General features: G+C 41.1%; 1 long non-coding RNA gene across 2 annotated transcripts; it reads right to left on the bottom strand.

Moving 5' to 3' along the window:
- Positions 1 to 81,910: 81,910 nt before the first annotated feature.
- On the bottom strand, positions 81,911 to 126,792 carry LOC118642839. 2 transcript variants are annotated; one of them, XR_004961807.1, is made up of 3 exons: positions 126,702 to 126,792; positions 99,366 to 99,572; positions 81,911 to 82,016 (listed from the first exon to the last, which is right to left on the bottom strand). It is a non-coding gene; the product is annotated as an uncharacterized LOC118642839 (long non-coding RNA). The 2 variants fall into 2 exon arrangements; XR_004961806.1 differs by lacking the exon at positions 81,911 to 82,016 and adding an exon at positions 96,854 to 96,964.
- Between the last annotated feature and the right edge of the window lie 17,387 nt (positions 126,793 to 144,179).

The raw sequence follows: 144,179 nt of genomic DNA, 5'->3' as shown, positions 1-144,179 counted from the left end.
GTGACATCTTCATCTAGTCCCGTTTTAGTGACGTCTTTAGCAATCATGTTCTCCAAGGTCGGTGTTCTCGCCAGCATGGCCTGGACAGCCTCCCAGGACCACCACCCAGTAGCCACTTGTAAAGGAGGGGCCTAGTTGGATGATCTGCAGAAAGTCTGGCAGCAAGAGAATTTCTGTCTTCCCTGACTTAGACTATCTCTTCAAAGGCCAGGGCGTGGGGGGAGGGGGAGAGTAGCATCTACTGAGCAGCCAGAACAGTCCGTGAAAACGAGGTCTCTCTCCAGGAGTTTCCCAGCACTTACTGTCACAGTGCCTGCTGTCACAGCACGCCCACAGGGAAGCTCCTCATACCCTCCAGCACCACCACCACACGGACACCAGAGTCACTTCCGCCTGGACATCCTGGAGCACAAGTGGTCAGCCCTGTGTATGACATCAGAACCAGCCAGCTCTGCATGCAGGTCCTGCTGGGAGAACTCAACATCAATAGCTCTTTGAACACACATGCTGCTAAGTTCTGGAAACACCCACAACCTTTGAGCACCTGCAAGAGACCTACTCAGAGCAGGTCTCCCTCCAAGAGCCCTGCCCAGGCTGCCCAGACTGCCTCCCTGTGTTGTCTTCATTTTCTCCCCAGATGGTCTTTCCTTTCTTTGATTTCTGTACAGAAAATTAAGTCTCTGGTTGAGCTCTTATGATGAATATTTTAAATAAATATATATGAGGTTTTTGGGGGTTTTTTTTATAAAAATGAAGCTGTATAATAAAGTATACATACTAAAATCTTTGTAATAACTACCTCCAATCCAACAAAGGGAAGAAATGGAGAGGGTACAGAATACGTGATTAATTCAGCCAAAAACTGGAAAAGAAGGCAAATACGTGGCAAAGAAAAAGAAGATGCTAAATTGTGATTTACAAAGACTATGATTGGCTACATAGAAAATTCAAGAGACTCTCAATACAAGAACATCATGTATTCCATTAGAAGTCATCAGTTAGAATGAAGAACAGGGTTCAGCAAAGATTCAAGATCAACCACATTTATATGATTCATTCTTATATAACAGCATATCAGTAAGAAAAGATAAAAGAAAAAGAAACTTATTCACAACAGAATCAAAAAGTCTTAGGGACCTAACAACCTGGCAGACATGGTCAAGCCTTTTGGGGAAATTTACAAAAGTGACTTGGAGAATACAAAAGAAGACCTGAATAAATATGTACACAGTGAATCGCAACACCTCAGCTCTCTTTCTGAGACAACCCACGCCCTCTCTTTCCAGAGCTATTCTCTGGGTACAATCCACAAGACTAGATTGTTAATTACCTCTTGAAAACCTGCCTTTCTGTTTTGAACAGGCAATAGAATTCTATAATGTACCATCATTTATTGAACCAGGTCCTCCTAATGGAGATTTAGGTTATTTCTCAGTTTTTCCTACTGCACATGACTGCCATAAACATCCTTGTGCATTCAGCTGGGTCCATAAGCTGTTTAATTTATAGACCAGATTCTGAGAATTCAAACTGCAGGGTCAGAGCAGGTGGAGAGGAGGGATTTCACCTTAGAGACCAGCATGAGAAATAGTGCCTGAGATGTTCTCACCTGGTAATCTCACCTAACAAGATTGTCAGGACTTTCCCAGGGATTGTTTAGAAGAGACAAGAATGGGGAACTGACTTTGGAGGACTTCAGGTTCAAAAAAAAAGTAGAAACACAAAATGGTTTCATAGGACAGAGCTGTACAATAGGTACCACTAATAAGGAAATAGAGGAAGACAGCAAAGCAGATGCAAGCCCGTACATGATGCTGGAAACCAGGGGTGATATTATTTATACTTTGTGAGATTCATTAAAACTGGTGACTTCTCCACCACTATTGTTATTTTAGCTAATCCTGTCTGCTTCTATGTAGTTACCAGCAGCACAACTCTTTGGAAGGTTGTGTGGTAACTCGAGAGACAAAGGTGGGAGAGGGAGGAGAGCTGGGAGCATCCATCTGTGTCCAAGAGGGCAGCCAGCGACGTGGGAACCCAGGAGCAGGAGGAGGCAAAGTGGATGGGACTACAGGGTGGAGGCTGAGCTCCAGGCCTGCAGAATGAAAACTGGGCCAAGGGGGAGCTGCACGGAACAGCAGAGGCCAATCCTTCAACCAGTATGTATTAAGGGCCTACTATGTGCCTAACTCTATTTTAGGTGTGGAGGATAGAGCTGCGAACAAAGCAAGCAAACACCTCCCTTTCATGGAACTAATACTGTGTTTGGGAGTGCAGAGTGGTGAAAGAAAAAAGATTAATGAGCATAGTTTATAATCTATTAAGTAATCATAGAACTTGGGAGAAAATAATAAGAGAGAAGATGGCAATTTTACATGGGATATTCAGGGATATCCTCACTGAGAAAGTGTCACTTGAGTCAAGACCAGAAGGAAGTGAGTGGGTGGGCCGTGTGATTACCTGGGCCACTAGCAACCAAGCAGAAAAAAATTAAGCACAAAGGCCCTGAGGTGCGTGTGGCAGGAGCTGGGGAACAGAGAAGAGGGCAGTGTGGCCGGGGCACACCAGGAGAACACTGCCACCAAGCACAGCGAGCTCCCAGGACCTGCTTCCCTGAACTCAGAACTGCTTTGTTCTCATACACATCCTGCAGAGAATGTTACTACTACTGAGTTTCAGATCTGGGGTCTGGCAGCGCGATTTCTAGCAGGACTGCATCTCTGTTCATAGAACAAATACGCTGTCAAGTTCACCACAAAGAGACTTGATCTGTGTCAAGGCCCAACTTTCATTTTCATCTCTTAATAGTATTTTATGTTTCAATCACAGTTGACATATAATATTATACTAGTTCCAGGTGTACAACATAGCGATTAGACATTTAGATAATTTACAAAGTGATCACCCCGGTAGGTCTAGGACCCATCTGACACCATACATAGTTATTACAATATTGTTGATTATATTCCCTATGCTGTACTTTACATCCCAGTGCCTGTTTTTATAACTGGAAATATTATAAAATAGGAGAGTTTTGATATAGTTTCATTGCTTGGGGCCAATCCAGGTGACACCTGGGCACTTCCTCCCCCTATGCCCTTCGCCCTAATCCCAGTGGCTTGTGTAGGGGAGGGGGAAAAAATATTTTTTCTTCCACCCTCCTAGGTTCTCTGGTGGGGCCCTGTGAAATCAGATTGACAAAAGACAGATGAACAAGAGAAAACAAACAAGTTTATTAACATGTGCATTGTGCATATACATGGAAGTACAGTACAGAGACAAGAGTGACCAAAGGGGTGGTTACAACCTGGGCTTAACAGCATCTCAACAAAAGAGCAATTAATTTGCAGAGTAGTGACGAGACAAGGGAACGGGCTGTTAGTTTTCTGAGGCAGAGAACTGTGAGGAGGTGAATTTATAGGGGAAAACTCATAGGATATAGATTGTGTATGCAGGTCCATCTCGGTGCCCACTTTCTGTCTCCCTTGTGGCCATACAACTTTCCTGGAAGAGGAGATTTCAGGCAGTTCCCATTCTCAGAAGTTTCTGCTTTTAGTGAGATAATGGAAGATCGGGGAAGATGTCTTTCTGCATCTGTTGATTTTCATTGGCCTCCAGGTCAAAATAATTCTAATGCCAAATGGTGAATTTTGGGGTGGCATATTCTTGTCCCATATGTGGCAGAATGGGAACCAGAACCGTCCTGTTCGGTTCTTTTGCCTTTATCGATTCATACCCTTGCCTCCCAGACATAGGTGCTAGGTCCCCTTAACTCAGCAATTCATGCTGACTCTGCTCTAAGCTTAACAAGCTCGCAAGGCCGGGTCTATGGTAATTTATACACTGACAGACAACGTATTAAATGTGCCCTAGCATTTCTGTTCTTTCAACCAGAAGCTTTCTTAGGTCTTTCCCCATGTAAATTTAATTGGCTCTTAGACTCAAAGTAACAAGCATGAAGGTGTAGAAAGGTCATTCAAAGCAAGGCCGGGTTCCTCCAAAATGTTCCTGGGAGGAATAAAACTTATTTAAATTAGCACTGCCTTTCTCATCACTTCACTAAATTAGAAAGAGGAGCTTTTGGTGTTAGCAAAAGAGCTACCAAAACGCTGGGTGATTTTTAATGTGAAGGCATAGACTTTGCAGAGCGCTGGAGGCCTGTGATGGAGAAGAAAGCAAGGTGCTGTGGGGTCCTGGGCAGGGGTGGATGGTTGGCAGGACGGAGGCGACCTTGGAGCTGCACTGGGAAGACACAGTGGGGAATCCATCCATTGTTGGGGTCCTGGGCACAGACTCACAAGGACTGAACCTGGGCTGTCGTGGGACCCTGTCAGATGAGCATGCTGGGGTGATATCTGTTCTCGTCCAGCAAGCAGCTAGGCTAACCTCAGACCCCGATGATATTCCTGTGGTGTGTCTAGAATCAGATAACGGGGACCGTGGCCAGGGAGCTCAGTTGGTTAGAGCATGGATGGTCCTCATATGCCAGGGTTGTGGGTTTGATCTCCAACTAGGTCACATACAAGAAGGAACCAACGAATACATAAATGAGTGGAACAACAGATCTATCTATCTATCTATCTATCTATCTATCTATCTATCTATCTATCTATCTTCCTCTCCCTCTAAAAGAAATCAATGAATCAAAAGTTAGAATCAGGTAATGGGACCATCACTATCCAGAAACACATGGCGTCACAGTGGCAGTGCTTAAAACAGCCTCTTGGCGTCTCACGGCACCTGTCCGAGGGACTCCATCCTACAGATGCTACTCACCTTACAGACTCGCAAAGTCTCAGTAGCTAGGCCACTCATGCAGTGTGCATTGGGCACTTCTGTATTAATTTTAGAGTCAACTGCTTTTGACACTATTCAACTAGCTTATCCAAATATTAGTGAGAAAGGATTATGTTTTGAAGCGGCAGATCCAGGTCAGTTTGTATACAGAATTGTATTATGTTCACTAACTCTGGCTGGAGGGGGAAAAAACACATAGATATTTGGGGAAAGAACATTATTTTCTCTCTTGTTATGGAAAGAGAGTTATCGTCGAGAGGGAAGGGAGCTGTTTCAATCAAGTTCTCACATGTGGTTAGCTGTTAAAACTTTTAATTCATTTATACAACACATTTATTGACGCTCACTTCACCAAAATGGCCCAGAGGTAAACTCAACTGAACAATAGAAATATAAAGTTCTCAATCCACAAAGAAATTTTGACTGTCCTTCCAAAACTGCTTGGAGCCCATGAGTCCGAGCTTTCCTAGATTCTGACCTAGAAACCTTTTAACCTAGAAAGCTATTTAGACGGAGGTGTTGCCAGAGCAGGAAACACTGAGAAGGTGTTTTCTTTCCCTTCCTCACCTTTCAGGTCTCCTAGCTTGAAAACTAATTGGGAAAGTAATATGTAGAAGCATAAAAGTTATGAAGCACATGCATACTAAATAATGACATAAGACAACAATATAATAGATACCACAAGATTAAATATACATCTGTCAAATACACGATATTGTACATTCCTAAAAAGAGAGACTGTGTGGGTTGGTACAGTCGGGGAAGGTATCCTGTTGGAAGTGTGGGAAGATGAGGTGGTTACAAAATGTCTGGAACGGGCCAGCAAAGTTTCAGGGAGAATTGTACTTATAGCAGTGGCCTGAGGAATCTTGGGGGAATTTGGGATTATTGCCAAGAATGGGCAAGTCCCCCCCTGCCTTTTAGTGGGTAGAGACCAGGGCTGCTCACCCTCTGGTGATACCCAGTAAATTCCGCACCAGGAAAAATTGTCTTTCCCAAAACTCCACCAGCACCTCTCAGTGAGAAACATTGCAGGTTCAAGAGGAAATGTTCTATGACTAAGGGTTTATATTTCTGACAAGAGTAAGAACAAGCCATTAAATATCTTGGAGCAATCAGGTAATTCCTTTCCACTAACCTCCCAAAAAAGTACAAATCATTCCAAAAAAGCTTGTGAAAAACTGCAAGGTTTTTCCTCAATGGTAGGCCAATGCCGTATCACCGTTTAAAGAACCCTAAGGGTCTGAGCAAGCAATGTTTCCTTCAAGCTGTGATTCCCAACTACCTTTTAGCGTATACCTTTAGTTAATATAGTTTAATGCATTATGATTATTATAAAAATACCAAACATTTCAAAATTTAGGATAAGATAAAAAGCAAATAGACATTTCTAACTTTCTCTTGACAACTTAATGGATTCTCTTACCCACTCAACCTTGGAGATCACTGCCCAAAACCATAATCTAGTCTTGGTCTAAATCAGTTGGCTCACACTTTGGTTCAACTGGTTGTCTAGTTTTATTTTAATGAACAAACTCCTAAAGTGGGAGGAAGAGAGGAAGAAGGGAAACCCAAAGCAACTTTTATTATAATTTTTAAACCAATAAATGAGAAGAGAAGCACCCTGGGCCAAGGACCTAAGGCCGCCACACCTTGCAGAACCTAGGTCTACAAACTGAGTGTCTTTTTTTGGCAGGAATTGCAAAGCCCTCCCGGAGTCCCCAGGGGGGAGCCAGGTGATCCCCTAGCAGGTGAAATCTGGTCCACTTCCCCCATGGGAGCATGAAGGAGCCAGGGCACTCAGGAGGTTGTAATAGCTAGAAGCAGTACTAGGAGAGAGAAGAATTCAGTGACCACACATGGATTGCTCACACAAAATGATACATTGTTTATTTAAGATACTGAGAGTTGCATTAATCATTCCTTAGACTCTATTGTTCTTATTTCTATGAAATCTATACTTTTTTTATATTGTGAAGATTAACCTGTTAACCGAGTGGGACATATAAATACGTCAAACATTGTATACAGTAAAAAGGGAATTCCCCGGTTAACAGGTTAATGAACAGAAACCTCATTTATATTGGAGTTGGGAGGGCCTATAGGGGGAGCTCTCACACCCTACCAATCAGTTACACCAAACAAAAAGAGCCCTACTTTCCATCTCCAACAGGAAGATGTTTTTCTACTGTACCGTTCCAGTAGGAAAAAGAAGTATCTTCTCTTTGCCAACAACTACTCAGCCAATGGAAAACTTATAATTTGGCCAATGAGAAGCCACTGCACTTTGAACTCTCCTTTCCTTTATAAAAGAAAGTTTCTCTCCTTTGTTCTCTGAACTTGTGCATGGTTTGCCATTAGACTGCATGTCCTAAATTATAATTCTTTGTTACTTTCAAATAAACCCATTTTGGTGGAGAAATATCTGGTGTCTATTTGTTTAAAGTCAACGACATGAAGTTTTATTTTACATAAATGGTTGGTATTACTTTGCTACTTCTTTATGCATTAAAATGCTTTTATAGCCCAGCCAGTGTGGCTATGTGGTTGAGCATCAACCATGCACCAAAAGATCACAGGTTTGATTCCCAGTCAGGGCACATGCTCAGATTGTGGACCAAATCCCCAATGGAGGCATGCAGGAGGCACTCAATCAATGTTCTTGTTGATGTTTCTATCTCCCTCTCCCTCTCCCTTCCTTTCTTTTTAAAAATCAATAAAGGAAAAAAAATTTTTTTAAGCTTTTTTCTTTATTAATTTATTTTTGTTACAGATGTTTCTCCTTTTTCCCCCATTGACACCCTCCTCCCAATCCCCCACCCCAACCCCATCCCTAGCATTGTTGTCTATGTCCATGGTTATGCATACATGCATATAAGTTCTGTGGTTTATCTCTTTGCTCCCCGACACCCCCAACCCCCTCTTCTGAGGTTTGTCAGTCTGAATCATACTTCTTTCTATGTCTCTGGGTCTATTTTGTTCATCAGTTTGTTTTGTTCATTATATTCCACAAATAAGTGAGATGATGTGATATTTGTCTTTTTCTGATTGGCTTGTTTTGCTTAGGATAATACTCTCCAGGTCCCTCTATGTTATCTCAAAGGATACAAAATCTTTCTTTCTTATAGCTGCATAATGTTCCATTGTGTATATGTACCACAGCTTTTTTATCCACTCATCTGTTGATGGACACTTGGGCCGTTTCCAGATCTTAGCATTTGTAAATAGTGCTGCTATGAACATAGGGGTACATATATTCTTTCTGATTGGTGTTTCAGGCTTCTTAGGGTATATTCCTAGAAGTGGGATCACTGGGTCAAATGGAAGTTCAATTTTTAATTTTTTGAGGTAACACCATATTGTTTTCCATAGTGGCAGCACCAGTCTGCATTCCCACCAGCAGTGTACTAGAGTCCCCTTTTCTCCACACCCTCATCAGCACCTGTTGTTTGATGATTTGTTGATGGCGGCCATTCTGGCAGGTATGAAGTGATACCTCATTGTTGTTTTAATTTGCATCATACTGATGATTAGTGATGTTGAGCATTTTTTCATATGTCTCTTGGCCATTTGCATGTCCTGTTTGGAGAGGTGTCTCTTTGGTCCCCTGCTCATTTTTTAATTAGGTTCTTTGTCTTCCTTTTGTTGAGTTGTATGAGCATTCTATATATTTTGGAAATTAGTCCTCTATCTGATATATCATTGGCAATTATGCTCTCCCATATAGTGGATTTCCTTTCCATTTTGATGGTTGTTTCTTTTGCTGTGTAGAAGCTTTTTAGTTTGATGTAGTCTCATGTGTTCATTTTCTTCCTTTGTTTCTCTTGCCTTAGGCATTGTATCAGTGAAAATTCTGCTGTGTGTGATTTTATAATCTGTACATGTTGCTATCAGAATATCTATTCTATAACTTTTAAGTGAGATGAAGCAACACACATGTATACCCTCCATTTTTGCCTGTCCAATTCTCCAGTAATAGACTTCCAAACTGCCTCTAACTCCCCATTGAAGGAAACCACAATATGTCACCCCCCAAAATGCCTCTTTGTCCTAAAATTATTGTCAGATAAAAACAATTAGAAAGCAACAAACGCCCTGGCCGGTTTGGCTCAGCGGTTAGAGCATCGGCCTTCGGTCCAGAGAAAGCAACAAACACAGGGAAAAACTCTTCGTCTTCTGCCTAAAGGTAAGGTATAAATTTTCCTTTCATTGGAGACAGACCCTTTGCCCAAACAGGGCACAAGAGGAATCCTCAAACAAACCTCTTCCATTAGTTTCCTCCCATGCATGACCTTCCCACAGTTTGCCACCCTGCAAAGCTACAACTTCTTTCATTATCCTGTCATTGCCTACAGATGTATTGTTCTTTGTTGAACGTGCTCCATAAGCTGAAATTCTTAGCCACTGCACTGAGTCACTTTTCGTTAAAATTTCATGCATGATGTGCACTGCATGTGTTAATGAACTGTTTATTTTTCTCTTATGGATTTGTCTCTTTTCTAAAGAATTTCAGGTGAAAACCTAAGCTGGGTAGAGGCAAAGTTTTGCCTCCCCTATACCATCACCTCACACAGCGCAGCAATGAACACCCTGCTACACGCTCCCTCTTCATTATCATCAAGAGCGGGGTTCCTGGGTCCGAGGGTGAAACAGCATGCATCTCAGCTACTGGTGGAGACCAGGAGTGATATTTCGGTAATGATCGTGAACAAGCTATGAAAAGTGGTCAACTGTTTATCAGTTCCACGCTGGCAATCCAGAGGGTAGAGGAGAACACACAGCCATCTGTGGTATGAGAGAGTGAGGAAGAGAAAGTAAGAACCAGTGGACATGGGACAGGGAAACACTGTTAAGATAAAACAACGAGGAAAAAGACCATCAGCGGCACAGAAAAGGGGACGGGAGTAACAGGGAGGAGGCTAGTGCACAAAACTCTCTTAAAACCAGCATTTCTCTAAGATGCTCCCCTGTGCTGAGCCCAGTGCTTGAGAGGGTCCCGGGTCTTGCTCTCCTCCACTCACCCCTGCTCACAAAGACAGGAGCCAAGGTGGTTGCTCACCTGTACATCATGCTTCCCCTTCCATACAACGTTTGAGGTACAGGAACTCTGAATCTCTGCCCCATTGGTCCTAATTCCAGTTCCAGGTCCGGCCTGGGCCTCTCCCTTGATCAGCTTTCTGAGAGGGCACCACTCCGGATACCCCTCGGCCGAGGGACAGGAAAGAGCAGCTATCGCACTGTGTGTGGACAGCGCTGGGACCTACGGCTGGTATGTCTGTCTACTTTCACAGGAGACCCTGTTTTCAGACAGAGTCAGATATGGAAAGATAAGGAGGGTAGGTTACGTTGGGCCACAGCCTGGACTTCCAGCTCCAGGTTCCTCTGAGAAATTTAAAAGGGACATGGTAGTGGGGGTGGGGGTGTTGATGGCCATTTGCAGTAAGAGGTAATCTGAATAAGACTAGGCAGGTGAAGAAAAATCTTAAAGCTGAAACACTTTGAACCCCACAAAGCAGCTGATGGTGGGACAAGGGTGGAGGTGATAGGTGAGCGAGCCGTGCGTCCTTGGGGTGACAGTGGTCTCTCCCGCAGAAAGAGGAAGAGAAAGGCAGGGAGGATGTCGGAGTGAGAATAGGCAGCCCAGTAAGGCAAAGAGAAATCCCTTCCCCTCCTTTCCTCCTGCTGCAGCCCAGTGGCCACTGTCCATGCATCTTCTGGAAGGAATCACTGTCTTTGGCAAAGATGAAATTAATTTGGATTTGCACTACCCACAGTTATTTGTTATGAACTGTTGCTTTTCACAGTTTTGAACTCATCGCCGTGAAGGTATATTTGCCAATCCAGAAGCATATAGTGTATTTATTTAAATGTGTGTTAGTTTGTTTTATAACTTTTAAGCACTTAGACTTGTGGCACATTGGCCTCCACTCTTGCCTGGACCCTAGACGTGTACAATGATAACGGCCTGTCGTTCTTGTCTGCGAGAAGTCAACTGCCAGTCTGTGCTCGCCATGGTGAGCCAGGAGCTGGGCCTTTCTTACCTCATTTTACTTGAACCTCCTAGCAATTTTATGAGACTGAGAAGACACCTGAACAAACTGAAAAGCAAAGAGGTTCACATGCTTGGCCAAGATTACACAGCAAATCAGCCAGGACCTGGAACTCCAACAGAATTCTTTCCAGCCACAGAGCATTTTCCTTCCACTAGAGGATGCCTCACTTGAAGCCAGTGTTGGGCTGTGGGTGCAATGCGGCTTAGTTGCTCTTTGATTTTATTATCATTTAGAATGGGAACAACAAACTAACAGCTGTCTCCTAATCCAGACAGGGTGTCTCCTCGGAGAGACCCAGGCTCCTCATGATAGTGATGAGATGCTTTCCGAAGGTTCCCAAGGTGCTCCTTTGGAAACAGTTTGGCTTCTGGGAAGACCAGCAGATATTCGTTCAAGAAACTGTTCATAACTCTAAGATAAAATGAAAGAAAGGGAATTAAAGTCAAGTGCATGAGTGTGTGTGTGTGTGTGTGTGTGTGTGTGTGTGAGAGAGAGAGAGAGAGAGAGAGACTTTGAAAATAGCTTGCAATAGCCAAGTTTGTGATTCATATTTTCGCATGAATCACAGACCAATAAAGATCAGAGCCCTTTTACCAGTTTTATTCCCCATATTTGATAAGTAGCTTCTATTTTTGGATCCACTAAAAATGTAACTGTCAAAGACACGAACACATTTTCCTATTACTTTTATTATCTTTCGAAATCACATATCTGAGCATGTTACTTCCGCACTTTAAAATGCTTCAGTGACTCCAACTGCCTATTAGGTCAAATCTCAGTTTTTTAGCATGACATCCAAGGCCTGTGCATGTGGGCATCAAGCCAATTATTTCAACTCCAGTGCTTGCCATTCCCTGCAATGTAGTATCCTCTTAAAATATGCCAAAATGCATGCCATTCCTCAAACAGGCCTTATTGTCTCATAGCAGGGGCTTATGCTGAGGCCTCTGATTGTCTACTGTGCCCATTTAAATGGTATTTATTCTTCAAGATCCATTACAGAATAACTTTTACTTGAAAGCCTACCCCAACTATATCCTAGACAAGTGATTACCAAAGTTTTATAATACAGACATTATTAATATTAAAAAGGAAGAGAGTCCTAATATTATATTGTCCATTTTTACTTTGCCAGGTAAGATCACACACATACATACCTATCAGAATATATAGGACAAGTTACAACCAAAGCAGGGAAGATTATCTCAGAATACATGATAGTTTTCAATTGCATGAATTTAGTTGTTCTTCATTTTCTCATTTTGCCACAGGAAAACAAAAAGTGGTCAAGAACTTGCATTTGGGTACCACTGCCAGACTACAGATGGAATGGATTGTTCTATCGGTTGTCTTCTACCACTTTGTACAGATTTGCTACATTGAGTTTTAATTATTTTACTGGCTCTGTCCCACCCTCTTCTCACTGGTTTTTGAATTTTTGAATATAGAGATGATGATGATGATGATGATGATGATGATGTTTTGTATTCCAAGCATTTGGTAAATAACAGGTGCTCAATAAACAAATTTTAATACAAATGACTCCCCATGTAAAAGGAATACCGAGCCAAACTGGTCCCAGACAAAAATGGTCCTTACGTTCTATAAGAGAACATAGCTCCATTTCTGCATGTTTTTCATCATTAGTTCCTGCACCATTAAATGTCATCTGTCGAGGTTTTTCCTACACAGGGCTCTGCTAGGAACATTGTGTTAGACAAAGTTCCCCTCCTCTGGGTTATAATCATCCTCTCTTTCATTATCATCCTTTAAAAGTATCCTCTTCCTCACCCTGTAGCCTTCAAGGGATTTTACAAAATGAGAATTTTATCTGCCCTATGAGGTTATTAGTTAGGAGGCTTTAGGTTACAAATTATATAGCCTAACTCAAACTAGATTAAACAGAAAGGTAATTTATTAGTTCACATGACTGAAAAGTTACTTGGGTAGGGCTTGCCTCGCAGTTCATTGATGTCACCTTGGATCTCTTCTGACCTTGCCACTCTGCCTTCATGCTTTTCTTCCACAGGGCTGGCCCCACCTGCAGCCCTGAGAGAGATGGCTGTCTGCAGCAACGCAGGTGCACACTCCTCTTCCTCATCTTGCAGAGAACACGTGATTGTCCCCACATTCCCACAAATCCAGTCTAGTAACAATAGTTTAGGTTACCTGTTCACAACTGCACGGAGGCCAGTGGAATAACCTTCTCCGATTATCTGGCTAAAATCTCTGGCTCTGTCTCCGAAGGTAGGGATAGAAACAGCTTTCCATGAAACAGAGATTTCCACTGGGACTCCGGCTTTGGGGCTAGAAATAAAGGCATCATAGTGCTGGCAGCAAACACCACTACAGTCTGTATGAGGGCTCATTTTCTGAAAACACGGGTACCTCAAAAACCTTAGGACTTAAAAAATATACATATGAATGTTTAAACATCTCTTTCTCAAAAGAAAATGATGCCCTCCCCAAACTCTTATCCCATCCTCACAAAAAGCAGCCACATTTTTTTTTTCCCTTTAACAAAGTGAATTTAAAGATCTTGTTTAGAAAAAGATAGATAGTGATAAAGGGACTGTTTCAGGAGCTGACCCAGAAAGTAATGATTGATTATATTCTTGCAGGCTGAACTGTCCAATGTACGAGAGGGCAGCATCTTTCTTCCCGCTTCCAGAGAGGTCAAGAGAGCCCCTGCCTGTGGCAGTGAGATATGAATGAAAGGTCAGTCACTTGACCCTTCCACAGAAGCATCATTCACAGCCTCCGAGAAGGCAAGCTCTCCGAAGGAGCACATTTGGTATCAGAGCAATCCACTCAGCGAAAATGGACAGATTTTTAGAAGCTGCTTTTATAGAAAACTGCTTTTACATAAAGAATTCAGATTGCCCATCTCGACCTAATTTCCTTGGTGAGTACTTCAGATCATGATCTAAGAAATGACTAAGGTTTATAATCTCAAAGGGATAGCAAAATTCAAATGGTGTCACCACACAATTTTTGGTTAATTGAGATTTCAACACCATTTATTTTTAATTACCCTTGAAATAAACTATTATAAAAATGACCTCATTGAAGTATGTCTCCCGTTATCTATGTCCACTGGGTGTCACACACACACACACCTGCACACACGTGTGCACGCACACACATGCACACACACAGAGCTTGACCATGTGACTTGCTTTGGCCAATGGAACATTAGCAAACATGCTGCAACAAAGGCCTAAAAGTCCTTGCCTGTTGGGAACTCTCCCACCAGCATTGAAAAAGCCCAGACAGCTCCTTGAAGGATGTGAGAACATGCAGAGTAAAGTTTCTTCTGGGCCGACCATCCCAGTTCCCCAGACATCCCAGCCAAAGCTCTCATGCAAGCCATGACCAGTTAGAGCAGAAATAAACTGTCCCAACTTGAATCCAGCCCAAACAGCCAATCTATGGAATTATGAGCAAATAAATAGATGTTGTTTTGAGCCACTAAGTCTTAAGTTATATTAATACACAACAAACTATAATTGGCACAACCCTCAGACCTTAGAGGGCCTACACACCTTAGCCTACAGAGCAAGTGACCAATAATGTCTACTAAATTATTTAATCAATCAAACTAATTGTGCTGGTCATTCATTTAAACTACATTTAATATATTTATAAAATGCTTTTCTTAGAGAATGTGAAAAGAGCTGTAAGATTTTACTACAAATTTAATTCTGGTTTCCTTCTTTTATTCAAAAGAAGGCATATAGGATGCCATCTTCCAGTTAGTCTAGCGAAGCTATAAAATAGGACTTTAATAGTAAATGAAGTAATTGGCCTAAAATGCTTAGTTTGGTTTCTGACAATCGATATATGTTATTGCTGATGAGGTTAAGGATGATTGTGAGTATAATGATAATGATGACTATAAATTCCCCAATTATAGGAGTTTTTTAGGCCATATTTTATTCATGGGTACATTACTGACAATATCATGGATATATTAAAATGTGAGGTTTGTGATGAAGAGAATAATAATACTAGATAACCATAGAGAGAGGGGTTTTAAAAATTATTTTCTGAATACATTGTGATTCTTCTTCAACCTGAGAATTTGTTATCTCTTTTTAGCTATAAAATTTATATATTTTATATATATATATATATATATCCCTTCAAATATTACCCCTTCTCCATTCTTTGTTGTGTAATTTGTGTTGGATTCTATCATCTTTCTCTACTAACTGTCTCTAATATTTCCATATTATTATCTCTCTGTCAGACAACCTAGGGATTTTTCTTTAATATTAGTTCAACGAATTCTCTCTTTTTCCTTACCTAGTCATCTGCTTATTCATCGTTTATGTTTTTAAATTCAAAGACTATATTTTTTGTTCCTCGACATCTGTTTGGTTCTTCTTTTTTAACTCACTAATTCTTTTGCATATTATTTTATTCTTTTATTGTGTGTTTTATTCTTTTCTCTCTATAATCATTTTTAAATATTAGTATTTTATTGATTCTTTCTGATTTAAAATGTTTGGTTCTCAGGATACTTATTATTCTGTTGGTGTCCTCTACTGGATCTCACTTACTTATGTAATTTTTAATTTTTAAACTTGAGCTCATCTTCAAGGATGGATATATATTCCTTGGGAGTCCTGTGTGCCCTGGTTTATAAAGCTATTAGAATAGAGTGATTTCAGCCTTGCTTATGCTTAAAGAGTAAGGACTCTGGATTATTTCTAGTGCCCAGGTACCTGGTAGGATGCCAGATCCTTTAGTGGCTAAGCTCTAGACACAGTCTCCACGTTCTATTCCAACTGCGCACCTTAGTAGTCACCTAACAAGGGCAGATTCCCTCCTCCCCTCTCCCAGATCACACTCTTACACTTGCTGGAACTCCAAAGCACACAGTCTGAATCAGTTTCTATACAGTCATCCTTCCTCCTGTTCTTTATTTAGCTCTCCCTTCTGTATCTTAAGCTTTTCTCTGTGCATCCCTCTCTTTGGTAGCAAATTTATTCATCCTGGTCTTCAGGTTTACCTCGATCACCTCCTCCAATTCCTCCTACTCCATCTGCATTGGAGTGACTTACTAAAATTCTATTTTAGAATTGTGACTTTGATCTCCAATGGGAGTACACACAGAATTCACATAGAATTTGGGAGGATTATATATTTTAATCCAAGATTTATTTACAAAGCTAGGATCAAGTTTTCTTAAGCATCAAATTAATAAAACTAGCTTTCAGAATAGTAGCCTTAAACCTACCTCACAGAGAGATGGCCAAAAATAATGGCTCTACACATTTTGAGTTTTAAGGGTAGAAACTTGGTAGTAGCTTTAGAAAAACTAAAAAACAATTCACCATTCTCAAACGATTCTGGAAAAACAAACATTGTGACTTGTTGCAAGGTCATGAATAACAAAGAGCCTAATTTTCTATAACTGGGGGCAGTTATGTTTTCCATTTAACAGACTCACTAGAAATATAATAAGCATGCTCAGTACTGTCTACACAGTAAAAAAAAATTATTTTTTCTACTGAGTTTCTGAACTTTGACATGAGAAAATTGATGTGTATATAACTCCAGGTCTGGAGGAAAGTCTTGAGATTTCTCTTCATTATACAGGGTGGGGCAAAAGTAGGTTTGTAGTTGTATGTGAAACACAGAGTTTGTTCTTGTATTATTGCATTATTTTCCATACAAACAACTGTAAATGCATTTTGTCCCACTCTATACAAGTCCTGGAAGAAGAAACCAGTGAGTAAGGAGACAGCAAGGTGAAACAGCAGTCTCATGCCCATGACCACCACACATAGGAGGACGAGGCATTGGGAACAGACACCCTACCCATGCAGCCACAGGTACTGGGAAAGACCCAGGGAGCAAAAGGTCCAGAGATGGTCAGGGATGTGTCCCTTCATTGAGCAATGTTTACTAAGAACCTGCCACGTGCAAGACACCACTGTGCTCAGCAGGGCAGGACATGAAAGCTATTTCAGACTAAGATCCTATCTTATAATTTTCTAATCTAGTGTAGAAAAAAAGAGGATAAGATATCACAGAGAAATCCAATGTGAGTAATACAGATAAAAAGTTAAAAATATTCAGCAGATTAAAAAATAATTTTTTTGCAATTTTTATTAATTTATTTTTGTTACAGCTGTTTCTCTTTTTCCCCCCACTAACACCCTCCTCCTGATCCCTCTCTCGCTTCCCCCTACCCCGGCATTGTTGTCTATGTCCATTGGTTACAAATACATGCAAATAAATTCTTTGGTATATGTCTTCCCTCCTCCCTGCAGCCCCCCTTCTCTGAAGTTTGTCAGTCTGAACCCTACTTCTATATCCCTGGGTCTATCTTGTTCATCAGCTTGTACTGTTTATTATATTCCACAAATAAGTGAGATCATGTGATATTTGTCTTTCTCTGATTGGCTTGTTTTGCTTAGGATAATACTCTCCAGGTCCCTCCATGTTGTCTCAAAGGATAAGAGATCTCTTTCTTAAGCTGCATAGTACTCCATTGTGTATATGTACCACAGCTTTTTTATCCACTCATCCACTGATGGACACTTAGGCTGTTTCCTGATCTTACCAATTGTAAATAGTGCTGCTATGAACATGGGGGTACATATATTCTTTTTGATTGGTGTTTCAGGCTTCTTAGGATATTTCTAGAAGTGGGATCACTAGGTCAAATGGCAGTTCAATTTTTAATTTTTTGAGGAAACACCATGTTGTATTACATAGTGGCTACACCAGTCTGCATTCCCACCAGCAGTGTACTAGAGTCCCCTTTTGACAAAGGTGGCAAGAGCATACAATGGAGTAAAGACAGCCTCTTCAATAAATGGTGTTGGGAAAATTGGACAGCTACATGCAAAAAAATGAAGCTAGACCACCAACTTACACCCTACACAAGAATAAAGTCAAAATGGATACAAGACTTAAATGTGACTCCTGAATCCATAAAAGTCCTAGAAGAAAATGTAGGCAACAAAATTACAGATATCGCACCCAGCAGAATTTTCACTGATACAATGCCTAAGGCAACAGAAACAAAGGAAAAAAATAAACACATGGGACTATATCAAACTAAAAGGCTTCTGCACAGCAAAAGAAACAACCATCAAAATGGAAAGGGAACCCACTATATAGGCGAGAATAATTGCCAACAATACATGAGATAAGGAGCTAATTTCCAAAATATATAGAGTATTCATACAATCAATAAAAGGAAGACAAAGAATCCAATTAAAAAATGGGCAGAGGACCTAAATAGACACCTCTCCAAAAAAGACATACAAATGGCCAAGAGACATATGAAAAATTGCTCAACGTCACTAATCATCACACCTGTCAGAATGGCCACCATCAACAAACCATCAAACAAGTGCTGGCGAGGGTGTGAAGTAAAGGGGACTCTAGTAAAAAAAAAAAACCTGTTTTTTTTTAAGCTGATTCTGGTTGAAGAAGTAAAGACTATACACGTTTATTACTGGCACTCCACCACTCCAGGCCAGAATTTCCCTGAAGAAAGTCAAGTTTTCTTAAACATTTGGTCGGAGGGAGAGCAGCAGCCCCCAATCCTCAAAGCGGCGCTGACCAAGATGAAAGAAGCGCACCCTGAGCTTTGGAAGCCAGGCGAGGTGCTGGCCAAGCCTCATCTGCCCAGGGCGTCCGCAGCATTGGTGCTTTGTCAGGAAAGTGCTCCCAGGTCAGCTTCAGCAACTAGTCACAACTGGCCATCTGAAAAAACCCATGATCAGTTTCTTAGATCTCACAGAAAATAAATAAATTGCCATATGGTGCTTGCAGGATTCTGCAAAACCCCCTCTGACAGCATCACACTATTTGGAAGTGTGCACCATAAGGGGCCCTCAAGCCCCTGAAATTCAGCCTTGGCTCCTCCACATCCAGCTACCAGCCTGCTGGACAGCACGTTTAACCTCTGGGCTTCCTGCCTGCAGAGTGAACAGGTGTAGCCTAGATCATCCCTAAAGCCCATCTTGTTCATGAGACAAGGAGATCTTCAGGTTGCCATGTGCCTTTCTTTCTCAGGCTGCTCACTGGGTGACAGCAGTCATCTGATCTAATTGCAGTGAAACTGTCATAAATAACTCGCTCGTCTTTGCTTTCTCCTGGATGTCCAAAGCCTCTGCCCTGCACTCTGCAGCATGGGTCACGGAGTGTCATTTCTCTCCCTTAATCACCCACACAGAAAATCTCCAAATCCCAGCTCAAAATGGTGGCTCCTCAGAGGCGACATGTGCAACCAGATAGCTGCCGTTTTGCATATTCCAAGTAAGCTATTTAAATGTCAAATAGTGAGCAATTTCTTTGTGCCTCATAAAAAGACTCCCCTTGATTCCCTCAGACAACCCATTTGCAGAATTGCTAGTAAATCAACATAATTTGTTTTCCCTGAGACTGTTCAGCCAGGGAAACCTCCTTTAAAACTGCTGACGCTGCTGCAATTATATAAAATTATTGCATCTCCCAGTAAGGAGCTTCCCTGTAATTGGTCATGCAGATGAGAGACAATCATCCATATATAATGTACACACAGAGGATTAGCCTTGAAAAGCAATCTGTTGTTCCCAAGTTAGTTTCATTTCATCAGTGTTCCCTTTGCTTCATGAACCCCAAATTCTACAGCTCAGCAGATATTAGGGATCCCAGAGTCACAGGTTTTGCTTGGATGAATTTAAACATTTGGTATATAATGCATGTCAAATATTTGCAGTATTTGAATGCCATCACTGAGACATCTGTAACTGAAGAACTGAGAATAAATTAGCCTTCATTTTTAAGCAAATGACTGACACATTTGTTACAAAAATCTAACAGAAAGCCTACAGGCAAGTCAATAATATCAATTCACATACCTGGCACACACACACACACACACAAAACAGATCAGAGCCTGGGGTGGAGTTGGGGGAGGCTTTGTGTTGCAATTTCCCTGAAAGAGAAAATACTGCTTCAGGACAATAGAAGACACCCTTGCACTATGTTGGTTTACAGATACGGATATAAAGGAACTTGATTCTGGTGGCAAAAAGAAGAATCAATGAAACCCAAGAAACCTGGATTGTAGCATTGCTGTTTTTTTTTTGTTTGTTTTTTTGTTTGTTTGTTTTTTTTGTCCTTAAAGGGAACTGAACCCAGGACTCTGGCCCGCAGGCTGATGCTCCAACCGCTGAGCCAAACCAGCCAGGGCTGTAGCATTGCTTTTTGATTGACTGGCTCTATGGTCACTGTCAAATCTGTTTTCTTCTTTAGTACCCCACTTCCTCAAGTACAAAATGAAGGAAACAGTCTCTATGCTATCCTTTCACTATAAAGTAGTACAAATCTACCCATGATACCTACTGTCACACAGAAGGTCGCTTGGAACAATGGCAAGGACAGGGCCTTAAGATGAACAGGTCAGGGGATGAATCTCAGTTTTAAGGTATTAGGTCTATAAATCTGTACAAGGTACTAGCTCTATAAACCTTAGATTATGCATCCATGAAATGAATTTGGTGGAGTAACAGTGTTTGCCTGGTATACAGTTATTAAAAAATGTGGCCCATACCCCAGGATAATTAAGGCAACCTCAGGCAAAGTTGTAAAATGAGTCACGATTGCCTTGAGCTCCTTCTCCCTGCATTATTTTCTTTAAAATTACTCCTGCCTTCATGCTGCTTCCTTCTTCCAAACATGATAACCAAGCCACACAAAGATTAAAGATTACAGAGATACAGTGATACCTCGGTTCTCGAACATAATTCGTTCCAGGAGGACGGTCGAGAACCGAATTGTTCGAGAACCGAAGCAATGAAACCCAATAGGAAATAATGGAAACTGGATTAATTCGTTCCAAGCCCCAGAAAATGCCTATTTACTGGCCTAATTTGTATATAATATGTAGAAAAACATAAGTCTCAACAAGAAATAAAAGTGTACAGTATGTCTAAGGGTTAAATTCAGTGTAAAGCGTGACTCTCTCCACAAAGCGTGACTCTCTCTCTGCACTCACACTGATGGCGCAAGCAAGGCGCGCTGGGCCGAATGAACGCCATTCGGCTCAACTCGGCTCATCTCGGAAGTTCGAGTTCCAAATATTTGTTCGGATTCCGAGACAAAAGTTTCTCGAATCTCCTGGTCGAATACCGATTTGGTCGAAAACCAAGGCGTTCGAGAACCGAGGTATCACTGTATATGCATAAACAATATGTATATATAACAAAGAACAGAGGCTAAGAGCATGATACCTGGATTCAGACAGCTCTGGTTTCGAATCCTGGCTCCATCCTTCACTAGTCATGTAACACTAGGCAAGTTAATAAATTCCTCCAAGTCTCAAGTTCTCCATCTATAAAATCAGGATAATAATATCTCCCTGTATAGAATTGATGTGAGGATTAAATGAGATGTTCATAACATGCTTCCTTTTATGCTAGAGACAGGCGAGCCTCTAATCAACGATGGTGCCGATTATTACTTATTATCTTATCCAATGTATGGCTCAAGTTTAGCTTATAAATAAATGAAATCCTTCTACCTTTAGACAAGAACTTGAACCACACACCCCAACTCTTGGTTAATTGGTTTCTCAAAATCCAGTGCAGGCTTTGCAGTCTATATTTCACTTTGTTCTTTCAAACCTACATTTACCCCTTCCTCTCCGGCAGCTTTCTGCTGGAGAACAGCAGCCGCTGCAGCCCTCCTGTCTGAGACTGCACCCTCCACATTCTAGCATCGCTAGTTCCTTCTCAGTCATTGCTCCGTCCACCCACTTGTGCGACAACCTTTAAATGAGCACCTCGTATTTGCCAGTCTTGCTTAGGAGATGGAAATACAAAAATAGGAGAGACCGCCTTTCAGCAGGTACCTGCCAAATGGGTAGAAGAGACACATTTGAGAGACCTGAAGGAGGTAACATCGACAGGGACTTGAGAACTGACAGACATGACTGATTGGGTGGGAAGTTCACCCCCTGTAACTCCTCCCCAAGTTCTTTTTGAAACGTTTGTATGAATATGCATTTGTACAAATATTCTCCTCTGCTAAGTATCACTGTAAGGTAAATTGTGCAATATCAGGAATAGTAATGTAATGGGGAGAAATTATTTTAACTTCTGAAAGTTTACACACACACACACACACACACATTTTCTGGGAAACAAATTTTCCACTGGCAGAAACTGACTCCAAGAAAGAAAAGTTCAAGTACTTTGATGACATGTCCGCTTAATAATTTGGTTTGGGACTTTTGTAGCCTCTAAGAATAATTAGGTCATCTCAAAGTTTTAAGGGTCTTTGAAGAGCCAGAGTTATGCTGGTGAAAAATACAAAACAGAATGCTTGAATGTAATTTACTCTGAAAAAAAAGAAATAAAAGCAAATGCTATTCTGAAACCACATAGTTTAGCCAACAAGTAGGCTTAAATTGCTCTGCAAAAATAATGTTAAAAGTTGAAATTTGGAGGTGCTTTATTGCTTCCTCATAAGCAGATGAGGAAAAGTGTTGGAAAAAAGTGGAGACCCAGGAAAGTGGGAATGAGAAAGGAGACTCTCACACCAGAAAAACAGCCTCCAGCAACATGGAGACAGCCCAGAGCCAAGAAGACAGTCATGGGGGGCGGGGTCCCATATTGCACTGCATAGGCTCCAGAGAGCCAACATAAATGTACAGGTTTGTTTTCCTTTTTTGCAGTGTAATCCACCCCTCCCACTCCTCTTTGTTGTCCTGAAACTCAGTCAAGTCTAAAACCTCTTGTGTCTGTTGAGTAGGGAACCTTTAAAGGAATGGTTCTATTCACGCTCAGGGTGAAGGGGAGCCAGCAAGCAAATGTTTAGTTCTGATTTGCATCAAGTACAAGAAGCTTCGCTCCTGAGGAATAAATTAGGAGGGGCACCCACACTACTTCCTTCCCAATGTGCATGCTCTGCTGTGCAACATTCGCCCCAAGGTGCATGAATAAGGGTGAGATCATTGCAAATATTAGACGTTGCTCAGAAAAATAAATTTCTCAGCACACCGGGAAACCAACAACCCAAGAGTGGAGTGTTCTGCTCTAATAAGGAAAACGAAAGCCCTTCTGGTAGCTATTGATAGCATCTCGTTACTTCGCATTTAGACAGCAACAGGGAGCTAAGGGGCTTTAAAAAGTCTGAGAAAATGGAAATAATCCTACTTCACTGCCAGTGACACCCAGACAGCTATTAAATATTCAGGAGTCAGATAAAGGAGTTGTCCTATGTTGGAATAGACAGGGCAGGGGGTACTTTTAAAATCTCTTTTATAGAAATCTGTCCTATCAGCTTTTAGTGACACTGGATTTGTGCATTTATCTGGAAAGCAGAGGTGATTTCTGTCAGTCCTTTGCTGTGGTCACATTTCAATTGGAAACCTGGAGGAGTGCTCTTATCAGGCCCCAGCATTCCTCCAAGGCGCTAAACGGACTTCCCTGGAAAACAGGATTTGCACTTTGACGACAGAAGTTATTCCAGCCTAACTTGGCTTTGCTCACCAACTTACGTCTCAGAGTGAGAGATAAGGTTTCTGGTTAGCAGGACACATTGCCTCTCCCACCAAAGTAAACTCAACAGTTCCTGATTATATTTTCCACAAACTCCAGAAAAACTGAGATTTATTGACCAAGTATTTGTTGAAATACATTTTTTTGATTAGAGCATTTAAATGTTGGCCCTTAGGAAAGCTCATCAATCCAATTCATGGAAATAATTATTACTGTATCTATTTGTCCTATCCCTTGAGAAATGTACCTAATATTTATAATATCAATCATCAAAAAAAAATAATCATAATATTTTCTATGATTTTCAAGGAAAGCTACTGCTAATGGAGGAGTTTCCTATACCTTATAACTTCTAAAGGATTGGTTATGTTTATAAATATTTAACACTAAAGAAGATACTATATACATCTATATTTATATACAGTGGTCTCTCTTATCCACGGGGGATACATATGTTCCAAGACCTCTAGTGGATGCCAAAACTGGACCTTGTATATGTTATGTTTTTTTTCCTATACAGACATACCTATGAGAAAGTTTAATTCATAAATTAGGCATAGTTAGAAATTAACAAAAATAATAATAAAATAGAACAATTCTAATAATGCATTATAATAAATGTTATGTGAATGGCTTTGGGGCCATTATTAAGTAAAATAAATATTATTTGAACACAAGTACTGTGATGCTGTGACAGTCGAATTGATAACCAAGCGTCTACGGCATGGATATGCTGGACCAAGGGACAACTCATATCCGAGCAGGACCGAGTAAGATGGCAAGAGATTTCATCTCCTTAGAATGATGCACAATTTAAAACTTATGAATGTTTTATTCCTGAAGTTTACATTTAGTATTTTCAGACTGTTACTGACCGTGTATAAGTGACACCGTGGATGAAAGGGTCCACTGTACGTGTTTACATATACACAAAGCTCCTGTTCTTTTCAAGATATCTATGTGACCCATGTATCTAAATCAAACTTATGGATTCCAAGAATTATATTTCTTTACAAGGATTTCACTAGTCTTAGAATTCATAAAACTTACAGAGTCTCAAGACCTGGAAAACCCTTAGTACTCATAGTCCACCTTTAGTCTAACATACGAGGACGTGGGGTCCCAGCAAGGTCTCAAATGAGAGCAGAGGCTTGAAAACCAAAAGTACCAGGGTTCAAATCCTTCATCTAGCACTTGGTTTCAGCAAATTAATTACAAGGTCCCAGCCTCAGTGTCCTCATCTGTAAGGGGACCAATAAATGTTAGGATGGAGGTCACTTTAAGATGAATGTAAACATCCAACCTGGCCCAGACTCTCAGTTATTGATGGTAGCAGTTATTACTATATGCACCTACTAATGCAGTAAGTACTAGGAAGTAGCCATGAAAACATAAGTATAAAATTAGACTAAAAGTAATTAAGATATTTTTAAAAGGTCCAAAGCTGAGAAAACACTAGATAAACTGTAAAATGGGGTGGTGACCTTGAACTAGTAACTTTGAAGGCAGGGAGGAGAAATGTATTTTTCAGCTGATAGAAGAAGCTTAAGCAATAAGACCTAAATCCCATGTATACTCTGATTAAAAGAAGCAGAGTAAAGTGAGTTCCAGGACTGTGTTCACATATATTTCCCAGCCTGGTGGATCCCCCATTTCCCTCCAGTGCTAAGCATCATGTTTATCACTAACAATGTTTATCATTAACCTTGATTTTACCAGGATTAAAATATTAGAGAACAAGTTAGATAACATGCAATGAGATATACTCAGGCCCGGAAACTTATCAATTTTCAGCCTATTGATCCTCATTTCCATACAGTGTTTTATCACTGATCCTAGTGGAAATTTTATAGGGCCATTAACATTATGGAAAAACTGAATATATTTTGAATTTATTTGCAAAAGTACTAATGGATGAATCAATATATTGTGAAGGGTATGGGAAGAACATTGTACTACTCTAGAATAAATGTTTTCACTTCTTTTTTATCTGTAAAAGAAATGTTTGTTTTTTCCCCTGAGACCAGCTTGTTCTCTGGAGGGGCTAAGGAGGGGTTGGATGCTGGCCCAGGTTGAGGATGGGTCACGGTTCGGGGCCTTGGAGAATCTGAATCACACTTTGATTAACAAGCATTCGTTCTCATTGATCTGTGGGACAAAACAGTTGATTATTTATGAATGGGAATTTGGGGGTCTGCATGTGACCTTATTATAGGTAAATAGGGAGGCACCCTTGAATCTTCTCTAAGGTATAAGGAACAAAGCCATTATGGAACACAAAGGGTGGACATTTCCTTTTTTTCTTTTAATTGTCACTCGAGGATATTTTTTCTATTCAATTTTAGATAGAGTGGGAGAGAGGAAGGGACAGAGAAAGAAACATCGATGTGAGAGAGACACATTGATTGATTGCTTCCCGTACACCCCCGACCAGGTTCAGGGACTAGACCTGTAACCAAGGCACATGCCCTTGACCAGGAACCAAGCCTGAGACTCTTCGGTCCGAGAGCCAACATTCGGACCACTGAGCCACACTGGCCAGAGCAAGGGTGGACTATTTCTTCACCTTCACTCTTTTCCAGGAGCACAGGCTCAGATAAACTCACAGCCAATCTTATCTAGACAAGGCTGCCATGTTGTACGATTCCAGGGAGCACGTTATTCTCCCCTGAATACTGATGCATGTGATTTTATGGTAATTAAGACCAATTACGGGAACCAAATAGATAACTCTTGAACTCTTATAATTCTACAGTATATAGAAAAATCGAAACATGATAAATAATATAATACTAAACAATGGGAAAATCACACAGTTTTCAATGTGTGATGAAGACTGGATCTTTGGATAAAAAGCAGATGAGAGCCCCAGCCAGTGTGGCTCAGTTGGTTGAGCACAGACCCGTGCACCAAAAGCTGACCCATTTGATTCCTGGTCAGTGTACTGGCCTGCTCCTATCACTTTGTCCTGATTAAATAAACAAAAGGCCAACTATGAAACTTTCAGAGGCAAACTGAGGAAGTACCAGCTGGCCTGGTACTCCTCTAAATGAATTTGTCGTCTAAGCGAATTTGTTAGTTTTTGGAACTTAGAAAATAGAATGAATAGCAGGATAGATGTGTGCTGACCCAGTTCACCCAGTTCCCTTCCGGCTCAGCTCCCCCCCACCTCCATTCCCTCCTGCTTATTGCTTCTGTATTTGCTTGCTTGCTCTTCCCAAGGTCAACAAGAAATGCCAGTTGCAGAAGTTTGTAACAAACCCCCTATAAAATTAAAAAATCAGCTGAAAGTCGAGGCTGATCTCTGAGAACTGGGGGTCAGTCGCCAGCCGGCTTTGCTCTCTATTTGGATTTAATTTGGCTCTGGTGGTGTCTCGGTTCTCTCGCACCACAACAGTCAGGGCACATGCCCAGGTTGTGCGCTCAATCCCCAGTGGAGGGTGTGCAGGAGGCAGCCAATAGATGTTTCTCTCTCAAATGGATGTTTCTCTCTCTCTCTCTCCCCTTCTCCCCTCCTCTCTCTCTAAAAGTATATATTTAAAAAGCAGGTGAGAGCTGCACAGGTATCAAAAACAGGTAGCAAAGAGTTGAATTTAAAAATTATATCCTATTTAATAAACTCAGAGAAAATATAGCTTAATATTTAGCTGATATCTATATGAGGAAGGTCACTGTAGCATAAGGGCAATGCAACAAAAGCATAAAGAAAAAATGTTTATATAGTCACATTAAACTATAAGACTTGCATGTCCAAACCAACATAGTGAAATTTTAAAGCACCCAGTAAAATCTACCACTCTCCTCTCACCAGTAAAGAAGGGTCATTTGCCTTGACTTAGAAGTGATTATAGATATGGGGGAAGGAAGGATTTGGAGGGATTGTATCATGGAACCATTAAGTATAGACCAGATAATCAGCCAGTGTGCATAAATATGTTCGTATCCATTACTGAAGTGCTGGTGTATATCTGCTGCCTGGAGGCACACCTTGCCTACCTCGGTCCAGCAGACAAATAGGTGCACTTGGCACAGCAAGAGGCCTCCAGCACACTGATCCAGCCCTGTTATCTGCATCCATTCTGATTGGACAATTGGGCCCTTTGTGGTACTGATTACTAAATACTTTAAATATCATCCTTGACTGTATAGATGTCATCCCAGAGCATTGTTAGTATCAGTAAGAAGAACCATCTCCTCCTTCGCTTCCTCCCTCCCTCCCCTGCTGACATGGAGTTATGTTAAATAAGTGTATTTCTAAAATTGTCTGAATGGATAACAGAAAATAATGTACTGAAAATTTTCAACCTTAGAAGATTGAGCTAGTACCCAAGAAAATTATTATTATCTGTAATGCTAAATAAAACACCTGTGAACGTGGTGGGACATAGGGAGAAAGAGTGGGAGAAAAGCAAAGTTCAAAAAAGGTGGATGGGGAGACCACAAAGAGATGATAGACTCCCATCTGTCTGTGGAAACCCCCACAACCCCAACGAGGGGTTCCAGAGCCCAGCACCATCTGACCCCAGTCTCGTCATGGTCACAGCCCCTTCTCCCTTCTGCCTCCTCGCCTGCTCCCCTGCTCAGGACTTGTCCTCCACCCAAACATGACTCTTCTCTCCCTTCTTTGTCAAGACCTTGTTGTCTGTAGATTAAGGACCATGAGGGTCGAGGCAGTGTGGATGGATGACAAATTCATTCCTTCATGTTACCCACTCAGCAAGAACCACGGAGGGCCTGGACGAGGAGGCCCCCACTGTCCATGGCACAGGACAGGCAAGGCCCTGACTGCACATGGTGTCAATTCTAGGGGAAAGTGGAAGGAAGGAGAGGGGACAGGTGTGTGTCCTGGTGTCAAAGGATTCAGACAAAGAGAATGAGGTTCCCTCCTGCTTCTTCCACCACCATCTAAAGACCCTGGCTGAAATGTTATGTAAATTTATTGAAACCCGTCATCTGTAATAAATGGGCTGATGCCTACCAACCCAAATCACTATTGCTCTCTCTTCTCAATAAAGAAGTGCACATGAGAGGGAGAGTATGAGGTAAGAGAGGGAGGGTTTGCAGGTCAGAGAAGGAGGGTGCAAGGTCAGAGGGGGAGGGTGCGAGGTCAGAGAAGGAGGGTGCAAGGTCAGAGGGGGAGGTGTGCAGGTCAGTGAGGGAGGGTATGAGGTCAGAGAGGGAAGGTGCGAGGTCAGAGAAGCAGGGTGCGAGGTCAGAGAGGGAGGGTATGAGGTCAGAGAGGCAGGGTGCGAGGTCAGAGAAGCAGGGTGCGAGGTCAGAGAGGGAGGGTGCGAGGTCAGAGAGGCAGGGTGTGAGGTCAGAGAGGGAGGGTGCGAGGTCAGAGAGGCAGGGTGTGAGGTCAGAGAGGGAGGGTGCGAGGTCAGAGAGGCAGGGTGCGAGGTCAGAGAGGCAGGGTGCGAGGTCAGAGAGGGAGGGTGTGAGGTCTGAGAGGCAGGGTGTGAGGTCAGAGAGGCAGGGTGCGAGGTCAGAGAGGCAGGGTGCGAGGTCAGAGGGGGAGGGTGCGAGGTCAGAGGGGGAGGGTGCGAGGTCAGAGAGGCAGGGTGTGAGGTCAGAAAGGGAGGGTGTGAGGTCCGAGGGAAGATGTGCAGGCCATAGACAGGGCTCTGAGGATCACAGCCTGGTTTACGGGCATGTCGGGACAGGAACAGGCAGAGAGGACATGAAAAGCTGCTCCAGGTGCTGAGAGGACCAGAAACAAAGATGCTGAATCATGCTGGAGATGGGGTTGAGGGAGATTACAATATTATTTTCCTAGAGAAAGGACTCTTAATTTCACTGGAGTACCAGCCTTGGACAGGAAATCAGTCTGTTGTTATCAGCCTGGGCAAGGAAATGTGGCCCAACCCTGGGCTGCTGTCCCTGTCTGGAAAGTGATCTATTTGAAACAAAGGTTGACTGGTTGATGATGAGGCTCTGGAGGTGGCCCGCGCTGCTGTCTGGGCTCAGTGTGGCGGTCCAGATTGCTGCTCAGGGACGTGGGGCTGAGCCCACGGGGCCTCCGCTTGGCCAGGTCCGGCCACAGGAATGAAACAGCACCCCAGGCAGGGCAGGCGGGGCATCCTCGGTCCGCCCAGCAGTCACAGTCTTGTCCCAGTGCCTTCCCGCCCGAGTCAGGGGCAACTGGGCCGCACGCAGCACAGGGGCCCGGCAGGGGCTGCTTTAGGGGCTTCTGAGCAGCCACTGAGGCCTCAGCAAGGGAAACGGACACTCGGGGCCCGACATCTGCCACTGTCCCCACTTCCTGTCCACACGCACAGAGGGCAGAACTCATGCAATAGGCACATTCTGCATCAGTTTCATGTGGGTTTTCTCATCGGAGCCACACTCTTTGGAGGCAAAACTCTTCCTCCGCAGAAGCGCGGGGGGACTTGCCGGCGGTCCCTGGCGAGCGTTTCCCAGGGAGAACCCCGCTCCGCTGTGGGCGCCAGTCCCTCGGAACCCCAAGCGTCTGCCGACTTAATCCCAGCGAGGCCGCCAATCACCTGACATCACTGTCCCTGAAATTGTCCCTGGGAACTTAGGGCACCGGCAGGGGCGCTGCCCTCCGGCAGGGCAGCTGGGCACCGGGCCGCCCGTGGGGCTTCGGGGGAGGCCGCCCCACCCCGCCCAGTCCCCTTCGGCCTGCAGCCCGAGCAGGCGGCATCCAGCTGCCCCCACTCCCAGTGGCCCCCATTCCTGGTCCCCCAGTAAGAAATGAAGGAGCACTCAAGGAGTCCGGGTCACCAGGGCCGTCACCACCCTGGGAGACCACCCTGGCCTCAAGGAAGCACCGTGAGATGACGTGTCAGGGGCACCCCGGGGCCACTGGCCACCAGAGGCCAAGGGCTGCCTGTGGGGACGGGGGGCAGAAGGCAGCTCCTGGTGTGACCGGGTCTGCGGTCAGGACCTTCGCCCTCAGGGGGCAGCTCACAAAGCGGCAACTGCATTTCTGACCATAGATTGAAACACAGGTCTTGGCAAAAAAAAAAAAAATGAAAAGATTTTTTTATTTATGAATTTATTTGAGATGTCCTAAAGAGGTTTATGAAATATGTATTTACATGTTAATGAATCGGTTTTATTACAAAAATTAAAATTTTATGAAGTCAGAAAAGAGGCCTTCACTCCCAACTCCTTCAACACGTGTGCCGTCCGCTCCTCTGCGGCACTCGCGGGACCTGGGTCCGGGCGAGGCCTTCGCAGGCTACCCCTCGGGTGCTGAGAGGGGCTGGGGGACAGACGGTGAACAAGGACACCACTTGGTTTCAGAAGATGCTAGGAGCCATGAAGGAAACACGTAGGTGATGTGACCGTGTTGATTTCCTGTTGCTGCCCTAACAAATGGCCTCAAGCGGAGTGGCCAGCACCACAGTGTGTGGCCGCAGGTGCTGTGGGTCGGGAACCTGAGGCAGGCTCTTCGGGCTGCGCTCCTCCCCAGAGGCTCCGGGAGGCCCGCCCCTGTCATGAGGGGCTGGCAGAATCCTTATGGGACAGTGTCCTTTCGTGTCCCTGCCAAAGCCACTCCCAGCTTCCAGGGCCGCCGGGGAACCTTGGCCCACGGTCCCTTCCTCCAGCCTCAAAGCCAGCAATGTGGTTGAGTCCCTCCCACAGCACCTCTGACCCACCCTCCTGCCCCCTCCCACTTTCAGGAACACCTGGTTACTTTGGCCCACAGGGCTGACCTCAGACGGTCCCTGTCTTACCTCCATGACCTGTCTTAGCTCCATGACCTGTCTTACCTCTGTGACCTGTTGCCACATGATACCTCACAGGGCTGGGTCGGGGCCTCTGCAGGGTGACTCCCCACCAGGCTCAGGGAAGGGTTCCCCAAGGTCTTGTCATATGTGAACTCAGACTTAGCTGTTGAGACAGAGCTGGCCATGTGGAGAACTGGGGAAGCCACCCCAAAGGGACAGCAAGTGTCCGCAAGGCAGGGAGAGCCAGGCTGGCTGGGGTGCAGGGGAGGCGGGCAGGCAGATAAAGGGCCCTCAGTTGGGCTGAAATTGTATCAGAACATTAAGGCTTTTAGGCATAGGAATGGAATGATCTGATTTATATTTTTTAAAGATCACTCTGTGATTTGACATTTGAAATGACATTTGAGATGGGTCTTGAGAGCACAGGTAGGATTTAGACAGATGGAGAGCCTGAGCCCTGTGCCTCAGGGACAGAGAGTGGACACGCAGTCTGGGGGCAGGAGAGATGAAGACCGGAGACTGGGGCACATGCCCCTCAGGGGCCTGTGAGTGAGGGGACAGGGCAGGGAGGGGAGGGAAACCTCCATGAAGGGGGCAGGGTTGGTGGGAGGGATAAGGGATCCTGAGAGGGGCAGGGCAGGGGGTACAGGAGACCCTCCATGAAAGGAGCAGTGCAGGGGTGAAGGAATCCGCCATGGATGGGGCAGAGCCAGGCAGGTAAGAGACCCGGGAAGAGGCAGGGAGGGCCATACGTGACAGACCCACAGCCAACATCATACTCAATGGGCAAAACTACAAGTGTTTCCCTTAAGATTGAAAGTAAGGCAGGGATGTTGGCTTTCACCACTTTTATTCAACATAGTACAGGAAGTCCTAGCCACAGCAATCAGACAAGAAGAAGAAATAAAAGGCATCCAAATTGGAAAAGAAGAATTTAAACTGTCGCTATTTGCAGATGACATAATACTGTATATAGAGAACCCTAAGGACTCCACCAAAAAACTACTAGAATTGATAAATAAATTCAGTAAAGTAGCAAGATACAAAATAAATATCCAGAAATCAGTTGCATTTTTATGCACCAATAATGAACCATCAGAAAGGGAAACTAAGACAATAATCCCATTTAAAATTGCATCGAAAAGAAAAATACCTAGGGATAGATTTAACCAAGGATATAAAAGACCTCTGGGCACCTCAGCTGGGTCCTGGCAGCTGTCAGAGGCACGGGGCCTGTGAGTGACACTGCTCAAGGATGTGGGATGATCAGAGGGAAGGTGGTACCACTGGCGGGAGCCTGTGCTTTTCAATCATCTGCAGATCACAACTGCAGAAACGATACTTATGCTCTCTCAAAGGTAAGGGGTGATTAATAATTTTTCTCTGTGTACTTGGCAGAATTATGGTAATAATAATACCTAGTCTTGAAATGCTCTCTCCTTCCACAGATGGCTCCAATTTATCTTTCAGCATGGCTGCGAGGAGGGACAAGTAAAGCTGGTGGGTAAAATGAACACATCCCATTCAGCAGCGGGTTAAGCAAAGATGAGAGGAAGTGACTCATCAAAAGTCCAACACATACTCAGTTTGAGAAGGATCAGTGCTAAGTTTTCTTTGAATGTTTGGTAAAATTTATCTGTGAAGCCATCTAGTCCAGGACTTTTGTTTGCTGGGAGTTTTTTATAACTGCTTTAATTTCACTAGTTGTAATCTGTCTGTCCAGATTCTCTGAATTTTCCTGATTCAGTTTTGGAAGATTGCATGAACAATGTATATCTTTCACCTAGATGGCTCATCAGTTAAATCTATCCACCTATTAAGATAATTAAGTTAAAATTTTCGTTGCAAAACTGAAATCTGATCTGTTGAGTTGGTCCATTAAGGTTTAGGTCTATGATACTGCTAATGTTTCACTTTGTAACCAATGAGACACTAAATGCTTGAATTCCTCCTCTTGAAATACCAAGAAAGTATATTTCTCTCCATCTTACTACATATTCAAGTGTCATAAAATGATATTATATATATGACCTCCACTAAGAGCCTTTAATGATGGTTATCCTTATTCAAGGTATGATGCATATGCATACCCAGTGAGTGACAGTTTCCCCTGACATTGAAGAATGAAAGTCCAAGGGCACCCACCTATTCATTGCCCAAATTAATTTGTCGAGGATCAGGTTTTGCCCATTTTGTCACTCCAGAATATCTTCAAATCACACATTTAAGATTGTTGGTTGAATGTCATACATTTGTAACATATTAACAGATACATTTTTGGTTGTTATAAAATTAGGAAGCTAAGGTAAATTTTATGAACATTATTTTAGAACCTTAATATAATACATCTTTCAAATCATTTTCTCTTTCTCTCATTTGATAGAATTAAAGTCTATGAAAACAAAATTTTGGTTCTATTCACCTGAAGAATCATATGCTCAAATGTTAGCTCTATATGATTAGATAAAAAGGATTATTTTCTGCCTCGTGATGGTATCTTTTCTCTCACCTCATGTTTACCACAGATAACACTTAACAGATTTCTAAGCACTAAGTTCTACCTGATAACCAGAGTAAATTTAGGTCTTTGCACACTTAAGGTCAACTAAATAGGGGAAATTTGAATGGCTGCAGGTGCAGCTGCAAACATTCTTCACAATTCCAAGTTTACTGGATATAACAGAAGGAAATGATGAAAAAGTTGAAAAGGTTCTGGATATTCACCATCACAGGTCATGGCCTAAAGAATTAAGGCACAAGGGGAAGAAGGGTGGGCCTAAGGATAGTCTGGCTGCAAGTCTCAAACACTGGTTCTCAGTAGGTGTGATTTTACCTGCCAGAGAACACTGGCAGTGTCTAGGGACAGTTTTGGCTGTTACAACTAAAATGGATGCTAGTGGCATCAAGAGGGTATAGACCCAGGATGCTGCTAAATGTCCTACAATGCACAGAACAGACTCACTCCCTCCCCCTCCAAAAACCAAATTGTATGACCCCAAATGTCAGTAGCACCATGGCTGAAAACAACATGTTCTCAAAGAATCTGGGTGCTGCTCCTGTCTCTTTTACACCCCCTAAATATGTTGGGAATGTTGACCTTTCAGGTTCCCCCTTACAATGTGAACAAGTAAAACTAAGATTTTAATAATGGAAAACTATCTTCATAACTACAGTTTCCATAATGCCTGCATGCTTTCACAATGCCAGTGCTAGGTGGTAGATCCTTTTTTCCCCCAACGCCCCGATACAACCTAACTTCCTGATACAAACAGTCCTAATGCCCAGTTAGCACACTTAATAGATGCCTCACAACAATAGCATGAAATGAGCTTTTTTTAAAAATGCAGAATGCCTGGGAAATTGTGAACTAGACCACATCATCATTGCGTAAAATTCTACACCGTAGCATCAGCTCAGAGGTTTCCGAGGCCTGGTCATAGCTTAGGGAGTGAAGATGGAGGAGGGAAGGAAGAAGGGAGAGATGATATAATATCCTGCTCCAAAGCCCTAATACAGTGATACCTCGGTTCTCGAACATAATTCGTTCCAGGAGGACGGTCGAGAACCAAATTGTTCGAGAACCGAAGCAATGAACCCCAATAGGAAATAATGGAAACTGGATTAATTCGTTCCAAGCCCCAGAAAATGCCTATTTACTGGCCTAATTTGTATATAATATGTAGAAAAACATAAGTCTCAACAAGAAATAAAAGTGTACAGTATGTCTAAGGGTTAAATTCAGTGTAAAGCGTGACTCACTCTCTCTCTGCACTCACACTGATGACGCGAGCAAGGCGCGCTGGGCTGAATGAACGCCATTCGGCTCAACTCAGCTCATCTCGGAAGTTCGAGTTCCAAATATTTGTTCGGATTCCAAGACAAAAGTTTCTCGAATCTCCTGGTCGAATACCGATTTGGTCGAAATCCGAGGCGTTCGAGAACCGAGGTATCACTGTATTTATATCAAGGGGCCACTTTGAGTCCAGGGCAGTTGCTGATGGATACACTTCCCATTTATTTCCCACCTTCCCCATGTCCACTCCACCCACAGGTAAACTAAATTATTCTAGAGCCCTCCAAAGCTTCTAATACATGAGTTTCGGAGGTCCTGGTGAGATTCATGACTATTAAGCATTAGCAATAATTGCTCTATAATGAATGGATCCTCTTTAAAAAAGACATTAGGGGCTGAAAAGAAATAAGTCATGTATTATCTGTATACTCCAATTTTCCAGGATCATATCTAAGCTAATTTTAGGCTTTAAGTGAAATAATAATCATCCTGAGCACCTTTTATGGAATAGAAACTTTATGGAGGTTGTTTATAGATTACTGAAAATTGACAGATATCCACTTTATACCATAATACTTGGATTAAGAACATAACTGCTGGCATATATCAGATTTTGTCACTCACTGGCTTAAACTCCTTCATTGATATCCTCCTGCACTATGAATCCAATCTAAATTTCTGAAAGTCCTTACATGATGGCTGTATTTCTCACGCTCCTACTTGCTCTCTGGCCTCCGTTTTCCAGCCTCCTTTCTGTTAGATGTATCCCAGGCTCCTCACTGCCCGGTGCCTTTGCGCTTGCTCTGCAGCCTACACTGGAGCACTCTTCCCTGTGGATTTCAGCTTGACTGATACTCCTGACCCTCAGGCCGCAGCTGAAATGCCACCTCTTCTGAGAGACTCCCCCAAACCATTCCACACACATACCAGTTATTAGCACGTGACCCTCTTTATTTTCCTTCCAGACACTTTTTACAATTATCATTAACCTTATTAGCATGCTTTTTACTACTGTGCAGTCTGTCTCTCTCCACTAGAACATCCACCCTACGAGCACAGTCATCGTTTCTGTAGTGTTGACTACGGCCCAGAGCTCAGTGCCTCGCATGTGACAGCAACTGACCATAGTTTTGCATTGATTAAGGAATAAGTTCATGTAAGTAAGACATTCTTCGTAAGTAGGGATTATTCAAACTATGTCTTGAGAAATTTCGAATGTAATCTCATGGCCTGAGTCAATATGCAGAACAAAGGTGTCAGCTCCCCAAGCTCTGAAATAGAGCGGGACATAGAAATCGGCCACACGTGGACATCGTCGCGTGAGCCACACAACAACCTGGCTTGCCAGAAGAAGGCAGGCAGTCTGTACTCTTCAACTTGATCTAAGAAACTAACACAGAACATCTCCTTTCTATATCAACATGGCTCGAATAGATTCTCTTTTCAGAAGGTGTTTTTCTTCAAAGTGAAGATTTCATAAACCACTTCCACCAAGTTGAGATACAAAGAAATACATTAAAATGTTTCTAAAGGACCCTGTAAATGCCACATCTTGCAGGGAAATTAAATTATAACAACCTATTAACAAAGTAAGGTAATGGAGAAAGTCATCAGATGGTCATTAAATAAACAAGTGTGTGTGTGTGTGTGTGTGTGTGTGTGTGTGTCTATATGTGCACAAGACTGAAGAATTTCCAAGTTACAACACTTCAATACAACAGCAGAAGGAAAAGATGCACCAATTATGTGAAAACCTTAGACTACCACCTGATAAACTTCACAGTGCATAAAAGCTGTATATCCATGTTATTAGAGAAAAGCACAAATCAGAGTCTAGGTTTGTGGAATTTTAATGTTCACATATATTAAAAGCGGGTGACTGCCAGAGGGAAGGGGCGGCGTGGGGAGGTAGAAGGTACATGGTGATGAGAGGAGACGACTTGGGGGTAAACACACACCACATATACAGATGGTGTCTTACAGAACTGTAGACCTGAAATCTGTGGAATTTTATGGACCATTGTCACCCAGATCACTAGCAAATTAAATTTAAAACAGAAAACAAAAGGATGGGCTTGTAAAGACTAATCCTTATAACACATTTATTAAAGTAACAATCATATCAAACCCCCAAGCACCTAAGTCCCTTGGGTTTAAGGTCTTCCACGTTTTCCTCACTGGATCATGGATGTGGGTACAGGATGGTCAGTGCTCCACCACAAAACGGCCAGCTTTGCTGCCCAGGTGCTTCCCGGAAAGGGCACACAGCCTCTGCTCTAGGGCCCTAGGGTTTTAGTCAAGTATTTCAACCATGGGGTCCGCCTGCGAAATGAAGGATGCGCTCATCTTCTTAGTTTGTAGGAGGGCTTGTTTCTGAACTAGACCAGTCTCTTCCTCTCACGGCACAGTTCGCCTCACTTTCAACCGCAATTTGCACTTGTGTCATAGAACAGCGGAATATAAGCCTAGAAATCTAGCAAAACAATGATTAGCTATCAGCAAAAATATATATAAAGGTTGTGTTCATTGTGTTTCTACTACCACCAGCTGAAGAACATCCAAAGAGAGGGATTTTAATATCAGAATCCTACAAAAGTCTTCCCCTCTCCCCCTTAATATTCACTAATTTAGTTCTTTCTATTTCAGAGTTCCCTACTCATGAGTACTTAAGATAAATTTGATCTCAAACAACAATAAACTTTGGTCAAAATATGTATGTCGTTGAGTGTAATTCTTAGAAGTCAGGCCTCTGAGGAGGGGGTGCTACCTGGTTGATGCTACTACATCCAAGGGGACATGATGAAGTTGGTTCTTGGAATGTGAAAATAAATGCCGGAGACTTGAACCAATTGCACTGCTCAGAATGAAAGGGGCACTGCTGGCAGGAACGGAGCAAACTGGATGGAGCCTGTCCCTTCTCCCTCCTTCAGCCTTCTAGTCATTCTCTAGTGCCTCCTACAGGCAGACCTAACCAAAGCCAGCAGGCCAGAGAGAGCTGTTCTGCAGAGTCCCAGCCTCAGCATTACAAAGCAGGATACAGGCAGTGGATTTGGAGCTGAGAAACAATAGCACACCCCTCTCCCACTTGCTGTCAGGGCTCAAGGATGGTTCACTCCGCCTCGAGGCTGCTCAGCCGTCGAACTCAACTTATTTACCTCTGAAAAGAGATACGGACTTTCAGTTATTAATGTTGAAACAGAGCATACAAGGCACTCACTGAATCTCCACTGAAAGAGGCTGACATCAGAGATGAATAAACACAACCCTGATCACATGAAGCATCTTTACTGACAAAATGTAAATATAAATTGGGCCATAGCTTTCTGAGACTTCAAAGAATAACAAAAGCAGCCCCAATAAGTCATTTTCTCTTTTATAAATGGTCTGCCTTTCATCCCTGTTCTACCGATTTCTCAGTAATTCAAGAGCTGGTAAACTGTTGACAGATTTTCCAAGCGTCTTTCCCTTTTCTCCACTGTACCTTTGTCCCCAGTAGCAGACAATGAGATGCAGCAGATGTGAAAGCCCATGCAGCTTCTTTTCCTGCTGCTCTTTGAAATGTTCAGTGGAACTGAACGCAGAACTACTAACTCCAGACTCTGAGGCCTACCAGCCAAACCCTGTGAAGTCTGGGTTAAGACAAGGGAGTGTGTAGAGCTCAGGCCTCCAGCAGGATTCAGACTTCCTCAAAAGTGAGCTGACAGCCATTATATGCATTGCTACTGATCCTGTGATTGCTGAGCTCTGGCAACGTGTACAGTATCCCGGGAAAACCAGGAATATTCTCATAGAGACCCATTCTGATACTGCAGAAAACAAGGGAGGAGGGGCTGAAGGAGGAACCATATTGACAGGCCTGTGATGTAGGATCCTAGCCAAAGAAGCCCCCACAGGTAAGAGTCAGGAGCTGCCAAATCACACTACTGAAAGTTTGTTACCTAAACAACACATGAAAAAAATGAAAAAACAAGTTTAAGGGTAGAAAGAAATTTAACATTGACAAACAACGCCCAGCCAGTGTGGCTCAGTGGTTGAGCATCAACCTATGCACCAAGAGGTCGCCAGTTCAATTCCCAGTTAGGGCACATGCCCAGGTTGTGGGCCCAATCCCCAGTGGAGGGCATGCAGGAGACAGCCAGTCGATGTTCTCTCTCATCGATGTTTCTATCTCTCTCTTCCTCTCTCTTCCCTCTCTCTAAAATCAACAGAGAAAAAAAAATTTTTTTTAAAGATTAACAAACAAAGTAGAAGTTTAGGTCTATGCAGACCATTCTTTCCCCCTGTTTCCACCAACCCGCCCCCCTCCCACACTCTATGTGGGTAGTCAGGCTAACTCAGAGGTGAGTGACAATCAGAAAAGAATCAACATGGACATGGGCATTAAAAATCTGCATAAATGAGGCAGGTGCAATAAAAAAGCAACAGGCAAATAGAGAACACATTTAAAAAGAAAATTACAAAAAAAAAACACTAAAAAAATCAGAGTATTTGCCAATGATACATCTGATAAGAGGTTAATTTCCAAAATATATCAAGAACTGATACAATTTAACAAGACAAAGACAAGCAATCCAATTTAAAAATGGGCAAAGGACCTAATCATCAGAGAAATGCAAGTTAAAATGACTATGAGGTAGCCCTGGCCGGTTTGGCTCAGCGGTTAGAGCGTTGGCCTGCGGTACAGAGAGACCCGGGTTCGGTTCCCGCTAAGGGCACGTACCTCGGTTGCAGTTTGTCCCCAGCCCTGGTTGGTCGTGCGGGTGGCAGCCACTCGATGTGTCCCTTCACATCGATGTTTCTCTCCTCTCTCTCAGTTCCTCTCTCTCCCTCCCACTCTACTTGAACAAAAAATGGAAAAATGTCCTCGGGTGAGGATAAAAAATAAAATAAAATGACTATGAGGTATCACCTCACGCCTGGCCGCCATCAACAAATCATCAAACAATAAGTGCTGGCGAGGGTGTGGAAAATAGGGGACTCTAGTACACTGCTGGTAAGAATGCAGACTGGTGCAGCCACTATGGAAAACAATAAAGTTTCCTCAAAAAATTAAAATGGAACTGTCATTTAACCCAGTGATCCCACTTCTTGGAATATATCCTAAGAAGCCTGGAACACCAATCAGAAAGTATAAATGCATGCCTATGTTCATAGCAGCGCAATTTACAATAGCTAAGATCTAGAAACAGCCCAAGTGCCCATCAGTAGATGAGTAGATAAAAAAGCTGTGGTACATTTACACATTGGAATACTATGCAGCTGCAAAAAAAAAAAAAAAAAAGGAGTGCTTACCATTTGGGACAGCATGGATGGACCTAGAGAGTATTATGCTAAGTAAAATAAGCCACTCAGAGAAAGACAAGTATCACATGATCTCACTTATATGTGATATCTCGTGTACAAAATAAACTGATAAAATAGATCCAGAGACATGAAAGCATGGAGCAGACTGATGAATCTCCCAGGGGTGGGGAATGTATAAGCCTGAAAAATCAATACCAGCTAACAAACATCACATACTTTACCAAATTAGCTTGACCAAATAAAGCAGGCTCACTTTTAAATTGATAATTTTGAAAAGCCCATGAATGATAGTATAAATATCCAAATGGCCCCTGGCAGAAAAAATGTTCCCCACCCCTAGATTATTAACCAAAGAACATATATGCATATATGCATAACCCGTGGACACAGACAATAGTGCAGTAAAGGCCTGGGGGGGGGGGGGCTGGTAGAGGGGGACAATTGAGGGTAAAAGAAGAGACATCTGTAACTCTTTCAACAATAAGGAAAATGTTTAAAAATTCAGAAAATAGCTATTTACATTCTCAAACAAATTGCAGAAAGGTTACTAATGTTTTTAAAAGAGCTCAAAGCCCTAGCTGGAAGGCCCAGTTGGTTGGAGAGTCATACTGTACCCCAACAGGTTGTGGGTTCAATTCCTGGTCAGGGACATACCCAAGTTGTAGGTTTCATTGGTCAAGGCACATACAGAAGGCAACCTTGATTGACATTTCTCTCTCACATCAATGTCTCTCTCTCTCTCTCTCTCTCTCTCTCTCTCTCTCTCTCTCTCGAAAATTAAGCAGGCAGAATTTGAGAAAGAAAAAAGTTAACAAATTATGAAGATAAGCCACATACATGCCAATCCTACATAAGCATAACTTGTGTTTATTAATCAAGTTAATAACTAGAACAGATATGAAAAAAATAAAATGAATATAGATGAATTTAAGTATTCAAAATAGACAATGAAAATAGAGTGATAAAAAAGCAAAATAAAAATATACATAGGTAGGAAGAAATTAATAAATTTTTATTTTTAAAAGCTAAGTTTAAAAAAGGGAAAACACAAATAAAAGAAAGTATAAATAAAACAAAAGCTGCTTCTAAAAAAGAAAATGATAGATCAACCAATGGAGACCTGATTAATAAAAAAGGAGAAAACAAAAATTAACCATAGTAAGTATAAAAAGAATACTATAAAATATAGAGGACATCAAGACATAAGAAAATATCATCTGCAATTCTATATTAAATTTTTTGAAAAGTGAGAGGAAATTGGTGATTTTCTAGCAAAATATAAGGTGCCAACATTGGTCCAAGAAAAGGTAGAAAATTTGAAGGGACCAATAAACATAGGAGGCATGGAAAAAGCAAATTTTAAAATCTGCCATTTAAAAAAAGACACTTGCGCCCTGGCCAGTTTGGCTCAGCGGTTAGAGCATCGGCCTGCGGTCCGGAGAGACCCGGGTTCAGTTCCCGCTAAGGGCATGTACCTCGGTTGCAGTTTGTCCCCGGCCCTGGTTGGTTGTGCGGGTGGCGACTACTCGATGTGTCCCTTTCACATCGATGTTTCTCTCTCTCTCTCTCTGTTCCTCTCTCTCCCTCCCACTCTACCTGAACAAAAAATGGGAAAATGTCCTCGGGTGAGGATGATAAAAAAATAAAAATAAAAATAAAAAAATAAAAAAAGACACTTGCCCCAGGTATTTTTGTGTGGATTTTATAAGCATGTTAAAATACAACTTGTAAAACAGATAGTTTCTATAATATTTAAACTGTTTCAGATCACAGCGAAAATAGAGGTATTTATAAAATTAATATTATCTTAATACAACTATTAATTAAAGTATGCAAATTTCACTAATGAATATAGATACATTTCAAAATAAAATATTAGTAAATTTAATTCAGCAGTAAATTGATATAGTAATACACTGTAACTAAGAAATGTTGCATTACAGGAATGCAAACACAGTTCCTTTAGGAAATCTATAAATATAATGTATTCATTGTCATATTAAAGGAGAACAAATTTATAAAATCCAACAGTCATTTCAAATAAAAACCCCAAATCAAATAATAATAGAAGAAAACTACTGAGATACAACAAAGACTCTCTACCAAAATCAATTTGGATAAGTCAGATATATGTTAGCATTTCTCCTGAAATCAAGAAAGATTTGCATCTCCAACTCAAAAGACTGTCTATACTATATGCTAGTAAAAAGACTAAAATGTATATTAAAGAAGTTACTGAACTTCAGGTATATAGGTAATCATATACACATTTACACCACTAAAGCAAGTTATATAGAGTGAAAACAATTATATTATTTCTAGATTTTTCCACAGCAATAATCAGAAAGAAAGTATAATGATGTCTACAAATTTCCAAGGGAAGAAAGTTTCATTAAAGATTCCAAATCCAAAGATTCATTTTACAAACACACATGCACACCAAGAAATGTGTGCACACATGCACACACATGTGCACAGGCATACACTCATAGATGCACATGCAAAACAAGTACACATGCAAACACAACCTCATGTACACCACATGTAAACAGACATGCATATACGTGTATATCTTTATTTATTTATTTATTTTATTCTCACCCGAGGACATTTTTCCATTTTTTGCTCAGGTACAGTGGGAAGGAGAGAGAGAAAGAGAGAGAAAGAGAAACATCGACATGGAAAGGACACAGTGAGTGGCTGCCACCCACACGACCAACCAGGGCCGGGGACAAACTGCAACCGAGGTACGTGCCCTTAGCGGGTCTCTGGACGGTGGGCCGACGCTCTCACCGCTGAGCCAAACTGGGCAGTGCCATATACATATATATCTTAATTTTTCCAAATCCTTTCTCAATTCCAAGAAATTTAGAAACTCTAAAAGGATCTTTCAGAAACTCCCATACAGTAAAAAAAATATTTACTAAATTTTATCAATTCTTCCAGTTTTATTTTAGTATCATTTAGCAAAATCAAGTGAAAGTCAAGGAAATTTTTATTTGATATATTTTATTTAAATCAGCATGTAGCCTGGCTGGTGTGGCTCAGTGGATTGAGCATTGTCCCATGAACTGAGAGGTCCCAGTTCAATTTCCCATCCGGGCGCACACACGGGTTCCGGACTTGATCTCCAGTGGGGGTGTGCAGGAGGCAGTCGATGGATGTATCACTTTCACATCGATGTTTCTATCCCTCTGTCCCTTCCTCTCTCTCTAAAAAATCAATAAAAACATGTTTTAATAAAATAAATTTACATGTAACATATTATCTTAGTTTTCTAAATTATTTATTCTATCCCATCTGAATATATGGATTAAAACACCTGTAGAATAGGGTTCACCAAAGAATAGGAACGTTATTTCTGAAGCTTTTGATTGATTTCTATTTTATTTCCCTTTTCCTCATTTCATGAATTTTGAAAATGTATATTCTTTTTAAAAAACCAACAAAGTCCACTGTCATGATGAGTTTCTATTACAGTGTGTTTAGTGTATTCATTGAATGAAACAAAGAAAAGACTTTAATGGAGTTTTCATTTTGTAAATTTGATTTCACAGGAATTTGTTTGAAAAGGAAATGCAAGCTAAGTTGACCATTCCAATCACTTAATAGGCACCCCTGTCTCCCTCCTATTCAACAACAGAACTTTGAGCTAGAAGGCCTCCCATCTCCTGTCCGTGATTCCTGCGGTGCATTCTCCTGGGTTCTCTCAGCTCAGTATTGACTGGCTCAAGTGTCAGGCTTTCGTCTATTTGCCATTATAGAAGCTCACATCTTCTTACATCCACCAGGTGACAAATGCACTGAAAATGTTAGGACAGATCATCTGTATCTTATTATTGAGTTCTAACAGGTCTTGCTGAGGACCTTCTAGCCAGGCCTCAGTTCACTGATTCTGATTATACAACAGTAACACCATAAATTGGACTCATTAACAGATGTTTTCAGTAACAAAAAGAAAATATGAAGACCACTTTTTTAGTATTTGTACACTCTTGACCAGGCTGCCTTGCTAACTCCATGTAGAAGCTTGTGAAATTGTACATGGCCATCCAAGAATAAGGGATGTGGAATCTAGATTCTTCCCTTACCTGACTTTATATGGAAATAGGATTCCAAAGCCTACTCTCTGGATCCAACCTCCATTGTCTGCTCACTCATGTCACACTTCTCTGTCCTAAGTCACACATAGCATGTACACACTCACACACACACGTGTACTCACTAAGAGCAGGCAGCTGCCTTCTTGAGAAGCATGCCAAGTACCAAGAGGTGAACATGAAGTGAATGTTGGAGTTGACAAATCATCATTTTGTAACCATTACCGTAAAGATAGGTTCAGGGAAGAATCATGCGTGGGTGCTAAATCTAGGATGGAAATTACTAACTTTACAGAGGCAAAATTTACACATAATAAATGCACCCAGTTTGCACAGTGTGATGAGTTTTGACAAACTTATGTATCTATGTAGCCACCACTAAAATCACTTTTTCATCACCTTGAAACTTTCTATGCTCCCCTTTTCACTCAATACCTTCCCCCCACCCTCAGCCTCAGTCAACCACTAATCTGTTTTCTCTCACTAGATATTAGTTTTACCTTTTTTAAAATGTCATATAGCCCTGGCCGGTTTGGCTCAGCGGTTAGAGCATCGGCCTGCGGTCCAGAGAGACCCGGGTTCCCACTAAGGGCACGTACCTCGGTTGCAGTTTGTCCCCAGACCTGGTTGGGTTGTGTGGGTGGCAGCCACTCCATGTGACCCTTTCACGTCGATGTTTCTCTCTCTCTCTCTCTCTCCCTCCCGCCCTGTCTGAACAAAAAATGAAAAAATGTCCTTGGGTGAGGATAAAAAAAAAATTTTTTTTTTAAATGTTATATAAATGGAATCATACAGTACACATTCTTTTGTGTTTTGTTTTTTCATGGAGCATAATAGATGGTGGGGCAAAAGTAGGGTTTACAGTAATTCCACCCGAAAATATCAATTAATGAGGACTTACATGATTTCTCCTTTAATAATTACCATCAGATAATATATCAACAGGCTCCAGCAGAGGTATTTCAACTGAGGTATTTCCAGTACCTCACTGATGGTCTTCATAACAATACTCTGAGTCAGATACTACTGTCTTTCTCCTACAGATAAGGAAACTGAGCCTCAGCAGATTAAACGAATTGACCGAGATCACGCAGCCAAAAAAATGACAGTGCAAGAACTCGAAGCCAGGATGGACTTACCAGTTATCTGTGCCTTGACCATTATTCTATACTTACTCCTATGTTTTTTTCCTCAGCATCTTTTCATGTGTTTACATAGTCAATAGAGTTATATTTATTAGAACCTACCTGGCAAGAATCATTCTACTTAGAAAAAAATATCTCAAACTGCCCTCTCTCCCATAATATTATTTAAATGAACTGCCAACAAGTCTGTAGATTAGCTAAGTGGCATTGTTAGGATTGAAGAGCACACATCTGCAGACTTTGCTGAGTCATATTCATGCCAGTTTTACAAGTGTTGCCTCTCCTGTGTTTCACTGACAGCTGTTGTACAAGGTCTTCATTACTTCATAATTATTCAGGCTTCTACATTAAGTTTTTCTTATAAAGACAGATGGTCCGAATGCTTGTAAAGTTGGAATAATAAAAGGAAATGAGACTCCTACACCTGATCCTCCTCCCATCCCCCAGTACCAATAAATCACTAAATTAAATGTTCCTTTTCTAGAGCATTATCAGAGTGCACCACCTCCACGGGCCAGCATCTTACAAAACTCTGCAGGGCAGCAAGAGCCAAGAACAAATGAAGAGCTGTTAGTCCATTTTAATTAACCAGGAAATGTGTCTACCACACAAATAGTCTGTGCCATCATTTCTAAAAGTAAGCCATTTATTTCATTCTAAAGCTTCCTGGAGTCAGGTGTCCTCAGGGGCTGGAAGCCACAACCACTCTGAGTCGGATGGAAGCCGGAGGAGCAGGAGACACATCGGATCAGACAGAGGACAAGACGCCAACTTTACCTTGTTCAGGGCTGAATATCTATGTATTTCTTCTATAACTAGTCTTGAGCTTTATTCTGGGATAGATACGGTTAAGTTTCTTGGTAGCATTATGATCCTTTTGGAGCTTACAATGAAGCTTGGTTTGGCAAAATCACGGCGACATGTGGCCTAAAGATAATTTTGCCCTATTACTGGGACGAGATCCTTCAGAGTACTTGATCCAAGGCCCCGTGATTTATGAGGTGTCGCGGGATGGATGTTGGGAATAGGCACTATTCCCTACCCTAACGTGAGCTCCCAGTTTTGTTCTGTCTGACCTTTAGGGTGGTTCTTTCCAGCCATGATAGCTCCCTTACACATACATAGGTGCTGATCAGTATTCTACTGTATATTTAAGGTTAATTTCTATAGAGCTCCAGAGATATTTTTTCTGTGCAACTTTCTCCTTTCTAGCACTTTCCTTGAAAACTCTACCCCTCTTAGCCTCTCTGAACTCACAGCTTCGTCTTGTTAACTTACGGAGACTGCCAGGCTCAGCCTGGGTACCTCTCTGTGCACTAAAGCCTGGACGGTCCCTCCAGGAGTGGTCTGAGGAAACAGTAGGGACCACCTCGTTGGTTTCCTCTCTCAAGGATCACTCTCCTTCAATGCCTGATGTTTGATGTCTTAAGAAACATCGTTTTATAAATTTGGCCCATATATTATTTGTTTCAGGTGGAAATGGAAAACCATCTCCCTTTACCTGACCTCAATTGGAAGCAGACATTGATAATTCTTCTTTAAAATTTCCATTTCTCAAGAAAGCCTGAATTCTGCCTTCCTCACACTTTATCTCTGTCTAGAAGGTTATTTCCCACCATTTTTCACATCTGCAACCCCTACCTTTGAGATTTGACCCAGCTAAAATTGCACCTACCCCACGAAGTCTTTCCTGAATCTCCAACTAGAAGCAATCTCCCTTTTCTGAACTCTGTTGACAGTGTTCACCTTCTAATATGTCATATACAAAATATGTACATGTTTTATCTCCCACGAGACAGCCATCTCCTTAAGAGCAGAAATCACACCTTATCCATTTTCACCTCTTCAGCAATACCTCCTACTCTACCTTCCTAGCTGTTAATGTTAAATAAAATAAAATGTCAAAACGTGCCACCCCATCACAGAGCACTTCACTCAGATTCCTTTGACACACTGGACAAAAAGTGGAGAGACAGACCACAGTTTACATATGGCAGGGAGATTCAGCCATCATTCACACAGTGAGCATATCCTGGAAGTAATGGAACATGGGACATGTCACACTTGTTCCAGTCTATCTCCATTTCTGCAACTCTCATCAGCTATGACCCTCATGTTAAAAAGTATCATATTATGATATGGTTCCAATGTGTAGGCCAAATATTTCTTCAAGTGCTTTCACTAGAGAAACAGTTGCCTGATTCAATGCTGGAAGAAGAACGTGTGATGTTGGACTACGAGATAATATTGTTAACCTCAAGTGTGATGACTTCCTAGTGAATTCTCAAGGGTATTTCACTTTAATCACTGACTCTAGAACTTAACATTGACTACATACATGACACACTTTGGATTTTTGGGAAATAGAACCATGTCTTCCCCATCTTGTATTCTCCATGCCTGTCAGAATGTCTGATACATTATAGGTGATCAAAATATAAGTGTGATTTTCAGCCAAAATGAATTTGATTGCAGACTAAGAGCACTTGTTTTAGTGTGGGTTGTTGTTGCTAATTATGCCTCTTCCCACCAAGAATTCTGAAAAACCTTTTCCCATAATGAGACAAGTATTGATTAATATATAACAGAGTTATTAGGTTGCAACTATATTTTTAAGTATCAAATAGCCGGGTAGTATAGCTCTGAGTTCTTCCCTTCAATTAGCCCTTATCCTTTCTCTCCTGCCACTTCCTTTATACATCTTAGGTTCCACAAGGGAGTCACTTTCAACTAATATTCTTTCAAAAACTGGAACTGAACTAAGCCATGTGCAATCAGCTTAGGTTCTAAATTGGTAGGATAGTATATGTTTCAATCTTTGTAATTGATATCATTGATGTCATTCTCTTTTGTGTATTATTTAGATGTAAAAATTTATCAAAAAACACTAAACTCAAGCCAGCCATAAAAATACAAAGATCTGACTGCGGTGAAAATTACCACAAATTTAGTAGCTTAAAATAACAGAAATTTATTCTTTCACAGTTTTGGAGGTCAGAAGTCTGAAATCAGGCCAAAATGAAGATGTCAGCAGAACTGTTTTTCCTTCTGGAGGCTCTAGGGGAGAATCCATTCCTTACCTCCTCCAGCTTATGTTGGCTGCTGTCATTCTTTGGCTTACGGCCACATCTCTGCAATCTTCAAAGCCGGCATCTTCAAATCTCTCCCTGCCTTGTCTTCATAATATCCTCTCCTCTGAGTCCCCCCTCCTCTAAGGGCACGTGCCCCTTAATGATGATACTTTCTGAGAAATGTGTTGTTAGGTGATTTGGTCATTGTGTAAACATCATAGAATGTATTTGCACAAATTTAGATGATATAGGCTATTGCTCCTAGGCTATAGGCCTGTACAGCATGTTACTGCACAAAACAACACAAGATTAAATCAAGTATGAGAGATAATAGTGCAATTGAGAGATGCAGTCAATAGCCCTGGCCAGTTCGCTCAGTGGTTAGAGCATCAGCTTGTGGACCGAAGGGTCACAGGTTTGATTCCGAATCAAGGGCATATACCTGGGTTGCAGGTTCAATCCTCAGCCCCAATTGACATCTGATGTGTCTTTCTCATATCAATGTCTCTCTCTCTCTCTCTCTCTCTCTCTCTATATATATATATATATATATATCCCCCTTCCACTCTATAAAAAAAAAATCAATGGAAAAATATTCTCAGATGAGGGTTAACCAAAAAAAAAGAGAGAGAGAGAGATGCAGTAACAGGACCTGTATGAGGCTGCTGCTGGTGTAACACAGCATACGGTGTTACGGGAACCATTTTTGACAAGTAGAAAGAGTGCACTGTAAAATAATGATAAAGTAGAGCACAGTGAATACATAAGCCAGTAACACAGTCGTTTATCATCATCGTCAAGCATGATGTCCTGCACATAGCTTCGTGTGCTGTGCTTTTCTCCCCCAGCAGCGCACAGGTGTGTTTACACCGGGATCTCCACACTCACACGAGAATGCTTGTGCTAGGAGGTTGCCACAGCTGCATGTCCCTAGGCAATGGGGACTGTTCAGCTCCATTATACTCATGGAACCACTGTGGTATGAGCCCGGCGCTGACTGAAACACTGTTATGTGGCACATGACTGTATCTCTCTCTGCCTCCCTCTTATCAGGAGACATGCGATGGCATTTTGGACCCACCTGGATGATCCACAATTACCTCCCCACCTCAGCATCTTCAACTTAATCCCATCTGCAAGGACAATTTTCTCATATGAGGCAACATTTACAGATCCAAAGTTTAGGGCCTGATATCTTTAGAGGATGTTATTCAGCTTACAACATCTTCTCTGCAAGTTTAGATAAATTAAGAATATTCCATAGGGTTCAAGTAATGATGCTTACTAGAATCCAATAGCTAATGTGTCCATTAAATAGATCAGAAGAGCCAATTAGGGGAGCTGATTTCCTTGAATGTAACAATACAGCTTCTCTTCCTCAAGCAGTCTTGGTTCGTGCCACCCTCCAACCCCAGGAGGCCATACTCAGCCTTTGTCATATTCCCAACCAAACAAGACCAATTTCATCAATGAGTGTTACCAACTCTAACGAGCACCGAAGGGTGAGAGGAGAAGGAGAGGCGTGGTAGAAAAGGAAATCAGAACACGCAACAAATTTCATACGAAAGAATTCCTCCCGAGACAGTGCTTCCTTCTCCTCCAGATCTGCTCTAGTCAGTGAACACTTCAGCACCCTCCTCTCCCGGCTGCTTCGGAAACCCCCTCAATTGTCACAGGCAACTCAGTTCTTGCACCAACCTTGCCAAGTTCAGTCAGCAAAACAAAATCCCTGCCGCTCCCCAACCCTACCAGCCTCTGACTGTAATCTGACCAAAGGCTCTGAGCCCTTGAGCCCTCCCTCTGACGTCTCACACCCCAGCAGCTTATCAGCCTGTTCACTCAACCAACAGGGCTCTTCCTCGAAAGGAATCTGCCTGCTAAGTAAAAAAAAAAAAAAAGCAAATTCTAACAATAAAATCATGACAGTTAATGAGTCATCATCCCGCTCTTCAGAATCCTCAGTATCTTGCTCGCTGAAGAAGGAAAGAAAGGACTCCCCCACTTTCTGAAAGACTCCATACAAATGGCATTTCACAAAAACTGAACCTCGTTTCTGTTCCTCTCAAAAAAACGAACTTTATAACTTTCATGTTATCACAACCCCCAGTAAACATGTTTGCGGTAAATAAATTTTCTACTCAGGCTTTATGAGAGTTAAGAAGTTTTAAATGTTTCAAACATTTCTTTTTTGTTTTGTTTTTTGTTGTTGTCGTTTCTGGACACCTCCTTTCACAAGCTAGTAGATTTGCAAAAGTGTTCACAAGTCCTTCAAATATGCCTGGCAACGTTGTGGAAGAAACAAAATCTTGGAAACATTCCCGGGATTCACTTCTACATCTAGTTTATAGCTATCCGGAAAGATTCATTTTCCCAATCTATAGTTTAGTAGCTAGAAATCCATAAATGAAAAGGTTTTGCCCTTCTCAGTTGTACATGAGTCATTTCCCTCAGCTCACATACACACTTTTATAAGAATAAATTAAATTAGCTGAAATCCAATATGTCCTCAGACGTTATAAAATGAGTGAGACCATCCTGGCCACCAAGAAGATTCAGGATGGAAGAGCACCGATAACTTAGCAGTTTACCCAAAATTGGCAAAAGCACAAGCACAGAAAAGTCATTGGTAACAAATGATATACTGGGAGGCTGTTTTTATCACCTGCTTTCCACATAGGACCAAACTGCTTTCCACATAGATTAGAAGACTCTGGTGACCGGCTGGTATGAGAATGCAGCCTAGCAGTTAGGGCCAGATCCTCCAAAACCTACCCCAGAAATAACAATAACAAGTGGGTCATTTGCTGGTTTTAGAACCCATAAGATGGATAGAAAATAGTCTCTTGGCCAGGCCAGTGTGGCTCAGTGGTTGAGCATTGACACATGCATCAAGAAGTCGCCAGTTTGATTTCCAGGCAGAGCACATGCTCAGGTTGTGGGCCAAATCCCCAGTGCAGGGCAGGCAGATGCGGCTAATCGATGTTTTTTCTCATTGATGTTTCTAAGAAGTAGATGAATAAACAGACAGGAGGAAGAAAAGTAGAGAGGGGTAGTAGGGTTATAAGTCACAGATAGCAGTTCTGCGCTAGGCGCAACCAGGTTTGGCTTTGCATTCCTCATTAGCATCTACTCAGGAGCGTCAGAGGGTCAAGAGGGTCAAGGTTTCAAAGAAATGTCCTCCCTCCTCCCAGACCCATGCCAGGCTGGGGGCAGCCGGACATGAAGGGAAAACAGGATCAACACTCACCCTGGGTTTACAGCACGGGCACAGGGCCAAACAGAGTGTGCACCTTCTGAAGGATGCTAACCCACTGCTTTTTGGTTTGGCTTTTACAGAAGACTTTGGCCTTTCTAAGTCTGTTTCTTTCCCCTAAACTCAGGGATCTAATCATATCTACCTCACCTAGTGGTTGTGACAAATCAATGAAGCATTCTGGTTGGTTTACACTTTCTAGTAGACTGTGCCCAAGGTTACAAATGAAACAACTCATGATTATACAATGACAAGCCAAAGTGCAGGCTACTTTGCAGAATGTCAGCGGTGGCTGAGTTTTCCTGAACCTCCATTCTAAGTGTGAGAAGAGTCTGGTTCTAACAAGGGTAACCTTGTCGCATTACGATCCCCTGCCCTGGGGATTCTTGTCTCCACGTCTGGTACAAGCCTCAAGATAAAAACAATGAGGTTAGCCAACTTGGGAAGGGGGGGTGCTTCCTAAACAGGAAGCCTGTGAATATTTCTGACAATCTCTAAAAATGAAAATGCCTTTGGCTTTTTGCTCGAGCATTCCAGACGCTGCGCCTCAGAACAAGGACAGGGCATTCTTCAGGGTGACAGCTTGGGGGAGCAGAGCGGAACACTGTGAAAATACGATTTCTGTTCTCACCAAGGAAAATTGGATGCCTTGCAACAGCGCGACTGCATCCAGGAGCAGAAGGGGTGCCTGCCGGCGCTGCTACTTGCTGGCTTGCAGTGAAGGGCACTGGCCAAGATGAAAGGTATTTTCCATCCCACAGTAGAGAGAAGCCCATCTGTCATCCTGCCCCGGCGCAGAGCCAGGGAAATCCTTCATGAACAAGAAGCCTCCTGCCAGAGTTCCCTGGAAACACTCGGCAGACAATCCCGCCCACGCACAGGAGCACGCCTCTTCCCAGCCTGCCTTTTTGTATTTTTCCTTTTTATTGCTCCATAGAGCTAGACAGAGAACAGTGTCTGTGATTTAAAACTAGCAGGAGGATCTGCCTTCAAAGCTGTCAGAAATGTTTATGATTTTAGCCCTAGAACAGCACTGACTGCCTCAATTCAGACACACACAATTAACGGTGGTGTCTTGTAGACAAGCTAATGGGAAGTGGAAGCTAGCCAGAGCTGTCTGTCTCCACACTTAAGCAGAGACCCTCGAAAGATCCCTGAGAAATGGGATCTGAATGGAAACAGGGCCCTAGGGCTGATGATGAGGCTACTGCTATGGCCACCTGTCCTGCTGATGGCTGGGTTTCACTGAACCAAAGCTGAAATAACAGCTCCAGGACCCTCTCTTAGGCCCCAGAGGGAAGGAGAAGAGGGAGCCAGGACCCTGTGCACCCAAGAGATTCAACAGTGAGCCCTCAAAGGGGGGAGACATGGGTAACTGTCCTCTGGGCTGGGCCACCCGAGGCACACTTAGCCTTCCCCTGGAGGCGAGCATAACCCCTCTGGTCTGTCTTTAGAAAACTTTTATGCAACGTCGCTATAGCTTCTCTATCCTAGGCTTTGGGAACACAGAAACCTAACTACTCCACTCACATGTAAAGCTCTACTCTCCTCGTGCTCTTCTTCAAGAGTTAATTCATGTTTTTCCTGAACTGGTTTGTGCGTTGGGGAATGTTGGAGAGCTTTCTGAAATGTATTAAATAAGCCCGGGTTTGCCTCCACAGACCTGACGAAGAGTCTGTTGCCATCAGCTCTGCCTTCTCCGCTGAGGCCAACGTCTGATGCTTCTCTGCAAAAGTGACCCAGACCCAGCCGGTGCACCTGGTAACCTGTGGGACACGGAGCACGTGAGCCAGAAAGACACTGGTGGGTCCTCCTTTGACCTTTAGACATCACTGGCTTGTGTCCTGAGTCATGGTATTGAATGGCACTTTCTTTTCTTCACAAGGCTGCAAACGATGTTAATGATCCAGGGAAGGGAGAGCCCTGAGCTGACTTAATTTCAACAGGGAAACAAGACTAGGGCAGCAGTGCCACCCTTCCCCAACTTGAAGAACTACAAGAGAGAGAAAGCACAAGGAAAGCTGGGTGGGTGAGTCCTTGTATCAGTACTCAAAAGAAGTACTTCTCCTATTCACTGGAAACGCAGAAAGAAATGAGTCATGTAGCTCACTGTATAACGGTCACAGAGAACAAGAGAAGAATAGTTGTACTCATTATCCGTGGCATCTAATCAATGCAGGCAACCAGTCACGATGTTCGGTAGTAAAAACCACGGAAAGATGAGCAGCCTTTCAGTTTTCAGCATTTGATTATCTACAAAGATCAGAAGAGTTGTGCAAGGGACAGATCTTCCCTTTATTTGATTCTGTGTAAACACCGCCTTGGATGCCACAGGAGGAAAGTGCTCTGGGCAAAGAACAGAATTCAGTGTTTTACAAAAAGTATACTTTCCATTCCACCACAGCATGCGCAGGGTGTTGTGTATGAGCAGCCACGCAATTCACAGCCACAGTGGGCTTGGTGTGTGGCATATATACCTTTTCAAAAGGGAAGTCACAGAATGATGAAGTCTAAAGAAGAGTGTTTCTGTCACAGTGTACACCAGACTGACCAAGTTCCACCAAAACGACAGAGCCATGAAACCGCCTGTCAGAGGTATTTCTCCAAGTGTGTGGAGAAGCTAATTGACAAATTGCTCCCCGGGAAATAAAAACAACACAGAGCAAGTGTGATGTAGGGGAGAAATGTCTCTTCTGAAATACATGGTGTGTAGGAGGAACATGCCAGTAAAACATTTGCAAGGGATTAAAAAGCAATCTCCGAGTGCAAAGAAATACTGAACACAACATTAAGAGGACAGTGTGCGTTCGCCCACATTGCTCCCTCTGGCATGACAAGAAACAGTATTTTCCAAATTTTCAGGAACCACACTCAAATTCTCATCATTTGAGTCACCCATGTGTTCCGAGTGAAAAAATTGGACTGTCATAGATATGAACACAAGACGGGATTTGCAGATCACCTGACCCAATCCACTCATTTCACGGGTAAGAAAAAGAAGCCCAGAGAAGGGAGAGACTAACACAAACCATCAGAGCAGCTAATTTCAGGTCAGAGACTAGAACCCAGGTCTCCTAACCTAACAGCTCTCTCAATTCCACATCAGGCTTCCTCTGAAGACGGGGCCCCTTTCCTCCTTCCGCCAAAGCCTGCTCGGCCTCCTTCCTCGGCTGGAAGGACCGGCAGGGGCAAGGCCCTTCCTGTCCACCCAAAGTGTTTAACCCTCAGGGCCCGCCTCAGGCCCTCCCTGCCTATCACAGCGCACTGCGTCTCTCTCCTAAGTGGTAATTATTTCTCTTTCACATCTGTATTCTGTATTCTCCTGTGACCTCTCTGATACTGTCACCAGTTAAATACCGACATATTGCTGCCATACATAAGACAGGACTTGTCTATTCTGACGACTACTTTATACCTGTTTTCCCCTCTAGACTGCAAGCTTCCTCAGAGCAGAAAATGTTGTTCTCCCTGTGTCCTAACCCTAATACAATGCCCAATCAAAAATACCTATTAAGTAAACAGAATATTGTTAGTTCAATGCTTACTTTGTTTTGCTCTCGCATTTATGGGTAATATGCATTCTCTCTCCCAACTCCCAAGCAAATTTTTAGTTCTTTGAATTTAAGACTATTTCATTTGACAACTCAGGGGCAATTGTGAGATGAATATTTTACACCTCAGATTCTTTTGCAAGAGTCTAGGTGTCCCCACAAGCTCTGTCTGAAGTCTGCCACATTCTACCGCATGGCACAGTGGGGGGGAAGTACTATTCAGCTCCAATGCCACGGTGGCCGGATGGGCTGTGTCCACCGTGTGGCTCCGGAAAGGAACGTGGAAACAGTAGCCGAGGATGAGTCAGCTCAGGACACCACCTCTGCTGGAGGAGCAGGGCTTTCCGCCGAGGGCAGCGCGCCTCCCGTCCCTCCTCCCGTGGTGGGGAGACAGCCTCACTGCAGAAGTACAGCAGAACGAAAGACCGCGGTGCAGGTCATTCTTTATCCCCTCGTCCCAACTTCAATGACTCTTTAGCAAAGGCAAAGGGGCCATCCCCTGCAGGAGGAAGCTTGGAGAACGCAGCTGCTTTCATAATATTTCCAAATTAGTGTATCTTCAGGTTTACTCATAATGCTACTGTTCTATTGATTGGGTTCAAAAGAGCCAGAAAAAGGATGATACATGTATCTCTTCTAATTTATTGAGCTTTTTCTGTGGAAGACATGAAGTACTTTACCTATTTTATCTTGTTTTATACATTTACCACCTCTTTTGTATACTAGGGGAAACTGAGGTACAACAGCATTCGTAGTTTGTCTGAGATCATGCAGTTAACAAATGGTAGAGAAGTTCTTAACTGCCTCACTTGCTTGGCTGAAACCTCCTTGAGAGCAGTCGCCATTGTTTTTCCTCCTGGTGCACACTTGCATGCACACGCGCGCACACACACACACACCACATGCACTGGGAGAAAAAGCAAATTAGTATTTTCAACAAATTAATATTTGTTGAAAAAAATGAATAAATGAATGAGAGGAAAAACAGTTGTCTCAAGAGTAGAAAGACTAAGACTTCATAAATAAATCAGTCTTTGATTGGCCAACCTTTTATTTTGAATTTTGACAAGAATTTATCAGCTTCCATACTTCTACTACTTTTTAATAAATGCATAAAGACAGTTAGAGTTGACTTGTTTTATTTTTCTAGCTGCAGTAGGACATAAATAAAAGAACCCAAAACTTGCCAAAATGCCAATTTCTTCCCAGGAAGAAGGAGCCTCTGGGCCCTAGGGATTACAAGTGCACAGAAATTGGGTTTATCAAGAAAATACTAGAGTCATGGCACTAGAATAAATCTCACTGTCATCTAGCCCGCCTCTTGGCTTCAGGCACAGAAATATCTGCATCAGTTGATACAAAGCCTGGATTCTAAGGAAGAACAACTTTGCACAAAAAGGCCAGCAAAGATAAGCCTCATCATAATTCTGATTCTCACGAAGTCGGGAGAGACCTTCAGAGATTAACAGCTATTTATTTATTCATCGAAGATTTGGAGTTCTGAACACTTTCTCCCATGAATGTAAAAATTAAGTGTCCACTTTTTTTTTTTTATCCTCACCTGAGGATATTTTTGCATTTAGCTTCAGATAGAGCTGGAGGGAGAAAAGGAGGAAGAGAGAGAGAGAAACATTGATGTGAGAGAGACACATCGACTGGTTGCCACCCACACGACCCCAACTGGGGTGGAACAAACTGCACCGAGGTACGTGCCCTTAGTGGGAACCAAACCCGAGACTCTCTGGTCTGCAGGCCGACCCTCTAACCACTGAGCCAAACCAGTCAGGGCTAGGTGTCCTTTTTTAATAGTTATAAACTTTAGTTGTGAAGAGAGATGCTATGTTATTTCTTTTTTTTTTTTAAATAAATTTTTTATTCATTTTTTTGTTACAGGTATTTTACCTTTTTTACCCCATTGGCACCCCCCACCCCACCCCACCTCCGTCCCGTCCCCGGCTTAGTTGTCCATGTCCATTGGTCATGCATACATGCATATAAGTTCTGTGGTTTATCTCTCCCCACCCCCTCTTCTGAGGGATGTCAGGCTGTGCCCTACTTCCATGTTTCTGGGTCTACTGTATTCCTCAGACTGTTATGTTCATTATATTCCATATATAAGTGAGATCATGTGGTATTTGTCTTTTTCTGCTTGGCTTCTTTCACTTAGGATAATACTTTCCAGGTCCCTGCATGTCATCTCAAAGGATAAGAGATCTTTCTTTCTTACTGCTGCATAGTACTCCATTGTGTATATGTACCACAGTTTTTGATCCATTCGTCTACTGATGGACACTTGGGCTGTTTCCAGATCCTAGCTATTTCAATCTCTACAGATTTAGAAGCTATTTTAATAGTATTTGCAGTACATATATTCATTGCCTCTTGCTAAGGAACCTTAATGATTGCTCACTGTAGTTCTGCACAGTGGAAACAACCATGTGTTGTGGATATAGAGTAGGCTCTAGGTTTGGTAAATTCAATGTAGCTATGTTCCCTCAAGAAACCACATTACTCCTCTCCAACTTCCTGGGATTTTACTACTACTTTCGCTGAAATTACTCTGCGAATGAGCTACAACTCTTCATTGGACATGACTGGTAAGCAGTTAAAAACGGGGTGGTCTAGCACTGAAGCTAGCATTAATTAGGTCATCTCATTCACCAAAGCCATTCAGTAAGAGATTCCTATTCAGAAATCTTTCCGATTTTTAGGCCAATGTAAATCAGACCAAGCTACATTCATACAAAGAAATAGATGTCATCTAAAGAATTTTCTTTCCGTGACAAGTCCATCTTAATTAGTGTTTTGGGCTAAGCACTTGTCTGCTAGTGTAGGCCACTCTCATTTATTTCTGGGAGATAACAGTGAGTCTTCTCATGAGGCTCAAGATGAGGTCCTATAAACTAACCCAAAAATACTACTTAAGCCTTTAGTTCCTACCATGGAGGTCACTAGGCAGTGCCACCTAATTATACCTGTGGCATCTACAAGACACCTCCCACAGATACACCAGGTGCAGAGCTTCATGGTGGTGACCTGTGCCATATATTTATTTCTCTGCTTTTACCAACCTCACCTATTATCAAAGATAAAGATATATATCCATGGGGCTGGAGAGGAAACAGAGCTGATGGACAGACTGTAGGCAGTATTCATATTTGCCTTTAGGATATTATTTCCCAGAAGTCACCTCACTCCTTCATGCACATGCCCTCCTGGCAGGCTGCCTCAGCTGCTCTTTGAGCATGCTCAGACCTGATTATCATGGGTATTCTTTTGTCTAAAGCTGGGGCCCCAGTGCTCCAGGTTTTCATCAGAATCAGTAGCTAAATAGTTAGAATTTCAATCAATCATTTCTCTAACCACAAAGGAAACTTAACACCTGAGCTTTAGAAATTTCAACCCCATATGCCAATAGAAAAATGTCAGCTTTTGCCCATTTATAAAGAAAAATAAAAAGATTATGAATGAAAAGTTCATAAGCAAGAAATTTAATTGATGTTGTGTTTAACAGATGGTCAACCGTTTCAACTTGAATTTGTAATTGAGTATAATGTTGAATGATAAGAAATATAATAACTGCGCGCCTGGTATGGCTAATGGACTGAGAGTCGTCCCATGCACTGAGAGGTCCTGGTTCAAATCCCAGTCAGGACACAAGCCCAGGCTGCAGGCTTGATCCCCAGTAGGGGACATGTGGGGGGCGGCCGAGAGATGTATCGTTCTCACATCAATATTTCTATCTCTCTCTCTTCCTCTCTCTCTAAAAAATAAATTAAAAAATATAATAACCATTTACATCTAAAAGATGTGAGCAAATGTCAAATAATATTAATTGAATGAAAAGAAACCACTATTGAGAGAAAAAAGAATATATTCTTTGTTCAATATGCCATACATAGAAAATAGTGAATAATATCAGGAGTAAGAATGCATTTGAGAGCCTGTGGTAAATTGTAAATCCTATTTAAACAAATGTATTATTATGCAAATTCAAGATCTATGTTACAATACTTTGAAAGTTAATAATTTAATTTTTTCTACACACAGGTTTAATAAAGTAAAAAGGAGGTACTTAAAGAATGTGGATACTTAGGAATAAAATGTAAGTGATCCAGGCTTGGTTTTCAGTTATTTATGCTTAATCTCTCCTTCTTTTAACCTATTGATTGTGTGTGTGTGTGTGCGTGTGTGTGTGTGTATGTGTGTGTGTGTGTGTGTGTGTGTATATATATATATATATATATATATATATATATATATATATATATTACTTCCACTCCTCAACTTTAAACTAATCTCTTGTGGCTCTGAGAAATACCTGCAGAATCCTCTGAAGTTAGGTGCAATTTACCCTGGGACACCTGGATTTTCTGCCAGTCATTAATCATAATAATCATTATAACCTTCCAAAAATATGAAAAAATTTTTTTAATACAAATCATGTTAAAGGGCAGGAGCAGAATGGTTTTTAAAGTAATTGGTTTTCCAATTAAAACCACAATCTCCTATGCTAAAAAGTCACAATGTTGAAAATCATCCTGTCAAAATAGTCCTGGGCTCTAGATAAAATGTGCATTTTTAGCTCTGACAAATGTTAACTTAAATCAGCTTTAGAAACATGGGTTGGTCAGTGAACTTGACATTTGAAAGCCACCCCGTTACCACAGGGGTGTAAACTGAGCGGCCATCTTCAATAGCGCACCAATTCTGGGAATCATTTTCTTACCGGACAACCTGAAACTGTGACAGAATCACAACACTGAAAGGAAACTTAGTGATTTAATAATAAAGGCTGAGTGAGGAAGTCAATGGTTTGGGTTCTCAATTAGCTTCTTATGTCTCCTTCCAAAGTTTCTCTGTGCAAATAAGATCAAGTATTCATATATATTCTTGTTCCTCTTCCATTCTTTTAAACAAAAGATTGCACATGATACACATTCTTCGGAACCTTGCTTTTCTCATTTAACAATATATCTTGGACATCTTTCTGTACCGTTATTGGAGAGTTTCCTCTTTCTTACATACAGCTAATAATACTCTATAGTGTAGATGTACCAAAATCTATTTAGCTGATTTCCTATTGATTGCTTCCAAACTTCTCATAAGACAAACAATGCAGCAATGAATCTCTTTTACATATGCCAATCCACACAGGAAGGATGACTTCTCAGCAATGGGATTATCTAACAGCACAGGCTTTTGACAGATACTGCAAATTGGCCTCCACAGGGTTTGTGCCAGTTTACTTTTCTACCAGCCCCCATTGTAGAGACTAAGAAGACTGCAGCCCAGAAAGATCAAATCACCTACTTAGGTCCCCCAGCTGGTTACTGGACATGTGGCCCCGACACCTCAGTCTCCTAAATCCCACAGCCGAGCTCCTATTTACCTGAGTATTTCTTAGGATGAAGTTGGCCAGCACTGCACTCCGGGACTTCAACTTGCTCTCTGAAACATCTTGCTAAATGACCAGTTTTGGAAAACCAAGCACATTTCCTAATCTGTGTTTTCTAACCCAGTTGTTGTAACTGAGTGGATCCTACCAGAAGCGGGGGTGGGGGGTGTGTGGAATCTTTGAGCAGAAGGTGAGAAAAAGGAAAAAAGCAGAGCAGGAGCAATAAAAGTCACCTTGTGCTATGAAACAGATTGACTGTATTAGTGTGTGCCTTCGAAAATAGCAACCTCATTAACAAATGCAGTAGTAATTTGCATTTTCAGACATTTAAGAAACTGCTTGGTTTAATACAGCATCCATCTCTTGCCATCCAAGTTGGTTTTACCATCATCCTTTAAAGTGTAGCTCACAAAAATGAACGCCAGTAGATATGTTCTGGAAGCTGTAAAACTCCGTATGTACAGATCATTAACAGGTTTATTTGTTTGCCTGATCTACCTCTCAGTCTGTCTGGCCTCTTAATCCTTGACGGCTTCATACTAGTTCAATAAGAATCAGTTCCCTTGATGATAGGTAGGTTAGCTAACAAAAACACATAAACAAACAAAACAACAACAAAAAAACACCCAATCTCCTGCCACCTCCAAATATCTTTGCTTATCTGATTCTGTTGAAGTGCAAAGCCAAGGGTATGAAGTATGCATTTCTCTTTGGTCAAAAAGAATTGAAAATAAATGCTGAGTGTTTTACCCAGAGGAGACATTTAGTAATTACTGGTTGATAAGGTCTTTAAAGCAATTAAAAATAACCACACACATCATTATTATCAACCAATATTTGTCAAAAAAAATGGGGCACTGTCAGTTGGCAACCACTGGTTTTGGAATCACAGGAAGTGGGAAAAAGGAAGGAGAGAACTGACATTCTTTGACTGTTGACTGCCAGTGGTACAAACTCAGAAGATTCTTTAACTTAAAATGCAGCTGGCATGGTTCCAATTGGAGTCGATGTCCCAAATCCATTTGATCTTCCAGTACACCTCTAATAAGCCCTTTGAACTTGGGAAGGTTTCGATGCAGGGAGGTAGAGAAGCTGAAAGAGTCTCCACGGTTTAAGGTGAGGAAGACGACCCCTTGCAAAGGGTAGCACAGCAGCCTCTGCATGTCTGTCTATAGATCAAATGCTCAAAGAGAGAGACTGTCTTGTGCAAACAAAACAATAAGCAAGAACCTAAACCACCTGATTTTTGCAAGTGAAAAACAAGTATCTATAAAGCTACCAAAATGTTTTCGTAATCTGTAACACACTAATTACAAAATAATTCAGAAGGCCACACCCCTTCTCTCTGCCTTATGCTACACCATTCATACAGCCAAGCTGCACTTGGAGGGCTGTAACTTCAATGAGAATTTGTAGCTAATTTCACTTTCTCCAGGTTTTAAGTCTCCAAAAAAATCTGGGTTAAATAGTATCCGTGTTCTAGTTTGGATAATTAATTCAACTAGCTGTGATTCCTCACTTTAATTGAACAGAGGATAAAGGAAAATGCAAAATTTAACACATACACAAAAGGTGTTAATTTCTTAAGGTATCAACCAACCAAAGAAAAGCAAGTAAGTTGCCTGCCCTTTCTGTTTGTAGCAAGGCGTGACTTTTTTATGTGTGGTGTGTGGAATTTTTCCTATTACTTGATGATCACATAAACTCCCACACCTTTCACGTGAAAAGCTTGAAAATCACCTTGCAGAGTTTTGTTCCTTTAAATATTAAAGTAATGCAGGCAATTTCTTATGATACAAACATTGGTTTTTAAGTATGTAGATTACTTCAGGTCTCTGTTCTTATTCTTCCTCATTTCAATCATTCCACCGCTTTTATTTATTTGGGGGGGGGGGTTTGTTTTTGTTTTGTTTTTAATTTATCTTTACGCTCCCACCGCAGCTGCCTTCACCGTGGTTATGCATATACTCATTCCACTGCTTTTTGAAAAACTCCAACAAAAAGAAGATTTCAGAAAAAGATATTTAGTCTAATTTATGTAAAAAATAAAAATAAAAACTACATATTGACACATATGTATGTAAATATAAGAGAACCATCTGGAAGAATACATTCCAAACCTAACCAGTGGGCCCTACGGTTAAAAGAAGTAGAGTAATTGGCCCTGGCCGGTTTGGTTCAGCGGTTAGAGCGTCAGCCTGCGGTCCTGAGAGGCCCGGGTTCAGTTCCCGCTAAGGGCGCGTACCTCGGTTGCAGTTTGTCCCCGGCCCTGGTTGGTCGTGTGGGTAGCAGCCACTCGATGTGTCCCTTCACATTGATGTTTCTCTCTCTCTCTCTGTTCCTCTCTCTCCCTCCCACTCCACCTGAACAAAAAATGGAAAAATGTCCTCGGGTGAGGATAAAAAAAAAAAAAAGAAGTAGAGTAATTGGAAGGGGAAAATGCTTTTCACATTAACTGTATACTGCAGCCATTGTGTGAGTTTTTAATCGCTTGAGAATGTATATATGTATTACCTGTACAAAAATGATCTAAAATAAAACTTATTATTTGGTTAAATTCCAATTAAAAAACAAAGTGTCAGTCTACACTGCAACATTTAGATGCTGCATTGTACTCCCCTAAGAGTCATAACCTCCCAGAAAAACTTTTTTTTTCTTTTTGGCATGGAGATATCATTTGTGTCATAAAAATAATCCAAGAAAAAGAGTCTCTCTGTATAAATGTTCGGCGAAGGTGAGCTGCTCCCAACGCTGGCTGCCTCCGTCACTGTGTTTCCCTGCAGTGTAAGAAGAATGTTCTCCACCTCGAGTTCTCTCCACTCATCTCCCGTTTTTACACAGCAGAGATTCGGTTCAATCAATTCCAATCAAGTGCATTCTCTTGTCCTTTTGGATTCTTTCAAAGAAATGTTCTTTTCAAAGCCAATAGCTTTGTGCCATAAACCTTTGAACAGCGCCACACGTCAGACTGCATTCTGATCACTCACCCTCAACCTACCTCTTCTCTCCTATTGCTCTTCCTGGCTCTTTCCCAAGCTTTTCAAGCAGCTAGCCTGCAGTCAAACACTGGCCAGCCCATATAAACCACTCCACGAAAACAAGCCTTGAAAAGCTTTTCCTTGTATTTGAGCAGGAAATTCAGTCTCCTCCAAGAATAAATTAAATTGAAAGCTCCTGTAGGCCACCATGTAATTCAATTCAGCTAGGATTCATCGTCTTGCTACACTCAAGACACTCCAGTGGATACTTTGGCATTTACAATGACAACATAATGTTCCTATCCTCAAGCAGTTTACAATCTAGCAAAACCAAATCAGCATCCTTCAACACCTGGCTCACTTCTCTGGCATGTTTCTACTCTTAGAAGCTTTGGAGATTTTTTTTTTAATTACAGTAAAACATACATAACACAAAGCTTACCATTTTAATTATATTTAAGTGTACAATTCAGTGGCATTAAATACATTCACAGTGCTGTGCAATCATCACTATTATCTATTGCCAGAACTTTTTCATCATCCCAAACAGAAACTCCATACCCATTACACAGAAACTCCCCATTCTCCCTCCCCTAGAGACCTCAATTCTACTTTCTATCTCTATGAAATTATCTATTTCAAGTACTTCATACAAATGGAATCATACATTATTTGTCCTTTTGTGTTTGCTTCTTTCATTTAGCATAATGTTTTCAAGTTTATCCATTTTGTAGCATATATCATAATTTATTCCTTAAGGCCAAGTACTATTCCATTGTATGGATATATCACCTTTTGTTCATACAGTCATCTGTTAATGGACACTTGAGTATCCTTTTGACTGAAGATTTTTTAAAAGTAAACCTTTTTCAGATTTCTACAAACTCTATATTTGGTTTGGTTTGAAAGACTCAGATCAGTCATTGTCAAGTCTCTTCAGTCTCTCTGACTCTATAGAATGAAAGCAAGTCATAGAGGAGTAAAACCATGTGCAGGGCAGGTTTCAGTTTTAACAGTCTGCGAATACTGATACTTCCACCTTCCACACACACACACACACACACAGACACACTCATACTCACACACGCACACACACGCACACACACGCACACACATGCACACCTCATACACACACTCATACTCACACATATGCACTCACACACGCACACACATACACACTTATATTCACACACACACGCATGCACACTCATACTCACATGCATGTGCGCAATCACACACACATACTTGTACACACACACCCTATTATTCACGTCCAGTGGAAGGCATGTCAGGCTTTGTTTTATACTGAAAGAAGAAAGGTCTTTTCCATTGGGCTATTAGGCCAGAAAGAGTTTTTGAGGAGAGTGAAGAGCATAGTATGCTGTCTATTTCTCTTCAAGCCTCCTGGGTTTTATCCCTTTTATTAAAGAGACTGAGGATTATAACATAGAATATTGTTTAAAGATTTTTCTGTGAGATTTTCAAAATAAGCAGAGTTGCTTCAGGCCCAAATGACAGTGTGCCTCAGAGCTGGGAAGGCTTTCTCACCTCTGAAAAAATCCAGCATTAGGATTTGGGAGACTCTGGAGATAATCCCCAACCACAGAGCTGTTCTCCTGATGGGCCATGGCAGGGTTGGCCTCCTCGCTTCTCCTAGTAGCTTTGTGGGCCAGGGAGGTGGAGCAAGGGCAGGAGAGCCCAGAGATGTGGCAGGGTGCCCACAGGTGACAGACTGCGGTGCGCACACAAGAGGCATCTTCAGGGGAATCACTGTAAACACTTTGAGGAGAAATGTGATTCTGCTAGTATGCGCAGGGACTATTATCTGATACTATAGTGTCATTAGTACAAATAGAACTGCCTCTAGGTCTATTTTCATCATGATTCTGGCACTGAACCATCAAATTCTGAGCCTATGTGAATCTGGGAAAATGTTGATAGAAACCTACTGAGAAAATTGTGGGTCCCAGTGCCAGCAATATAAAGATCATTAGTTTTTAGAGTCCTGTATGAAATCCGCTCTAAGTGACAATATGGTAACCAGTTGTTGATGTTATTTGCCACATGAAAAACACTGGACATGCTGAACATGGTATAAGCATCAACCTAGTCTATCAGAGTTTAAATATGTTTTACAAATTTATAAGATGGTAACCTGTGGCTCTGTGACAACATGACCTTAAAGACACAGTCAACCTGCTTCAGTGACAGACATACTGTATACATAAAATATAAGGTAAGGTATATTCTCAAACTATTTCTTACTAAAAAGAATGGCTTTATATTTAAGTCTAGACAATGGTTCATATGATAGGACATTCTCTCTATTGTTTTATCTTATTTGTTTAGAGAAGACATATCGTTAGCAAGGGCAGGCAAGGTCATCCCATGATAACTAATACACACTGAAATCCATGGTGGCCTAACACAGCTGGTCACCTCTTGTTCACTACATGCCCCTCATAGGTGGACAGAGCCCGGTTTCACGTGGTCACTCAGAAACCCAGGACAACAGAGGCTCCCCGCCTTGTAACAGCACCATGTGGAATGTGTGGCTTATCAACAATGGTACTAGAACTTGGACCTGGACTTTCCCTACCCCAACTAGGAAGAGACATGATCACTACCTTTCATGTTGCATTGGCCAGAGCTCCTCACTAGAGTTCATCTAATTGCAAGGGGTCGGGAAAGTATAGGAACAGAAATGTAATATTTGCTGATCATTATAGTCTCTGCCACAACACATTAGCCTGACATGACCTAAGTCAATTAGTTTGGAATATATAATGGAGTTCAGCTGACAAAATTAATTTAAAAAGGGGGAATGATAAATCTAACACAAATTCAGTTAGATCTTATTAGAAAACAAACTTTTAAAACATCACCTGAAAGCAACACAATGCATGGTTACATTGTGCCAATCTCAACTATACACTGAGAATAAAATTTAAAAATAATGTACTTAATGCTATGTAAATGAGTACGACCTGAGACAATGTGTCCAGTCACAGCATCAGACATGGACTCAGAAAGATGACGTCTTCAATAATTAAGGCCGATGTGAAAGTGTCATGTGCTAGAACAATATGAGCCTAAAAAGAAAAGGAACGTTTCTGAATTAATCTCATGTAACATATGTCTTTTTAATTTGATAGCATAAACAAACTAATAGTAAATATCATAACTAAAGAGTTGACCATTTAATTAGTATTCTTAAAATTCACATACTATTTGGCCTTATAAACCTTTTTAAATTCTTTTATTAATGGTTAATATTGCCTTAAATTTGTCTTTGTACAATTTGTAAAGTAGGTGACAGAGACGACAAAAGAGCCTTCTAATAAATTAAGGGCGCAGCAATATGTATTTAAGGATGCTAATAACTGCTTACATTCACTTGAAGAAATAAGTTATAAAATGAGCTTACTGTACAGTGTCTTGAATTACTGGCCCCCTGCTGCACTTCAGATTGCTAAATCCTGCCTCCCCAAGTGGTTGTAAAAGTGCTGGAGTCAGGTTTGATCTAGTTCAATCACCTTCTTATCCCAGCAGCCCCGGCACTAGCACTGTCCTGGGTGCAGAGAAAGTCCTATTCTATTCATATTTCTGAGGTATTTGCAGTGGTTGCTCCTGACAACTTGACAAAAGCAGCAACCCATGCAGCCTCAGCCATTTTGGATAATGAATGAATTTCTAATTAGGTAGTCAAATGGATTGCTGGGTAATTTGGAAATGCCAAAGTGACACCCGTTTTTACTATCCTCATTATGTGTCTCTTCCACCTTCTCATCTCACATTTATCTTAACATATTTCACTTGTTTCAAATATTCACCCTCCCGAGTAATTTTTCTCAAAAGAAGGCCAAAAGGAGGAAAGAAAGAAATATTTTCAGCAGTGACTCGGCACGTTTTTGGTTTTTCAATTGTGAGGTACAGAAAAAGATCAAAATATGTTTTAAAATAAAAATAAAAACATTTTATTTCTGTGGCTAATCAAGATACATCACATCCAATGCAAGTCATCCTGTCAACATGAACACAGAATTTTTTATTTCTTTATCAGTATTTTCTTAATTTACCAGCAGGTCAATGCTTGGTTCATCTGAATAATCTCAGATCTATTTCTTTAGCAACTGTAAGACCTAAAAACGTCTTCCACACGAAAGAGACAGAAAGACTATAGCTTAATAAACACCACATATGCTAAATACTCCTAAAAACTCCCCATGGTGCATGGTGCTCTATGGGTTTGCCCCATGTTTACCTAAGGAAGGTAAAAGAATTATGTGAGAATTTTGGTCACTAGGAAAAGCACCTAGAAAAATGCACCACCACACAGTTCTTTCTGCCTATGTTCCCACAACTGCAATATCCGTTGTTTTAAAGGAAGGCAATTAGTCCTTCCCGGGAAACGTGTTAGACCCACATGTTGCCAAGGATGAGCCACAGCACAAGAGAAAGAACCTGGAGCTGAAAATGGGACACACCTGGGCCCTCACCCCAATCACATTACTTACCAACCGTGTGACGCTACACAATTTGCTCAGCTGCTCCGAGCTTCATTTTCATCTAAAGCCTAGAAACAGAGCTACTGGATAAAACATAGAACACCTAGACAAATTTGAAGTTTAGTTCAACAATGAATAATTTTTTTTTAGTATAAATGTCCCATACCCTGCTAGTAAAGTACATTTGCAACACCATACGGTTGTTTATATAAAATGCAGATTTAACTGGGCATCCTCTGTTTTTATTTGCTGTTTCTGGCAACCCTGCCCAGAAATAATCCTTATTCATATCATTTAGATGGAGATTCAATAAGATAAAGTCTTTATTTTCTAGAGTGTACAAATGAGCTTTTCAATTATTTTAAATCCTGATATTGACACTAGTTCAATGACGAATGTAAAGTTATTATCTTCATTTGCCAAGCTAGAAAAAAGATGAAAATTCAGGAATGTGTCCAAAGTTGTAATGGCAGAGCCAAGATTCAAGAAGAGCTGTTCAGCATTAAAGCCCAGAGATTTAACTAACCTCTCTGACAGCCGGCTCTGAAACTGGAGTGTGCATCAAATCATCAGGTGAGCCCGTGAAAACAGATTATTGGGCTCCAGACCTGAGTTTCTGAGTCAGTATCTCTGGGTGGGCTTGATAGCCTTCATGTTTGCACATTCCCAAGCTGTTGCTGACGCTGCTGGTCCAGGGGCCGCACTCTGAGAAGCAGGCTTTTGGCTGCAGTGCCCAGCGGCCACAGCAGCGCTTGCCCCTACACGGTGACAGCCACGGGCCACCACTCAGCGTGAGCCACCAAAGACAGCCAGTGCTCAGTTGTGACTCACTGGTTTTTAGAAAATTGTTATGAAGTAAAAGGTAATGGGTAGCCCATAAGCATTACAGTCAAACCTCGGTTCTTGAATGTCTCCCATCTTGAGCAATTCAGTTCTCGACCAGGTTGCTCAAGGAAAAATGTCTCAGTTGTTGAACAAAACTTCGGTTCTCAACCCGACAACACTTTCATGCTGATGCCCGTGTGATCAGTCATGAGACTCTCAGGCGACAAAGGAGAGAAGGCCAGAGAGTGTGTCAGTTTATTGCTCAACCTTGAGTTTTTAAAGTGCTTTTTTATAGGTTAAACAGTACATTACGCATGTACTGTATATAAGAAAGGTTAAAACAGGGAATCACTTGGGCGGGCCTGGATTACGGTAATTCAATTTACATTATTTCTAATGGGAAAAAATGATTCGGTTTTCGAACACACCGCTTCTTGAAGGAATTGAGTTCGAGAACCAAGGTTCCACTGTATAATATTTGTAAGGCCCTGAAATGCCTTTCTCTTCTCCTCTGACTAAAGTATCTAGGGGCTTTCTCTCTACTGTTGCCCTTGGAGAAGTACCATCCCACAAAGGTAACCAGTAACTGGAACATTCACCACTTGGAAGCAATCAAAGCACAGCCTTACTTAGCCTCTCACTGTCCCTTGAGAACGTACTCCATGGAGAAAGTTTCCCTCTGGCCCCGGGATAAAGATGCAGGTAAATTCATGACTGTTTTTATCTGAAGGAGTTCAGATAACAGATGACCCTAGCATCACGTTAGCTCACACACACAATCAAACTTGAGAAAGTAGACCACCCAGCCCTCCACATTAATCAATACTATGAACTCAGTTTAACACCCATTTTCTCTCCTACACATGGACTGGCTCCAGACTGGCAGCCACCACGAGCAGCTGCGACAGCAGGGCAGGGAAACAGGAAGCCTCCAGGACGTCCATCACACTGGGCGGACGGCCACAGGGAAGGTCTCACTTGAGCTGGTCTTGTCTAAGCAAGCCCTGTGCAGATGCTTCAACCAGCTGTCACACCCACGGGACACTTCCATGGGCTCCATGAAAATTCCCTCATGGGAACCTCTCTTCTACAGGTCACACTATTCTAGTTTTTCCACACCCTTGTGATCCTTACCCCCCAATTATTAAATGTCCCCCTCCCTAGGGTTGCTGCTTTGGTCTCTCTGCCCTTTTAGGCTGGCCTATTGAAACCCCTAAGCTGGTTCTCTCTCCCATGTGGCTCATACCTGGTCCACAGACTCACTTACATGGCCTTCGCCCTGATACCTCTAGGAAGGAAGGATGATCCCACGGCGGCAGTGAGCCAGCCCCTTTCCCCGCCTGCGTTTCCCAGGGTGGAGTCGCACCCGGTCCGCAGTGGTTCCTAAATGCTCAGCACGTCAGTTTCTCTGCATGCACCTGTGCGTTCCAGTCTCACTGGGCTTCGTGGGAAAAGCATTCACAGCCACAGTTCTCTCTCCAGGGAACCTCTACACAATCCCTCCCACTTCCACTCTCTCAACACTTGAAGTGAGTGAGGGAGGCCAGGCACAGAGCCACGTCTTGACATTTCTTCTGAGAATCAGCTCTCAGGTGATTAGGTCCCACACCCTGGAATTTCACATTTATCGTACTTTGGTGCTTAGTAGAAGCTTCTGTTTTTAAATAGTTACACGAAAGACAACATAAGGCCAGCTGGTCTCTAATAAGAGGGCCAGGGCTTGGTGCTCTAAGGCTGAGGGGTCCTATGCAAAGGATGCCAAAGCAGAATGAGTCACACATGCAAATGCCTTGGAAGGGCCTAAGTCGAAAATTCAGAAAACACACACCAACCAGGACCACAGGCAGTAAAGGCATCATGAACATGGGGACAGAATAAAAAAATCAGAATCTGGACCAAAATTAAATTGGCACAAGAACAACTTAAGAATGAATGAGATTTGGGACATTGGTCGGCCCACATTGTTGGGGTTTCCAGTACTTAAATGAGGTGGAAAACTTGTGTCGGAGACCCTGGACCGCTTCTCTCTATTTAATTTCCCAAAGCAAGTTAGCTCTCAGCTTGAGGCAGATACACCAAATTCTCTAGAATTTGCAAGAAGCCCTCAGAGATTTCTACGATCTAGAGAAGAGATGAAGGAGGGATTCCCAGCACTGCCCATTTCCCTGCCACAGGAGAGCAGCATTCCCAACCCCAGAAGCTGCTGGCCTTGTAAGGTCCAAGTTTCATAGTCAACCAGCTTGGGAAGAGTAAGTCTGGGTCCTCACACACACTCACTTCCCACTGCTACATCAGTATTGGCTGGTTTTGCTAGATAGCCCATAATTAAGGGCAACACCTGAATGCACCCCGCCTCAGCCCCCCACCCCCACCCCATCAACCAGAACCTAGGACATCTCAGTTCACTGGGTTTTAGTAACAAATTCCTAACAGTGTTGATACAATGGAAATGGTCTGTAGCTCCCACACCCAGCCGATAACTGCCCCTCTGCATGTCCAGTGGGCCTGACTTCTGGACCACCAAACAGGTGCTCCCCAGGAGAATAATGTCACATAATACGTCTTTTGCTACCAAGGGCCACTGTGGTTCTCCTGAAAATAAGTGACTTGTGACAGATTTGCAAACAGCAACTCCACAACTTGCAAACAGCTCATAGCAAACTATACAGTCTTGGCATTCATTCTTATAGATAAGAACAAGGCCTGAACTTCATCTCTCCTGTTTTCATCTTTGTTGAACACAACTTATCTCTCTCTCTCTCTCTCCTCCCCCCACCTATCCATCCATCATCCATCCACCTACCTACCTGCCTATCTACCTATCTTCCTATATCTCTATATTCCTGTTCACTTCTCTTCCTCTCTGTATTGGTTTGCTAGGGCTGCTGTAACAAAGCACCACAAACTAAGTGGCTTAGAACAACAGCAACTTATTTTCTCACAGATCTAGACAGAGGCTGCAGGTGCGAAGTCAAGACGTCAGCAGGGCTGTTGGAGAGAATCTGCTCCACGGCGCTCTCAGCCTCTGGGGTTTGCTGGCGATCTCTGGCATGCTCTGCCCTGTGGATGCATCGCCCTGCTGTCTGACTTCTTCACACGGCACTCTCTCTGTGTGTTTGCCTGACCCTGTGTCCAAATTTCTCCTTTTCATAGAACATTGGTTTGGGGTTCTCACTAATGACCTCATCTTAACTTGATCATCTGCAACAATCCTATTTCCAAATAAAGTCACATTCACAGGTAGTGGGGGTTAGGATTTTAACATCATTTGGGGGGACACAGTCCAGTCCATAATCTCTGTCTGTCCAATGCATGCTTCTCCAACTTTTCTGCCAGAATCCCGTATTAGAAGGTTAAACAGAAACCATAGCCCCTTGGCCCCACTCATTCCTACATTCAAGCAGCGAGTAAAGTCAGTAATAACAGTGAAATGTTACCATAATATAAAGTTTAAGAAAATTATATGGAAATTTGCATTAGCAACAGAATTATGGGTGATTCATATTTGAACCTCATGACATTCATATTTGTATATCCAGTTATTAGAAAAGTAATGCATTAATACAAACTTAAGATAACCAATAAATCCACAAAAATTAATTAATGTACAAATATATGCTAACATTCATTTACATTTAAAAAGCCAGAATAGGCTGGATGGTGTGGCTCAGTGGTTGAGCACCGACCCATGCACCAAGAGGTCGCCAGTTTGATTCCTGGTCAGGGCACATGCCCAGGTCGTGGGTCCAGTCTCCAGTGGGGAACATGCAGGAGGCGGCCAGTCAATGTTCTCTCTCATTGATGTTTCTAACTCTCTCTCCCTCTCCCTTGCTCTCTCTATAAAGTTCAAATTAAAAGTACATAAATAAAAATAAAAACCCAGAATAGACCAGCTGGTGTGGCTCAGTGGATTGAGCATCATCCCATGGACTGAAGGGTCCCAGTTTGATTCCTGGTCAGGGCACATGCCAGGGTTGCAGCTTGACCCCTAGTAGGGGTCATGCAGGAGGCACCCTAGAGATGTTTCTCTCCCACATAAATGTTTTTCTTTCTCTTTCCCTTCCTCTCTTTCTAAAAAATCTATTAAAAACATATTTTAAAAGCCAGAATAACCCTGGCTGGTTTAGCTCAGCAGTTAGAGCATCAACCTGTGGACCAAAGGGTCTCAGGTTTGATTCTCGGTCCAGGGCACATACCTGAGTTGCAGGTTCGATCCCCAGCCCTGAATGGAGGCAACCAATCAATGTGTCTCTCTCATTAGTGTCTGTCTCTCTCTCTCTCTCTCCCTTTCTCTCTCTCTCTCCCCCTCTCTCTCTCATCCTCCCTTCCAGTCTATCTAAAAATCAATGAAAAAATATCCTCAGGTAAGGATTAACAAAAAACAAACAAACAAAAAAAGCCAGAATAATAATGATTTTAAAAAACAATGAAGCATTCGAGAGAACACGGATGACTGAGTCCTTCCACCTAGGGTATTGTGCTGAGTGAAATAAGTCAGACAGAGAAAGACAGATACAATATGATTTCACATACATATGGGATCTAAAGAACAAAATAACTGAGCAAACAAAATATAAACAAACAGATACAGAGAACAGATTGATGGTTGCCTGAGGGAAGTGGGGCTGGGTAAAAACTGTGAAAGGATTGAGAAGCACAGATTACTAGTTACAAAATAGTCACAGCAGGGGGAATATGGTCAATAATATTACAATAACTGTATGGTGCCAGGTGGGTACTAGAAATATAGAGGGGATCACTTTATAAAGTACATGATTATCCAATTACTAGGCTGTACACCTGAAACTAATACAAAATAACACAGAATGTCAACTGTAATTGAAAAATAAAATTTTAAAAAGAGAAGAGCCCTGGCCAGTTTGACTTAGTGGTTAGAGTGTTGGCCCATGGACCAGAGTCCCAAGTTCGGTTCCGCTAAGGGCACATACCTTGGTTGCAGTTCGTCTTCGGCCTTGGTTGGGGTCGTGTGGGTGGCAACCACTCTATGTGTCTCTCTCACATTGATGTTTCTCTCTCTCTCTCTCTCTTCCTCCCTCTCTCCCTCCTGCTCTATCTGAAGATAAATACAAAAATGTCCTTGGGTGAGGATTAAAAAAAAGAGAGAAAAGAGTCTTTCCTGAAAAATAGCAAGAAATCTAAATATTTGCATTTGCACTTATGCAATAGGAACTCTTGTGCTAAGCATTATGGAAGTCTTTTCTTGAAGAATACTGGAATTGTGTTCCGAGTCAACTCCAGGAACACCGGATCCACTGTGTTTTTATAAACTCCAGAGGTGACTATCCATATATGAGTCATATGAATGGCACCCTCAGAAAATACACAGGGACCATACGAGAATGCCATATAGAGTGGCCCTGAGAACCATGCCAATTTTGATTATACAAATAAAATATTAGTAAATAATAATAATACTTAGTTTCCAGTAACTAGCCCCTAATTGGTTTTTAAAAAAAAGGAAATTCTAGGGAAGTAATATAATTTTCCTGGAATGAATAAAGAAATACTTTCTAATTTAAATTAGTTCACAGCCACTATACTGTACACCACTGACTGAACCCATTTTTTAGTCTGTGAAATAAGTCCCCATTCTTTCCAAAGAATGGCCACTGCCTTCAACCACATGACTACTGCAGGAGCAGCCACTGCACACACTAGAACACAGGTCATAACTCCTGGCCACCTTCAATAGGTCCAGTTCTGTGTATTTGGACCAAGTTGGACCAATAAGCCATTCCCTGAGAAGATATGAGAGAAATAAAATGGAAGAGAAGATAATAATTGTAACATTTGTTCCATGTTTACTGTTTCGGTAACTGTTCTTAGCATTTTATGCATAATAACTCATTTAATCCCATGTTATAGATATTGTTAATACTCCTGTTTTACATATAAGATAACTAAGGAGCTCAGAGGTAGTGGCTTGCCCAAAGTTAAGTCCATGATGAAAGCTGATGAATATTTAATTGAGATCCTCCTCTGAGACCTCCCCTAAAATGTCCACTTTAGAAAACAGATAAAACTCTCAAGATAAAGGAAGCTGATGAGTGCTCCCCTTGAAGCACACCCACACCCCTCCTTTTCTCAAGCGTGTACTTTTGTTCTCTTTCTCCTAAATTCTAAGGGTCCTCATGAGACCTGCAACCAGGGGGACAGCAGGCAGTGGCAGCTCATCCAGGCTAACCCCATAAACATTTCTCCAAGGCCCCCTTTTCTCTGACTTTTCAGTGACCTAACAGCAGCCCCACGTGGCTCACTTCTGTCACTGTGACTTTTACTTCTCAGTGAGTCCGTGCAGCCCCATGTGGCTCACTTCTCTCCTATAACATTTCTAGGGGGCCAAAGCAGCCCCGCCTACGCTCTGTCCTATTGCTTCTCTGTCCTAAGCCCTTCCTTTGTTTCATTGTTCCCAGCTTCTAAAGAAGAAGAAGAAGAAGAAGAAGAAGAAGAAGAAGAAGAAGAAGAAGAAGAAGAAGAAGAAGAAGAAGAAGAAGAAGAAGAAGAAGAAGAAGAAGAAGAAGAAGAAGAAGGAGAAGAAGAAGAAGAAGAAGGAGAAGAAGGAGAAAATAGAGGAAATGGGAGAGAGGCAATATGTAAAGCTAGGAATTTGGTAAAAGATAAAACCTTACTTTCAGGAATCACAAATGAGTCCCAAACAGAATTAATATAGCCAAATCTATACATCAATCCTCATGGTGAAATGATAAGAAACCAAAGACAAAAAGTGAAAAGACCAGAGTAAAGCAATCAATTATTTATAAGGAAACACTAATTACACTGACAATAGACTTCTCAACAGTAACCTCAGAAAAAAAAAATAATGTAATAACATCTTCAAAGTACAAAGGGAAAGAGCCATCATTTAAAAATTTTAAATGCAGCCAAACCATTATTAAAGAATGAGGGTGTGGGGGTAGGTAGAAGAAGGTATAGGGGGTATAAATGGTGATGTTAGGAGACTTGACTTGGAGTGGTGAACACACAATAATGTACAATACACAGATGATGTATTACAGAATTGTATACCTGAAACCTATATAACTTTATTAACTAATGTCACTCCAATAAATTCAATTAAAAAGAATGAGGGTAATATAAAGACCTTTCAGACAAAACTGAAGAAAGCTTGCCATGTTCTTTTTTATTGATGATATAATAAAACTATATCTCATAGCTTGTTGAAGTCAATACAATTCTATTCCCTAATGCTACAGCCTTTAAAAAAAAATGTGTCTATAATTCTCCTGATCCATGCACAATATCATCATCTATTAGAAGTAAAAAAGCACCAGAAAATACCTTTTGCTGACAAAATGATGATTTCTTCACTGAGCAGTGTCTCTGATGAAAATCACCCCTTTGTGCAGCATTGTGCAAAATGGACAGGACCCTAGGTGCAGAGTCAGGAAATCGGCAGTAGAGTTCTAGCCCTGCCAGTAAATGGCTGTGTGGCTTTGGACAACGTACTCTAGCTCCTTGTATATAAAAGTACTAAGTAAGCTGGTTCATTTTTCCAACTCCAATCTCCATTGCTCTGCACTTCACTCTGTACCTTCCCACTGTTGTGAATGGCATCCTCCCAGGGGCCACACACAGTATTTCACAGAACACAGCCCAGAGAGCTTGACCAGTCTCAAGCTATATTTCACTAAAAGATCTCAAGCCTAAAAATCTAAACTCAAAAAATACAGATTGGTAGGCCAACTTCTCATAAGAAAAACTGTAAGTTCAAAACTCCAAGTCAGTTCTCTCCATACCCTCCATCCAACAATCACACCCAGAAGTCACAGCCCTTCTGGGTTTTGACACAGATTTCGGCTGATGGGACTAACCAAGACTCCTGTGAGCCAGAAATTTCTAGCCTTCTGACACCACCCCCATCAGCCTTCGTACTTCCCTCTAAAGATCTCAGCTCTTTCTTCATGGCTTAAGTTACCACTCTCCTACTTCCAAAAGAGAATGAAAAGATGATTTATCATCTTGCCTTTAATGACCACAAGAAATATTGAATTCTTCTGGCCCAAAAGAACATTTCCCACAGGGCATCATCTTAAATCTTAATTACAAGTTTATGTATTATTCAGGCAATGCTAGAAACTTAGCTCTGGGTTAGCATTATACCATTCATCTTCATTCACTCTCCCTGATCTTCCCTTCACTTCCAAATGATGGTCATTCTGGTCCTGTTGCTCCTTTAATTGTACTTCAGTTAGAATCACCTTTTCCCTAGGGTACCTGACTTTGCCTGGCAGAATGCCCATGATTTCTCCGACAAAAGGTCTTGACTCTCCTCTGGGCTCCTTGCTGACAAGAATTAGGGACACAAACAAGCTATTTATCACCCCCAGAAATCCTGCAGAAGTGATCTCTCATAGGAATGGCTCGTCAGGTTAATACAAAGAGAGCTCTCTTCTTGTGGTGCATATGTGTGTGTGTGTGTCCAGACAATTTTTCACCAGTTGCTCAAAGATGCTGTTGGCTTTATCAAATATCCTAAGATTCGAATAGGAGCAGCTAAAACGTATCAAGTGCTTTCTGTATGCAGGTACTCTGACTGCACACCTGTGCCCTTCAGCACTGTGCTCTGTGTATGGCTTCATTCACGTCTCCCTGCTACTTCTCCAAAGCACTTTGTCCTCCATGTGCTGGAAGATCTTTGTGGATGATTCTTTTTCATCTTTCGATGTATATTAAGGTATAATGAACAAACTCCCCATCCCCTTGCTGTCTCAAAAAGAGTCATAAAATGAAAAGAATTCCATTTGAAATCGATGCCATTCCTCACAGGACACAAAAAGTCAGTCTCATAGGCATTATGATTTCTGTTTTGTTTTATTTTGTTTTGCTTGATGCTTGGCCTTCAGCAGGGCAGTAAGGAGCCAAATACTTCTCAGCACAATTATGGGAACCTATTGTTCCTAAAGCTCCAAAAACATGCTAACAAAAGAAATATTCTTGCCCTGGCTGGTTTGGCTCAGCGGTTAGAGCGTTGGCCTGCAGTCGAGAGAGACCCGGGTTCGGTTCCCACTAAGGGCATGTGCCTCGGTTGCAGTTTGTCCTTGGCTCTGGTTGTATCGTGTGGGTGGCAGCCACTTGATGTGTCCCTTTCACGTCGATGTTTCTCTCTCTCTCTCTCTTCCTCCCCCTCTCACTCTACCTGAACGGAAGATGGAAAAATGTCCTTGGGTGAGGATAAAAAAAAAAAGAAAAAATATTCTTTCCTTTTTTAGGGCATTTTTTCTTCATTAAGGTATGATTTATACACTGTAAAATGCACATTCTTAACTGTGCAGCTAGATAAATATTCACTTTTGTGTGCAACCTAGGTAACCAGCACCCAGATCAAAACATAAAACATTTCAGTCACTCCAGAAAATTCCCTCGTGCCTCTTCCCAGTGCAGTACCCACCTCAACAATAACCACTATTCTGACTTTCATTGTCATTATCAGTTATATTTAACTGTCCTTAAATTCATGCATGTGAACTCACACAGTATATATACTTTTGTGCCTGGTTGCACTATTCAACAAAATGTTTTTGAGATTTATTCTTGCTACTGTATATATATATATATATATATATATATATATATATCAGTTTTTTCTTTTTATTGCTACATAATATTCCACTTTAATTTGATTTTGCAAAAGCAAATTGTAGTATATTGTTGGTCACTTGTCCTGTTTCAGTTTGGGACTACTATGAATAAAGCTGAAGACCATGCTCTTTTATATGCCATATGACGGATATATACACTGAATTCACTTGGATATATACCTGGAAGTAAAATTGCTGGATCATAAGACAGGAGTATGTTTAGCTTTGCTAGATATCAAGAAATAGTTTTCCAAAGTGGTTGAACCAATCAGCAGCTTAGGCTGCTCTACAATCTCACCAACACCTTGAGTATTTTAATTTCAGCCATCCTACTGGGTTTATAGTATTTTCTCATTGTGGTTTTAATTTTAGTTCTATGTCTTATTCTTGTTGATGTATAGGTGTTTAATATCTATATACACTGGATATGAGTCCTTTGTCCTATACACACATACACACATGCACACACACACACAAATGTATGTATTAATATCTTCCCCCATCTGCAGCTTGCCTGCTTACTCTCTTATGTCTTTTGATGAACAGAGATTCTTACTTTTAATGAAATCCAATTTATCTTTTTCTCCTTTCTTTTATGGCTTAGTACTTTTTGTGCCTTGTTCAAGAAGTCTTGCCTACTCTATGGTCATTTTCCTTTGCTAGAAGTTTTATTATTCACATTCAGCTCTATGATCCACCTTGAATTAATTTTTATGCATGATATAAGGTCAATTTCAAGATTCATTTTTTCCCAAATAAATACCACTTTATCCAGCACCATTTATTATAAAGTGATCTTTTATCCACTGAACTGCAAAGGCACCTTTATGGCAAATCAAGTAACTGTATATGTGCATGTCTGTTTCTGAACTCTATCTGTTGCATTGTTCTATTTGTCCATCCTTGCCCATAAATATCGTTTCCATGACATGGGATTAGCTAGTGTGCCTCTGATTAATGTAAATATTTACCTTAATATTTGCCCGCTTCACATCTGACCCTCAGTGACTTTCACTGTGCAGGACATTAACTGGTGTCTCTCACCTCCAAAGCCTCCCTTTCCTCCTCAGCTTTGTGATGTTATAGCTGGGACTCTGCAAACGTTTCTCCTGTGCCAGCGGCTTCCTGTTAAGTTCCGCCAGCAGAGGTCACTAGAGGAAGAGGGTGAAGCTGGAGGAGAGACCAAGGACTTTGTCCTCTCTGTTCTACCTTGCTCTGGCAATGGTTCTTTATAGCAGCCATAGCAGTTGGTTTTAGTAGCAGCTGGTTCCATTTTCAGCTTGTTTGCACACTCCCAGGGCTAGCTGCAACGCACTCCCTCAGAGATATCATCATCAGACAGGCAGCTCCCCTTCTTCGAGTTCCCAGTCCCAGCTCTGCAGTGCCCCAGCTGCCAACCTGTGGGGTCCTGTTAACCTCATCCTCTTCCATTTTCTCTGGCCCCAGGGCTGGCAGCAGCTTCCTGCAGTTTCTGTCTCTGATCATACATCACTAATCCTTTATTGCCTTGTATTTGTTTCTTACTTCACGGATCCTTCACTGCCTTTCAGTTCTCCAAAACCAATTCCTCACGTGATTTTTTTTCTGTTAAAATATTTGGCATCCTGCTGTGTGCCTACCTGGACCCTGAATGACACATGACTGACCGTGGGGATGAAGCAGCAATGAGTGGGATGGGAGAACACCCTCTCCCTCCTGGAACCAGAGCCCATGACCTCAGGCTTCTGCACAGCTGCCCAGATACAAACACCCATGCTCCTCCTGTGCCATCCAGCTAAACACAGCAGAGGTCACGTCAAGGCGGAAAGGCTTGTTTCCTGGGGGATGTTAAAGTTGATAAACTAAAAAATATGTGTGTTGTGGGAGAGGATCATGTACGAGGGAGGTGAGGTCAGTAAAGGAAGAAACGGGCAAGAGCATACTTAGCATATGAAAGCCAAAAGCCGGAAAATACCCTCCCTTGTGCAATAAAAAGGAATTTGGGGGCTAATTAACACTTCAACTATTGTCCTTCCTACCATGCGCGACCTTTTGGGGTATGTCTAACCCTGCAATAAAGTACTTCATATATGCAGACTGGTCTGGCAGAGGCTCATGTAATCGTGGGATTAGAGAAGAGATGGGTCTACTCTGCCCCGTTTTTCCTCTTCTAAAAACCTTACAAGTGTCTGTTTAGTGAATCAATATCCTCTTGGCTTCCTTTTGAGAAAACTGAGAAGACTGAATAACTGAAACAGTAAATTACTTTTAAGTGAATATGATGGAGAGGAAAAGAAAAGAATGGTGAAAAGTAGTACTATTTTGGCATTTCCAAATCACCTAGCAATCAGTTACCTACATGTTTAGGATTTTATTCATTATGAAAACCAGTCAAGACTTTACAGGAATTGCTACTTTGGAAAAGGTGCTGGCATAACTAAATTGTATATACATTTTTTTTCAATAAGCGTCTGCTGTGTCTCCAGAACTAAGAATGGGAAAAGATAAAAATAATAATAGAATATACAAATCATGTGTATGTATTTATATGTACATGCTTTTTTCCAGAAAGGGGCAACAGATAGATGAGGCAGAAGCAATTTCAGAAGAAAATGTTCCCAAGAAGAAAGTCTTGAGTCTGCAGATCAAAATGATTAAATGAGTGGAAAGCAACTTCTAAATCACAAAGAAATGAACCGATAAAGTCATTAGAAATAAAAAGAAAGTTCAGAAAGGTGGACAGTTCATATGCAATATACAAAACTCCATTACTTTCTTATAAAAGAAAGGTAGCATGTTAGAAAATAAAATTTTTCTAAATTCCAGATTTTTGATTTAGATGCTCCCTCCCCAATCAAACATATGCTCAGACACATACAAATTTCATTAAAATGACAGTAAATCCATACTAATAAATATAAGTGACAGCAATAGTGAATTAAGAACTGTTTTTTATGAGAAATGGGATGGCCTTCTAGAAGATCAAAAGCAGACTAGATCATAATGCCAGATAAACCAAACTCAAAATAAGCACAGGATAAGCTTTAGAAGAGGTGGGGGTCATTCCTGCCAAAAAGGCTCCAGGCTCAGAATTGGCAGGAACAGAAGCTAGAGGGACTGTGGGGCAGCATGTAAGGTAATTAAGTAGAGAATCGCCTTTGAGCTGAGCCAGGCAGTCCATCCTCTGCCTGGTGTGTACAGCACGGCTGTCTGCAGCACCTGCCCTCAGCCAGAACGCCGAGAACGGCTTCCCAAATCTACACAAAGGGCAAGTGGTACTTGACTAACCTATTATGGATGTTAGAGCCTGACCCGGCTCTTCCCGGTAGTGAAACACACTGAGGTACACTTCTACCCATCTCCACCTGTAAAGTCACCTTCATTTGGCAATGACAGGGGGCCTTCCTCATGCACCAAAGGGAAGTCCACCTATGAAACAGTACAACATATAAACATCAGCTGCCCATTCTAATCATCATGGAGATACATGTACAACTAAGGATAACCAGTGGTTTAAAGAAAGTCAGTAGCCTGCGAGAGGTAGAATCAACTAAACAAAAACTACTGAAGAAAAAATTTACTGGAGGCCTTCAAATAAGACCTGAATAAATGGAGAGATAAATCATGCTAATGGTAGGAAAAGGAATATAGCAGTCCTTTTAATTCTCCCCCAAATAATATATAAAACTGGTGCACTCCAAATAAAAACCCAACAGGACTTTTCATGAAACACACACAAATATGGATGCCAAATATCATAGAGGAGAGTAAATGTGCAAGAATACTCTTGTCAATTTTGAAAAAGAACAAAAGAGAAATTTCCTACCAAATATCAAAATTTACTATAAAAATTTAGTAATTAAAACAGAATAGCATTTTAAATAAATAGGTAAATGGAGAATAGGTAGCTATGAATTTAGCATATGATAAAGGTGACATTTTGAATAGAAAGAAAGGACAAACTATTATATGAATGTTATGGAGAAATGAGGTAACCTCTTGAGGAAAAAAATTAAGCTTATTTTTATATAACAATTTTTTGCATAAATTCCAGAGGGATCAAAGATTTAAATGTAAATAATAAAAATGAAAAAGTACGACTATAAGAAAATAAGTAAATATTATTAATTCAAGGTGTGCGTAGTCTTTCTTAGCATGGCATGGAAGTAATTAAGGACTGATATCAATTTGACCACAGAAAAATTAAAATTATCTATATGAAAATAAATTCAGTAACAAAAGTAAAAGACAAAGAACATGGTGAAGAAAAAAATTCAACAAATGAGAGTAATGTTTACAAACCAAATATAAGCAGATTAATAACTCAATATTAAAAGGGGCAGAAAGTGCCCTGGCCAGTTTGCCTCAGCGGTTAGAGCATCGGCCTGCGGTCCAGAGAGATCTGGGTTCGGTTCTTGCTAAGAGCACGTACCTCAGTTGCAGTTTGTCCTTGACTCTGGTTGTATCATGAGGGAGGCAGCCACTTGATGTGTCCCTTTCACGTTGATGTTTCTCTCTCTCTCTCTTCCTCTCTCTCCCTCCCACTCTATCTAAAAAAATAATAATAAAATAAAAGGGGCAGAAAGCACTACAGATGTATCACAAAAAGCAAAGTTTTGATGAACATATATTAAGCAAAGAAATGTAAACTAAAACAACAAGATGAACTAAAATCCAAAAGATTGATAATCTATTTTAGAGAGAGGATAAGGAAAAAAACATAAAAGACTTGACTGATGTGTTTATTGGGATAATTTTTTTTTTAATTTCTTATCCTCACCCAAGGACATGTTCAGAATTTTTTAGAGAGAGAGAGAGAAATATCAATATGAGAGAGAAACATAGATTGTTGCCTTCTGCACATGCCCAACTGGGGATCGAACCCACAACCTAAGTGTGTGCCCTGACAGGAAATCAAACCTGAAACCTTTTGGTGTACAGGCTGATGCTCCAACCAACTGAGCCACCCAAAGGGCTGGGATAACCTCTTCTGATGATATTTGGCAATATCAAAGTAAAAATTGGCAATATGAAAATGAAAATCGCATATATTTTATCTAACAATTTTAGTACTATCCCATAGAAATACTTACACAGAGTAAAAGAATATTTTTTTCAACATATTTGTAATAGTGGAAAAAATTAGAAAGAAATTACAGATTCATCAGTAGATTCTTAATTAATTACAGTACATTTAACAATAAAGTTCTATGCAGCTGCTTAAAATAGAATGGAACAATTCTGCACCATTGATGCTCAACCAGGGGCAATCTGTCTCTTCCCCCAGGGCCCATCTATCTGGACACATTTTTGGTTGTCACAGCTGGGGAGGGGTGTGCTATTGACACCTCGCAGGGAGAGGCCAGGGATGCTGATAATCACAGGACGGCCCCTCACAACAAAGAATTATCTGTATCGGGCTTCAAATGAAACACTGCTGTACATGAACTAAGAAAGAAAGCACCCATGATATGTTAAGTGGGCTGGGGAAAGGGGAAGCCAACTTGCAGATACTGTAATCCCATTATTTGTAAATATTCTATAATATCAGCAGTAATAATAATTAATGCATTGAGCATCAAATCCAAAATAAAATCTAATAAAATATTTAACCCAACTGGTATGAATAATATACCCCATTTCTAGGCCTGGCCTACTAAATGACTCTTAAATTCTCCTTTCTTTGCCCCCAAGCCAGATGCAAAGGGCAAATAAACATTTTTACTGAACTGAATAATTGTCTAGAAATTCAGAAATTACCAAAATTGCCTGAAAAAGACATATCAATAACAATAAAGAAATGTTAAAGGGATGTCGTAAAATTATCTCCACAAAGAGAGACTAGACTCAATTTTATAGGTAAGCTCTTTGATTCTTCAAAGAACCGATAATGCCCTTGCCTTAAAAATTATTCATAGAAAAAGTGAAAACTCCTCAATGAATCTTATGAAATGAGCAAGTTCCTGATACAAAATCTGACAAAATAATATGAAAAAGAAAACTATAGTCAGTTGCTTTTTAAATATGGGTTTGATAATCCAACATAAAGTTGGCATACTTATAATTTTATAATTTACAAAATTCAGTAAGCCCAAGTAAAAATATACCAAGTCAAATCCAGAACAGAATTTTTAAAATATATTTTTATTGATTTTTAGAGAGAAAGGAAGGGAAAGGGAGAGAGACAGAGAGAAACATCAATGCGAGAGAGAAACATCTATCAGTTGATCGGCTGCCTCCCAAAAACACTAACCTGACCAGAGTTCAAGCCCAAAACCTGGGTATTTGCAACCAGCAAACTTTAGGTGCACAGGACAACATTCAACCAAATGAGCCACACCAGCTAGGGCAGGACAACATTTTTTTCAAATAGCCAAACAAATGTAATTATAAGAATATAAGAGTGACTTAATATGAGATCTATTAATCTAATTTATCACATATTGGAGCTTTTATTTATTGATTGATTTTATTGATTTTAGAGAGAGGAAGTGAGAGGGAGAAAGAGATAAACATCGATGAGAGAGAACATCAATTGGTCATCTCCTGCATGCCCCCCACTGGGGATTTGGCCCACAGCCTGCGCATGTGCCCTGACCAGGAATCAAATTGCCGACCTCTTAGTGCATGGGTCAATGCTCAACCACTAAGCCACACCAGCCAGGTCATACTGGAACTTTTGAAAAAGGAAAACTCTGTCTTTGAAACAAGTACAGGAAAGATATTTGATAAAACTCAGTATTCAGTTCTTGTTTAGAGCAATAATACATTTAAAACCTTTTAATAAACTAGACTCAGAAGAATATTTCAAGCACCTCATAGAGTACTTATAATGTTGGAAGCATTCAATAAATGATTATCAAATGACTGCATAAACAATGATCACTTAATTTAATAAGGAATATTTACTGTGAGGCCAAAGCAATTGTTTTTCACTTAATGGTAAAAACTCAAAGGCATTTCTTTATCAAGGATTAAGGGGGAAATATGCTCACTGTACTGTTATTTACCTCTGAAATAAGATCGGGGGGAGTGTAAAATGCATAGAAGAGAAGACAAAATTTTCATTATTGATAAATGATCTGATTGTCTCCCAGGAAATTCCTTATCTTCTCCTCAACTCTTCTTTCATCTACCTCCTCTCCATGCCTGTCCTCTCTTCCCCGGAATACACAGGCACAGATAAGACTTCACAAGATAAACAGAAAACCATTCAGGCCCATCAATATTTAAGAACCAAATCTTCAACACTGTCTTCATTTGCAGTCTTTTATCATAGGCTTTCCATCTGTGTCCCTGAAATTTTCACTGTCCTTCTGCCACAGCAACTGCCTTCCAGTCTCACTTCAGTCATTTCTTTTCTGTACTGAACAAGTCTGACACTGAGAGCAGTTCTGTTGCTTTAAACTAGTGACTCAAAGAGCCTAGACTTCGACCTGCTGGTAGGAGATGAGCATCCTCCTTCTGAACTGAAAACTGATCCGAAAACGCAAGTCCTTTCTCGGTCCCTGCAGGAGAAGGATCTATAATTCTGGATGCTTTCATTTTATACACCATGAATCCTATCAAAGAACAAACCCTTTAATAGATCCATCATGCATAAAATTTTGTACTATTTTCATTATTTTATTCATCACCAATTCTCTGTCCTCAATGTGTCCACTTTCAAAGAGAAGGTGATAACAGTTTTTTGAAAAGGTTTGAGAACTGATTCTATTTATGTCTTTTATGTCTCATAGTAAAAAAGGATGAACCCTAAAGCACTGGGGCAGTTGAAGTGAACCAGTAACAATTTAAAAAGCAGGATGGTATTGAACATATTGAAAAGGGTTAAGGATACAATTTCTGGTTGGTCAGAGAGAAAGTGAATTAGACTCTACTAATCTATCACTTCAAAGATTTTAATGTATGTTGTTATTAGTCTGAGTTCATAAACATTTTATTATTAGTTTTCCAAATGTTTTATGCCCACTATATAAAAAAAAGCAAAAATATTTGAGAGCTTAATAACCATTTGAAGCTCCACTCTATCTTAAATGTAGTTTTCTTTTGAAGAACAATAAAGCTGACCCATGCCATCAGGAATTCAATTAGATTATTTCACAGGGAATGGTTTCTTATTTAGTGATGCGATCATCCATAAAATAGAGTCCTTTCAGGATTTACTGAGCTATTTTTAATTGTTTTTCCTTAAAGTCAAACTGAAAACTATTATAAGGAGGAACGATATATCTCCCTGGGCATGTTTAAATGGTTTAAACCAATATATAACACTTTCTGCTGAAGAACTTGTTTTAAGTTTCTTATTCATTTAAAATCTGGATTTACAATTCTAATAGTTCTACAATTTAATGTATTTATATACACCTGTACATGTACATATATATGTATAGGTATGTATAAATTATGAATATTCTAGTGTTATAATTTGATATTCTAGTGTTATAGTAATATTTCATATTTTTATAAGTACTTCCTTTTACAAGTAAAATGTCCCTTACTTGTAATGACTGTGTATATGATGGCTCAACATGATTCATCTAATTTAGTCATTAAGAATGTCAACTACAGCCTGGCCGGTGCGGCTCAGTGGTTGAGCATCAACCCATGGCACCAAGAGGTCACTGGTTCAATTCCCGGGCAGGGCACATGCCCAGGTTGTGGGCCTGATCCCCAGAGGGGGGCATGCAGGAGGGGGCCAATCAATGTTTTCTATCTCTCCCTCTCCCTTCCTTTCTCTCTCTCTAACATCAATAAAGAAAAACAATTTAAAAAAAAAAAAGAATGTCAACTACATAAATTGCATCAGTGCTAGGAAATACATTAACAACATTTGGTGAGTGCAGAATGTGATACATAGCATGGCACTGACATACTTACGCAAATTCAACCATGTAAAACAAATGGAAGGGATTTCGCTGAAATGTGAGGGGACGAGCTCTGGCCTGAAAATTTAGAAACCAAAGTCTGAATTCCAACCTGTGCCACAAGGGTAAGATGCCTAATTCCCCAGAGTTTCTTTGGCAGGGTTCGTTTCCACAGCCACACCATCCTTCAGCTCCCAGTTCCTAGTAGTGACAAGTGACTGAAGCAGAGCACAGGGCGACTGGAGACCTGCACAGGGCCTTGCTCTTAGACTGCTCCAGAACCCAAAGAACCACGATAGGGCCAACTGCTCTCCTGCCTTTCTGACACCTACATGCAGACTATCTCCTCATCTCTTAAGGTTTCATAATAGACAAAAAACATGACAATTTGTCACTCAAATCCCCTGCCATCTTACATCCTATCTTCTCCAGGGTTAATATTCCGAATTCCTTCCAACATTTCTTATACTTAGGGTTGACCATGCTGTCTTTTTATCCCAGGACAGTCCTGGTTTAACCTTGTTTTCCGTGATGAATAATTATACCTTATCAAAGCATAAAGTTAAAAAAGTTAAAAGATGACATCCAAATATAAAATGAATGTGTGTCAAATATTTTACTCAAATTATTAATTAATGAGGGGCCACTGAGATAATAAAGAAATTAGAAAAGAGATGCTAAAGTGAGTTTACTAGTTGAGATATAAAACTGGTTAATACCGTAAGAGGAATTAAACAATACATCTTGGGGTAATCTTTCTACTAGACAGAAGTCTACAAAGTAGACTTCACAGTGCATGGGTTCAAACAAAGGTATATCCTTCTAGAAATAATCCATAGGCAGGACTGATAAATAATGCCCCAGTATAATTCTGAAATGACATACAATCATTCTCTTGCTTTATTTCCAAGTTTTGGATAATTTTTCTTAATAGACACCTTCAACTCTCAAATGTATCCCAGTTTGGGCAATAAAGTATATGGCCACCTAATTTACAGCACCCTAGGACCATAGCAATGATAACATCCCACCAACCCCTACCTCTAGGCAAAGGGCACCATATCCAGCTAAAGAACTGCCTCATTGGGCTCTCAGCTCAGCATTCACTACCTCACCCCTGCACCTGCCTCTCCAGGACATGCCTCCAGTAGTTCCCACCACCCTTCTGGCTGCTCTTTCCACACCCTTCTGTGGGTTTTGCCTCCTAATGGTCATCCCAGCTCTGATGCTCGAGTAATGCTCCCAGTTCTTTGCCTTTGATCCACTTCTCAACTCTTGAATAACATTCAGCCCCTCCAACAGACCCAAGGATAGCAAACCCTTCTTCCATCAGGCCCCAGGATACGTCTTCCGGGGTACTGCCCTTCCATGCCTGTGGCCCTAGCGGTTGCTCCACTCTTGACAATCCAAGGTTATTTGAGAGCATTGCCAGAAACTTCCTCACCTGAAATTCAAGGTCATGAAAATTCCTACTCCCACTTCTGTCAGTCTCCCACGTGAGAGCTTCACCATCAGATCACAAAACAACTTCATTCTGCCCCCACCCCTGACCTCCAGAAAACAGGATATACTCTTTAGTTCATCTTCTGGGCTCCAAGATGACAAACTATAGCCCTCAGGCCATATTTACATACCACCTGATTTTGTAAATCAAGTTTGATTGGAGCACAGCCACACCCATTTTACTTATGCATTGTCCATGGCCGATTTTGTGCTGAAAAGGCAGAGATAAGTAGTTGTGATGGAGATGGTATGGCCCACAAGGCCTAAAATATTCAGTATCTGACCCTTGACAGAAAAACTTTGCTGACCCAATATAGGACCCTGTTTCCACTCTCCAAAGCCCTTTCTGAAGGTCATCTGGTACATTCTCCAATATACCACCCCTCTGCTAGGCACAGTTGATAGCTTTGTCATCTACATGTCCAGGGCCCTTTATGGATCCTCTATGATAGCAATAAACACTATAGCACAATAATAATTATTATTTATTAGATATCTCTCTCTCTCTCTCTCTCTCTCTCTCTCTCACACACACACACACACACACACACACACACGCACACACACTTATCTTCAGGTATAGGACCATGCCACCTCAATATATCCAAGACCTACCTAGCATGGTATCTAACCTAAAATCAACAATCATAATTTATTACTTATTTTTTATTACTGAACAACAGCTGTGTCCAAAGCACCAAAATGAGCATTTTCATGCATTCTCTTTTATAACCCTCACAATAACCTGCATAAAAAGACTGAGGCTCTGAGAGACCAAATAGATGGCCAAAACAACAGAGTGAATAAGGAGTTGGTCAATGGTGAACTCTGAATCCAGTGCCTGGGCTCCTGACCCCTAAGCTATAGAATTAGTGTTTATTTAATAAGCCTTCTGGAAAGGTCCCCATTTGCTCTTCACTTTGAAATAGTTGGAAACTCACTCAAAACTAGGAGCTTGAGGCTCTGTGCTTATGTGATTCATCTGTTTACTCAAGTGAGACTCGAGAACCCCTTGGGAAGCTGCAGTGTTTGTGAAGGTGCCCACTAATGAGGCTAAGGGCAGCATTGCCCTGTTCTGTGGCCAAGGAAGCAGCCTTGTTCCCCAAACTGTGTAGGCAGTAGCCCAGCTAGGGAGGCCAGGAAAGTATACAGGGATGGGTCACCTCTACAGGTCACAGAAAGGCTCTATAGTTGCAGAAATAACCTGAATCAATACTCCTTTTGAAACAATATGTCAAAAATTTATCTAAAATTGAAAATAAGGCAAGAAGGGTGCACAGCACATAGCACATACCTACAGAATCATATGGGGGTAATGGCAGCCTAAGAATTATAAATAGGAAGCTGTTTACTACTGATTAAAGGTCCTAGACTTAGTGAACTCACTTGTTAACGTGTATATTTCTGTTCAGTTGAACAGATAACTCCTGCTATACATTGAACAGTTTTATGCCCTAGCAGGTTTGGCTTAGTGGTTGGAGCGTCAGCCTGAGGACCAAAGGGTCGCAGGTTTGATTCCATGTACTTGGGTTGAAGGTTTGATCCCCAGCTCCAGTCAGGGTCTTGTGGGAGACGACCAATCGATGTGTCTCTCACATCAATGTTTCTCTCTCTTCTCCCTCCTTCTCTCCCTTCAACTCTGTCTAAAAATCAACAGAGCTCTGGCTGGTTTGGCTCAGTGGTCAGAGTGTTGGCCCGGGTACCAAAGAGTGGCAGGTTTGATTCTGGTCAAGGGCACATACCTCAGTTGTGGTTTGGTCCCCTGCCCTGGTCAGGGTTGTGCGGGAGGCAACCAATCAATGTATCCAACCAACCAAACATGAACATGAATGTGTCTCTTTCTCTCTCTCTCTCTCTCTCTCTCTCTCTCTCCCCTCCCCCTCTCCCTCCCTCCCTCCCACTCTGTCTGAAAAAAATGGAAAAATATTCTCAGGCGAGGAATAAAAAAAAAAAATCAATGGAAAAATATCTTTGGGTGAGAATTTTAAAAAACGCAGTTTTAAAACTAACTCAGCAATTTATCCTAGTATTTCTTTATTAAGTTGCCTATAAATGTCCTAGTTTCTTAAATGTTCTTTCAACCAGTATCAACTCTAATGGGTACCTTCATTAAGTAATGACTTAAAAAATGTCAATGATACACAGTCATTTTACTTTTGCCTGGGAATCATGATATTACCTCTTTGAAAATTATACTTCATAAATATGTTAAGGATTTCACATTCACATGAAGAGATTCAACAGATAAAACACCAAGACCTCAAGTAATCTTTAAAATCTATTACTTAAATTTTCCTTATGAAAAAACTGTCTTTTTAATGTGCTATACTGAAGGCTGCTTGACTGTCCTCTAGACATCTTTTAAAAGGTATATTTATCATTGATCTAAGATAACTTGACACCAGGAAATTACACAGAGAACATTCTCAGGCTGATGGAAATTACATGTGGGCTGGATAAAGCTAAATAAAAATAAGATTTCACAGTTGTTCATATCACATTCTGTTGTATTACAGGTAAATTCAAAGGTGGTGCTTCTAACTTTATTTATGATTATTTCAAACTAAGTTTAGAAACTACTGCCTTTGAAAAAATAGTGTTACCTTCAGCAATAACTCTAGAGTCTAGATATGTAATCACTGTACAGAAAGTCTGATTCTTCAAAGACTGCTTTCCCAGGATTTTATAAGCTCTTCTTCTCTGTAATAACCTATATAATAACCTATGTAAGCTTATTCAGTAATTACGAGCTAGCCACTTTTTTTTTTTAATCAAGGCTGAGATTTTTATCTGGGCTAACATGTGAGATGGGAGTGACCAAGGCCTACTGAAACAAGGGCAGGTTCCAGGACACTCAAGATGCACATAATATCAGGCTTTATTGTAAATGTGTAGACACAACTAAATTGTGTCTACTCCAGGCCCGACCCACCATGATGGGCTGGAAGACAAATATGCCAGTTGACGTTCAGGTCTCCATCCACACACTTGTATCATTTAGCAGCCCAGGTTTTATAGAATGCTGGCTCACAGGGAAAGGCTTGTTCCTCAGACTTGATGGTCACCTGCCCAAGCCAGGACCCATTTAAAGGTGGGGGTCTCTTCTAGCAACTCTACTCCCTCCAAGCCAAGTTTGGCCATGGGGACCCTTTGTCTTCACTCTTGGTGGGCATGCCATGCAGCCACTGTGCCTCCCATCTCAGTGGCATTAAGTGTTCAAAGACCCCAAACTCTTTCATTCCCACTGGGGGAATCCTCACAACTCTCCTGACAGATTTTCCCTTCAACCCTCAGAGTACGAAGCCCATTCTCCCCCATACACACACACTCCACCACCAACAACAAATCTACGTTAATCTTCGAAGTAGGCTAAAAGCCTTCAAAAACAAATCCATGCTCATGCCCCTTGGCCTGCCTCTGGGTCAGAGCATTCTACTTTCACCCTGGAACACGCCGACTGTGAACTATAAGACGTGGGGTATTGAGGCGGGGTGAGACAGAGACGAGGACCTCAGCGCAGGAGGAGAGGCAGCCTAGCCCGGGATGGGGAGGTAGGCCCCGGGGGACATGAGGATGGCAAATCTCTCGTCACTCTGTAGTGTAAGCCTACAATAAGGAAAATAAGTTACTTCTCAGTAAAATTTTCAAATCCAGGCTACTCTACATAATAGCCATGTGCCCCTAAGCAAGTTTCTTAACTTCAATTTCCTCATCTGAAAATGGAGTTAATTATGGTACATATCTTATATGGTTAAATAAGAATTTCATGAGTTGATAACTATAAAATGATTAGAACAGTCCCTGGAACCTAGTAATATTATTATAAATATTTACTACCACAATAAATTCTCAATAAATTGCCCCCCTTACCACTGTATTCCATGAGAATGGAATTTCAAGCATTATTAAAGTTGAGGCAAAGTCTCTGACACCTGAAAATAAATGAACCCCAAAAATCCTTAAAGGGAAATTTAATGTCATGGAATTGTTGCTGGAGGATGAATGTTGTCTCAGTGCCTCATTTAAAAGGGTGACTAGAGTTGGGGACTTGTTTACTCAACCAGGGAAAGGGCACATGAGTCTGAAAAGTCTCTTACCATGTTGTTCTTCCCTTGAGCCTGAACACCTCACGTGTCTAAGCAGGATGCTTATCTCCAGATGGGAATTTCTCACACACCCCTGCTTTACACAGTGCTTACATGGGAAGCATTTAAGCCCCACGGAGGGACATAGTAATACTAGTGATTTGAATGGATATCTAAAGGTAGTAAAATTAGAAATTATTCTATGAATTTTAAATATTTGCATCAAAATCAAACTGGTTGCCTATATTTTTTAATTTATTCACAGATAGGTATGGATGGCAGGCCTTCCACGAGGTACTTAGGATAATGGAGGAAAAGACAGCATCCCTGACCTCACAGAGCTTGCGTCTGATGGGGACCCTGAGCAAGCGCTGGATGCTATGTGAGCACATGCCCAGAACATCTGCTTCCCCTGGAAACTCGGAGAAGGCTTCCCAGAGGAAATGAATTTTAAGGCAAGAAATAGAAGGTATTTTGTGATGGGCAGAAGAATTATAGGCAGTGTTGTGTTTGAAATATTTGGCTGAAAAAGAACTTTTTTTTTTTTAATCTAACATGGCAGGAACATAGGAAGTGAAGGAATAAGTAACAAGACGGACCAGAGACATGGGATGGGGGTCCAGGTATGCAGGACCTGTGGACAATCAAGCAGTTTAGACCTTATCCTAGGAAAGTGGGGTATGATCATATTTTTATCCATTTAGATTACTCAGGACAAGTGATTTTTAGTGTGGCAAAATTAGATATAGGGAATTCAACAGAAAGCTACTGAAAAAGCAGGGGACAAATGATATAGACAGGGATTAAAATGGTGACAGTGAGAAAGGAAAGAAGTGGATGGATTCCAGAGATATTTAGGAGGTGGTCATAACAATAGTTCATGGAGGTTAAGAAAGAGAGAAGCCAAGCCAACTCCCAGGCCTCTGAGTCTGAGGTGCTCATTACTTACTATTAGAGATTACTGGAGGACAAGTAGTCTTCAGCTAATGATCATGAGCTCATTTGGGGGACTATTAAATTTGAATTGGCCCTGGCTGATTTGGCTCAGCAGTTAGAGCATAGGCCCTTAGACCAGAGGGTCCCGGGTTTGGTTCCCGCTAAGGGCACGTACCTCGGATGCAGTTAGTCCCCGGTCCCGGTTGGGGTTATGCAGGTGGCAACCAGTCGAAGTGTCTCTCTTGCATCGATATTTCTCTCTCTCTCTCTCTCTCTCTCTCTCTTACTCCCTCTCTCCTTCCTGCTCTATCTGAAGATAAATGCAAAAATGTCCTCGGGTGAGGATAAAAAAAATTTGAATTGGCTGTGATATATCCAAGTGGAAACCTCAAGCAGACAAACACTCAGAAGAAAGCCCAGACAAGAAATATCTTGGAAGTTGTCAGTATAAAAATAGTGTAGAAGCCATGGAAACAGGTGACAATGCCTGGGAAGAGCATATAAAGAAGAAAACAGGGAAAAGACAGGAGGAAAAATCAAGAGAAGCCAGGGAGGCAGGACGAGAGCCAGAGGGTCTCACCATGTGAGCCTGGATGAATGAAACAGAGACCAAAAGGAATCCTATAACTGCGTGAATTCAACGATGGAAATTTTAGACCAAGTAGGGGAAGGGTAGGGAAGACGCCATACTGAGCAGGGGAGGACATGTTTCAGGGTAGGCTATGGCTCCCTCCACACACTGCCCCCTCCAGGCCACCCCACTCTGTCCTGCCTCAGCCTCTCCAGTAGCTGGGCTGACAAAGGGGATCACACATGCTACTTTCTTTCCACTGTGGCCATGCTCACCTTGATCTGTCTGGCTGAAGCATATTCCTCTAGGTCCAATTGACCAATAGGAAACAGAAACCACCAGAAGTGAGAAGGAAAATGCCTGTGACCTCCAGAAGAGAAGATAGTGAAGGTTGCATCTCTTTCTCAGGCTTTTTCATCTAACCACTTATCCAAATACCACTTATCAGATTATTAGAATCTACATTTTAATAATATCCCTGGGTTACTGGTATGTACAATAAAGTTTGAGACATTGATCCATAGCAAGGGTCAGCAGACTCAGTAAAGAACTAGAATTAATATTTTACATTTTGTGGGCCTTGTAGTTTCTGTGATGACTACTCAGCTTTGCCTTTGACATAGATGACAGGTAAACAAATGAGGTGGCTGTGTTCTAATAAAAATTTATTGATGGACATCAAAATTTGAATTTTATATAATTTTTACATCACCAAAAAGCATTTATAATCCCCTTGTAGGAGGATCCTAGAATTTGTATGTAGGCTTATTAGATGATTCTATAAAACCTAGGGAGTAGAGAAGACATATGATTTTTAAAATAAGATCCTGTGCAAAGACTGTGTTTATTCGATATCTAAATAAATTCTCAAAGTGCAACTTTAAATAGTTATTATCAGGATAGAGTCTCATGCAGATATAACTTGGCCTCACCCATAAAAACTGAAGAACTAAAGCTTTGGCAAGTTGGTTTTGTAAAATATATATATATATTTGCATAGCTGGACTATGCTATGGAGCTTCAGATATTCACAAAGTCTTTGGGGCATTTAAACCAAATATTTCCTTCTTAGGATTAATTTTGTGAGTTTCTTTGCTTGTTGGTTGGTTTACCATTATTTCTCCAGACATTTAAAGCTTTACAAATGGATCAGAGTTCATGTGAATTGCTTGCTTTATTGCTAGGCAGGGCTCTTTTCCCAGATGAAATACGGGCTTCTAAATCTAACCCATTCTTTATTAAGAGAAATATAACCCAAAATGTCTCTCTCATCAAAATGAGAGACACTTTTCTCCACATTTGAATCACTCTACCTCAAAGCAGAGTCCTATTTTTATTCGTCTTAAGTCATCCGTGTTCTTGGCATCTCACATTACATCATCCCACTCAATGCACTCTTCTTGATTTTCTTTTAATCATCATGCCAAGAGAATTTAAAAGTGGGAAAACTGAAACTTTTTATTTCATTTTTAAAGTCATTTGATATTCAGATCAAGTAAAATTCCCTCTACTGGCCAAAGTCAGTCTCTTCCAAATGCTGTTTAATCCGCTCTTTTCCAAACGCTTAGAGTGCATATATCTAAGTCATACAGAAAGTTGTAACATTTAAAAAACATATATTCTATGTAATATGAGGGGGTATAAATTAAGTAACTATTAAAAATCATAAATTATTCAAAGCAAAAGTCAGTCAAAATGTGTAATCATGTCTCTAATTTTTCATGACCTCCATTTTTAAAAGCAATTGTTTAACTATTTAGTATTGAAACACTAAAATTTTAAACTTGAGAATACAAACTTTAGAAGATTTTTTTCTTCACTCAACTCCTAAGGACAGATCTTCAGTTTCTTGTCAGGTGCACTGAGCCCTAATGCAATCTTCTCCCAAAAAGGATGAAGAGTTGCTCCCTTTTTGTGGAACAGGAAACCCAATAAGAAATTCAGAAATGGGAAAGACTAACTAAAGGAAGTTTCTGTGTCTCTTCCCCTTAGATCAGCAGTTTTCAGTATGTGGGTCACGACCCCTTTGGGGCTCAAATGACCCTTTCACCCGGGTCACCTAAGACCATCGGAAAACACATATTTCTGATGGTCTTAGGAACGGAGACACTGCTCCTCTATCCATCTCCAGGCGGGTCTGCCCACATGCAGACACGCCCACATACAACATGAGGACTGTATTAAAGGGTCGTGGCATTAGGAAGGTTGAGAACCACTGCCTTAGATGCAGAAAGCTGTAAAAGAATGTGACTTTCACCTAAAAGCAAGAAAAAGCTGAATAAGTAAAACATGACTTGCCTTGAGTCTATCAGAGAGCTGAGGCAGCAACACAAGGTGAACTGAATTTCAGGTCACAGGCCCTCTGGGGAGAGGCCAAATGCATGAACTGCTTCCATCACCTGGTACAAAGCACAGCTTTAAGAGGCAACCACAACAAAAGAGGGTAAGTGGAAAATAGATCAACATTTAAGAAGTTCCTAAAGGCCAAGTGTGGGCTAGAGTGATATTTAATTCCTGTTTGTTCCAACACAAGGAAGTCTGCGCTCACTCAGCTTCTTTCCACCTGTCTCCCCACCACCACCCCTCAGTGCAAGGCACACAAAGCCCCACAACTTTCCTTCTTGAAGGCAGACCCTTCTGGAAATGGAAGTCAAGTACTATAAGCCCTGGGGGAGGGGCAGAAACTGCTTCCACTCCCAGAGCCCAGGCAATAGTCCATGGCCTCTACTCAGGGATAGAAGCCAATACCATCTGCTGAGGCACAGAAAATCGCCCCCCCCCCCAACCCAGTCCAGCCAGGCAAAGGAAAACTCTGAGAGCAGAGTGAGGAAACACCCCCCACCTCATCTCCACCACCAACCGTGCATTGGGTGTAGCAAAGGCTAGCAATCTACCACTGGGGGTTGGCTGCCGAAGAACAGGGCAACCCACCTGTCACTCATCTCAAGCAAAGGTCCACTGCTGCTTCAGGAGAAGTAAAGCAAAAGCTGCTGTCGCTGAGGGCCAGGAGACCCCCTACTGTCCAGGCTTCTGTGCCGACACAAAGCAGTGGTCAGCTACCACTGGAAGAGGAGCTGGGAACTCTTTCCTGCCTGAAATTCTCCACAGATACTAGGCAGTACTTGACTGCCATATGGAGAACGGGAATGGTTTTGAAAAGCTCCACTCCTGAGATCCAAGTGCCTAGAATATGGCTAACTGAAGCTGGACCAAGAGAACTAAGAGCCCCACCTCACCTGTACATTTAGCCTCCCACCAAATAATCAATAGCAGTAGTATACAGACTAGGAAGGATATGAACACAGACCCTTTTGTGGCACAAACATTCAAGTTTGCTTAAAACTGAGGATGAATGAGGAACACTGAGAAAAAATCCTCCAGCACCCTGGGGTTCACATTTAGTACAAGGCAGCAGCAGTCCATCCATAGGGAGGCTGGAGACCATGATGCATTAATGAAAATTATAGCAACAAGACCTAAAATCAACTTAAATGAAAGCTAGATTGGCTCAATCCCCCCTTCATGAAACACTGAGAAGAGGTATGCCCATAACCAAGCATAAATCCTATTTACCTCAGGCTCTACTGTTCTTTTAAAAAATGTTCAGTTTTCAATAAAAAATGATGAGATACAACAAAAATGTATATTCTGCTACTGTTGGATGTATTGTATAAATGTCAGATGGGTCAAGCTGTTTGACAGTGATTTTCTTCCATATTCGTATTGATTTTTCATCTAGTAGTTCTATTGACTACTTTAGGAACATCGACACCTCCAACTACAATTACCAAACTGTCGAGTCTGCCTTTTAATTCCATCTTGTCGCTTCACATATTCAGAGACTCTGTTATTAGATGTATAATAATTTTTAAGTGTCATATCTTCCTGATGTAGTTACCTTTTGTCATTAAAAATGTTCTTCATTGTTTATAGTAATATTCTTTGTTATAAAGACGATTTTGTCTGCAATCAAAATAGCTACTCTAGCTCTCTTATGGCTACTGTTGGCAAGGTGTATCTTTTCCATGCCTTTACTTTCAACCAATTTTTTATCTTGAACAAATGTACATCTCTTGTAGCACATAGTAGGAGCTTACTTTTTTATCCAGTCTCTGGATATTAACATAATTAATAAACGATCTCTGCCTATTAATATAATTATTGATGTAGCTGGACTTATGTCTGCCATTTTACAATTGTTTTCTATATAACTTGTGTCCTATTTACCCTGTTCCTTTTTACTGTCATACTTTGTGTTAAAATATACATTTTCTAGTATACTATTTTAATTCCTCTATTGATTTTTAAAGCTTTTCTTAGTTTTTTTTTAATTAGTTGTGTATATAGGAATTACTATGCATCATTAACTCATCACAATCTACTTTATGTTAACACTGACTTAATTTTGACAAAATATAGCAAATTTGATGCAATGTAGCTCCATTTCCTCCCCTATCTTTTATTCAGTTGTCATCATATACATTAAATCTACATGTGTTATAAATTGAATACAGTCTTACATTTATTTTTTAAACAACAGTATGTGTTTAAAGAAATTAGAAAAAGAAAAGAGAAGAAACATATATAGTCTCTTTTATATTGACTCACATCCTTGTCATTTCTTGTGTTCTTCATTTCTTCTGGTGGATCCAAATTACTGCCTATTATCATTTTATTTCATCCTGAAAGACTTCCATTAGCATTTCTTATATGGTAGGTATACTCTCCATTTTTGTTTATCGGGGAATGTCTTTATTTCACTCTCATTTTTTGAAGAATAGTTGTGTTGAATATAGAATTATTAAATGACACTTACTGTTTTTTCTTTCTGCATTTAACTGGTAATTCCATGGCCTTCTTGACTTCAATACATTTTCATAAGTTGTTTCTCTGTAAATGATGAGTCATTTTTCTCTTGCTGCTTTCAAGACTTGTTCTTTGTGTTTCAGCAGTTATACTGTGATGTGACTAGTTGTATTTCTCTTTGTGTTTATTCTTCTTGGAGTTCATTGAGCTTTGGAATCTGTAGAATATAGGTTTTTATCAAATTTGTGGAAGTTTTCAACCACTGTTTCTTCAAATCTATTCTGTCCCTTTTTCTCTCTTCTCTCCCTCTATGACTCCATACAGTTATGTTGAGACTTATCTTACCATTATCCCACAGCTCTCTGAGGCTCAGTTCTTCCCACCCATTTTTTCCCTCAGTTCTTTGAATTGGATCATTTCTATCTTCAGAATCAGTTATTCTTTTTTCTGCCATCTTATATATGCTGTTGAGGCCATCAACTAAATTTTTAATTTGGTTATTTAACTTTTCAATGTTAGATTACCTTTTGTTTTTATATGTTTTATAATTTTCATTCTCTATGGAGATTTTTTATTTCCTGTCATTGCCAGTTTTTAAAAATAAACAGAATTGGCCCTGGCCAGCATGGCTAAATGGTTAGAGCATCTGCCAGTGCACTGTGTGTTTGATTCCCCATCACGGGCACATACTGGGTTGCGGAATTGATCCCTGGCCCCAGTTGGGAGGCAACCAATTGATATATCTCTCTTATATTGATGGTTTTCTCTCTCTCTCTCTCTCCCTCCCCCTCCCTTCCACTCTCTATAAAAATCAATGGAAAAAACATCCTCAGGTGAGGATTAAAAATAATAACAACAATAATAATAATAAATAAACAAATTTTTCTTTAATTTTTTAAACATATTTATAAAAGTTGCTTTAAGGTCCTTGGGCCCAAGTAGAGTCAGTTTTTACTAACTGCTTTTTTTTCCTGAGTATTGATCACATTTCCCGGTTTCCTTGTATGTCTCATAATTTTTGGTTGAAATTTGGACATTTTAGATAACATATTGTAACAACTCTAATTTTGTTTCATTTTTCTGAAAGAAAAAAGTTTTTCTTTTCTCTGTAACTTGCCTGGACTTCAACTTTAAAATCTATCTCCCCTGTGGTGTGTGGTCACTGATGTCTCTGGACAGATTATTTAACTTTCATTTTTAATTTTTTACCCCAGCTTCTTAGTGGTTTCCCCTGTGTCTACATAGCTTAAGGCTCAATCGGTACTTTGAACAGAGGTTGCATGCAAATATATTTAACCCATAAATCTCACACCTTCTGCTGGTTGATAAGGGTGTAGGCTGGGAATGTATTCAAATTTTTAATCAGTTAGGTCATCTTTGGGATTTATTTTCCCCTCAGCTCTCTCAAGACTCCTCCATGAATCTGTGTCACTTTCCACTCAGCCAGGGATGTTTGAAAAGTTGATCTCATTTCTAAAATCTCTCTATTACGTTTCTGGCTGGCCTAAAATTCACCCCAACAAGAATTGAAACCTCAGATTAGTAAAACAAATTATTTTTTCTGTTCTCAACAAAGTTCAACACTCTCAGCTGACAAGGCCACAGGTTTTCACCCTCACCTCCCACCCAAATCATACTCATCCCCCTGGCAGCAAAGCCACTGGTTTTCTCATCCAGCCCCACACTCTTCACTGACCCCCCTGTTGGGGTAGAGAACGGGTAGGCATAGAGGGGAGGCTGCCTGCTTTAGCAAAAAAAAATAAGAATACAAGATTGCCAGTTAAATTTGAAATTCAGATAATGAGTAATTTTTTAGGGCATCTCCCATGCAACATTTTACATACTTATACTTATATTACTTGTTATTTATCTGAAATTCAACTTAACTGAACATCCTGTGGTTTGTCTGGCATCCCTGGGGCTATGAAAAGAGGCCCAGAGGGAGGGGGAGGGGGGAATCCGAGGGGAGAGAAGGAGAAACATCTGTAACAAAAATTAATAAAAAATAAATTAATTAAAAAATAATAATAAAGAAAAGAAAAGAGGCCCAGACAGATGCCATCTGAGCTTGTTGTTCTTACCCAACATTCTTTCACTTACGAAGATAACTTCTCACTTTATCTGCCTTTGGTAAATTTCTACTGCCCTTAAATAGTTATTTTTGCCAATTTCACCTATTTTTGTACTTACTTCTGTAGAAAGGAATAACCATCATCTTCATCCTGCCATAACTAGAAGCTGAACCCCATGCCCCCTTATTTTATAAATATTAATATTTTTAGAAAAATTTACTGATCTCTTCATAATGGGACCTAGGTTTAAGGATAACATTCTAAGAGCATTAAGAATGGTCCACAGAGAAAGCTCCAAAAAGAGTAACTGTGGAGACTGTCAGGTTTTCTGTACAGTCAATTTTACTTCCTCATCCTCACAATTAGATGGACCTTCTGGACCCTTGGCTAGTGGTGAAAATCACAGCTTTGTGGTAATGAATTCTCCACCTCTGTGGACAGTCTAGGAGATAAGCCAGCCCAGAGATGGTTCAGTGTACACAAAGTGGTGAAAACAATGACTTGGTCTTGAGCTTCATTACTTTCATTGTGTTTTACCACTGAGCAACCAAACAAATGCTGCAAGAATACCTGCAGAATCAAAGGATTTATGATATCGTATACAGATGCAATTCCCCTAAGCTTCCCTTGTTCCTCAAGAAGGTGCATCTGAGTTTTAGTGTTCTCAGCAATATGCATGAACAGAGGCATCTGGGATCCAGAGGAGCCAATGACTACAGATTCACCATCTTTTGTCCCATGTTAGAGCTTGGTGCTTGCATTGAAGATGGGCAGGACATGTCAGCATTTGTACCCAACTTATTACCATGTGTCAAGTGATCTAATATCTCAGGTTCAGTTTCAAAACATATCACTGCCCTGGCTGGTTTGGCTCAGTGGTCAGAGTGTCCGCCCGTGGACCAGAGAGACTCAGGTTCAGTTCCCGCTAAGGGCATGTATTTCAGTTGCAGTTTGTCCCTGGCCCCGATTGGGGTTGTGTGGGTGGCAACCAGTCGATGTGTCTCTCTCACATCAATGTTTCTCTCTCTCTGTTCCTCCCTCTCTCCCTCCCGCTCTAACTAAAGATAAATAGAAAAATTTCCTCGGGTGAAGATTAAAAAAAAATGTATCACTGAATAATAGTAACATAATACAGCTATCAGCACTGGCAAAGCACTTCATACGACATAGTTACTGCCATGTTTTATTTCTTGCTATCTCATTGGGCTGCCAGATACTTCCATGGAACAGGCCTGGTAGTGGCCTACCCCAGAGGAAGACAGTTTCTTTAGGTCAAAACCAGGCTTTACCATTCATCACTTACACAGTTTGGGTTTCCTTAGCCATAAAAAAGAAAAGAAAAGCATAACAGGCTTTGAAGGCTTGCTGAGAAGGTGTTCTTAAAATTAATCAACAGTCTCATTTTTTAAACACTTTCCTATCTTGCCTCTACACACTTCCAATTCTCCCCTCACCACTCAGAGCACAATGCTCTAAAATGCCATATCTTTTCATTTTGCTTTCTTAACACAGGGATCAGGTTCCTTAGAGACTTAGCACCATGCTTAGCATAGTGATAGCAATAAGTAATAATATCTAATACTTAGCAAACCCTTATTATATGCCAAGCACTACTCTAAATGCTTTATATGCACTAACACATTAATTCTTAAAACAAGCCATAAAAAACAGTATGGACTATTATTATCTCAAGTGCATGAAAAAAGGGAGGAAATGAGAGCATGACATAGCTGGTAAACGTCAAAGCTGGAATTCAAGCCAGGTAATATAGATCCAGAGGCCACCTCTGACCATGATGTCCACCTATCTCATTTCGAATGAAGGAAGGAGCATGAAGAAAAACTTTATTAAACAAACAGGTGAAATTCACCTCACTCTTGCATTCCTCAGACCTAAAGCATTACCGCATTTTACACGGGTGCATGTTTAAATAGGACACTTCATAAACACCCCCAACAGAAAGAAGTTTTAATTTATTCCCCTGGATAATTGTAAGAAGATTAAAAATAAATGCACTAACTTGAAATAAAGCTCCTGGGAACAACACATTTTAAACGAAAATAAATGAGGTTTAGTTTTCTACTAAATGTCAGATGGGCTTGCTAGTCAACATCTTCCTCGTGCACTGAGTCTGTCAGCTCCTCGTTTCCTGCATTTGAAATGGCACTAATTTGTGTGTATCTGGGCTTCAATTCTCAATCCATGTCCCACTAACTTACATTTTTACAGTGCTTTTCAATGGATAAATTACCTTCTTGTACATTATCTCAGTCTTTAAAACAACCCCATGAGATGGACACTATCACTCTCATTTCAGGATGCATCAACTGACAAATCAGAAGTTTAAGTAATTTTTTCAGGTCACACAGCTTGCAAGTGGCAGAATACAGACGTGCCCCTCAATCTAAACTCCAAGTTTAATCCCCTTACTATTGCCCCAAAGCTGGAGAGAAAGAGGAACAGCTTTCACTCTGATATAAAATTCTATCCCTAGTGAGCCTCACTGACTAAAACTGAGGAATAGTATTTATGGTTGAGTTAGAACCTGGTCTCTGAAGAGCTCAAATACTTTATGCTCCATCCATCTTGCCAAATTTCTCTCCAGCTCATAAAAGGAGAGGCTGGAATGTGGGCAATAGTCCCTCAGTCCTAAAGCCACACAGGCCCTCAGTTCTCTGATTTCCCAGAAGCTCCAGAGTTAGGGGTCTTGGCCTGCGCTTTATTGGCCTTCAAGTCACAGAACAAAAATTACAAAGTTGAAAGTCACTTCTGGAAGAACTTAGATGATGTGTAGGAATCATTTTAATGCTGCAAAAAGAGCAAAGTGGATAAAAGATCACAAATGAGTAGGCGCATGAGATGATCAATGCAGTTCTTCCGCTCACTATTTGAGTAGCTCTGGGCGCATCTCTCGACCTCTTCTCGGCCCCGGCTTCTTCATCTATTGCAGAAAGTAGAAGGCATCTAAGTCTTGGGTCTGCAAATGAGGGCCTGCAAGTCACATCCTGTTCGATGCCTGTTTTCTAACTCAGGTTGATTGGAACACAGCCACGTCCATCCCCCACTCCCTCTGTGGCTGCTTCTGCATTACAAAGGCAGAGCTGAGTGGCTACGACAGAAACCATCTGGCCTGTAAAGCCTCAGATACTTCCTACCTGTCCCTGCACGGAAAAAGGTTGGCAACGGCTAGCTCATGCTTCAGCCTTCTCCCTCTGGCTGAAAATCTCTGATAATGGCAGAATGTAAAAAAATACATTTGAATTCTGTAAGAGCCCTAAAAACCAAGAAGGGGTATTCTTGGGCACATACATTTCTGAGGACTCCCTGAAAGACGGAGGCAAATGGGCTTCTAGGGAAATGGGAAGGCCTCGCCCATTTCCATACTAGAAAGGGACAGCTGTGCGAGGTGGGCGTGGCTCCAGGGAAGGCCTAGCTCAGAGAAGCAGGACGGAGAGGAGGAGAGTCCCTGGGCAGCTGCAGTGTGGCTGGCGAGGAGCCTGCAGCGTGGAGAGTTTGCAAAGACATCTGCCCCCCCCGCCGTTTAGAGCAGTGAGGTGGGCACAGGAGCCAGGACATCAGAACAGTGCCCCAGGTAACTGGCACTCTCTGGAAAAACAGGGTGATTGCATTTCTAGGAAATAGCTACAGGTATATCCTTCCCATTCACTGGGGATAGGATGACACATTGCAAAGGAGTGAAGAAGGCATCTTGATGAGATGAGTACAACTGAACAATGCCCAACATCAGCGCCATGACGAAGAGGCCTCGAGTAGAAGCACAACCTAAACCCCAAGTAAGCAGTGTTACTAACGCAAACAGAACAAGACTTTAGATTAATATAAACTATATAAAGAATTCTTAGGGAGAAATGAAAGAGATAATGAATCTTAAAAAAGATAGCCAAACCCTGGCTGATTTGGCTCAGTGGTTGGAGCGTTGGCCTGCGGACCAGAGAGTCCCGGGTTTGGTTCCCGCTAGGGGCACGTACCAAAAAATAAATAAATAAATAAATAAATGAAAGATAGCCAAAAGATGTGAACAACCAAGGCAATTCATAAAAGAGGAACGACAAATAGACATAAATACATTAAAAAGTTCTAAGTCCAGTACTCAGCAAGATTCAAACTCAGATAACAGTGACCCATGATCTCTGTGCTCCCTCCCCATTCGATTGGAAAAACTTCTAGAGAATAACAATAACTGCTGTTGAGAGAGGAGGAATAAGCATTCTTATACCCCTATTAGTGTTGTGGCACAACAGAGTCAAACAAAGACCACTAGAGAATTGAAGTCCAAATAAAAGCTATTTATTAGCCAGCCGGCATCTGATTCCAAACACCCCTGTGACAGAGTCTTCGGAGATTAGCCTTGATATGCTTTATTACATGCCTTTTATATCTTATAGCAAAAGTTAATGATATTAAGAAAATAGGATCTTCTTGTAATGCCCAGGGCTACAACAATGCTGTATAGAATTAGTTTGCCTTGCAGATAACAGGAACACCCAGGTATTTCAAGGTACATTAGGTCACACTTAGCCCCAAGCTGCACAAACACAATGCAAGCCTAATTCCTTGAGATTGTGGGGGAAGTCGAATTTCTGACTCAAGATCTCTAGGTTCCATGGACTCTGTCAGATACGTAGCTGGCTCCCAACATTTTCTTGGTTCAGGGAGTATTCCAAAATTCTTTACAAAACAGGTTCAGCTAGAGGGCACACAGTGACTGTTCTAATCTAATTATGGAGCTATAAACAAGTTAGCACAATAATTTACCAGTCATCAATTATGGGGTTATGAACATGTCAGCACATTAGTAGATGTATAATTTAGATCAGCCTATTTAATATTACATATGCATATTTCCTTTAATTCAGCTATTCTACTTCTCAATATTGGCTGATGAAAAATATTACTATGTGTGCAGAAAGTTGCACAAACAAGAATGTTTATGCAGCACTGTTAAATAAGAAAAATTTAAAGCATCATAAATTCCTGTCAGTAACAAATCCTTAACAAATTCAGATGCACGTAAGCTGAGAAATACTCTGCATTCTATGGGACACTACCTCCAACGGAATAAAAGTGAGCTCCTGAAGGACAGTGACTTTTATTCTCTTGTCCTTGTAACAGTGCCTGTCATCTAGAGGCACTGAAAATTTATTGAAAGAATTAAAGCTGTATGAATGTGCCAGCACTGCACCTTGGGAGACTGACATATATGGACTACATCAATATACACTCTCTTGCTCTCCAGCTCCTTGTTAGTTCAGTCAATGAGGATCTCCCTCCAAGATCAAAGGAAGGATATTAGTCAGCTGGGGCTGCATTACAAAATACTGCAGACTGGGTGGCTTACACAACAGACAGTTATTTCTAACAGCTCTGGAGTCTGGAAAGTTCAAGATCAAAGTCTGGCAGGGTTTGACTTCTGGTGAGGATTCTCCCTGCCTTGCAGAGAGCCACCTTCTCATTCTGCTCACATGGCCTGTCCTCAGTGCATGCATGAGAAGAGACAGAGCAAGCACTCTGCTCACCTGGTCTGTCCTCAGTGCATGCATGAGAAGAGAGACAGAGCAAGCACTCTGCTCACATGGCCTGTCCTCAGTGCATGCATGAAAAGAGACAGAGCAAGCACTCTACTCACATGGCCCGTCCTCAGTGCATGCATGAGAAGAGACAGAGCAAGCACTCTGCTCACATGGCCTGTCCTCAGTGCATGCATGAAAAGAGACAGAGCAAGCACTCTGCTCACCTGGTCTGTCCTCAGTATATGCATGAGAAGAGACAGAGCAAGCACTCTGCTCACATGGCCTGTCCTCAGTGCATGCATGAGAAGAGACAGAGCAAGCACTCTGCTCACATGGCCCGTCCTCAGTGCATGCATGAGAAGAGACAGAGCAAGCACTCTGCTCACATGGCCTGTCCTCAGTGCATGCATGAGAAGAAAGACAGAGCAAGCACTCTGCTCACCTGGTCTGTCCTCAGTATATGCATGAGAAGAGACAGAGCAAGCACTCTGCTCACATGGCCTGTCCTCAGTGCATGCATGAGAAGAGACAGAGCAAGCACTCTGCTCACCTGGTCTGTCCTCAGTATATGCATGAGAAGAGACAGAGCAAGCACTCTGCTCACATGGCCTGTCCTCAGTGCATGCATGAGAAGAGACAGAGCAAGCACTCTGCTCACATGGCCTGTCCTCAGTGCATGCATGAGAAGAAAGACAGAGCAAGCACTCTGCTCACCTGGTCTGTCCTCAGTATATGCATGAGAAGAGACAGAGCAAGCACTCTGCTCACATGGCCTGTCCTCAGTGCATGCATGAGAAGAGACAGAGCAAGCACTCTGCTCACCTGGTCTGTCCTCAGTGCATGCATGAGAAGAAAGACAGAGCAAGCACTCTGCTCACCTGGCCCGTCCTCAGTGCATGCATGACAAGAGAGACAGAGCAAGCACTCATATCTCCTCTTATCAGAGTACTAATTCAGTCATGGGGCCCCACCCTCACGACCTCATCTAACCCTAATTCTCTTCCAAGGTCCCATCTCCAAATACCATTATGCTGAGGTTAGGGCTTCAACATATGAGTTTAGGTGATACACAAACATTTAATCCATAATAGGAAAGTTGTTTTTCTTTATTCCCCTGGCTCCCTCCCTGTGGTTTTGGTACAGATTGACTGTCTCTGTCCTAACTTGGTATTGCCAAGCAGCCCATTCCTCAAATCCTTTCTCCCTCCTTCTTTTCTCCTTCCCCACTACCGGCCTCACCCCCAAAGCTTCTCCCTACCCTTCCTACATCTGATCTAGAGGTCGTAACAGCGCTCTCTTTATTATGAATCTCAGGGTACTGTACTGTCCCCTGTGGCTTCCCTACACTCTGGCCTTCAAGTCCAGCTTATCAAACTCTCCTCAAATGACTTAATTTGAGTTGAGTCATTTGTTTTCTATCAGAATCCTGACTGACAGGGATAAATGTCTAGAGTATATTCTTAGGTAAAGAGCATGTTTCAGACCAGCACACTGATAAGGACAAAAGTAGTGCTTTATACATATATGTCCATACATATGTATATAAATACATACAAATAGACATGAAAGTATTCACATTAAATTGATAACAGTGATTATGTCTGAGTAGAAAATAGTTGGGGAGGTAAACAGGAAAAAGGGATCAGGAAAAATTGTTAGAATTTTTAACAATTTTTCTCTTCATTGTTAGAATTTTTAACAATGAGTATGCATTTATTTATTACATAATTAATTAAAATATTCTGAAAGAAAGCATAGATAAAGGAAATAAACTATTCATACTATATTTTTAAATGACAGACATAAACAGTATTTCTTTTAAATATGTACATCAAAATATTAGCAGCAGTTATCATTAGACAGTTATATTACATGGGATCTATTTGTTTTCTCCTTTCTGTCTTCAAAGTTTCCTAACCTAAAAATTACATGACTTTTATAATTATGAAAAGATTTACATCATGAATTAGACAAATTAAATTAAATAGAGATGATTGGATTTGATGACTTCTAAAGTTGCTATCAGCTCCAAGCTCTGAACTCATTGATATTTCACTCAAAATAAACCCAATTTGAACCAAGTGATGGGGGGTCTGAGGAAAATAAATAACAGCAAAGATTCACGACAGGAAAGTACAGATTAGGCCCATCTGCAGATACCAACACTCAGCTGAATTCCAGCGTCGGGCCTGGTGGACACCACATGGAAGAGCACTTGGGTCAGCCCATCCTTCTCCAGCAGAACCAGGAGGGAAAGAAGAACTGAGAGGGTATCCAAGGCTTGAGTCTGGCTTGTGTCTGGCTCAAAATCAAATTGGCTTCTCCTCCTAAGCCAAACAATGTGCCAAAGCAAATGAGTGATGACAGCAATTGGCAAAAGGACTTTCCATCAAATGATGGAGAGGCCATAAGACCATAATAAAAATATCTAACTTCATAGAAAAGTGATTTGGGAACCACGGCTGTGTTCCGGGGACAGACACACACCACAGCACGCTAAAAAGAGATGATGCCGGTCCTCCCAGGCTAAAGGGAGTAGCAGAGCAGGTGGCAACAGTCCACTGAAACCTGACCAGGCCCTTGGCTGTGCGAATGGGGGGGAGGGGGATAGTGGCAATCAACCCAAGAAGATTTGTGCTTGCACGAAGACAACAGAAGCAGAATTATCATACCAAGTAAGAATAAAACCACAAAGGAGCTTCATTTTACTCATTTCTATTCTGTTCTGTTCTGGCTTAAATTTCTGGCTCTATAGTGACTAACTGTGTGACCTTGGAGCAAGTTCCTTGACCTCTCAGTCTTCAGGTTACGTACACTGGCACTGTACGCGGGAGCATCTCAGTGAATATTAGCAGCCTTCCCCCATTTCTCATTTTTCCTTCTCCCTCTTACATTTATAGATTTATGCAGATAACAGATAGATTTTTAGTGCTGCTTCCAACCCGCTGAAATAAATTATGTTATAGGAAGTCATTTGTTTACAAAGCAGATCCATGAATCTGAATGCTAAAGAGGAATTCCCTTCCCAAGCATTAAAATAACTCTTATTTATTAGCAAATGGCCTACTAATATGCAAAATTGAAGGTGTACTTAAATACGGTATAAATTTTTAACATGGCATACCTATCGTAAAAACCTACAGAGGACCACCGAGCAATTTTTATACAAAACAGAAGCAGGAACGGCGATAAGAGTAGTCAGAGAATGAAAACTTATTAAGAATCACAATACCACAATCTGCCACTCTGAGTCACTTCGATTCTAATTCCATGCAGCAAATGTCTGAGGTTGGTTTCCGCAGCGGCAGACCCTGCAATGCAGGTTCATGGGAAAGGGATGCATTAGGAAGTATTCTGAGAAACGAACAGTAGAGGGTGGAGAACGGAGCCCTGACAAGTAGGGAAGCCATGTAAGGGCAGCATTTCGAGCCAAGTTTTAGAGAATGCAGCATTTGCTCAGTCCCACAGGAGGCCTCTGGAGACAGAGTAAGCTACTGTCCCATCAGAAGCAAGGAAGATTTGTTTATCACTGGTTAAGGCCTGGTTCTGGGGGGAGAAATCCCAGACACTCCCTTCTTTCCTTACACTATGGCTAAGCCATCCCCCAAAACCTGAGGGCAGCCCTTCCATAGAGAAAGCACGGGGAGACAGGGTTCCAGAACTGGCTCTGAAGGGGTGCGGGCAGGGCACTCGCAACGCGTAAGCAGGTGTTTGCACATTTACTGATCTCCACCCCGACACCTGTCCTGGGATCTAGCCCCCAGGACCTTTCCTGCTAATTCATTTCAAAAGAAATAGAACGTATACATTTCTCCACAGCTTAGATTTTGTGTCCGCACATGAACAAAAATAATCGGTATGCTCATCTAAACAGATTCAATTATAAAACGGAAGCTAATTTTAACTCTGGGTGTTAGAAGAAATTCCACATTTTTCTCTTTTACAGTCACATTCGCAAATCTTCAGAAGAGATACTACTGATGTGTTGTTTGGAACTGTTCTTACTCGATTTGGGAGTACCAATCCCTTGAAAAATAGGATTGATCAGGCTATCATGATGTGAGACCTTTTCATTAATATAAATACATAACAGATCAGGATGCCGCATTACACTCAGACAAAGCGGTGGTCATTGCGGGTGTGAAGTTGTCCATATGCACAACCCGCCTCCCTGACTCCTATTTCCACCAGACACCTCGAAAATTGGGATCTGCCATAGCAAAGAAAAGATGTTAGGCTCTACTCAGAATCATCTGCTGCCAATTACAGTGTAGAATCAAATGATTGTTGAAATAAAATAGAGGTATCAAGAAGTTCAGGCTGCTTCTTTACATGATGCATCTTTAACTCTCCAAAGAATTTGCAGCGGCGGTGTGTTCTGAGGGCTACAGCACGGAGATCACCCCCCAAGGCTGGCTTCTCCGTGACCCAGGGCACTATTCCCTTCCACTTCATCTGTATCCTCTAGTCAGTGGTAATGCATACAGCACCAGCCATTTAATTACACGGTCTACTTTGGTACAATTAAGGGAACTCTCGGATATAAACTACAGTTGAGTAGATCTATCATTCCTTGATGGCTCACTTTTTCTTCACTTCAATGCAAGGACTGTTTCAAAGACTCGGCCCCTGAGATCCAGGGGAAGCTGGGTCTTTTTCATATGGGTCTCCTGCAAAGTTTCTAATCTCTTTTTTTCAGCACCTACTGCTTAAGCTTTACCCTTCTTTTTCTGTCCTTGCAAAGCCTCCCAAATGCCACTTTTCTTTCCACAACTTAGTACAGTACCTCATCTCTCACTTGGTAGTCACCTACCCAGCTCTTGTCTTTTAACCTTTCTCAGAATAATAACATCAGACCTTTGTAAATGTTGACGATTCATTACAATTTTATGACTCTGGACCTAATCCAAATGGAGATTCTTAGTCGATCAAAAATCTGTGTAAAATACAGCATTTAAATTATAGAAAAGGGACAGGATGAGAATTAAATGTTCCAGTGTGCCAGGAATAAAGAGTAGAAAGTGGCCCTGGCCAGTTTGGCTCAGCGGTTAGAGCGTCGGCCTGCGGTCCAGAGAGTCCTGGGTTTTGTTCCCACTAAGGGCACGTATCTCGGTTACAGTTGGTCCCCGGCTGTGGTTGGGGTCGTGTGGGTGGCAGCCATTTGATGTGTCTCTCTCACATTGATGTTTCTCTCTCTCTCTTCCTCCCTCTCTCCCTCCCACTCTATCTGAAGATAAATGCAAAAATTTATCTTCTGGTGAAGATAAAAAAAATAAGAGTGGAAAGTGGAAAAAAGAAAATAAGCCAAGAAAAAAATACAAGGGAAAAAGATTGGAAAGAACATAAAACAAATGGGTAACTGAAAATCAGAAAACAATTATAGAAATTAGTAGTACTGAAGATTATTTGATCTGGGACTGATAGAAGGTACTGGGCAGAGGCCAGGCAAAATTCTCTTGCAGTAGAGCAAGGATATGGAGAATAAAGGTCACCATTTGGCTCTAAACTCCACTAGCATTTCTCCTTATTTGTTCTGCTTTTCTATTTTCCCAGCTATAAAATATGCATAAGAATTCTTGGTACATAATACCTTTGTCATTCTGTTGTGAGAATTTTAAGTGTGGACAGTGATTAGAACTCAGTGATTGAGCATCGACCCATGAACCAAGGGGTCAAGGGGTCGTCGGTTCAATTCCTGGTCAGGACACATGCCCAGGTTGTGGGCTTAATCCCCAGTAGAGGGCATGAATGATGTTTCTCTCTCCCTCTCCCCTCTCGCTCTAAATATCAATAAAAACATATTCTTAAAAGAAAGGAAAATGTGGATTTCAAAGATACATAATCATAATTCCTGCAAGCAAGCAACTAATACACAGATGCTTTTTTGTTGTTGCAGTTAATTCTCACCCAAGAATATTTTCCATTTATTTTTAGATAGAGTGGAAAGGAGGGAGGGAGAGAGAGAAAGAGAAACATCTATGTGAGAGAGACACATTGATTGGTTGTCTCCCATATGACCCCAGGATCAAACATGCAACTCAGGTACTCAACCCTTCAGGCCATTAGCGAACACACTAACCACTGAGCCAAACGAGCCAGAGCTACACAGATGCTTTTTAAAATGTGTCTATATATTGAGCCACATATCTACCATGGCCTTTGTTGAAAAGACTTTCCTCTGAATATACCCTAAGAAGCCTGAAACACCAATCAGAAAGAATATATGCACCCCCATGTTCATAGCAGCACTATTTACAAAAGCTAAGATCTGGAAACAGCCCAAATGTCCATCAGTAGGCGAATGGATAAAAAAGCTGTGGTATATATACACAATGGAGTACTATGCAGCTCTAAGAAAGAAAGATCTCTTATCCTTTGAGATGACATGGAGGGACCTGGAAAGTATTATCTATCCTAAGTGAAACAAGCCTAGCAGAGAAAAACAAATATCACATGATTTCACTTATTTGTGGAAAACAATGAGTATAAGAGTCTGAGAAATGGGGTAGTCCCAGAGACATGGAAGTGGGGTACAGACTGACAATTCCCAGAAGAGGGGGTAGTGGGGGAGAGATAAACCACAGAACTTATGTGTATGTGTGCATGAACAATGGACATGGACATCAAAGCTGGGGACAGGGTGTGGAGGGGGGGGAGGGGGGAATCAGTGGGGAAAAAGGAGAAACATCTGTAACAAAAATTAATTAATTAATTTTAAAAAAAAGAAAAGACTTTTTTCCTTTTCTATTACTATCATATAACTGGATTTTATTGTATTAATGAGATATATTATTTTTTACAATATATGATGATTAATTAATTTTATTTTTGGAGTATGCAAATTTTTTTTTAATCTTTATTGTTGAATGTAGAATGTATTACAGATGTTCCTCATTTTTCCCCCATTGACCCCCTCCTTCCCACTCCCACCCCCCTCCTGCCTTTTCCCACACTATTATGTGTCCATTGGTTATGCATATAAATTCTTTGGTTTATTTCTTCCCACCCCCCAACCCCTTTCCCTTTGAGGTTTGTCAGTCTAGCAATGAATTTGTACTTCTTAATCCCTTCACCTTTTACACCCATTCCCCCAACCCCCTTCCCATCTGGCAACCAACAAAATGTTCTCTGTATCTATAAGAATGTTTCTGTTCTGCCTGTTCACCTTGTTTGCAGATTCCATTGTCAATAGATATGGATTCATTGCCATTTTGTTTGTTCATATTTTTTATCTTTTTCTTCAAAAAGACCCTTCATCATTTCATATAATAATGGTTTGGTGATGATGAAACTCCTTTAACTTTTTCTTGTCTGGGAAACTCTTTATATGGCCATCGATTCTAAATGACAGCTTTGCAGGATAGAGTAATCTTGGTCGTAGGTTCTTGCTTTTCATCACTCTGAATATTTCTTGCCACTCCCTTCTGGCCTGCAAAGTTTCTCTTGAGAAATCAGCTGACAGCCTTATGGGAACTCCCTTGTAGGTAACTAGCTGCCTTTCTCTTGCTGCTTTTAAGATTCTCTCTTTGTCTAGAACCTTCTGCATTTTGATGATAATGTGTCTTGGTGTGGGCCTCTTGGGGTTTATATTATTTGGGACTCTCTGTGCTTCCTGGACTTGTATGTCTGTTTCCTTCACCAAGTTAGGAAAGTTTTCTGCCTTTATTGTTTCAAACAGGTTTTCAATTTCTTGTTCTCTCTCATCTCCTTCTGGCACCCCCAAGATGCAAATGTTGGCACGCTTGAAGTTGTCCCAGAGGCTCCTTTCACTATCCTCATTTTTTTGGATTCTTTTTTCTTTTTGCTGTTCTAATTGGGCGTTTTTTGCTTCCTTATATTCCAAATCGATGGTTTGCTTCTTGGATTTACGTTCTCTACTATTGAATCTATGTAAATTATTCTTCATTTCAGTTAATGCCTCCTTCATTTCTGACTGTGTATCCATGATTTCTAACTGGTCCTTTTCTATGCTCTTGAGGCCCTCACTAAGTTCACTGAGGTTCTCACTAAGTTCATTGAGCATCCTTATAAGCAGTATTTTGAACTCAGTATCTGTTAGGTTGCTTATCTCCATTTTGCTTAGTTCTTTTCTTAGGGTTTTGTTCTGTTCTTTCATTTGGGACCTGTTTCTTTGTCTCCTCATTTTGGCTGCCTCCCTGTGTTTGTTTCAGTGTATTACTTAACAAGCGGTATGGGGCTAGCTGAGACCAGATGCTGCTCATTTGAAAGAATTTTGGAAAAACCTGAAGCAGGATCCCAGACAGGCCAATCCTACGGTTAAGCAAGTGGCAACAGCTTGGGTGGGCCTGAAAGTTGGGTGGGGTAGGGCCTCATGGGATCACCAGGGTGGGGCTACCAATGTGAGCCAGGTTGCTGGAGTCTCAGATGTGGCGACTATCTGTCGCCCCAGGGAAGGGCTCACCAAAGGAACAAAGGCCTCTTACAGCACGTTTGTCTCGGAGAAAGCCCCTCTCCAGCGCTCGCTCCAGTGCCAAACAGCTCAGTTTTTCCCTGTATGTCTCTGGTGCCCCTCGAGCTGCCTCCCCTCCAACCTTAGAGGGAGAGAGTCCCATAAGTTGGTGCACAGGCCCTTTAAGGAGCTGCCTGGGGCTCCAGCCGCTTCAGCTTCCCTGAGCCTCAGTTCCCACTGGTTTTTCCAGCCAGAAGTTATGGGGACTTCTCTTCCTGGCACTGGAACCCTGAGCGGGGCACCTGGTGTGGGACAGGGACCCCTCAGTCCTCAGGAAGGACCTTCCCAGCCGAGGTAGCCTCCTGATTTTTATCCGCCACACGTGGGTGTGGGACCAGCCCATCCACCACTGCTGCCCCTCCTACCAGTCTGGATGTGGTTGCTGCTTTAATTCCATAGTTGTAGGACTTTCATTCAGCTTGATTTCAGGTGGTTTTGAATGATGGTTGTTCTGTAGTTTAGTTGTAACTTTGATGTGGTTGTGGGAGGACGCGATACCGCGTTTACCTACCTGCCATCTTGACCGGAAGTCCTCTGGAGTATGCTGATTAATTGATTTTTAAAGAGGTCAAAGTAACACAAAGACAAAATAAAAGATCAAGATAAATTGTATTCTTTGGCATATATCAAGTAATTCAACCCCATTCAACAATTATCTATTGATCACTTACTACATTCCAAGGCACCTTGGGGGTTATAAAGGTGAAAAATAGACACTGTGCCACAGACATTTTTGTGGATATACATTCCATAAACATGTAGCAGCACTTTTGTGAGTATTGCTGGAAATGTCCTTCTCAACTCATAGGCCACTGTCAAATACTCAGCTCTCCACTAACACCTTTCAGTACACCACCCACCTTATTCACTCAGATACCCAGAAGATCTAGTTCAACAAAGCACATAGAGCATAAACCACTCCAACGACTGGATTCCATTGTCATTAACAAGTCTAGGAATGAGACCAAGATGATCACAAAGTTACATAGTACTTCCTCAAATGAGTTGTACAGAGAATTGGCTTAATTAAGTGGCACTTTTATCAAAGTAATACAAGCATGTTGTTGAAGAGTCAAATATACCAAAAAAGCTCCTAATGAAAAACAGCACTTACTTCTCTCACTCCTCCCAAATGTCCATTCAGCTTCCCAGTATCAACGCTTTCAACTGCTTGAAGTGTTTCTTCTGGGATTTGCCTGTCATGCATCTAAATAATGTTTATTCTGTCATTTACTCAGTTAGCATTTTTAGATATTAAGCATTCAGAAATGATTACCAGTATCATTTCTAAGTGTTTAAACATGTCAGATAATCTGATTTTAAAAGAGGTCTCTCTACTAAAAGAGGTATTCCCAAATAGCAATAAGTGAACATTGTTTTGTTTTGTGTTTGTTTGTTTGTTTGTTGTTGTTCAGATAGTGTAGGAGGGAGAAAGAGGAAGAGAAACATCTTCATGAAAGGGACATATTGAGTGGCTGCCTTCTGCATGACCCAACCAGGGCCGGGACAAACTTTAACCAAGGCACACGCCCTTAGCAGGAACCAAACCCGGGTCTCTCTTGACCACAGGCCAATGCTCTAACCACTGAACCAAATTGGCCAGGGCAAGTGAACCTTGTTTTAATCTAAACAAGAAGTTTCCCATCTCCTAGTCCAATTCTGTTTCATCTCCTTTTAGTCTTTCGAAGGCATTACTCTCTTCCAATACCCTTTTGCTCTCCTGCATCTGAGCATCTTTTTCCTAGAGGACTCAACTGACACTTCTGTCCAGCAGCTTCTGAATGATTTGGAATGAAGTGAATTCCATAGCTCTATGTCTTCTGCCACACCATTTTCTGTATGTCTGTTGGTCCTATGTGATGTTATGCAGGATCCCATGTTGGTGAGTCAAACATTCTGAAAGCCTTTGGATAGTGTTTCTAATCAAAGCCTTGAAGGTGGAAGACAAATCCATAGTCAGAATTGTGTTGATAGGTCAACCATTCATAACCATTTAGATAAGCCTAAATGGAGATAACCCCTTGCTAATGGATCCATACATAGACTGTATATCTCCCACTATCATTACTCTATTCGTGAGCGCTCAGGTGGCTGAGAATAGAGGCTAGCTAACACCAATTTGCTGTCATTCTGTCTACTTGGTAAGTGACTCTTCCCCAGTAAATGCTTTCTGTTGTATACTAGCATGTGATGCAAAGATATTCACACGTCCTGTCTACTCCATATGTCAATTCACATGCCTCCCCTCCATCAGCAAGCCTAGCCTTTTCCTTTGGGGTCATGCTGAGACTTGACCTTAGTTACTGGTCTGGTGTGTAGGAAGAAAGATGGGGAAAGATCCTGTAGGCACGTCTATCATATGTGGCATATCCATAGTATTAAAGCAAGCAGGAGGACTCTGTATCCCAATAAGGGAACCTACTACAGTTCCCAGAGTTAATAGAATCTGGAAATTTCAGGTACTTGAGTACATGTACCCAGCTAGCTCCATCCCAAATCTCAGAGTCCTACTCCCAGTCTATCGGGTACATGATTTTGCCATAGGTTGAGAATTCAGCTTTTTCCTAAGTTCTATCACTCTTACAGTAAAATCACATGCCTAGTACTTAACTCGGACATGCCTCTAAATGTTGCCAAGGAAGCCATCTATTCTCACACTTTCATCTGAGTTGGTGATTGGTCACAATAAGCATAAAGGGCATTCAACAATAGGCACCCAATTCCATCCTTATAATACTATTGCTCCCTGACCTTCTCAAATGCCACAGATATTATATGAGCCAGTGTATCTCCTTCCACCTGTATCCCACCCAAGTTCACCACAAGTAAAAGGTTTAACAGTTGCCCTGCTGCTACATACCAAAGTACCTAACCTATCACTAGTGAATGGGTCTCATTGCCAGCCACCTGGGAAGTAATCCAACTTCAGAATCCCTTGGAGTCTGTTTTCCATGACCCCTATTCTGGTGCCAACCATCACAGGTCAGGTTCTCTAGAAGCAGAATTTGAACTAGATATTTAAATTCATGGGTAAAGGGGATCTGGGCAGGGCACCAAAAGTATCTGCTAAATCCCTCATCCACTAAATGTTTCAAACATGACTACTGCTTTCTCAGGTGGTTGCTCACAGGATTTGAAATATCTATTCCAGAATTAAGACATTGAAATGGAAGTTATGCCTAACAGAAACTCCAAATATTATGCCCAACCACAAAAAGAAACATATCACTTTCACTACACAGAATGCGAAATCCAGATGATGCTGACATACTAAAAAAACGTTTAGCTATCATAAATCATCAATAAGAATACAGTCTAAAAAAACAGGAATTGAGAGTAAAGGAGAAGGTGTGAAAATCCAGGATTAAGAAGTCCCATTCTAATAAGTCTACCAAATATGTAAGAAAATGAAAATTATTAAAATAAATAAGCTTAAAATAGATATTGATTCATAATAAAGCATGTCTTTTATTAACTTTACATAAGGCTAAGCCTTAAACATCTCATAATTAATTCTATCAGAAAAGTAATGTATTTTATAATTACAAAGAGAAAATGTGCAAAGAAATACTTTAAAGACATTTTTAGCTCAAATTTCTCTGTTTGAATTTATAAAACTCCCTTCTGGTTTCAATCTGTCACAAGAAAAATTACCTAATTGACTGCAATTTCAGAATTGGTGGAAAACAGAAACAATCCAAAGGCCAATAATAGAGTTGAAATGCTTTGCTTTTTTACCAAAAAGTAGGTTTGCATTCAAAGATATAGGCTTTGAAAAAATACATTATTTATTTGGCACTGAAAATAGGAAAGCCAGGCTTTGTTCGGTTTTCTTGCTTTCAGTTATCAAAATGACATTCTGCTTTACAACCACACTTCCTACATAATAGGCTAGCTATTTCCATTTAAAATGTTTAGCCCTTTTTCTTAGAGGGCAAGAGAGAAGTCACGTAGCAGAGCATTATGAGTCTTTCAATATGGCAATTGTCCAAATAAGGTACAAATTCAGCACATCTATTTAAAAATATATTTTTTTAAGGAAGACCTTGAACAAACATTGATATTTCTGCATTTCATTTTGCTTCAAAGGATCACAAATTTTCAGCATTAATAAGAGAAAAAGAATAAAGCTTGCACAACTCCAGAATACTCCCAGGGTACCTACTATTATCAACATTTTGTCTAGTCATATATTTTTTAAAAATGTAGCAGCTGAAATAAAAAAAGGGTGGGGGACAGTGTTGATGGGAAGGAATATTTAGAACCTCAAAGAGCTAACTAAGTCTTTGATGTTGAAAAATGCTTTCCTAGGAAACAGAAATACCTAGGAATGGTTGAATTTCTACACTCTAATAATCCCTAAAGCAAAGAATGTAGTATGAAAATTATAGAATATCTTCAATATTAGTGTATATAAATAGAGTTCATTTAAAAATGAGGGAAAACTTTTAAAAAGCCCACGCCTAGAATCACAAAATTCAGAGCTGAAGGGGCTAGAAAATTATTTACAGATGAGGAGGTAGTTAATAGGCATTTTACTTGGAAATTTTTTGTAATGTTCACAAGATAGTCATAGTTGTTCACTAATTATTTTGGATAGTAGATACCAACATAAAATTAAAATTTCTTGGAGGCAGAGGAATTTTCAACCAAATGTAGGACTTGCTGGATAACCTGTGAAATTCAGATCTGAGTTAAGTATATTCACTGATTCTTTCACAAGAATGCTAGTTCAAGGAGTCTAGGTATCCACCATTGGCCCTTCAAGTGGATGAAGAAAATAATTGTCTATTATACAAATGGTGTTTAAACCATTGGCTAAATTTTGGGAGATAAAATAGTTATATCTCTACTTATTAACAGTGATCAAAATGAAATACAGATCAATAAAGGAGATCATTTTTAACTAATAACTAAATAAATATAGGCAATTTTGTTGATACCTACTACTATGTATGATGAGAAGGTAGCACTCATGTAAATATTTAGGGAAAGAACATCACTAGAGAAGGAAAAACTAGTGCAAAGTCACTGACACTGAAATGATCTTGGCATACTCAAGGTCAAATAAATACAATGTGACCACAGTGAAAAGAGCAAGGAAAGAAGCAAAAGATGAGGTCCCAGAGCTAGGAAAGAACAAAATCATGTGAGACCTTCTAGGTCATATCAAGGAGAGTAGATGTTATTCTAAGTGTAATGGAAGTTTTAGAGCATGGAAGACTAAAGAAGGGGTGAAAAATAGAGCCAGGGAGAAACAATACAAAGAAAGATCATGGGGACTTTAATAAAAAATAAAAACAAGAAAGTAATCCAGGATGACTCCTAGACTGTAGCCTAAAATGAATGGTGTGCCATTCATTTGGGTTGGGGGATAGGTAGAAACTTTGGAGAAGAAGAATTAATAGTTCTATTTTGGGCAATTTACCTCTCAAATCCCTATATCTGTAGTAATGTCCAATAATCAGTTCCATATCTAAGTGAGGAACCCAGTAAAGAGATTTGGGCTGGAAAATAAATTTGAGGATTTACCAATGTACAGATGGTATCTGAAGCCATGGGACTAAGTAGGATCACGTGTGATGAGAATATAGGTCAAGAAAAAGCAGGAACAAGAGAGACTGAGTCCTGGAGGACTCTTACTACTAATAGAGGAGAGGAGATAAGCCAGTAACAGGACAAGAAGAAGGCCCCAAAAGGTGAGGGGAAAGCGGGTTTACTTTGTCACTGAAGCCTAAAGAAGAATGCGTTTCAAGGGGGAGTCATCACCTGTGTCGATGTCTGTTGAGAGGTCAACTGGGGCAAAGAGAGAACCGGCAGTTGACTCGGACGTGGTATAAATCACTGGTGACCTTTATAAGTGTGATAAGAGTTACTTCACTGGAGTGGTTTAAATAAAAGCCACACTGATGAGTTTGGGAGAGAAGGAAAAAGAGAATGAGACAGCAAATATAGGCTACTCCTTCGAGTATGTTGCTGTGAAGCAGAGATGAAAATGGGTCAGTAGCTGGAGGGGATAATTGTTCATTCATAATAATAAGGCATTTTACAAATGATTTTTAATAATGTTCTGATTAACATTTATTCAGCATTTACATTATGCTAGGCACTGTCCCACATACTTTTTTATATTGTTTATTTAATTATCAAAAGTATCATCATTTTAAAGCTAAAGTTACTGAGGCACAGAAAAATCACTGAGTTGCAGAGCCATGATTTGAAAACTGGTGATATAAGCTCTTTACCACTGCAGGAGAAGATGAAAGAAAGCAAGCACATAACTGCAGAACAGTAGTCCCTTAAACGATGAGAGAGGGTAGGCTTCCAGGACACAAGCAGAAGAATCAATCTTAGAAACAAGAGCAGAAGAAAAACAGAGTATGTGGATTACAAATACAGGTAGTGAGAATTTATGATGGGAATATATATTTCTCCTCTGATTACATCTATTATTTGTATAATTAAAAGGTAATAACTTTAAAATATTGTCAAGACTTTTCCAGCCCATAGGAGAGATAGGTAACCAAGCAAGCCGTTTGTGTAAAGTGCTCAGAGCAGAGCCTGGAACATAGTAGGACTATGTACAGTTAGCTTCTATTGCTGTTAAAAGTGTTACCCGATACTATTAAGAAGCATGCACAGGGCATAGTGGAGACTTAACTGGAAGAGTGGTCAATTCTACTGTGGGAGAAGCGAGAGCAAGAAGGTCTTTAAGATGAAAAATTCTTGAGCTCACAGTTGGGACAACTTTTGAAAACTGAATGGTTGTAGTTAAGGCAATGGGATGGGGTGGATGGTGGCAAAAAGCATTACAGAGAGAGAGAAAAAGTGAACCTCAGGAACTCAGAAGAATCAAACCAGCTATTCAGCCAAAGGATCCACAAACAATTTCTTATGGCTGAAATATAAGTTTTAAGGAGGGTCAGTGCAAGAGAGAGAGATAGACAGGAGGTTCCCAGGAATAAAGGAGCTTGTATACTATACAGAGAGCCTCCTAGTCAGATCTGCAATTCAGAAAATTTACTTGGCTAATAAATGGGGAAGAGGGTGCAAAACTGGAGACTGGAAGACCAATTATTCACATTATAGAAAGAAGAGGATCTGAAGTTATGAGGTAGCTCTAATAGAAGGTAAAAGTTGAGACAAATTAAACAGGAAAATATGGAGTTTGCAGATTAAACAGAGAAAAATGTGTAAGAGAATGATGAGCTTCAAAATAAAATATAAAAGCTCACTGGCCAGTTGCTCAACGGTTAGACCATCAGCCCATGGGTTGAAGGGTCGTGGGTTTGATTCCCAGTCAAGGGCAAGTACCTGGGTTGCAGGTTCAATCCCCAGCCCCAGTTGGGGTAGTGCAGGAGGCAACCAACCAGTGTGTCTCTCTCACATGGATGTTTCTCTCTCTCTCTCTCTCTCTCTCTGTCTCTCTCTCTCCACCTCCCTCCCTTCCACTCTATCTGAAAATCAATAGAGAAATATCCTCAGCTGAGGATTAACAAATAAATAAATAAATAAGTAAATAAGTAAATAAATAAATAAAATATAAAAGGAAAACTAAAAATACTTCAGAAATGAGTGAATATAAGATCCCTTCAAAAAGAGTCTCTGTTGCCTCAGCCTAGCCAAAGTGACACATTACAGACCCTCTACATCTCTTAGTAGAATCTATTTAATGGATCCTATTATGTCTCATACTCATAATGATTATAAATTGTATTGCCACTGTTGATGTGATCTCTATGCAATATATTCACTAAATGGTTGTGAACACCCTAATGCCCTTTCCATTTTTCTTTTATCATATATCACAGTAACTCAAATCTATTTACCCAACACTGCTCTCTCTCTCTCTTACACTGAAACAGCTAAAAATAGTTCAAAAACATGCTGAACAGTCCAATTTTGAATTTATTAATAAAAATCCTACCTAAGCCTTCAAAACAGGGGTGGGGGCACTCTGTCAAAAACAAAGACAAAACAAAACCAAGAGTGTATGGAGTGAATGGTTTAAATAGAAGAAGAAAGAGGAGGAGAAGGAAATGGAGCTGGAGGAGAAGGAGAGGGAATAGGGAGGAAGACTAACAATAGAAACATGTGTCCATTACAATCAAATTAGAGAAATATAATGAAAAGGGAGCATCTACTTACAAAGTTTTGGTCATAGAAGCAAACCATTTGGAAGGAAGTCATCTGGCCTTTGGGTCATTAGAGTTTATAACAAAGGAACAGTTCTGTATGTGCCAAATAAGGACGCCTAGAGCACCAAGTCACACCCTTTATTAAGTATGAACACACAAGAAGTTGGAAGTAGAACCTTATACTATGAGCAGGTAACTTTGTAAGACTGCCCGGAGGGAGGTCCCAGATAGGAGCTGCCAGTGTGTTAGAGCTCTGGGGCACTGTAGCTCTGTTGATTCTCCAAGGGATTCCAACCCAATCCATGTAGATAACAAAACACATCCACAATGCCAGGCTTAGTTTATTACTAGCTGGTTTCACTGCATGGAAGAAACCCAAGATTGGGAAAGAGGAACATTCGTGCACCTGATATCCTTCTGGGTTGGCCAGGGACAGAAGTAGTCCAAGCATCCTAGGTCACAAGTAGACCAAGGGATCAACTATAGCTTTGTCAGAACTAAGGAGGGGGCAACAAATTTGAGAGAGTTATGGAGACAAAATCTACAGGATTTAATCATTGAATGGGTTTTTCCTGTGAACAAGAGAGAAGAGTCAAAGTTGATATCCCTATTTCCACCAAATGGGAGCAGGTGTGTTGGGGCGGTATGAGTTAAATGTAGATATATTGAGTCTGAGAGGTGAGTGAGGCATCAATTATATGTGTGGATCAGGAGCTCAGGAGAAAGGTCTGGACTGGGAAAGTGGTTTCTAGCCATCAAGACACAGTGGTGTTAAACCATTCAGAGAGCACACAGGTCCAGTCACACAGCAATGGCAGAAGAAGAGGATCCAGCAAAGGGGACCAGGAGACATCAGCCTAAGAGGTAGAAAGTGTACTGGGGAGGACGGCATTTCAAGGAGACTCATTAACCAATAATATCAGGTCAAGCTGGTCTAGTATTTTGGCTTTGACTTAGTCAATGAACAGAAATTATTTTAATACATCACTGTTCACTTACACACACAGGTAATACAAAGCAAGTGTATGAGCATTTCTAACAAGAACACAAGCACATGTTGCTATAACCATAGTGTGACCTTCATGGGAGAGCAGCTTTTTGAGACATTCTCTCCCTGAACTCTCTTCTCTAAATTTTCTCCCCTGAATAATTTTGAATCATTAAAAGGCACAGCTTCTAATTAACCTAGTAATGCCTTCTAATGACTGCATGTACTCAAGACTTTGAAATCTCTCTAGTTAGCACAGTCATGAGACTGAAAAAGATATTTTTTTATTAAATACAATATGACTTATTCCATCTCTAAGCTTAAAAGCAAATAATAAACACTCTCTTAATATATACTCTTTCTCATCACCAAATTTAATTGCTCTTGAGGGAAGTGAAGTAGAGGAAAAAATATTAAAGACCCATGGGAAAACCTAATTAATAAGTTAACCATTGACCAATTGTTCTTGCAAAAAAAAACAAAAAAAAAACGCCTGTGCATTGGGTAACTAGAAAGAAATGCATTATGTTTCTTTCTACTTTTAATAAGATGAGAAGCCTCATTTAGGTGCTGAAGACCCTAAAGTATATGCTTTCATTTACTAAAGCCAGATTTATAAGAAGTGGAAAATTGTTTTTATTTCAGTTAACATGACATTTGGACCACATATGTTTGTTTCCAGTTTCATATGACCTCTAAACAGTGAAGCTCAAAATACTCTTCTCCCCTACTTTATAAATGTTTTTCAAGGTGATAATTTCTGGTGCAACAATTATGTAATGTTTGAGAAATATCAGGCTCCTTAAAATACAGGTCTTCAAATTCTTCCACAATCTCCTCCTGAACCTTCCTGAGGGATATGACCCACTCCCCTCTGTGTAGGAGCACATATAGAAGCAATTCCCAAAGTGCACATTACATGCATGCACACTGAGGAGGGAACTCCTTCACATGCCCCATGGTTTCCTCCCTATTTTTAGGCACCTATGGGACATAATGTCTTAAAAAGGATGGAGTGTGATCCAAAGCGCTCCTGAAATCTCTCTGGTTTGGCCATCATTTTTTTATTAGGAAAGAGCTCTCCGACATTCATCCAAGTAACTGGGGAACAAGAACAGCATGCATCCCATTATCATTTATCTTCATCTTCTGTCTCTTCCCCATGTATACTTTGAACAAGAGTCTGCTGAGGAAACCAGACATGGAGACAAACCAAATAAAAAATACTGCAACTATCTGTTTCCTCCCAGCCACATGATTTTATTCCTAAACAGAAGTCTTGCGTTATATCAAAACCAGAGACTTCTCTAAAAGGGGGAAAGATATTATAAACCACTACACAGTAAACACCATTTTCACAATAGCATGTAGCAGCATAAGCAATGTACTACACATAAATGAGACAAAAGAGCATTCTGCCACGTAGACCCCATTACTGGCAGAACCGACAGACACAACCTTGAAAGCATCCTTGGGAGCCACAGCATAACTGGATCCAGCAGCCTGCACACACATTTACATGCTGTGAAACTGTACTTTCAGCTTCTGAGGACCTATGAATAAACTCTAAATAAAACCATTTCTATGCTGATTTGAGCCCAAAAGGGGGAGGGGAGTTTTTAATCGAGTTGACAATGTACGCCCCTTGGAATGAAAGTTACTCACCCTTTCTTTTGCTCTTAGAAAGGTAAAAAGACGGTAGGCAGCAGAGAAACGTGGAGTGTAGCCGTCAAGATGACTGTGAGATGTTGGAGAAATACAAGAAGAGTAATACAGGGGTGGGCAAAAGTACATTTACAGTTGTTAGTAATAAATAATACAATAATTAGTAAATAATAATACAAGCATAACTTGTTTCATGTACTCACAACTGTAAACCTACTTTTTCCCACCCCTTCCTTTGAGATCCTTGACATCAAAGTGGGCAAATGGAGTCAGTCTGTTTGGAAGCCACTTCTTACTCTCCAGATATGCAAATTCTGGTTCTGGCATTTCAACTCCCTGTGGGCCACCCTTTCCACTTCCTATCACAAAAAGAGCTATCCTTTGGCTCTTCCGATTCTCTTCTCCCCATGCCTACCTTCTCCCTCACAGCTCAACAAATTATACCTTTGTTGATGACACACCATATGCTGAAATGTACATACCCTTTCCAACCTGACTGTTCCACAGGTAGACATTCCTATAGCAGGACCAACTCAGGTGACTAGTTCTCTAATGTTGATGAATCCAAACTCTGAAAGAGAAGTAAAGGAGAATGTAGTGGTGATTGTTCATGCTGAAAATGAGGTTGTACATGTGTTCATATTTGACAAAGGAGGCAAGAGTTCACAATGGAGTAAAGACGGTCTCTTCAATAAATGGTGTTGGGAAAATTGGACAGCTACATGCAAAATAATGAAACTAGATCACCAACTTACACCATACACAAGAATAAACTAAAAATGAATAAGAGACTTAAATGTAACTCATGAAACCATAAAAATCCTAGAAAAAAATGTAGGCAGCAAAATTTCAGACATCACCCATAGCAGAATTTTCACCAATATATCACCTACAGCAAGAGAAGCAACAACAACAACAAAAATCAATAAATGGGACTACATCAAACTAAAAAGATTCTGCACAGCAAAAAAAAAAAACACCATCAAAATGAAAAGGGAACCCACTGTATGGGAGAGCATATTTGCCAATGATATATCAGATAAGGAGTTAATTTCCAAAATACATAGAGTATTCATACAACTCAACAAAAGGAAGACAAACAATCCAAATAAAAAATGGGCAGAGGACCTAAATAGATACTTCTCCAAACAGGACATAGAAATCAGAGAGATACAAATTAAAACAACTATGAGGTACCACCTCACACCTGCCACAATGGCTGCCATCAACAAATCATCAAACAACAAGTGTTGGTGAGGGTGTGGAGAGAAGGGGACTCTAGTACACTGCAGGTGGGAATGCAGACTGGTGCAGCCACTATGGAAAACAATATGGTGTTTCCTCAAAAAATTAAAAATGGAACTGCCATTTGACCCAGTGATCCCACTTCTAGAAATATACCCTAAAAACACTGAAACACCAATCAGAAAGAATATGTGTACCCCTATGTTCATAGCAGCACTATTGACAATTGCTAAGATCTGGAAACAGCCCAAGTAGATGAGTGGATAAAAAAGGTGTGGTACATATACACAATGGAGTGCTATGCAGCTGTAAGAAAGAAAGATCTCTTATCCTTTGAGATGACAAAGAGGGACCTGGAGAGTATTATGCTAAGTGAAAAAAGCCAATCAGAGAAAGACAAATTTCACATGATCTCATTTATTTGTGGAATATAATGAATAAAATATGCTAACGAACAAAATAGATCCAGAGACATGGAAGTAGGGAACAGACTGACAAACTTCAAATGGAAGAAGCGGGGGTGGGGGGGCAGAAATAAACTAGAACTTATATGCATATATGCACAACCAATGGACAAAGACAACAGTGCAGTGAAGGTGGAGGGGAGTGGGGAGGAAGGTGTCAATGTGGGAGGGGGAGGAAGATTATCTGTAATAAAAAATAATTTTTTTAAATGAGGTTGGTACATGTGCTTATATAATATGTGTGTCTATAAATATATATACCAGTACATATAAACATACAGAACTAACCACAATTATTCCTTATTAGCTCCTTTATCTAGAGCACTATGTAATGCAGCTACCCCCACCCAAGTACCATTTCAGGACATTTTTGTGTGTGTGTGACATCTTTTTCCCCACCTACATTGCCCTTTATGCCCATCTCACCCAGATTTTATCTCTATAGAAATGTTAAGGAAGAAATAACATTTTGTTATATGCTCTAGTTTTCCCCATATTGGAGCCATGAAATCGCACTGTTTCCCATGAATAATTCCTAACTAATCCAAGTAGCATCTCTAACACTGGAGGACCACGGGCTAAAGGTATTGCAAAACACTCCGCCCTCGATGTGCCTCATCATCTGCTAGCAAGTTTTGCCGATTCAACCAAGATTACTTCTACAGAAGGCTATAGCAAATTTAAGAATTTCACTAAACACTACTGTGCTCATTTCAGCTGACTCTTCCGAAGGTCCAAGTTTTTCTGATAGATGATCTCATTGATCCACCAAGGGTTCATTACCTGAGATGCCACAGGCAGCTGGTCACACTAAGGCTCATCTTGCTTTGGCCTTCGTCCTATCAGAACTTTAGAAAAAGACAGATTTTTTAAGGAAAAACTTCCTAGGCAGGCAGTGTGAAAAGACAGTGGATGGAAGATTTGTCTCAACAAACTGCAGGAAGTTCTCTCTGTGACATTTCCTACGCTGTTGCCTGCCTTATAAGAAAAATACTCATGTCACCTTGAACAACTTGCCTTAATATCGATTGCCACCCTAAAGGGCAGAGTATGATAGTAAGCGTCCTGTCAGGTGCCCTCATAGATAGATAATTATGCCACATGCACACAATGAAACCCCATTGTACATACACGTGCACACACGTATCCAGCCGCGTACAACCCAAAGACATCCACGCCACCCAAAAAGCTCACTGCTAGCCACCCGTGGGGCTGCAGACTTATTTAGCCTTTGTTCCATATAATTTCAAAAGCCACTTGATTTGCCTGTTTTTCCACCAAATGGGAAGAAAATGGCTTGATGTAAGACTATAAGATTTAAATCCCCAGATTCCTTCTCGATGAAGGAGAGGAAGAAGTAAGGATTCTGTCCTGTTTGGTTTTACTGTATTGCTAAATTACCCATTTAAAAACAACAACAACAACAACAACCTGATCTCTCTTTCAGAAAATCGTGAGTTAAGACTAAGCTTTTAAAGAACATAAAAGGCAAGCGATTGAGGAGAATATCCCTAGTAAGTCGCGGGTGTTTTCAAGGGACGGGGAAATTCACAGCAAGGGGGAGGAGCCTGACTAGTCGAAGCTGCAGGATTAAACCTCTCAGCCAACCCAGAGACCCCCAAGCGGAGATGTTACCACCCTCTGATTTTCATCCTGATGTTTCCCAACTATTTTCTAACAGCTAAATGTTTAAAAACAATTGTGTCATTTGAAACATTCTAGCCAACAAGGGGTGAATGTGATTAGTTTGACCTTAATGAGGAGAGGTGAGGAAGAGTGTTCTTTAATCCTTTATGTGTAAAAAAAAAAAAAAAAAGAATTACTTCCCTGAATCAGAAATAAAGTAAAAATGGAACTCTGTGGAAACTCTGGTTACCTGGCAACCCAAACCCATGGGCTGTGTCCGCTCACATCCTAATGTCCTCCAGCATGAAAGATGCAGTCAGAAGGGATTCCCTTTGTGCCAGCCTCTTTACTCCTGCCCATTCATTCATCCCAGTTATTTGGTTGCTAAGTCAGTAACCTAGATTTCTGCAGGCTCTTATACTTGTCTCTGCAGGGAAGGAAGCTTCTGCTAGGGAATTCACCGTAAAACCTTTTTAAATGAATCAGTGTTTTGCAAACCCCCTGGGAAAACAACACAAGGAGGGGCAGCTGGGAAAGTACTGCTCAGGCAGTGCTGCGGGTCCTCTCCTTGCTCTGGAAACCTGCAGCGTCCTGCCCATGTCACCCGATCCTCGCCGCCTGAGGCTTCCTCCTCCTCTCGGGGAACTGCCTGTCCCTGCAGATTCACCTACAAGTAATCAACCCCAATAGGCAACTGCCTAGAATAACAGGAAGAAAAATAACTACTGCAGTCCACAGCCTGGCTCCAGACCTGCCTCCAACCCAAGCCAAGCACCTGCCGGTTATTTTTACCTCTTGCCTAAACTAGAAATAATATTCTAGGGCTATTTTTGTTGTTGCTGTTTTGACTTTGTGACTTAACGAAATAATTTGAAGACTATTCCAGAGCTACATGCTGAACTACAAACTAGAAAAAAAATTTCTAATTAACATTTTACTTTTGTTAGGAGAGAAATGCTGCATTCTCTCTGTAGGTTGTCAGATTAAACTAAATGTCAGTGGTTCTGACAGTGATTCTGTTCATCCCCAACCAATCAAAACAGGTTTATCTGCTCAGTGTCTTTTAAAAACTTAGTACTCCTGGGGCCTTGTCCATTTTACTGTTTATATGTTCATCAGCATCTTTGTTGAAAAGTTTTATGAAGGATGAGGGAGTCTAACATTTGGTATTATAATATAGAAAGAAAAGTGAGTTCCCTATAAACTTCATCCAACAAAAAAGATTGAGAAACTAGCATATGTGATACTAGGATTTAAAAAAATATGCCTGAGGTACAAAGATGAACACAACACAATCTCTATTCTCAGAGAATTTGAATGCAAAAAGAAAGATGGTATGTTTTATTATAATACAAGAAAAATATGCTAAGGACCTAAAGAGACATAGCAGTGTGCCTTGAGAACCTTTCGAAATACAATCATTTCCAAAGGTACAGGGTTCAAGAAGGTGCAGGAAACATTCAGGAATTGGTCAGTGGTCCAGTTTGGTCAATGCCCAGGATACAGGATTGTAGTTTCAAGTCAACTGATAATGATGCTTCTCAGAATTTATTCACTCATTCATTCAACACATATTTACTAAGTGCCCACTCTTCTTGTCAGGGACCTAAAGAATTTTTAAAAACCACAGTAAACAGGTGATTCTGTGATAATTTTTCACAGGGCCCTTCACCAGCTGCTGATTAGAAATCACCATGCCTGCTTTAAGATGACAATAATATCACAGTTGATGTTGCTAAAAAATTATTGTGTTTAATATAACATTCATGATAAAGGTTTTATCATTCCGAGGGGGCAACAGAACAGCTTGTTGGAAGAAACTGGTTCAAAGCACAAAGCATCAATGCATAACACTCATGCCATTAGAACATCCCAACTACATGCAATTGTACCTCCCAAAGTATTGCCTACTGAGTTGGGTGTTTAAGAGGAGAAGGTTAGCCATTTCATTTGCGACTAGCTACCCTATCAATTCACTTAAAAGGTAGACACACAGATTACATCTGAAGGGAAAGACATGTTCTCAGATAATATTCTTCAACTTTATGGATAAAAGAGATAAAAATACTTGCTGAGTCTAATTCATGGGGTTCATGTAAGGATAAAATGAGGCAATCGATGTGAAGTAAGCTGTAACCTGCTAAACAATAAACAAAGATTACCTCATTCGTATCACAAATTCAGTCTTTGCTGCTGAGTTAGTGTCACTAGAACCCTCTCACTGAAAATGGCCTCAGCACCCACAGGAGAGCACACACTGGATAAGCCAAGTAGAAGGCTCTCTTGAGTTATTTCTTAGATTTCAGAGCGGTTTGGGGACTGTGTTAGTCCACCAATCGCTGCAAGTAAACAGTGGCAACCACAGCAGCACTGAAACAGACAATAACTGTAAGAGGCTGCAGACACTTGCTAGTTGCTAGGGAGCTTCTTCAAGATGTATCCTCGCCACTGATATTGAGATCATGTGGCCTATATCATGAAAAATTAATCCAAATTGGGGTGTAGCAGCAAAAGGTGCTTCTATCCAAACAGCTTGACAACATTTGAGGTATTATCTCTGGTTCAGAACCATCTCATATTCACATTTTGGCTATTCTATCTGAGCCACCAAATTAAGTAAGGACAGTAGGTCAGCATAACTCATTACACCATCATAACTGCCGAGACTGAGTTACCTAATGTTTTTCTAAACCATCGTTGCTGGTCAAAGTTATTAGTTTAAGAGACAGATAAAAACAACAGTCGTAAACTTCTTGCTCTGTGCCAAAAAAACTCTACTTGGTATTTACACATTATCTCATGTCACATTCTAAAAGACAGATGTAAGCCATGGGGTGTATGATTAAATGTGATGCTTTTGTTTCTTCTAGATTATTATAAACGAATTTCTGGCTAAAACTAGCCTAGAGTCCCTTGACCTCTTTTCCCTAAGAACGTTTCAGGACTTTTAGGGGACATCTGCTGAGAGGCTAGGGCAGAACTGAGGATGAGGCAGAGTTGCAGAGATTCAGGGCTGCTCCTCTGGAGGAGTCAATGAGGTGATCAGCAAAAATGATTACTGAGGCCAAATAGAAGGAATTTGTGGCAATCCGATCAACATTACACCACAGTTTCTTCCCTGATAAGAAGAATAAAGGACACAGCATCAGAATTCTCAGGTCTTCTTCTCTGGGAGAAAAAAAGAGGTAGCTAAAACAATTACAATACATATATTAAATAGCATTCAAATTTACTACTATTTATTACTACTATTATAAGTAACACCGCATGAACATAGGGGTGCATATATTTTTTTGAATCAGTGTTTTGGGTTTCTTCAGATAAATTCCCAGAAGTGGAATTGCTGGGTCATAAGGCAGTTACATTTTTAGTATTTTGAGGTAACTCTATACTGCTTTCCATAGTGGCTGCACCAGTCTGCATTCCCACCAACAGTGCAGGAGGGTTTCCTGTGCCCCACATCCTCTCCAGCACTTGTTGTTCATTGATTTAGTGATGATAGCCATTCTGACAGGTGTGAGGTGATGCCTAATTGTGGTTTTAATTTGCATTTCTCTGATAATTAGTGATGTTGAGCAACAGTTCATATGTCTATTGGTCATCTGTATGCCCTGTTTAGAGAAATGTCTATTCAGGTCCTTTGCCAGTTATTTAATTGGATTGTTTGGTTTTTTAGCATTGCATTGTATAAGTCTTTATAAATTTTGGATAGTAACCCCTTATCAGAAGTATTGGCAAATATGTTCTCTCATTCGGTGGGTTGTCTTTTTATATCGTTGATGATTTCCTGTGCATAAACCTTTTAGTTTGACATAGTCCTATTTATTTTTTCTTTTGTTTTCCTTGCCTAAGGAGATATATCAGAAAAAAATATTGCCACAAGAAATGCCAGAGATTTTATTGCCTATGTCTTCTAGAACTTTTATAGTTTTGAGTATAACATTTAAGTCTGTAATCCATTTTGAGTTTATTCTTGCATATGATATAAGAAGGTGGTTGCACCATTATTTACAATAGCCAAGATTTGGAAACAACCCAAGTGTCCATCAGTAGATGAGTGGATAAAATGTGGTACATTTATACAATAGAATACTACTCAGACGTAAAAAAAAAAGGGGGAATCTTACCCTTTGCCAAAGCATGGATGGACCCAAGTATTATGCTAAGTGAAACAAATCAGTCAGAGAAAAACAAGAACTATACAATTTCACTTATATGTGGAATCTAATATAATTAATAAATAAATAAATAAAAGACTCATAGATACAGAGAACAGGTTGACAGCTGTCAGAGAGGATGAGGGTTAGGGGGTTGGGTGAAAAAGGCAAAGGGATTAAGCAAAAACAAAAACTCATAGACACAGACAATAGCATGGTGATTACCAGAAGGAAAAGGGGTGGGGAGGTAGAAGAGGGTAAAGAGGGAATAAATGGAGATGGAACGAGACTTGATTTAAGATAGTGGACACACAATACAATATACAGATGATGTATTATAGAACTATACACCTGAAACCTATATAATTTTATTAACCAATGTCACCCTAATAAATTCCATTTTAAAAAATAAATAAATAATTAAAAGAACACAACAATACAAATAAATAAATAAATAAAATAAAAGGGCTACTAGGGCATGTATAGGGCATATACTAAGGCATATTCTCCAAATCCACATGGATAGACGCAAAGATTAAATCCACATGATAAAAAAGCTTCCTTTCTTGAGAAACCCACATCAAAGGAATCCCATGTATTGGCATGTACTAGAATATAAGACCTTCTTGTTTGTTAATACTGACAAATAGGTCTGAGGATTTTTTGTTGTTGTTGCTACTTCTCACCAGAGGATCTTTTTCCATTGTTTTTTGTTTTTGTTTTTTATAGACAGAGTGGAAGGGGAGGAGGGGGGAGGGGTAGGAAGGGAGGGAGGAAGAGGGAGAGATAGCGTGAGAGAGAAACATCAGTGTGAGAGAAACACATCAACTGGTTGCCTCCCACATGACCCTGATGGGACTGGGAATCAATTGTGCTACCCAGGTATGTGCCCTTGACCAGGAATCGAACCTGTGACCCTTTGGTCCACGGGCCAATGCTCTGACTGCTGAGCCAAACCAGCCAGGGCGGTCTGAGGATTTTTTTATTATTAGCCAATTTATCTTTTATTTTTACCCACAAAAGACTATCTCTTTCATTTTCAAGCCAGTGCTAAAACCTCAGCTCCGCTATGACCTCCCTCAAAAGTCACAAAGCCCAAAAACATATGATGATATCCCTGGACTACACTCTCTTTCCCAAATCAATATTCTCCTCCCTTTTGTTTCAAGCATGCATTAGGGAGGGGGAAATGGATACTTTGATACTTTCCTTATTAGATCTGTGTATTCAGGATTTAAAATATTTAGATTAATTAGAGAATAAATTTGAGGAAATTTCCTGACTTAGCAAAGTGACTTTTCAAAAACTGAAGATCTCACTAAGAGATTAGATGTTTATACATGATGTGAAAGCTGACCAGTTTTAGTTATACTCAAGCAGCACAAATATTCTTCTGTGAAGTGGGTTTTAGGGTGTATGAAGAGCAAAGGAGATCATGGATGTGAAAACTTCTGTAACTGCAGAACATATTGCAAACCTAAGTATTAGTTCCCTTTCTGTCCCCTCCGCTCAGATTAAACTGATCACAGGAAACTGGGATGAAGTCTGAGTCCGTCTCTCATGAATAACATCTCAATAGTCATCACAGTCACTCCTACTCTATGCTAAAGCTTTATAGTTGTCTTCAAACCAGGTGTGGAGTCCACTAACATAATTACATTAAATTACACAAAATTGCTGGTACTCAATCATTTTTAACCTACATGAATGGGCATTTTAGAGTTCAACCAAATGCCAAGCATTAGCTTTACTTTTAAGATCCTGTAAAATTACAGACATAAAAATTAGTTGCAATGCTTCTGATAAGATTTGCATTCATACAAGATAAATTAGAGCTATACTGTTCCAAAAAATGGGGGGAGGAGTCCTCCATAAAATCTTGAAGTAAGAAGATAGGAAAGGGGCAGCTTTTCTGATTGGGGCTGACTGGAGCTCACAGTCCAGAGGGAACAAGCTATGTAAAAGAAACCCCCAGACACTTTATGCTGTCATTTGGAGACAGGTTTCTATCAGCCTATAATAGGGTGTTGAAAGCCTCCTTTTTCTCTTGTCTCAGAATTTCGACTAAAGCCCAAACCTGAGGATTACAGGTGCTAAGACCACCCACATTCTAAAGAGAATGGCCAGGCATGTCACTAAAGAACTTATCGATCACATAGCTATGACCCACTACTCCCACCAGCCTATACAAGTGATGGATTCGAAATTCTAGAACTCCCACATGTTGCTGAGTTGCTGGCCTAGTGATGGTTCTCAGAATAGAGTTTGAAGGAGGTATTTTTGGGAATGCTACTGGCATTTAGTGGGCAGGATACAGAAATGCCAAATACCCTGCAAGAGAGAGCCCTGCACAGCAAAGAATGTTCCCATTCAGATTACTGACAGCAGTCTCATTAAGAAATTCTGACAGAGGTGAAAAGTCCTATGGGTTCTCCGGGGATGGGGCTATTCTCTTACTCCGAAGATAAGGGATGTGGGATTCAAGAAATGAGCAGCATCTGCAAGAAGGGGTGATGAACATCCATTCCTGAGTGGACTTATCTGCCTCTGTGCCCTGCAAGCAGAGAATATGAGGGAACTAATGTGGAAATGGCTAGCTGAAGAAAGGAGCAGCAAAGCAGCGGTCTCCCTCCCACCTTTCGGTGGAGTACCTCCTCTGGGCCAAGTGGACATCATGGAAGTTATGCAGGCTTAAGCTGTGTGGCCAGAGGGCTGCCCACTGGGCAACAAGAGAATCATCATTTGGTGCTGCCATACAGAGGACACAGGCAGCCACCGGAGAAACACGGCATTCGTATGGAGACATGTGCCCCTTCCGCCGCTCTTCCCCTCAATCTCACTGGAGGAAAGAGGGGCCCCGGGAGAGAGGAGGAAAGAAGGCCCGAAGGAGACAAGGAGCCAGCTCGTCACCAGTGCAGTCCCCTCACCAACACAGGTCTTGTGCGTCTCGGGACAAGCTGGCAGAGAATCGTTTCTGTTGGACGTGAGGCTGCAATTTCAACCTGATTAAATTAAACTGAACTGGAATTTCATGCCCCGAAGTGTCCACAGAGCCATGGGCTCTAAGATATTGTTGATATTGTTGACAAGGAAAAGATTTGACAGCACATGTTTGCTGGCCAGAAGAAAGAAAAACGGAGACAAGAAACAAAGCTGTTTCATACTGGCATCTCACCAAATCCTGGTTAATAAAGAACATTCTGAGCTGATCACTTTCTAAATGAAAGTACAGCAATCATGCCAATATATGAATAGAAAGGTTTTTTTTTTAATTTCAGAGAGGAAAAGAGAGCTAGAGAGAGAGCCAAACATTGATATGTTATTACACTTATTTATGGATTCATTGGTTAATTCTTATATGTGCCCAGACAAGGGCGCTAACCCCCTGCAACCTTGGCAAATCAGGTCGATGTGCTAACCAATTGAACTACCTGGTCAGGGGGAATGATTTTTAAATTAACTAAAAATTATTTTAAAATCTTCATAATAACAGCTGCCTGTGTTAGCCAGGGTCAATAACGATAAGCAACAAACAGATTTTTGGTTTCTCAAGCAAAGGGTGAATTTACTGGAGAATATCACAGGCCTACATGTTCATTTGATCAATACATGCTCATCAAGTGCTACGACATGTACAGCATTATTCTGGGCGTGGGGATGCAACAGTGAACAAGAGACAAAACGTCGTCCTTCATGAAGCTCAACTTCTAGTGGACAGTCAGACAAAAACAAATAAGAAAAATATACAACACGGCAGATGATGCTAAAAGAACAACTAAGGAGGGGATGGGGAGGCAGTTCTTGGGGGAGGGGGATTCCTCTTTTAGGTAGGAATGGTTAGGGAAGACATCCCAAGTTATGAACAATGTGGGCAGTAGATGCAATGCCTCCACGCCCGATGCTGCCACCACTGCAGAGGGACCGCCAGTAAGTTCTAACCACCCCTTCATTTTTGTCTCCTCCGCTGACTCTATCCCCTCTGTCCAGGCAGAGCATCTATGCGGCTGAAGCACAGGTCATCCCACAGTAGGCCTCTTGGACATAAAAACATATTTTAAACTGAGGCAATTAAGAAGCCGCGAATGCAGGAAAAGCTCTCTCCTCCCTGTTTTCTGCCTAAAGGCAGGATATAAATTCTGCTTGTACTGGAGACACGCTAATCAGCCCACAGATGGCACCAGAGGGATCTGCGCCTGGGGAGCTGACATCACCCCTTCTCCCCTCGCTGCACAAGCCCAGCGCTCGGGAAGACGCCGTCCACGCGGGAGCTCTAAGCCCCGTTTGAGCTCCTCTTCCTAACAGATGTGCGCTGCGGGTTAATACCCGGTCCTGTCGATCTGTCTTTTTTGAGGAGTTCCAGCGGGAAACGGAAGGTGGGCAGAGGCCACCCAGGGCCCCCTGCCTGTGTCAGGACTGCGCAGGGGAGGACGGCTGAGTTCCACGCATTGGGGTTCCCTCCCAGCTGGAAGGGTGTCTACCGCGCTACTGTTTCTGAGAACCTCCTCTGGGGCTGAGAGGTGGCTGTGGCTTCGAAGGGGTTAAATGCCGCACCCTGGCTGTGAGGTGGGGCAGGAACTCAGACGTAGGTCTCCTTTGTCCTGGCTGATTCCAAAGCCCGTGTCCCTACTCACAAGGAGAACTGTTTGCCCAAGTGAACAATTCCTTGTTTTCTTGCCTGTATGAAAGGAGAGGGAGTGATTTCTCCCAAGGGCAGTGTCAACCATGGGCTCCCTAGGAAAGCACTCCACATGGAGCCTCGGGAGACTGACTCTCATGGTAGGCTCCTTCCAGCTTTCCTTACCTCCTAGTCTCTGCTCGCTGAGTTCCAGTCAAGAGGGGGCGGTCCTCTAGGTCAGCCTCCCTCAAAGTGTAGTCCCCAGAACAGCTGCATCCGCATCATCAGGAAACCCGTGAGAAATGCCAGCTCTCAGACCCCACGGCCAGCTCTGCCCACCCAGGAACTGGGGCAGATGGAGCCAGCTTGGTTTTGACCGGCCCTCCAGGTGACTCTGATGGAGTCTTCAATTTGAGCCACTGCTACGGGTCCCACAGCTGTTCTGGATGCTGTACCTTCTTTGTGTGGTTTCCCACCCCTGGAGCAGTCATCCGCCTGCCCGTCATTAAACCCACTCTTCCAGTAAACCACAGAACTTATATGCATGTATGCGTAAGCATGGTCATAGGCAATAATGCTGGGGGCGGGGGCAGGATTGGGAGGAGGGTGTCAATGGGGAAAAGGAGAAACATCTGTAAAACAAATAATAAATAAATTTAAACAAAAAAAAATTTTTTTTAAACCACAGCAGGTAATAGAAAACATCACAGGTCTTTCCATTTTTCCCTTGACAGGTTGATAAAACCTGGAGGATGGAACAGGAAGAATGATGAGAAGCTGAATCCCTGGGAAGGAGAAATGGGACATGTCGCCATTGTCCATTTCTTTTAAAACAAGTTTTAGACCTCATGCCTACTCTCACTGACTAGCAGATCTACTGTCATTGCTTTTTAGAGGTTAGCTTTTCTGAAAGAAAAGTCACTAATTTTTTAATCATTGTGTTTCTGAGGTCACTAGAGAGTTTGTAAACACTCCACATGCTGAAAACTTTCAAGTACTCACTAATTCAGGGTGTGGCATTTTAAGTGTCCACGTTCTCCTGTAAATAACTGAAGCTTCTCTTTTACTCATTGGTGTTCTTTAAAATGGAAATATTTTTATAGTTTTTTTCTTATAGTGTATGATCACTGTGGAAATTCAAATAATATACCAGTAAAAGCCTTTCTGTTTTTACTATCTCATAAAAATAACCATTGACAGCATCTATGTCTGCCTTTTCTTTTTTATATATTTTTATATTTAAAATCAACACATACATGTATAAAAAATAATAATAAACGCACTCTTCTGTCAAGGACAGCCACTGACCTCTTTCAAGAAGCTTCCCCACTCTGGGCACAGAAAACCCCTGCCTTAAATGTCTTTAAGACTGTGCCCTTACATATAAAGTAGACATCAAGCCTGACAAACCTTAATAGATTAAAATGAACATTCCTCTAAAAGGAATGTACACAGGCTCATCCGGCCGGTGTGGCTCAGTGGTTGAGCGTCGACCCATGCATCAAAAGGTCACCAGTTTGATTCCCAGTCAGGCACATGCCCAGGTTGTGGGCCCAATCCCCAGTGGGGAGCATGCAGGAGGCAGCCCATCGATGTTCTCTCTCACCGATGTTTCTATCTCTGCCTCCCTGTCCTTTCTTCTCTAAAGTCAACAAAGAAAAGATACAATACATAGATACAATATTGTATTTTGACAGCCAAAGGTAATGGAGGCCATGACGCCTTAAATTATGAAGCCATGGAGAAAAATCATCTATGTTCGATATAGCACCCAAAACATTGGCAGTGCTGAACAAATATTTTTAAAATGCTTATTTGCTCGTTAGAATAGTTGAATCCTGACTATATTGTTGGGTAACTAGGCTCTCCATGGGTAGAGTTCACTCACAGTAAAATGAAATTCATGGAATGGTGAGATGATTAAAAACAGGTTTTAGTGACATTTTTATCACTTTTTATAAATGCAAATTCATACCCCTAGGTAAAGTTTCACACAGTTCCTCTTTACCAAAGCAGAATGAGACTCTTTAGTTTCTATGGATTTATGATTCTCATGGGTCTTAGAAAAATATTCTAGTACATATTCTTCCCCAGTGAAATTTACTTCATAATACCTCAAAAATTACTTTTCTCCTATTCCTCTCTAAACAGCTCTCACATGTCTTTTGATGGTTTAATTTCTTTATTAATTACATTTAAATGTTTTCTTAAAGAGATTATATATATTCACTGTTAAAAGGATAGATTAATTTCCTTAGGTCAGTATTTTGTATTTTTCTTTTATATTTCAATTTTATAATTAGTATTATTTATTAAGAGAATGGAACTAGTATGTAGAGATTAGTGCAAGAAATCTATTTTGGACCCTCTTCTTCTAACGCCAAAATGAAATGTCTATCCTTATTTTTTTTTAAAGATGTTGGTTACACCTTGGCCAGTGTGACTCAGTTGGTTGAGCATCTTCCCATGCACCGAGAGGTCACCAGTTCAATTCCCTGTCAGGGCACAGATCCCAGTTTCCCGGTTGTGGGCTCCATCCCCAGTAGGGGGAGTGCAGGAGGCAGCTGATTGATGTTTCTAGCTTTCTCTCCCTTTCCCTTCCTCTCTCAAATCAATAAAAAAAATTTTTTAATTGCCCTGGCCGGTTTGGCTCAGCGGTTAGAGCATCTACCTACAGTCCAGAGAGACCCGGGTTCGGTTCCCACTAAGGGCACGTACCTCGTTTGCTGTTTGGTCCTGGTTGGTCGTGTAGGTGGCAGCCACTCGATGTGTCTCCTTCCCAATTTCCTTTCTGAGTAACCCCAGGCTGTCTTAATAAGGCATGAGTATATGTATATAACCATGCACCTCATTATAGTAACACAGTCATTTAGAGGCTTCTGTCCTGGGGGAGGACTCATTTCCTTCACTCTCTGCGTTCTTAAAGGAGTTAACCCTTTTTTTAATGTTTTAAGCACCAAACAGATCATAACACCATTAACAAATATAAAACACATCTCCTCACACCTACAAATGATGGGAGACTAAGGGAAATATTCTCTGTCCCCAAAAATATAATTCTATTTATATTGGAAGCCAGTGATCTCTTTGGCTAGAGTTTTCTCTGATATATTACCGTAAGGCTTAACTGTTCAATTATTTTAAAAATCATATTAATAGCCTGGATCATTAAAAACTGTTTTTTAAAGGGCAAAGGAACATTTTAGCCCACTATGGAAATTTCCAAGGACTATTAGAAAACCAATACTTTTATTCTAATAAAAATTAAAAAGTCATTAGCTTTCAGAGGAGGCTAGAAAGCGTGTTCTCACTGTGAGAATCAATCGTGCTCCTTCCTGTCTCCAGACTTCAAGTCACCTTCCGACTGCTCATGTGACAGAGTCAGTGGCAGGAGAGAGGCTGCCATACCATTACCAAGGCCACACACTGAGAAACAGAGCGGCAGCAGCCTGTCATCTCCCCCTCAAGGTGAGAATTGAATCACACTGAACTTGTTTTACGCAGTAAAATAATGCAGTAGATCCCTGTTACCCCTCCTCCAATATAAAAAGGTCACTATCTCTTATCAAGGAAAGTGAAGAGGAAATTACTTAAATTAAACCTCTGTTGATCTGCATTCTTAGCCAATTACAAGAGATTCGCTCACCACCACCACCACCACACCCCCACTTCAGTCACTCTTCCGTGGTGATATAGCGCCATCTAGTGCTAATACTGTCTTAGGGGAATTCAAAAGCACGTGCGTCAAGGGGTCCTAAAAAGCAATGGTAAAATAAAATAAAATGAACATATTTATTGAGCACCTACCATATAAATACCGCTTGCCTGGCTTTTTTCTTCACAATTCAGCAAAAGCTTTCAGACTCCCGAGTTGCCCTGAGTTTTGTGGATTATTTACATTGTGGTAGGAGAGGGGGAAATCCTTGGTTGGAAGTTTTGCCAGTGATTCTATCAACATCAAATATGAGCGTGGAGGTGGCCATCAGGCTGTTCAGCTTGAGCAGAGCCCTGATTACATTTACTGCACTTCTTCCCAGAAAACTATGTGGCTGCTTAGCATTTATATTGCACTTTTCGTCTCCAAACCACTTCACAGAACCTCTCTGATTAATTCCCCCAACGCCCTTGCAAAGTAGTTATTACTCTATACTATTAGCTTCTTTATGAAAGATTTTGATGGCTCTTTCCACTGTATGTGCGTGAATTGCATTTACCATAGAGAATTTCTCCAGACTCATGTCCAGCGTCAAAGAACAATTACCATAGAAAACCTTAATATTTTCCCTTTTTTCAGAGACAGAAAAAGGTTTACAATTAACTTAAATAGTGAACATATTACCCCTCTCCCAATCAAGGAATGTCACAATAAAGGAAAGCATTGTGTCATCAATATGAGGCGTCTCCTCAGTCTCTCATCACTAGCACACCAGAGGACTCCCCTTAGAATAACAGCATCATTGTGCCCTCAAAATAAAGAAAGCCCAGAAGATAAGTGAGAAGGGCAGGCTGCCAACGGGGAGGATCTTATGTGCTAGGACTCCATGATGCATTAAGGAGCTGACATGTTTTATTTAAAAGCTAAGCATCCATCACTCCTAACTTAATCACCGTTCATAAACCAGCCATTCCTTACAACATTTTGATTAATGGTGTAATTTAGGACAAAAAAATGGTAGAGAATTTATATTTTCAGTGAGTAATATTCACATTTTTTTTCTGTATTTAGTTCAACTTTGAGCATCTTAAGCAAAGAAATCAATAAAAAGCATTTTTGAAATTGCAAAGCATATTTACTAGATGACTCCCACACAATATGTGATAAAATATGAGTGTTCCAAGAGATACTGCAGCCCGCGGAGGAAGAGAACAAGGCAAGACAGAAAAGTTAAGAAGTTTAGTTCTGAGCAGAGTGTGGACTCAGTGGTGGGAGAGGCCCAGGCACTCCAGCCGACGGTGAGCGGCCGCTCCCTCCCCGCACTCCCCTTCCTGCTTCCCTGTGCCCTGTCTGCATCCCAGGTGACCAACCGAAGAGACGAAGAGATGAAGAGACGCCTGTGACAGGCAATTCGCAAGGCACATTTTACAATGGAAAAAGACTTTACATTACAAATACTGATCCAATAATTTCAGCTTTAAAAAGTAATTATGTCATCCAGCCGGTGTGGCTCAGGGGTTGAGTGTTGACCCATGCACCAAGAGGTCACCGGTTCGATTGCCTGTCAGGGCACATGCCCAGGTTGTGGGCCCGATCCCCAGTGGGAGGCATGCAGGAGGCGGCCAGTCGATGTTCTCTCTCATCGATGTTTCTATCACTCTCTCCTTCTCCCTTCTTCTCTCTCTAAAATCAATAAAGGGGAAAAAAAGTAATTATCTCATGGTATGTGGGAAGCAGAATTAATATCCATTGCTGCTTCCAAAATCCTTTCTGCAGACCTAGGAGAGTGTGTTTTGGTGATGCCTAAATGCCAGCTTTTTAAAAACAAGCTCTACTTGTAGCTACGTTATGTAAGGGGATTCATCACCATTTTGTCACCTAATGTATTTCAGTATATTTTAGGATTTAGGAAAGAAGATAAACAGTGTGAACTGAAATAAAAGCTCTAATTAGCATATTCATTAGGCCAGATTATTTTCTAACAGGAAGGAGGGAGATAGGGTCTTGTTCCAGGAACTGTGTGTGTTCATCTTGGAACTCGTGGGAACTTTGTAAACTGATCTTATGTGCATAAATGTTTTACCAGCTTTTATCCAAAAATCGGCACAAGCAGCTCCTAATCAAGTTTTTAATGATGAGCTTTTCAAATGCTAGAGAGTTCACACTGATGAGAAACTTTACTCTCATAAATGGGTGAT

The sequence above is a fragment of the Molossus molossus genome, unplaced genomic scaffold (genome assembly GCF_014108415.1).
Source record: "Molossus molossus isolate mMolMol1 unplaced genomic scaffold, mMolMol1.p scaffold_m16_p_3, whole genome shotgun sequence".
Lineage (NCBI taxonomy): Eukaryota > Metazoa > Chordata > Mammalia > Chiroptera > Molossidae > Molossus > Molossus molossus.
This window is presented reverse-complemented; position numbering and strand designations above follow the sequence as displayed.